The 144,179-nt window shown below is 41.1% G+C and overlaps 1 protein-coding gene across 1 annotated transcript; it reads left to right on the top strand.

Moving 5' to 3' along the window:
* Positions 1-36,253: 36,253 nt before the first annotated feature.
* On the top strand, positions 36,254-132,380 carry LOC114205549 (collagen alpha-4(VI) chain-like). Its single transcript, XM_028099048.2, has 37 exons — positions 36,254-36,329; positions 46,791-47,393; positions 49,563-50,150; positions 50,850-51,455; positions 55,239-55,868; positions 60,341-60,886; positions 61,233-61,787; positions 65,207-65,541; positions 66,510-66,588; positions 68,144-68,289; positions 68,442-68,534; positions 70,371-70,424; positions 77,964-78,035; positions 79,203-79,229; positions 81,075-81,119; positions 83,127-83,180; positions 85,239-85,301; positions 85,640-85,705; positions 92,032-92,085; positions 92,203-92,238; positions 96,806-96,868; positions 98,849-98,911; positions 99,974-100,036; positions 100,583-100,645; positions 103,873-103,923; positions 108,268-108,303; positions 108,407-108,469; positions 109,754-109,816; positions 110,997-111,032; positions 112,008-112,044; positions 114,879-114,890; positions 114,979-115,472; positions 123,780-123,870; positions 125,192-125,875; positions 126,939-127,035; positions 127,527-127,756; positions 132,205-132,380. Exons 1-37 carry the CDS (start codon positions 36,254-36,256, stop codon positions 132,378-132,380), a joined length of 7,050 nt encoding a protein of 2,349 aa, XP_027954849.1.
* Positions 132,381-144,179: the final 11,799 nt, after the last annotated feature.

Below are 144,179 nucleotides of genomic sequence, written 5' to 3'. Positions count from 1 at the left end.
GCAGGGACTGAGGCATCAGGGATGGAGTCCGGAGGGAGTGTGGGAGCACCTCAGGGCCATCCGCCTGCACCCAGATACCTCATGAAAGCTTTGTCTCCTTACAAGACGCGTGAGGTGGTGGGACCCGGAAGAGCAGTGTGCAGACACTCTGTAGGACCAAAAGCAAAACAGCCTGAAGGGTGGCAGAGGAAGAGATCAGGAAGGAAGGAAAGTTCAAGAACACGGACCCAGCACAGCAGACAAGGGATTCACCCCTGGCCTGTCATCATTAGCATGACGCACGCTGCCCCTGAGCACCAGAAGTTCAAGGCCATGAGGCCATGGAGCCATGGTCAAGAGTCTGGGCTAGAAACAGACCTTGAGCTTCCCATGTCTCCTTTTTAAATCTAGACCAGTGGTTCTCAAAGTGTGGTCTCTGCACCAGCTAGCAGCGCCCAGGAACCTGGCAGAAATGCACGTCTGAGGGCCCTCCCTGCTCAGACCTCGTGAATCAGAAGCCCTGGGAGTAGAGCCCAGCATTCTGGGGGTAAGCAGCCCCCCAGCCCCAGGTGAGCCGGATTCAGCCACAGTGTGGGGAGCACTGCCTCCTTCCCATCACTTCCCCACAGCCATACCAATGAATGGTAGTCCTCCTTGCACCCTGGGCTCCACACTCCTGCCCCATCCTGAGCCTGAACCATCTCTCTCTCCCTCTCTGCTTTGCTCTTCTCTGCCCTCCTCTAGGACGGGTGTGAGGCCCCCCAGGCAGACGAGATGCTGCTCCTCTGCCCCTCCCGGCCCCTGACTTACCTCTCCCTTAGCAATTATCAAATGCTGTCTGAACCATTGGCTTATGCACTTCCTGGTCACTACAGTGTGAACTGATCCAGTCACTTTGTTCTAATCTGCCATGTCTGGTCACAGAATTCTTAGGATTTGTTGACTGAAGTAATAAATTATCACTAGGAGGCTAGCAGCTTTACACAGAGTAATACACTACTATCACCAGTAATAGTCTCTCTTCTGCCTACAGCCTCCCAGGGCAGTGCTAGTTCCAGAAGCCCTTTGCAAGCCTGAATTTCAAAACTTTTGCGGCTTCTTTATCTGGCTGCTTTGACCGTGAGGCCATTTGTAGGAAGGGAGGCTAGGAATTCAACCACCGATAGCCTGGGGCTTCCTCAGCAGGGGCTTGTGTGCCGACCAGTGCCTTCCGGAGCTCACCTTGTCTCTGGGTCTGTCCCAGGTCTTCGTGTGGGTGCGCTGTCCTAGTGCAGGATGAGGGCATTTTGACCAGGTAGCTTTGGGTCCTTCACATTGGACAAATTGTACTGTGCTGCATGTCACAGACTTGGCCCAAGGTAGGTGAGATGGTCTATCATGAGGCTCCACCACCAAACTCTCAAGATTTTCTGAAGAATCCATGAACTACTGAAAATGTGTTCCTTCTTATGCCTGGTCAGCCTATTCAAGTACAGAATGCTACTACTCTGGCTTCATTGTCAGTTTCTGGCCAGGAATTTCCCCCTGCGCAGGGAAAATGTGCAGAGAAGATCCATTGTAAGTTTTGTAGTCTCCCATCTCTTATAAATCCTGTTTTTCCTTTTGTTCCTTCATTCATTTCACCAACTGCCTAACACAAGAGCGAACAATTTGCATGTCCAACAACCAAATAGTGTGAAGAATGGCTATATGTATGAGTTATTATTTTTTTAAAGATTTTATTTATTTATTTGTCACAGAGAGAGTGAGAGCAAGAGAGAGAGAGCGCACAAGCAGGGGGAGCGGCAGGCCGAGAGAGAAGCAGGCTCCCCGCCGAGCAGGGAGCCCAATGTGGGGCTGGATTCCAGGCCCTTGGGATCATGACCTGAGCCGAAGGCAGACACTTAACCGACTAAGCCACTTAGGCGTCCCTGTATGAGCTATTCTTTGACATATTTAAATATCCTGGGAAGATATCCTTGCTAAGTCAAAACAAAACAAAGCACTCAGAATAATGCTAATAGTATGATTTAATAGATGTAAACATTTCTTTTAAAGATACATTCTGTATATGTAAACATTTATTTGTATATATATATACAGAAGTATGTATGTATACAGAAATGCATAAAGAAGAGACTGGAAGGATGCATACAAAATAGTGATAGTGATCACCTCTGGGGAGGGGTTGAGGGGTGCTGGGGTGTTTAGGAGGACTTTCGCATACTGCTCAGTACACCTGAATGCTACGTGAATACCAAATGTCTTAGCTTGGATTCCCCAGGAACAAGCAGCTATGCTATTAGGAAGTGCAAGCCCAGGGAGCAGGAGTGAGGGATGGTTGTGAGTCAGAGGAGAAGGGGGACCCTAGATGAAGATGTTAACAAATTGGCTGTTTTGTTTAATCCCACGGATCCTTCTAGAAGAAGCTATTTTTTAAAAATTTTTTATTGTTATGTTAATCACCATCTAGAAGAAGCTATTAAAACTGCTCAGTCTCAGGACTGTCGAGAGTGGTTTAAACATGGTGGATTCAAAGGAGAAACACCACTCTTGCATGTAAAGAAAATTTCACTTTGGGGGCCAGTGATGTTCAGGTTCACCTTCAAGATTATCCCAAGTGGTTCATTCTTGGAAATGCTGGTTGGGTTTAGTCTTAGCAGCACTGCTTTCCTTATGACTCCAAGATCAGAGCCTATGAGCTGAGATACTTATATAGGAGGCAGTGGTCACCAAGGTTCTGGCTATCTTTGTTTGGGGGTTTGGGGAGGAAGAAAGTTGTTAAAAAGTACCAGATATAGGAACTCCCATACATGTCTGCCTACGGATGAGGATGACTTCAACGTGCCTCACCAAAACATATGTGGGAAGTAGCAATGAAGTTGATATTAATACCCTCAAACCCCACACTCTCTCTTTAAGTTCTTGGTGGATAGAATCTTCCAGCAAACTAGATGCTAATAAACATTTCCTTACTTTGTGAAGGATTCATCTGGTTTGGGCTGGCCTTTTTCCAAGGCTACTTTCTCCAGGGGGAAAAATGTCTTTAGGGACCCCATTTATATAGAAAAACTGATTCCCACCTCCTAAGTGTGGCATATGCTTCCTCTGTGATCTAGCTACAGCTTGTCTTACTCTACATCTCCTCACTGCCCCTTGCACACTGTACTACAGCTGTGGTCAGTCCTGTGAAGTCATACGTTCTATCATGGGTAATGTACTATACTGTTCCCACTGCCAGAATTCTTGTTACCACCCCTCTTCTCTTTCTTTAGGTCACCTCCTTCAAGAAGCCTTCCCTGAACACTCCTCATCTCCAACTGGATTGGCTTTCCTCATCTTCCCCAGTTCTGAAGCTGGCCCTAATGCATCGCAATTCCCTCTTGATGTGTCAGTCTCCACTACTCAGAAAACTCTTTGAAAGGCCCACAATCTTGTTTGCCAGTGCCTCATAGATGCTTGCCACATAATAGTACTACAGTACTTATTGAATGAAAGAAGAAACTTAATTGTAAGATTTTTATAGTTTGTTGATAGTATTTATGGTTTATTACTAACATAATTAGGGCTAAAATCCAGTTCATCACCAGAGAACAAAAAGACAAGACACACAGTGGGAGAAAATATTTGCGAAGGACCCATCTGATAGAGGACTGTTTTCCAAATACACAAAGAGCACTTAAAACTCAGTAATGAGAAAACAAGCAACCTGATTAAAAAGTGGACAAAAGATCTGAAGAGAAACCTCACCAAAGAAGAGATACAGATGGCAAATAAGCATATGAAAAGATGCTCAATATCATGTCATTAGGGAATGACAAATTAAACAACAGTGAGACTTCACTATACCTATTAGAATGGCAAAAGCCCAGAACACCGACGATACCAAATGCTGGCTATGATATGGAGCAACAGGAACTCTCTGTATTCATCACCGGTGGGAATGGAAAATGGTACAGCCATTTTGGAAGACAGTGTGGAAGTTTCTTATAAAACTAGACATACTATCTATCACCTTATGATCCAGCAGTCATGATCCTTGGTATTGACCCAAATGATCTAAAAACTCATACCTTCACAAAAACCTACACATAGATGTTTATAGCAGCTTTATTCACAATTGCCAAAACTTGGAAGCAACCAAGATGTCCTTCAGCAGGTGAATGGATAAATTGGGCTACATCCAGGCAATGGCATATTATTCAGCACTGCAAACAAATGAGCTCTCAAGCCAGAAATGACACGGGGGAACCTGAATTGCATATTACTAAGCGAAAGAAGCCTATCTGAAAAGGCTTCATACTACATGACCCAACTGTGTCACATCCTGGAAAAGGCAAAACTATGGAGTCAGTAAAAAGATCAGTGGTTGCCAGGGGTTAGGGGGAAGAAAAGATGAATAGGTAGAGCATAGAGGATTTTTAGGACAAACTACTCTGCATAACACTATAATGGTGGATACATGTCTATTATGCATTTTTCCAAACCTGTAGAATATACAACACCAAGCCTGAACCCTAATTAAACTATAGAATTGGGTGGTAATGGTATGTCAGTGTTGGTTCATAGATTGAAACAAATATACCACTTTGGGATATTGACAGTGGGGAAGGCTATTCATATGGGAGCAGGAGACATGTAGAAACTCTCTGTACTTTCTTGCTTAATTTTGCTGTGAACCTAAAACAGCTCGAAGAAATGAAATTTATTTAAAAATCCAGTTCATCAGACTCCAGTGATTTTACAACGAGACTGCCATCCTTTTCTCCTTGTACCCAACTCCTAGAAGGTACACAAACATATGGTAGATATATGTTTAGCCAGGTGATAACGCTGTTGTGAGATTTTAATTAGCCGAAAGACTTTTCGTCTGAAATAACCGGAAATGTTGACATTAGCTGGTGTGTAGATTTTGCGGAGACAGATATATTATAACAGAGACGTGTGAACTATTTTCTCTAGCTGAAGGGAATTGGCTAGACCTGGGCTAGAGCCATCTGGCTCAATGACCTACAGGAGTGTAGTAATGGTGGCCTAGAGGTGATGATGATGGCACTGGTGGTTACACGGGGTGGTATGGATGAGGGTGGCGGTGATATGCATGGTGGGTGTGGGAGTGCTACAGGGGGCAGTGGTAGGGATGGTGATGGGCATGGTGATGACCATGGTCTTGGCGGCACTCGTGGTGATGGTACATGGGCTGGGGGGTGGAGGTGATAATGGTGGGAGCGGTTGTGGTGAGGCATGTGATGCTGGTAGAGACCACCCAGCTTGAAGGAGAAACTGCCCTCACCAAGAAGTTACCAGATAGCAGGGAGAGCCCCAGGAAATGGGGCTCTGTTATGGATCAGACATGGTGAAAATGCTCTTCCTACAGGAATTCACTTACTTTTTAAAAAATTTTTATTTATTTTTTTAAAGATTTTATTTATTTGACAGAGAGAGGCATAGTGAGAGAGGGAACACAAGCAGGGGGAGTGGGAGAGGGAGAAGCAGTCTTCCTGCTGAGCAGGGAGCCCGATGCGGGGCTTGATCCCAGGACCCTGGGATCATGACCTGAGCCGAAGTCAGACGCTTAACGACCGAGCCACCCAGGCGCCCCAGGAATTCACTTACTTTTTAAAAAAATTTTTAAAAAATATTTTATTTATTTGACAGAGAGAGAGAGAGAGCAGGAGGAGTGGCAGTCAGAGGAAGAAGCGAACCTCCGCTGAGCAGGAAGTCCGATGCCGGCTCAATCCCAGGACCCTGGGACCATGACCTGAGCTGAAGGCAGACGCTTAACCAACTGAGCCACCCAGGTGCCCCAGGAATTCACTCACTTTTTACAATGTCCTTGTGAAGCTCTTGCATCTTGCAATAATCTCATACTGCCGCTGAGAAAACCTAGGCCTGCAGAGGATAAATAAGTTGCCTAAAGTTATCTTTGTCTTAGTCTGAGTTCCCCGAGAAAGCAGCATGTGAAACAAGGGCTTGTGTGCAGGTGGTTTATTTTGGCAAGTGATCTCAGGGAATATGAAGGCAAGGAGGAAACACTAATACAAGGGTGGATGTTCTTGACTGGGTTCACCACTCTGGGCAACGGGGGCTCCCCATAGCTTTCTTGGGGGATCTTCTGGGAAGCTGGGTAGAATGTACTCAGAATTGTCTGCACGAGCAAGACAAGTGAAGAATCTGTTATGGGCTCTGGGTCCCTGTGGGTAAGGTTGTTACAGGGGTGGTGCCTATGTGTGAAGGACTGAGAAGCTCCCAAGGAATCTCTGCCTTAGAGAAGACTTGGGCAAGACCCAAGGAGATAATCAGTGCAGCTGAGGCAAGCTGCCATCACTTTCCACCTGCATGAAGCTGGTGAGCCAACATGTGAAGTCAGGCATAAAATGTAGGCATGGCTTTTACGTGACGAAGCAGGGACTTAAACCAAGTCTGCCTAATTCCGAAGTCCATATTCTTTCTATTCTCTCAAGCGGTCAAGGAAGGACACATGTAAATTCTCACCGTTATTTATGACTAAAAAGTCAAACTGAAATCATTGGCTATTCCCAAAGTTCAGTTTCTAATTTGCTGCGGTCACTACAATTGTCACACTATGACATCCACAGGTGGATGCCGTGCTTTGCACTTTAGCGTGTGCTCATAGTGACCTTTAGGTGGCGCTAGCACATCTTGGCTGCGCCAGGCGGGTGAGGTGTGTGGGCTGTTAGACAAGAGTGGAAGATCTGATTTGGCAACCGGCATGTTCTTTATTAATAGAGCAAGCAACATATATGAACCCTCAATAAATAGAATTTTAAAATAACCTTTAAAACATCATGCTAAAATAAATAGCAGGTTTTTATTTCCCACTGCTGCCTTTCTATAAAGATATTCTCTGATGTTCCCGCAAGTAAAGTAACCTACAGCCCCTAGCTTTGGCAGACAGGGTCGATTTGGGAGTTTGCAAGTCGTAAGTGTGGACTAAGTCCCACCTGTGTGAGAATCATTTTGGGTGTCAGTTGAAACACAGATTCCTGGAAGTCTTTCCAGACCTGCCGTGCCAGGGTCATGAGGGAAATCTGTGTGTTTACCACACACTGGGGGATTTTTATGCAGTCCAATTTCTGAGTCTAGATTCTATTTCTCATCTTGCTCTGAAGGGCCAGCTTGTCAGGAATCCGTCCTGAGTTGTCTCCCTTGACTAACTGGTACCAAACCCATCTGAAACGAACTACACCTTCTAAAATTTACAAGGCTGCAGTTTAAACTCTGCTCCTTTTCTATTCACTATCTTTTCTAAGAACTGGCTGTGAGTCAGGGTTGGTCACCAGCGTGGCCACCTGATTCTTGTGCTTTGAACCTCTCTGAGCTGGAGCAAGGAGGCTCACCGTCAGGAGAATCTGCCTTCTGCCACACTGCCAGGTGAGGTGGTGGGTTTCCATCGTGTCAACTTGTCTAAGTTGGAACTACACTTTCCAGAGTTTTCTTTTCTGCATAGTGTAGACACCATGAGACACTTTGTGTGAAACTTGAAGTCAGAAATGAATCAGCAGCTATATTGTCTTTAATGCTTGGAAGGTGGGTTTGGGGTGCCCGTTGCTGTGGCAGCTGATGCTCGGGGTGGCGCTCCCCTGGTTGGGGTGGGGCAGAAACCCTGCCCACACCTCTTGGCTTCTGCCAAGTCTCCTCTATGGCTTCTCCAAGTCCTGCATCAGCTGTGTGTTTAGCTCTCTGACAAAGGGCACCAATTGTGTCTGCAGGTCCCTTGCACCACTGAAGACGGAGGCTGGGAGGCCATGAGAGACTGACCCGGTTCCATCCATCTTTGAGCTTTCCTGCTCTGCCTGAATATTCCAGCTTGGTCTGTTTTTCCCCACTTCACATCCATCTTTACTTTTGCCGACCAGCCATGCTGATTCAGCCCCCAGTACCTGATGTAGACACAACAGCCCTGTATAAACTGTTTAACCGGCTCTCGTGATTGTGTAAATCCACATTCCTTTAAAAAAGCCATTATTATTTCTATTTCTCCTAGCAGTTCTCTGAGTCAACCCTGACTGACAGAGGTATGGAAAAAAAAAATAACACTATCAGGCAAACCTGAAGGCTATCTACGTGCTGATTTCTTATGACGAATAGTTTTCTTGAATTTACCACAGTCATCATATAGCACTGGTGTCGTAACAGATAAACAAACAAACAAAACAAACAAAACTGTCAACAGGTAAAAGGATTGCCCAGGATTCTGCAGACTAGGGCCTTCTTTTCAGATATCCTTGCCAACAAAGGTAGCCAGAGCTGGTCTTGTAATTATAAATTATTCCCGAAGCTTTTCTTAAGGTTCTACTCTTTTTTTTTCTTTTTGGTTTGTTTTTTCTAATGAAGAACCAAGAGAAGACAGTTTGGGACAGACTATAGGATATTTTGCTTTTTGTCACAGTTACTAGAATTTACAATAAAGTGGAAATGTAGCTATTGAAATTTGAATGAATCGTAGGTGTTTGGCTTTGAGAGGGGTCTGATAAACGTGGGAAATGTTATTCTCCATTACCCTTCCTGGATAAAGACTTACTTCAGTGGATGAGTAAAAATTGGTGTAGCTTCCTTTCGGGCCCTGGCAAGGGATGTGGCAGCCCTGTCAACAAGCCTACCGCCCAGAGCTTTGTTAAGGCACAGTCTGGCTGTTACCTTTGTTCTATAAGTAATCCCCAGGAAGTTTGTCTTCTTCCTGCTAGAAATAAGAGCTCCCGTGTATTGAGCTCTTTCTATGCACCAGGGCTGTACTAAACATTAAAATATATTATTTCAGTTCTTTCCGTAGTCCTTTGAAGTGATACCGTGGATGAAGAACATCTCTGTAATGTGTCCAGTTTCAAGTAGCTAGCAAGAAGGGTGCTCTTTCTCTACACTAGTTAACTCCCACGGTTTCCAGGGCAGCGGCGGCGGCAGCACCCCCTGGGAACTTGTTAGGAATGCACATTCTTGGGCCTCATCCCTCATCTACTGAATTAGAAACCCTGAGAGTGGAGCCCAGCAATCTGTTTAAAACTTCCAGGTGACTCTTATGCACACCAACATTTGGGGACCCCCGAATTAAAAGAGTCTGCAAGGTCATAGACAACCAACTAGTAAGTTGAATTCCAAAGTTTCCAAATACTGTAGGCCACCGGTGAAAGGAAAGTTATAATGGTTTAGGGTACTACAGGAAGGTTCTTGGGGAGTAGATTTGGTTTCTGTAGAATTATCAGAAACTGGACTTAGTAGAGCAGAAAGAGAGAAAGTCGGGAAAGAGTGAATTATGTTTCATACATTTTTTTTTACAAATCCTTTTTTTCAGATTTTAAAAATTGAAATGTGATTAACATACAATGTTATATTAGTTTCAGGTGTGAAACATATTGATTCAACAATTCTATACCTTACTCAGTGCTCACCGCCGTAAGTATAGTCACCATGCGATGTTATTACAATATTATTGTGTATATTCCCTATTCAGTACTTTTTATCCCTGTGAGTTATTTGTTTTATAACTGGAAGTTCATATTTCTTAATCTCCTTTATCTGTTTTGCCCATCCCCCCACCCACTACCCTTCTGGCAACCACCAGTTTGTTCTCTCTGTATTTAAGAATCTGTTTGGGAGCGCCTGGGTGGCTCAGTGGGTTGGGCGTCTGACTGTTAATTTTGGCTCAGGTCATGATCTCGGGGTTGTGAGGTTGAGCCCCACATGGGTCTCCATGCTGGGCATAGAGCCTGCTTGGAATTCTCTCCCTCGCTCTCCCTCTGCCCCTCCCTCCCACTCTAAAAAAAAAGAGTCTGTTTGGATTTTTTTGGTTTATTTATTTGTTTTATTTTTTAGATTCTACATATAAGTGAAATCATATGGTATGTATCTTCTCTGACTTATTTCACTTAGCATAATATCCTCTAGTTCCATCCATGTTGTTGCATATAGCAAGATACTCTTTCTTATGGCTGAGTAATATATATCTATCTCGTATCTCCTTATCCATTCATCTATGGATGGACACTAGGGTTGCTTCCATATCTTGACTGTTGCAAATAATGCTGCAATAAACATAGGGGTACATATATTTTTTTCAATTAGTGTTTCATTTTCTTTGGGTAAATACCCAGCAGTAGAATAACTAGATCATATGGTAATTCTATTTTTAATTTTTTCAGGAACATCCATACTATTTTCCACAGTGGTTGCACTAATTTACATTCCCACTAATAGGGCATGAAGTTTCCCTTCTCTCCACATCCTTGCCTACACTTATTATTTCTTGTCTTTTTGATACTAGTCATTCTGACTGGTGTGAGGTGATATCTCATAGTGCTTTTGATTTTCATTTCCCTGATGATTAGTGATGTTGAGCATCTTTTCATGTGTCTGTTGGCCATCTGTATGTTTTCTATTCAGGTCCTTTTGCTATTTTTTAATTGGATTGTTTGGGGTTTTTTAACCCCTTATCAGACAGATCATTTGCAGATATCTTCTCCTATTCAGTAGGTCACGTTTTTGTTTTATTGATGGTTTCCTTCAGTGTGCAAAAGCTTTTTATTTTGGTGTAGTCCCAATTGTTTATTTTTGCTTTCCCCCCCTTTTTTAAACAGGACAAACCCAAATTTAATTATGTGTATACAGAAGCCCCATAAGAACATGAGACCCAAGGACAATTTGGGTAATTGAGGTTTATAGGCCATCCTGAGCTAAGGAATGGGATAGGGTCCTGGGGCTTCAAAAGGGAGGAGGGTAATTCACAGGACAATAAGAAGAACAGATGTTTGGTATTAGATGTTTGTCCTGCCATACAGATAGGTCATTCAGATAAGAAGTTACCTCTGGTAATAGATTTCTTTTTGGGCCAGTTAGGCAGTTAAGGAAGAGGTAAAGGTTTTTTTGAGTCTGCTGGATCTTCTTCTTTTTTAAGATCTTATTTATTTATTTGAGAGAGAGCAGGCGTGCATGCGTGCACACTCGCACCAGCAGGGGGGAGGGGCAGAGAGAGAGGGATCAGCAGACTCCTGGCTGAGCAGGGAGCCCCAGGTGGGGCTTGATTCCAGGACCCTGAGACTATGACCTGAGCCAAAGGCAGACGCTTAACTGACTGAGCCACCCAGGTGCTTCAAGTCTGCTGGGTCTTGACTGCCTTCAGCTCAAAATAATCCACATGCCAAAGTGGCCTATTTTGGGGTCAGGTATTTTGCTCTTCCTCAGGAAGTTTCAGTCCACAAATTGAGTTGGTAGATTGCTTCATCTCACTGAACTGGTCTCTTAGTCCTGAGAACAGGTCAGTTCAGTTAAACGGGGTGTCTCTTTTCAGGAGGTGGTTATACAGATGTGTTTTCAAAGCGAGACTAGGTTTCCAAATTCTGGAGGGATCAGATCAGGTTGTCTCATCTTTGTTCACAAAGATATATCTTACCAAGTTGTTGGTAGCTTAAGAGAAAAGAGAAGATTTTCTTGAATCCAGCTCAGTTTCATAATCTTGAAGTTACCAGAAACCTGCACTTGTCAAAAGGCCTTTCCTTGAATCTCCTTGAAGGTGAAGTACTTTTGCAGGAACACTTTCTCGCAAAGCACCAGTGTAAAGCAATAACTGTATCCATTTAATTTATCTGGTCTTTACAATCATACTCATGCTCCTAAAGATTTTGTTACAGGATTTCTTTTCCTTTAGTGGCTGCAGTTCTTGGTCATGCCTCTTGGTCATGCCGCTTTGAAGAATAAAGAGGTAGACCAGACCAAGAATGGTGGGCAGCAAAGTTTATTGAGCTCCCAAAGAGACAGGGGACCTGAGAGGCTTGCCCTACTTTTTTCCTTTATCTGAAGAGACATATCCATAAATATGTTGCTACAGGTGATGACCAAGAGATTACTGCCTGTTTTCTTCTAGGATTTGTATGGTTTCAGGTCTCACATTTAGGTCTTTAATCCATTTTGAGTTGATTTTTGTATATGGTGTAAAAAAGTGGTCCAGTTTCATTCTTTTGCATGTAGCTATTCAGTTTTTCCAACACCATTTATTGGAAAGATGGTTTGTTCCCCATTGTGTATTCTTGCCTCTTTTGTTGTAGATTAATTGACCATATAGGTGTGGATTTATTTCTGGGCTCTCTATTCTGTTCCATTAATCCATGTGTCTCTTTGGGCGCCTGGGTGGCTCAGTTGGTTAAGCGACTGCCTTCGGCTCCGGTCATGATCCTGGAGTCCCGGGATCGAGTCCCACATCGGGCTTCCTGCTCAGCAGGGAGTCTGCTTCTCCCTCTGACTCTCTTCCCTCTCATGCTTTCTATCTCTCATTCTCTCTCTCTCTCTCTCTCAAATAAATAAATAAATAATCTTAAAAAAAAATCCATGTGTCTATTTTTTGTGCCAGCACCATACCATTTTGATTACTGTGCTTTTGTAGCATACTTTGAAATCTGTGATTGTGATACCTCCGGCTTTGTTCTCCTTTCTCAAGATTGCTTTGGCTATTTAAGGTATTTTGTGGTTCCATACTAATTTTAGGATTATTTTTTCTAGTTCTGTGGAAAATGCTATTGGTATTTTGATAGGGATTGCACTGAATCTGCAGATTGTTTTGGAAAGTATGGATATTTTAACAATATTAATTCTTCCAATCCCTGAGCATGGTATATCTTTCCATTTCTTTCACTGACGTCTTATAATTTTCATAGTATAGGTCTTTCACCTCCTTGGTTAAATTCATTCCTAAGTAGTTTATTCTTTTCAGTGTAATTGTAAGTGGAATTGTTTTCTTAATTTCTCTTCCTTCTACTTTGTTATTAGTGTATAGAAATGCAACCGGTTTCTGTATATTAATTTTGTATCCTGCAACTGTACTGAATTCATTTATCAGTTGTAATAGTTTTTTGGTGGAGTCTTTAGGGTTTTCTATATATAGTCCTCATGTCCTTTGCAAATAGCGACAGTTTTATATCTTCCTTATTACTGTGGATGCTTTTTATTTCTTTCTCTTATCTGATTGCTAACAGCTAGGACTTCCAGTACTATGTTTAACAAAAGTGGTGAAAGTGGACATCCTTGTCTTGTTCCTGATCTTAGAGGAAAACCTTTCAGTTTTTCCCCATCAAGTATGATGTTAGCTGAGGGTTTTTCATATATGGACTTTATTATTTTGAGGTATGTTTCCTCTAAACCCACTTTGTTGAGAGTTTTTATCATGAAATGATGTCATATTTTGTCAAATGTTTTTTTCTGCATCTGTTCAGATGCTCATATGGTTTTAGTCCTCCCTTTTATTAATGTAATATGTCACATTGATTGATTTATGATTATTGAGCCACGGTTGCATCCTGGGAATAAATCTCATTTGATTGTGGTGACCAATTTTTTTAAAGATTATTTATTTATTTATCAGAGAGAAGAGAGCGAGAATGTGAGCACAAGCAGGGGGAGCTGCAGGCAGAGGGAGAAGCAGGCTCCCCACTGAGCAGGGAGCCTGATGTGGGACTCAATTCCAGGATCCTGGGTTCATAACCTGAGCCAAAAGCAGGCGTTTAACCGACTGAACCACCCAGGCATCCCTGTGGTGACTAATTTTTATTATGTATTGTTGAATTTGGCTTCCTAATATTTTGTTGAGGGTTTTTGCATCTATGTTAATTAGAGATACTGGCCTGTAGCTCCCTCCCACTCTCCCTCCTTCTGCTTCTTCTACTTCTTCTTCTTCTTTTGTAGTGTCTTTGTCTGGTTTTGGTATCAGAGTAATGCTGGCCTTGTAGAATGACTTTGGAAGTTTTCCTTCCTTTTCTATTTTTTGGAATACAGTACTTTTTAAATTTGCTGATGAAAGAAGTGTGGATTTATTGCAATGTGTAATATGGAGCTATTCCAAATGTCTGAGCAAGGGAGTGATCCACTTAGCTCAGAAAATGAGGAAAAGTTTACTAAGTTGGAGAATTCTTTGTGCATTTATATTTCAGTGAAAAAAAGCAAGGGTAAATTTCAGGTGCAAAATGTGTGGATGTGCACATGTGTGTATGTGTGTGAGTGTGTGAAATGCTGGGATGGGGCAGCTCCTTCCCTGGACAGCTCCCTTCAGTGACACTTGTGATCAGGGAATGGTGAAGATGTTGGTTAACTTACTAACGCAAAGCATTTTTGCTCATTATCTGTGCCTGCTCTTTAGTCTGGGCAACAAACAACCATTATTGATTTGCATTAAATTCTGCTCTTCTCAAATCTTCAGCTGTCCTCACGCAACATTGGCAAGAGTAGAGATGAGAGAAAACTGTGCTAAGATTCAATTTCTGGGAATTTCTTAACAAGATATGCAAACTGACACCTTTTTTACTTGCACACTGCAAGAATAATTTCCATTTCTTTTTTTAAAAAAGATTTTATTTATTTATTTATTTGACAGAGAGAGACACACAGAGAGAGGAAACACAAGCAGGGGGAGTGGCAGAGGGAGAAGCAGGCTTCCCGTGGAGTGGGGAGCCCAATGAGGGGCTCGAACCCAGGACCCTGGGATCATGACCTGAGCCAAAGGCAGACGCTTAACGACTGAGCCACCCAAGTGCCCCGAATAATTTCCATTTCTAATGAAATTTTCAGTACAAACATTAATCTCATAGTCTTTCTCCTTCATAGAATTATGTGGAATTGTCTTTATATGTTACTTCTAACAGGAAACAACTGTATTGAAATATTCTCTTATATTGTGTAGTGGTTTGGGAATACAAAAAAACTAGAGACTCTCAAATGAAAGCATATACTTTAAAGATTGAATTATGCTACTGCCAGCTGCAGATTGGGATATGGAGTCAGGCAGAACTGGATCTGAATTTTAGGTCCCCTGCTTAACTAGCTGTGTGGCCTTGGGCAAGTCACATTTTTCCAAACCTCCAGAGAAATAGAAATAATTAACCTTTGGTAGTTGTACAAAGGGTTAGAAATAATGGATAGAAAGCAGGAAGCATGCTGGGCACATTGGAGGCCAAGTAATAATTAAGATTATCTAATATACTTAATAATGTTGTAGTTGCCTTAAATGAAGAAAATGCACCCAGATTTTTTTTATAGTGGGAACACTGTCCCTACATCTTTAACACTCCTGAAATACTGAAGATGACTTGTAATGATTTGAGTTGGCCACATCTTGAAGATAAATTCCCAGAAGTGGAATTGCTCAATCTAAGAGTAAATGCATTTGTAATTTTGATAAATATTTCCAAATTGGTTTCTATCAGACTTCTATCAATGTGCTTTCCCACCAGCCAAGTATATGAATTAGGCAGATGTTTTTTGATGACATCCTTGTGGAAGTTTTACATGTCTGCACATTCTTTGATGCACCTCCCACTGAGAGGTGTCCTCTCCCTCTGAATCTGGATGGGTTGTGATTGCTTTGTGATGCTATATGACTTCTGAGGCTATGTCATAAAAGGCCACGTAGCTTCTACCCAGTTCACTTGGGATGTTCACATTATGGAAAGCAGCCATTATGAAAGAAGTCTGACCACCCTGACCACCAGTCTGGACCCTGATGACTTGCCCCTCAAGTGTATGCCGCTGCATCTTCCCTCTTTGTAATCCAGGGTTTTCTCTGCTAAGGCGGCGGTGGCGGGGGGGGGGGGGTTGTTCCATTGGGCCTTTTAGTGAGCTTGGTTGAAGTTGACAGCCTTGGGAACAACCCTTAGCTAACAGGAAACAGAGGTATTCAGTGCAGTTTGCTTCTCAGGAGGCTGCAGCAGGATCAAGCTCTCGCCTGATTCAATAACACTGCCTCTGGTCTGCCTATCGTTCCTCCCTGTCTTCCTCTTTCCTGCTTCCTGGCCTCGCCTTCCAAATTAATCACCTGCCTCCAAGTTGCTGTGTTAAAAGCTCTGCTTTAATTAAGACACTTAAGTCTCTCTAGATTAGAAAAAAGGAAACCACTCAGGGAGAACACAGACCCAAGGTGCACATCTCTGCCAGGAGTGTGTCTGGACCATTGTCCTTGGGTTGTAAATGTGCCCGGCAGCCTGAATTCTGGTCTAAGCCCTGATCAGATAGATGGGGAAACAGATTTTTCCTCTTTCCTCTGGCAATCAGCTCCTTAATTCCAGCTTTTAAATGAGCTTTGCAGAGGGACTGACATCTCCAGCATTGCGTTCGGAAGCTGGAGCCAGAGGCTAAAATTTGTTGAAAATTCGGCTTTTATCCTTTGGATTCAGAAAAGACCTGACAAGAAAACCTTGCCTGTGGCCTATGCCATTTAGATCAGAGAGATGAGCTCAGCTGCTGGTGGTCATGTGGCCAACCAGTGTCTTCATCTCTGCCCACTGGGCAGGAGTTCTTTTTCTTTCTCCGGGCAGCACTTAGCTTGTCCTGTGTGCACTCCCAAACACAAGAAGGAAAACAGTCTTCAAAGGACAAAGCAAAGCACACTTGCCTTTTTAAAAAGGATTCCTGAGGTTATTTCTGAGTGATGGGTTGTGTTATGGGTGATGTTTATTTATTTATTTAAAAAATTTTTTTATGTAGGGATCCGAAGGGGTATGTGCACCCCAATGTTTATAGCAGCAATGTCCACAACAGCCAAACTGTGGAAAGAGCCAAGATGTCCATCGACAGATGAATGGATAAAGAAGGAGTGGTATATATACACAATGGAATATTATGCAGCCATCAAAAGGAATGAGATCTTGCCATTTGCAACGACATGGATGGAACTGGAGGGTGTTATGCTGAGTGAAATAAGTCAATCAGAGAAAGACATGTATCATATGACCTCACTGATATGAGGAATTCTTAATCTCAGGAAACAAACTGAGGGTTGCTGGAGTGGTGGGGGGTGGGAGGGATGGGGTGGCTGGGTGATAGACATTGGGGAGGGTATGTGCCATGGTGAGCGCTGTGAATTGTGCAAGACTGTTGAATCACAGATCTGTACTTCTGAAACAAATAATGCAATATATGTTAAGAAAAAAAAAGAAGAAGATAGCAGGAGGGGAAGAATGAAGGGGAGTAAGTCGGAGGGGGAGATGAACCATGAGAGACGATGGACTCTGAGAAACAAACTGAGGGTTCTAGAGGGGAGGGGGGGTGGGGGGATGGGTTAGCCTGGTGATGGGTATTAAAGAGGGCACATTCTGCGTAGAGCACTGGGTGTTATGCACAAACAATGAATCATGGAACACTACATCAAAAACTGATGATGTAATGTATGGTGATTAACATAACAATAAAAATTAAAAAAATTTTTTTTAGATTTTATTTATTTATTTGAGAGAAAGAGACAGAAATAGTGAGAGAGAGCAGAAGTGGGGAGGAGAGGGAGAAGCAGGGTCCCTGCCGAGCAAGGAGTCTGATGTGGGACTCGATCCCAGGACCCCGGAGTCATGACCTGAGCCAAAGGCAGACGCTTAACTGACTGAGCCACCCAGGCACCCCAAGGTGATGTTTATTTTTTCTTTAGGCTTGTCTGTATTTTTTTTTTAAGATTTTATTTATTGAGAGAGAGAGAGAAAGAGAGAGAGCACAAGCGGGGGGAGATGCAGAGGGAGAGGGAGAAGCTGACTCCTGGCTGAGCAGGGAGCCCAATGCTGAGCCTGATGCTGAGCCTGATGCCAACTTGGGGTTCGATCCCAGGACCCTGAGATCATGACCTGAGCCGAAGGCAGATGCTTAACTTACTGAGCCACCCAGGCACCCCAGGCTTGTCTGTATTTTTTAGATTTTTTAAAATGTTTTATTTATTTATTTAAGAGAGAAAGGGAGTGGGGGCAGGGGGAGGGGAAAGGAGTAGAGAGAGGGACAAGCAGACTCCACGCTGAGTGTAGAGCCCAATACAGGGCTCCACCTCATGACCCTGCATGGGCCCTCATCTATTGGGGCTCAGTGAGCATGCGGGCCCAGGGTCTGTCCTGTATGGAGACCCCAAACCCCACTCCAAGAGTATAGTTTCAGGGGCATTTCTCCCTCCTTTCTCAACCCGAATAATGGCCTCTGTCATATCTTCCTGTAAGCACCCAGCTGAATCTTCCATTGTGCTGAAACAAAGGATTTTTGATTAGTTTGTGAGGGAGGAAAGTATCTTAGCACAGATCTCTCCTACCAAGGTGGACGGTGGGGTAGGACAGACTAATAGCATGTATACATTTGTAAATCATTTATCCTGCCACAAATTCCCATGAGCCAACACCTGAAGTAAATGAATCAGGAGAGAAACAGAGGTGGGAAGTGGAAAGGTGAGAATCACTCAAGGACGATTGTTAAAAATACTTGAACTCCACTCTGAGTTAATGGGATCAGAAACCCCCAGAGGATTTTATAACTATTCAAGTTTGAGATCCTTTGGTCTGCAGGGTCTGGAAACTTTTTGCTTCACCCATCAACTGGCATTCTACTCTGAGCAAGGAAAGGTAAAATATAAGGTCCATCAGGACAGCTAGAGCAAACCACATGGCTCTGGCCCAGATGTAATGGGTGGCAAGGTCTTGGGCCCGTGTGCAAGTGGGAGGGTGGGGGCCGCTTCTGGCAGTGCCGTCAGAGGGAAAACAGGTCACTTGTTGATTGACATTAAGGAAAAAGAAAGTGTTCAGGAGAGTTACCTAAAACCTGGGAATAAAGTAAAAAGATGACTGTCTGACATTTTAAATGCCACACTAGAGCATTTTCTAAGCCTGCCTCAGGGTCATCTGAATCTCAGGGTATATAACTTTGCTTGATTTGCTATTCACAAATTGATTAGATCCCATTTATTTTACAGCTTTGAAAAGTTAGAGATTAAGTTGCATTAGACTAAGAAGGGACTTTTTTTTTTCTTGTCCAGCTGAGAAGATAACCCAGACATTAAGGTTTTATCACCTCGTGGGGCACGAATCAGCATTGTATCTGACTTGGCACTCTTATTTAGCATTCATCTTCTCCGCTGACACGTCCTCACGGAACTGACTTTGTCTTTCTGCTAGTTTGCACATTACTGAATTGAGTAAAACGTTGGGTGTGCTTGTTATCTATCCGTAGGTGAATTATGATAACCTTCAAATTATGTTTTGGCAAAGCATACTGAGCGTTTTTAGGTCTGAGGAGTAAGCCGAGGCAGTAAGTAGGAAACCAGTCAAAGGGCTAAGAGTTACATTTATCAGATGCCAAATGAGAGGACAAGCCCTAGAATAGCTGAGGTGAGCAGTTCAGGATGAAGGTCATGAACACGACAAGGCTCACAATGTCATACTGTTTGGATGCAGCGTCACTGGCGTGGACCAGGATTGTTTTGAGGCACCATTCCAGACCAGTCACACAACGCTTGCCCTGTTAGGAAGCTCAGTGCTAAGTTCTGTGCTCAATTGTTCTTCCTTTCTTCAGCCCAGAGTTTTTGATTCATTTTCCTCCTTTCTTACTTTTTTTCTTACTTGGTCTCCTTCTTTTTGTTTTCTGTTTGTTACTTGAGGTACCATCTTATTATGAGCTGTTAAAATTCGTGTTATAGCTAAGCAGTGAAAAACTGATCAAGAAAATAAAGGTAGATGCCTCAGTATTACAACTTGACCTAAGTGCACATGGTTGTTCACAATTATGAGGCCCTTTGTTCTATTTTTGTTTAAATTTTTGGTTAATATCTGTAGGGTCCAATAGTTTGAAGCTGGAGCTGTAAGTCTAGATATAGGTCTTTACTATCAAGTTAGAAGAGAACAAGTTTCAGGTTACATTTACCCAGTTAGACATTTATATTTAAGCAGGACAAACAGGCAGAGTAGGGTTAGGATTAGAATTAGTTTACAAACCACCTGTTTGGCAAATCGAGAAAGTGCTGGTTCTTTCTTTTGCAGGAGCTCTTGATAGCACCCCACATGAAAGAAAGTCTCTCTAGTGTGACAGTGTTCTAGGGGCACGGTTTGGCTCGCAGTTTAGGTAAGCGAGGGAACAAAGAATCCTTCCAAATCAGGGGCTGGACACCAGAACTTTTGTGAATCAAGCCTCAGGCAACATTTCAAAAAATACACTGGGCTTGTTAAATTCTTTTTTTTTTTTTTTTAAAGATTTTATTTATTTATTTGAGAGACAGAGAGAATGAGAGAGAAAGCACATGAGATGGGCGGAGGGTCAGAGGGAGAAGCAGACTCCCTGCTGAGCAGGGAGCCCGATGCGGGACTCGATCCAGGGACTCCAGGATCATGACCTGAGCCGAAGGCAGTCGCTTAACCAACTGAGCCACCCAGGCGCCCTTGTTAAATTCTTATATCCTGTTTGTATAATGATGGGGAGCATCCATAGTATAACTGGACAGTGCACACATCTAGAACATCACTGATTTTACCAAAGAACCCTTTTCCAATGGTCATGTTAATTAACAAAATACCTGGTGTTGGCTGGAGACAAGGATGGCTGAAGACTGATGGTAGCCGTCTCTGGGGTGCGGCCTTTTGTTTAAGTGCTACTTGACCATCCAGATTAGGGCAATCTACTTCTCCTAGGGCATGATGAAAACCAAAACCTATATGCTGTACTGTGGGGAAACGTTTTAAAGATTTACCAACCACATCACACTCAGGATATGGGAACATTTACTGTGCTCTATCTGGCTTGTGTAGGAATTAAGCCAGAATATCTTTGAATCAGCCTTGATTAAAATGAAGTTTCATATCGCTTCTCAGCCTTTTGGCTAAGATCAAGGGTAAAATTAAGTTTCATAATTTCCATAGCAATAAATTTGAAAGAATAGTAAGTGCTTTGAAAATGCAAAGTACTGCTTTACATAGATTATGGAGATTAGAAAAGATTTATACAGAAGTTGCACAAAAATGGGGGTCAGCATGTTTTTAACCTGTATCATGTCATGATAAAGTTGATTTTCAGGCTAAGTTAGTTTTCTAGAGAGGGAGCATTTCCTGTAATAGCCAAAAGTTTACTTAATATAAACCTTGGAAAGACCATTGACTAGTAGCCTTGAGATCATTAGTTTGTGTTGTGAGGAAATACATTTGTTAGAGTATTTACTATAGACAACAGTGTTTATCACTTAATGTTGAAAGCTACATTTCACTTAATGAAAGTTTGTCATTGGAGATTGAATTTATGGCTAACTTTGGGATAATTGATCCCCTGACTATGATCTCTTGATCTTGTTGTAATTAACTAATCATAGCATGAAAATTTAACTTTTTTTTTTGAGGAAGTTCTTGCACAAGTTCTATCCAAATAAACATTAAATATCAGCCTTTAGCAGATAAAGACAGAAAGCAAATTTCCTTTCTCCTACAGTGGGTTTGGATCTTTTGCCCTGTAGCCTGATGAAGTTGTGTAACAGCATTACTGAATATATTCTGGATATAGTTTAAAAATTGATGATATTATACGAATGACCAAAAGTCCAGGCTTTGACTATATGAAGTTTGGGTATTTTTTTTTTGTTTGCTTGGTTTCTCAATCCCTTCCTGTCTGCTCTTTGTCATGGGTGCAGATATCTTATCTCTCCAAGGAACATAGGTTTTGGGATTAGTCTGGATTCCAAGAAGCTAGTGAAGTGCCATTCCCACTGTGAATACTCAGCCAACATTTTGGTGTTGATTGGGACTCTTCATGTCTCTGGGGATCCAAAGATCCTGATGCCTTCCTCTCCAGCCCAAAATGAAGAAGGCCTTTATGTCTCTGTTTATAGGGGGTGGGGGTGGGGAACCACAAGACGGTTGTCCTGAATATCCCTTCCAGCTTCCAGATCAAGAGGAATTTGAGGGGAACCTGGGTGGCTCAGTTGGTTAAGTGTCTGCCTTCAGCTCAGGTCATGATCCCAGGGTCCTGTGATCGAGTCCCACATTGGGCTTCCTGCTCAGCGGCGGGGGGGGGGGGGGGAGTTTGCTTCTCCCTCTCCTTCTGCCCCTCCCCCCTGCTCATGTTCTCTCTCTCCCAAATAAATAAATAAGAAGTCTTTTAAAAAATTTAAAAGAGGAATTTGAGAGGGAGACAAGTCTGATGTCACCAATGGAAATGGAAGCTAGTTTATACACTAATATATGCATGTTCTTCTAAATAGGGTCTCATACTGGCTCACGGAGTTGACAATCATCCTTCTTCTTCATGGCTGCTAACATTTTATCTCCTGAAGCCTTCACAAAGACAGTATGAATCATAGATGACATTTCTTGCACCCTTTCCCCTCTTGTATTTCTTACCCATGAAGGGCTTGTGAGGGGTGGCTTACATCCGAGATTCTGCCACAGGCTGGTTGCTATATACTCCAAACTGAATACACTAAGTTACAAATTTGTGACTAGCATTGCCTAATTCACTCCATTAGTTATGAAGAAATGTCTTTAAATTTTTAGAGCACTCTAGCTGTAACCATTTTTTAGGAATTCCTGCGTATAGCACCAAGGCTAAGTCTTCTCTTGACAGCCTTAAAACTCCCCTCCCTGGCTCCTCAATAATCCCTTCTCTTTCTGGGATCACTGTGAACTCCATCTCTTGGGTAAAGGTCCAGGTTTTGTCGGGTCTGAATAGTATTAATTCCTTGGTTAAATCCCATTATCTCTGCCATTTCCCTCCCTAATTTCTGAGAATCATCCTTTCATCCTCTGCCATCTGCCCTCCCATCAGTAAGGAGGAAAATGGAGATGCCTATTTAAGGCAGTTTTCAGATAAAAGAACAGAGAGAATATAAAGACAGTAGAGTGAGTAGATGTGATCAGTTACTGAAGAAAATGGTTGTTAATTGCTTATGTGTCTCTTGGGCAAATTGTATCACCTTTTACAACCTCAAGTTTTCTCTGCAAAATAATGAGGTTTGACTAGGTGATCTGTAAGATCCCTTCCAGGGCTAAATTGTATAAACATTTGCTGCTGCTAGATATTGTATTCGGCTCTAGAATTACTGGTAGCAAAAGAAAACAGGACGAGATGTTGAATTATCCGGTGTTCATTGATGAAAAGAGTTCAGGCTTGCATCTGCAGAGATGGAGTAAAATGCAAGTAAGAAAGTATAATTTAGGACCCTGGAAAAAGTTTTACATTGTGTCTATGTAAATGTCGTAATGATGATTCTCAGTTACAAAGGGCCAAAATTAAAAAAAAAACAAACCCAACAAAACAACAAAAAAACAAACCCTCAAACAAGAAAACCAAAAAAAAAAAAAAAAAAATCCCAAACAACAAAAAAACTCCCAAACAAACAAAAAACAGTGAAAGGGCAGGTACTTGGTACTTGAATGTCCTCAGAGTTTTAGCTCTGCTTTCCTCTGTGTTTTGGGGTCAGGCTGGCTGCCCCACAAAGCTGAAACCATGGCAACAGACAAATTCAGCATTTTATCTTTAAAGCTTCATAACTAGAGATTTTGGGGGAAAAATATCTAAGGCAGGATTTTGATTGGTCAGGCTTGGGTCACATGCTGACTCCTGGACCAATCATAGTGTGGGGACTGTAGCTCCCACTGGAGCAGAGGGTGGAAAGGAAGTTTCTCATAAGGAGGCTATCATTCCAAGGAGAAGTAGGAATATTGCTTGAAGGTCAAGAAGTGGATACAGAGCAGAACATAATGGTGAATGCTCTGAAGTAACAGAAAAAATAAGGACCTTGATATTTAACCAGGGTATGTGTTAGAGAGTTTAAGATCTTGAGCCTAAAGTTATCTTGGGGTCTAAGCTACTGCTTTGGGGAATGAAAGGGAGACAGAAGAGGGGGATGCTGTGAGGTGGGTGAATCAGAGGGGAAAACGTGACTTCTTAAGCAGGAGGGAACAAAGACTGAAGTGCTGGTTGGCATTGAATATCCGAACTTCGTTGTTTTGGCTGAAGAATTTTGCATATGATGGCTTGATTATTTCCCTCAGGGAATATTTCGTGAGCACTTACAGTTTCTTAGCTCTCTATGATGTTATTCTATTTCCAGGTAGAGCAAAACTCTGCTCCCGTTATCCCCACATCAGGAATAATTAAGGGACAATTGATGAAGAGTGAACTAACATCATTTTGGCAGTTATCCTCTGTGTAGGAGGCTCTCTGGGTTTTAGGTCAAATTTAACAATCCTGGAAAAACACAGAGAAGCCTGAAACTCTGTTAATCATACACTGTCCTTCTAGTAACAATTTATTTTGGGAACCTTCACTTGACCCCATTTCCTTGAATACTTATGCTGGAATTGGGTCCAAGTATGGGTCTTCAGATTTTGAGATAATGGTGAATGACGTGTATACAAACTGTGATGGAGATGGTACTTGACCAACCCCTCTTCTACCTCCATTCTCCCTCTCCTTCTTTTATGGTAACAGAGTTGAACAGGGCACGTTTGCTTGGTGGGAAATCAAACCTCAAGCACCCCTGCTGCTGGATGTGGCAGTGTCATTAAGCTCTGACCAGTGGAATGTGAGTGGAAGGAATGTGAGTAGCCTCTGACTCACTCTTTTAGGAGGAAGTCTGTAGGGTTAGCTCTTTCACCCTTCCCACTGGCTACCATGGTAGTACTTGCAGAAACCTCAGGTGCCCCGCGTTGAATATTATTAGCTTGGGTCCCTGAATGACTGTGTGGAGGAAAGCTGCTTGCTGACCTGGAATACTCACCTTGGACTGAACTATGTGAGAAGGAAATGACCTTCGTTGTTAGGTTTCTTTTTATAGCTGCTTAATTCTTAGTTTAACTCATGTATACATACACATATAAATACTTATATATTTCCTTTGACTCCGTCCTGATTTCTAATCTGGTTGGTGTGGGCTGGTTAGAACATCCAAGATGAGTACAGACACTTGAGCTTTATCCTGCTTGGTAAATGTTATCAATGCAGACAGGTTTTGTTGTCCAGTTCATTAATTTATCCACCTATCCATCCACCTATTCTTCCATCCCTTATACCTACTATTTTGAGACCTACTATGTACAAGACCCTTGGCTGGGGGATATCCAGGGGACATGAGTGACCCAAAGGTGAATTATACCCAGTTCCTGCTTTCAAGGGGCTCATAGTCTAGAGACTTTAGTTGGAGACTAAATCATTGAAATAAGGATAACTAGGATTAATTTTTATTCTAGGAATTTGTAATTAAATTTGAAAAAGTCTAGTTTTATTTATATTATTTTATTATTGTTATTACTATTTTTTGAGAATGCTCTTCCTGGTAAGTTTTTGTATGCATTTTTGAGACCAGTGTTTACAGAAGGACTCTTTTTATTTAGTGGCAATGAAGCACGCATGAGAAAAAACAATGCATCAGTCACCATAAACACGGTTTTTTGCTCCTCCCTTCACCCGCCTTCCTTTCCCCCAGGAATGGATTAAATACTGGAAAAGCTGATGTGTCATTGTACCCTTGAGCCTTCCTGTACTCTAGGGAATTCCCAAGGCTCAAACAGCTTCTTAAGGGATGAAGACCAGAAGGAGGAATTAAAAGAACAAGTCCGGAAGGTTTTGCCAGGTAGGAGGAAATACTTTTTCCCAGGGAGAGTTTGGTAGGTGGGAACTCTAGTTCGTTTCCATGTATTTTTGCAAATGCCCCGCTTCTTTTTCACTTCCAGGCAGAGAGAGACAGGGACATATAGACAGACCAACAGAAGAGAAAGTGATATAGTGAGACCTCATATAGCAAAGAGATGGAGAGAAAATGCGACAGGGAGGAAGATGTGGAGGAAAAACCCCAAAGAGTATCTCTGTCAGATATAGAGGAAGAATAACCTTTTAGATTCAAAGTGTGATGAAAGGAGATCTGTAACTCTGAACTTTTGTGGAGCAGGAAGACGTGAAATATTTTAAGATTGGGCCCAGAATTTACCATCTGTGTGGAAAGGGGAAACCAATTTATGGGGACTCACACATGTCTCATGGATTATTTCACTGATGCAAATCTTTGGGAGAATTTAAACATGGAGATTAGTGTTAGAATTGTAAGGCCAAAGGAAGAAAGAAAACACTAAAGACTCAGGGAAAAAAACAAGGCTTTAGTAGAGATATAAAATTCAGGTAAAAATTACTCTCTCAGAACAATCCCAGGGGCAATTTTGAGTTAAAAATAGAGTTTTCTCCCATCTAGTTTGCCAAGATTCATATAATTAAACTCTCATTTTCCTTTCCATTTGACTATCATACACAATTTTAAGAAATAAGTTAGATGATTACTTAAATTTTTAGTGATAAATTTTAAACATAGAGCAAAAGTTACAGAATTCACAGGGAATACATGTATACTCACCACTTAGGTTCACCATGAACATTTTAATATAGTTGTTTTTTCACATATCCATCCCTCTAGCCATCTGTTAATCCATCTTATTTTTAAATGCATTTTAAAGTAAATTATAAACATTAGTAAATTCCCTAAATACATCAGCATGCATATCATTTACTAGAGTTCAAGAAAATGATTATTTTTATAAAGAACTTCAAGAAAGCTTAATATAAAATTGGTCAGATTTGGATTTTATGGGCAATTTTTTGATGACTGGGGTTGATACTTATACATTTAAATTCACTGGACAGACAGGAATGGTGACAGCTATTAAGGATGACTTCTGTGGGGTGAAAGGATCAAATATTAACTGAGAATTATTCCACAGGACTACAGGAGAAAAATCTAGCACCTTTTTGTTCTCTTTTGTATTGATCTTCATAAGCTAAGAAATAGTCCCAGGGAATTGCAAATGCAAAAGGGTCCTTTTTATTTCAGCCCCCAAGTGTGTATGCCACAGGCCTTTGAAAGTAGTCTGCCATCACATATATTCTGTCTGGTAGTTTCTGACTCATAGGAATGGGCTTTGAAAGGTCTATGGATGCGTTTATTCATTACCAAGAGTAATGAAGCCTTGTTTACATTTTTGCAGAAATAGCAAATTTGGTGCATTACAGAGTCACTAGAAAGTGAAATAATGAATGTCATCTACCTGATATTTTGGCCTGAAATAAAAACAGCCTGAGTCTTTTTAAAAAGATCATACAAGAAATTGTTTTGCCCAAACATTCCAACCTAATTTTATGTCTTATGTTTGAGCAACTCACTGTGTAAGTGAATTTTTGTGGCTGTGAGTTTTAAAAGATTCACCTCTGGCTGCATCTCTCCCCTGCATCCTTGGGCATGGATGTAGTCATAGACTGTCTCCATTTTAGATTTCTCAGAGATCTTAAACCAAGTCCCTTCTAATAACGATGCCTGTGATCTGGTTTTACTTTTCTACAAATTTGCCAAATGTTTTGTTTTATGATATTTGTTCTGATATTTTTTAATACAAATGAATTAAAAATAAAATTATAATTAAAATGTAAAAGTGAACCCAGTTGGCTTTGAGTCTTCCATTTACCAAAAAATAATGGCCTAGGGGGCACCAATCTTCCCAAGAATGCCTCTAACTCTTTGTATAAAACATTTTAAGAACAGGAAATCATTTTTTTCCTGAACAAATGAATTTATGCAACAAATCTTTTCTGAGCACCTACTGTGTGTCAGGCACTGGGGATATATCACGGAAAACAAAATTCCTTGTAGCACTTCTATTCTAGTTGAAGGTGGGACATGACAACAGGTAATTCATAAAAACCATGATGTATATTACATAGCATGTTAGAAGGTGATAAGAAAAGAAGAAAAGAGGAAAAGCAGAAGGGGTAAATGGGGTTGGGTGTCCTGGGAGTACAACGATGGGTAGCAATTTTAAGTAGAATGGCTGGGGTGGACCTTACTGAGATGACATCTGAGCAAAGACTTGAGGTAAGCAAGGGAATCTGCCATGTGGATATATGGGGATATATATCATATATGGGACCATATGGGGTTGTGTGTAGATATATGGGGATATATGTAGACATAGATGGACATATAGGATATATGTGGATATTTGTGGATATATGTGGATATGGGTAGATATGTACGGATATATAGGGATATATCTGGGTATATGGCGATATATGGGGAAGAGCATTTCAGATGGAGGAAACAGTATGTATAAAGACCCTAAACAGGGAGTGTAACTGGCTTATTTGAAGAACAGCCAGTAGGCCAAAGCGATGAGGGTCTAATGTGCGAGGGTGAGAGATGAGTTAGAGAAAACTGGGGGCCGGATTACATAGGACCTTGCAGTCTATTTTGTTTTTTCACTCTGAGTGAAACAGGGAGCCATTGGAAGGCTTGGAGCAGAGGTGACTTAGGTTTTAAAAGGATTTTGCTGGATATACGTTGAGAATAGACTTCAGAGAGAAAGGTTAGAAGCAGGGAGAGCCATGGAGGTTGTTGTAGTAATCAAGCAAGAGAGATGATGGTGGCTTGAACCAGCCTGTTTGCAGTAGAAATGATGAGAGGATCAGTTTCCGTGTAAACAGCTTTAAACGTTGATCCAGCATGATTTCCTGGCAGGTTGAATGTAGGGTGTGTGTGAGAGAGGAGTTAATCATAACTCCCTGGTTTCTGGTCTGTGCTACAAGAAGGTTGCAGTTGCCAGGAACTGAGACAAATGAACAAAGGGAGGGAAGAAGGAAGGAAGGGAGAGAGAAAGAACAAAGGAGAGCAGAGAAGGGAACTGTTTTAGGTGCTGAGCATATATTAATGGTAAAGACACAGTTTTAACAAATCTCAGTTATTCATTGAAATAAATGTACAAGTTTCAGATGAAGAAGAGAACAGGGAGTGATTTGCCATCAGGCTTGGGTTAGGAAGGTGATGTGTGAGCTGTGTTGTGAAAGGTGAATAGAGCCTACAGGTGTGTGCATGTGTGGGTGTGTGTGCACATGTGCATGTGTACTGGGGCCAAGGAGTAGTATACAGCCTTCCAGGTAGAAGGAAGGAATAAGTGACATATTCTGAATCATCAAAGTCTGAGTGGACTTGGCAAACCACACTGACTTATAATTCTATAAACTCCAGAGAGATTTGTAGCCTGGCCAATGCATCTTGCAATCTGTAAAGAAATATCATTACCTTTCCAAGGGCTTGATAGGTTTGTGTCGCTGAATTTAGCGGGTATTTTTTCAGTTTGTCTTTGAAAATTTTATTATACACTATTTAAGATATGCAAAAAAATTCAATGGCACTAAGTTATTTTTAAGCTGAGGCCCTGGAGACAAAAGTGAAAGATTCAGCCCAAAGAACATAGACAGCTAAGATTTCAGAAAATAAGATTTCAAAGAGCTTATCTCATCCAGGTGACCACCAACTTGCTGGTACCCCACTTCTCCGATTTAGGGAATTTTCTCTCACTCCTGTAACATATGCTGTTCCTATACAAATCTTGTTTCATCATAGTGTGATTATTTCCTAGACATAATGAAGCAGAAATGTAGCCACATCTCTTTGATTCAAGCAATGCATTTTTTCTCTTGGAATAAAAAAATGCTGAGGCTTGGTTCTATCAGTGAGAAAGGATTCAGTTTTTGGAATTTTGTTTTGTGGATTATTTGCTTGACAAGGTAATGGTAAACTCTCAAGTTTCATAGCTTTCTACAAAGTCTTTTTTACCGCATTAGCTTATGCTGTCTTCACAGTAACCCTGACAAGTTAGTGATGGCACAGTATCATAACCTCTATTTTATGCTGACAGAGCTGAGGTTTAGTGAGTTCAAGAGACTTCCAAGAAGCTACATAACAAGAATGTGGTAGGGTTGACACTTGAACCAGAAAATTCAAAGTCAAGTTCTATGCAGTTTTTACTGCTCCACACTACACTTTCTTTTCAGATTCTGGAGCAACTTTCTTAAAGGACATAAAAGAAATAAGGGACAGGGTGTATGATGCCCTAGACAATTGGAGAAGGCCATCTTGCCCTTATTTAATTACCCTAACTTGCTCTTTCTATGTTTCTTGGTGATAGGAAGTAGGGAGTGGCAGAGTGTCCTGACCTGCCCCAGGTCTTTAGAGGGGCCGAATCTACTTAGTGGATTGTAGGCATTCTTCCTGAATGAAACACTTGAGAAAGATAGGGTAGTTATTCCCATCTCTGGCAAAACCAAGCTCATGAAATGCTGGGGTGATGGAATTTATAAGGTGCACATAACTTGGAAGAGTTTGAGTATGATTTTGCCCTTGGATTAAAGCACTCAGCAGTTCAAACATTTCTGTAATGATCACAAAAGGGAAAGATTTATTAGTTTCAACAACGTATCCAGCACTGCAAAGATTTCTCGGATGTGGCTCCTCCCTCTGTGTGTTCACAGCCCAGTAAGGTAGCTAAACAATTAAGCAATGTCAATGCAATATGGAAAAGAGAGTAGGTGACCTATGAACCAAGCACAAGGGGAAACTAGGTGAATCAAGATATGAAGAGGGCCTAGGATATTTAAAAACTGCCCAAGAGCTGACATTCTATTCAGTTACAAAATTTTCAACACCTTACAAATTGTGTGCTAGTCTTGACATGACCACCTCTGATGGGAGTGTCATGGCCATCAGCACCCATTTCCTGCTTTGCACACGGCCCTGCCGAACTCTGCCATTGCAAACCTTATCCCTCCCTGGAGGAATGCTCCAGGATTCTGCATCTTGTTATTCTTTTTCTGAGCCTCATGACACATTAATTGTCATTGAAATGTTTGACACAGCCCCCTCAAATATGTTACAACAAAGTTCTGTATATATCCAAGCCGTCATAGGATTCGTGAATGGGCACAGAAAGCAAATGCTAATGTTTATGCAATAGGTTAAGGCTAACCTTCATTTTTCTTAACTGTTAAACATGCCATGTGGATTCTAATGTGATGTGTACAGAAGAATCCGTTCATGTCCCTCAACTGTTTGCTTTCTGGAGCTTCCTGTGACCCAGATGTGGTATACTCCAAGACTGTCTTGTAAGAAAGCCAAATAATACGGTGCTTAAAATAATTGTGATTAAATGACCAGAAAAAAAAATTGAAAAAAAAAGAGAGAGAGAGAACATAGCTCTTTATTATTTCACAGAATAGAGTATAATTAGAAAGCAAATTGAAAAAATGTGTTAAGTTAATTTTGCACATTTGCATTGGGACTTTCATCTAAATATTTTGAAGCTTCTGCTTACCTCTCAGTCAGGTATGTATAAAGAAAACATTTTTAATTGATCGCCTCTTCCCTTTCCCACTTAATTGATAATAGACACTTGCTTTTTTCCATGTGGAGCTGAAGATGCTGTTGAAAGTAAGTGGAGCAGACATCTGTCTGTCTGGTAAAAACTGCATGCTAAATGCATGGAAGAGTGGTTTTCAAAGTGTGGTCCCTTGGATCCACTCAGCATGCAAGTTCTCACCACCCAAACCTATTAAATCAGAAACTCTAGAGATCAGGTCCAGGAAGCTGGGTTTTAACAGGTCCTCTGGGTGATTCTGATACAATGCTCAGTCTAAAAACCACTGGCATAGGACATTAGAGATGGCATCTTTTCATTTTATTTTCGAGGGGTCAATAGAGGGAGAACAGGAAACTTGAAGGAGACTGGTATAAAAAGCACAGCTAGTTTAATTAAATGACATAAAGGTGGTTTATGGTTGAAGACTGAGAAGCTCTACCCAGGTCCCCTCTTCTATCCCACCTTCTGAGTTCATGCATGTCAGAAAACCAAAGGTCTCCATTAGATGTATGCCCTCAGAGCTTATGCATCACCTGGTGTTTGAGCTCCAAGAAGGCTTACCCAGGTTCCCTGCACTCCAAAACTTTAGCTCTCAAGGCCTTGGATGAGCCCTATTTGGGGTTGTCCAATACCTCTCCTGAGTCCTTGCACATGCTCTTCCATACCTGGAATTCCCTTTCTCCACTTGCTCACTTGTAAATTTCTATTCCTCCTTTAAATCTCAACTCCAGCATCATCTGCTCTGTGAAGCCTTCACCAAGTGAAGAGAGATGCTCACCCACTGTGTTCCTCAGCACCTTGTACGGATTTCTATATTATTTTGCTATCCCACAATATTACAATATATCCATCTCTTTCTCTCCACTAGAGTTCCAAGTCTTCTCAAGAGAAGAACTATTTCTTTCATCTTATTTCCAGTGCCTGGCATATTATCTGGTAAACAGTAAACACTCAATAAAAAGTTTGCAAGAGTATTGCAATTTTTTCCCTCTCTCTATGAATTATTATAATTCTGCTGAACCTTTGAGAGTAAGTGGGTGACCTCAAGACCCTCTGCCTCATATTATGTATATTTCTTAAGAACAAGGACGTTCTCTTCCATGACTACAACACAATGATCAAACTCAGGAAATGTAACATTGATACAGAATTATTATATAACATTCAGTCCATATTAAATTTTTGCCTGTTGTCTCCCTTTATGTCCTTTATAGACATTTTTTTTCTAATCCAATATTGTTCATTGCCTTTAACTGCTAAATCTCCTTGACTGTTTTAACCTCCGTTGTTTCCTCAGCTTTTCTTTGTTTTTTTTTTTCATGACATTAATATTTTTGAGGAGCACAGGTCTGTTGTTTCTTAGACTCTCTCCAAATTTTGGTGTATATGATTGTTTCCTCATTATTAGAGTTAAGTCATGGGATTGGAGGAGAACTACCATATAAGTGATGTAGTTTTCTCATGCATCACATCAAGAAGTATGTGATATTGATGTAGCCTACCATTGTTGATTATGTCATGTCCACCATGTTTCTCTGTTGTAAAGGTACTTTTTTGCCCTTTGTAACTTATAAGTAATTTGTTAGGAGATACTTTTTTTTTTTTTAGATATTTTATTTATTTATTTGACAGAGAGAGATACAGCAAGAGGGAACACAAGCAGGGGGAGAGGGAGAAGCAGGCTTCCAGCAGAATGGGGAGCCCGATGTGGGGCTCAATCCCAGGACTCTGGGATCATGACCTGAGCCGAAGGCAGATGCTTAACGACTGAGCCACCCAGGCACCCCTGTTAGGAGATACTTGGAGACTGTATTAAAACCTTGTTCCCCAATATGCTTCTACCCAATGGTTTTAGCTTCATTTGATGATTCTCCCCTGAATCAATTATTACTATGGTGGTTACTTGCAAGGTAATTTTTTTTAATTGAATGAATCAGTCTTAGAAAATAGATTGTCCTAAGGGCGTCTGGGTGGCTCAGTTGGTTAAGTGACTGCCTTCGGCTCAGGTCATGATCCTGGAGTCCCGGGATCGAGTCCTGCATCGGGCTTCCTGCTCAGTGGGGAGTCTGCTTCTCCCTCTGACCCTCCCCCCCTCATGTGCTCTCTCTCTCTCATTCTCTCTCTCAAATAAATAAATAAAATCTTAAAAAAAGAAAATAGATTGTCCTAGTCAACCGTTGAACTGTTTGACTTCTCTCAGCATACTTTGAGAAAAGTGTCTTTCTACCCCACACTCATTAGAATTATTTCCAGAAAGAATCAGTATTCTATGCTAGCCCTACCTAATTGCTCTTCCTTCAATGGCTTCATTTTTTTATTTTTTTGCCTCCACAATGAACCCTACATATTGAAATGCAAAACCCCTTCAGCAGCTTAAACTAGATATAAACATCTTCATGAAATAGTATATAAAATATAGGTATTAAGTCCTTAATCTATAGACCTTTTTCTCTTCATCAGTGTAAATACACATATGCACAGCTGTGAAATGTTTATAAACTTCTGGCTTTTCCACTGGATTTCCATAAACAGCTCTGGTACTTTATTTACAACTAACTAAAAATACTTCTCATTTCTTGTGATTAGTTGCATTAATACTAATAATTAGCATATAACAGAATATGAAAATGTAGACACCCTATTTCAAGGTTTTCTATTTCATCCAACTTTATTAATCCAAGAGTTAAAAAGTTACAGTATGGTATTTTATTGTAACAATAGTAATAATAATCATAATCATAACATCTGAATTTATTTTGGATCATGCTTCCTGGCACTTTCAAACTCTCAAGCTCTTTACTCTCAAGCTCTATTCTTTATGATCATGCATTTGTTTACTTGCCGTTAGATGAGAGTTTATTGGTGATTAGGATATTTACAGTCTTAAAGTATCTTCCCTCAAATTACCTATATACCTCCAGGAGGAGGCATTAGTGGGAGATTGATGTAGAAACTGAGGAACAGAGAAATCCAATTATATCACATCTATTCTTGGAAAATTACTGGACCAATACCCTGGAGAGTGTTTGTAATATAGTGGGCAATGTAGTAGGTGTCCCAGATCAGTACGAAACCCTTGAGAGTCCTCACATAAACCTTAAAAGGTGAACTGGCTAGCTCAAGTCCACAAAGCAAATGGTCAAGCTGACACCAGAATTAAGGCTTGACCTTTGAGGTCAAGGATTCTCCCAGTATTTTCTCTTACCATAAAATAGTAAAATAGATGTGGTTATCTCACATCCTTGAGTCATTTCTAAGTAGTAAATTAAGCACGCACAGTAGAAATGTGTCCTTAGGGAAACAGGATGGTCCACCTCTACTTTCTGTTTTTTTTTTTAAAGATTTTATTTTTATTTATTTGACAAAGAGAGAGAGAGCACAAGCAGGGGGAGCGGCAGGAGAAGCAGATTCCCCACTGAGCAGGGAGCCCAATGAGGGGCTCAATCCCAGGACCTTGGGATTGTGACTTGAGCCGAAGGCAGTTGCTTAACCAACTGAGCCACCCAGTTGCCCCTCCACCTACACTTTCTGGAAAGAGAGCCTCAGTTGTTGGATAGCTAGGATTTCTGGGCATTATGGTATGATTTCCATACAATGTTCCCCTTAAAGGGCCCAAGACTGCAAAGTGATGTAGACACAATGAAGATACTTGCCAAAACTCTTTGATACGTTTATAGCATGCGTTTAAAATTTCCTGAATTTCTTAGTGTTTCTGGTATGTAAAGTTTCTCCCCCCAAATAGATTGTTCAGTTCTCTAAACATAAAAGCATGGTTTGTAATTCCATTCTCTGGAGCACCCAATACAGCATTTTGCATATAAAACTGTGCTCTGTGAAGACCAATTGGTGGATACAAGAACTTAGGGCTTGAGTTCACGTTTTTACCCCATGGTAAATTGCTCACAGCTCTTCATTTTACACGAGTCGGGCTCTGGAGAGTTGAGTGACAGTCTGGACTTGGGGATTTTCATGGAAGGGTTAGAGTTCCTGTTGTGTGCTGTACCTGGACTCAGGTTACACGGGACAGAGCCTGGCAGTCCATGCCGTGTAGCTGTTATGCCACTTAACCTTTCTGGGGCCTGATTTCTTCATTTCCATCAACAAGATGAGCTGAGTAAGTTCTGCTCTGCTGGCCTTTTCCAGGTTTGAAGTGAGGAACATGAAGATATCAGCATAGTAACTTACAAAGTAGCAATCAACTGAGAGTGAAAATTAAATGAATTAAGTAAAAAATATAAATTAAAACACACAAAACAAAATAACCTCCTTATTAGTGTACAATGCAGAGTATTAGTTCCTCTACCTCTACGGATTCTGCGTTTCAAATTAGAGGCAATACTTCTTTACTTCATGGTGGATATCCAAGAAGACTTATTTTATTTAACAAGCACTTTAAGGGTGATTTCTATGTATCAGGCATAGGTGAAGTGTTTTACAATAATAAGCTCACTTAATCCTGATGGCAAGACTACGAGGTAGATGTCATTCTTGTTCCAGCTTTATAAAGGGGGAAACTGAGACACAGGGCAGTGAAGCAACTTGCCCAAGATCAACTCTTAAGTAGTGGGTCTGGGATTCAAATTGAGACAGTCTATCAAGAATCTTTACTTTTAACCCCCTGAGGATGCTGAGGTTGGCTGGCTAAGAAGATAAAGGGGAGGTGTTCCCTGTTCCAGTTGAAACCTCATTCAATGTGAATGTCGTGATTTTCTTAAACACATGGACTTCTTTAGAGTTAAAAAAACAGAAATGGAATTGGGACTGGATAATTTTCATGGAGGCCTTCAGGAATGAATCCAAGTTTAGGGGTGGGAAGTCTGATATTCGACTTCTTCTGGAAACGTATAAAATATTTTCATGCTATCCTCATTTCATCAGGCAGATGTGCTCCTGAGATATTTGAATATTTCTGCATGCCACAAATATTTATAAGGATCCAAGCATCCAATGCTTGTGTAAAAATACAAGCAAAATCATCCAGAAATGTTTATGTTCCACCAAACAAATTCAGTGTGTGAAACAGAAATTCTACCCATGCCCCATATGCTTTATCTTTTTATAGTCCTTTCTGGTTAATTTTAAACTGTGAAGTCTGAGGTATACACTCTGGGTGTTTACAAAACGCTTCCTGAGTTGGGTTAGCAAGACTATCTTCCCTGCACAATGGAAAGAGTGTAGTAATAAGCCCTTAATTTTTTATCAAGTTACTGCGGGTCTGGGGAAAGACATGGTTCTATATATTTTTTTAAATCAACTTTTTGAGATATAATTAACATATGATATGATGAACTCATTTAAAATGTATGACAGAATTTTAATTATGAGGTTTCTTTTTTTCCCCTAGGTCCATATCCAGAATGGAGACTTGGAAGGTGTTTTGGGAGTTCATCATTCTTGCAGCTAGTTTTGGCTTCATCAAGTCACAGAGAATTGGTAATGCATCAGATTCTCTAAGCCAAAAATTATGACCTTGCCAGGTGCCTATGGTAGTGACAATCTTAAAAGAAAATAGTACAGAAGCTTCATAATTAATGAAAGGGAACTGCCTCTTTTCAGGAGAGCTTAGAATCTAGAAACTTTTAGTGAACAGTGGGCACTTGATTTTTTTTCAAAGCTTAACCTCAAATGACAAAAAAAATTTAAAAAATAGCTATTAAAAAATGCTATACTTCTGAATGTATTACCAGGCTCTCAAATGCTTTTGTAAACATGGGCCTATTCTCTTGACTCTGCATTTTGCTGTCTCCTTTGGCAGAGCTGTTCTGAGAGGTAATTGTCATCATGAGATGGATAGCTTCACTAAACCCCAGTGACACCTATGGAATTTTTTTTTGCAGTCATTTTAACAGATTGTTGTGACTTTTCATGATGAAAGTCTCATGAAGAGAAGATTGTTTGAGTAGCCTGAAGCCCCACTGAGACAATATTGAGGTTTAAATATTTATGTATAATTACACACACTATTATTTGTTGGAAAAAAAAAAACCATGAAGCTCTCTAAATTTTCCCTCCAGCTCTGACTCCCTGCTCTTGTGAACAGAAGCTGTGACAGTCAGTCTTTTCATGTTTCGAACACCTTCTAAAATGACAAAGGGCTGGTGGAGGGGTTAAGAAAAGTAACAATGTATGAAAGGGTAATACATCTCTCGAAGTGCACATCATGGAACCCATACTTATTTGCCTGGAAAACTGTTCCACAACTGTGAGTTTTCTCTTGCTCGGAAAGATCACGGAAACACTCTCAAGTCTGTGTTTGATTTCTTCTGAAAGAGATGTTAAGGGGACAAACCAGTCAGCCATCCCTGGGGCACTCACAGAATTCTTCCCTCTCAAGAGGATTGCATTCTGGAGCACCAAAGGGAAATAAAGCTTAAAGGTCCATGAGCTCATTTATTATCTGCCTTTTCAATAATCATTCCACTTGGCTTTATGATCAAGATTAGGCAAACTCCTGAGAAGTGGGACTCTGGAACCTAGAAGTGATTTAGTGTCCCTAGAGCACACCACCCTTCATCAGCCCTTCTCTGCCTAAACTCTTACAAGGTCTTTGCCTTCCTATAATATGGATTTTTAATTTAATCTTCTTTATGGCAGTCCAGAGTATGAACTGGATGTCAGGAGACCTGGTTTCTAATACTGGCTGTTCAAACTGATTTATGTGAGTTACTTGGCTTTCTAGGTCTTATTTCCCTTATCTGCAAGATGGGTAAATTTGGTTTACATTCTTCTACACTTGCATTTTTCAATACAGTGGCCACTAGTCGCATGTGACTATTTAAATTAAATTAAAATTCAGTAAAATTTTAAATTTATTTTCTCCTTTGTGCTAGCTACATTCTAAGTGCTCAATCACCACATATACCTCATGGCTACTGTATTGTATTACATTATCTCATAGGATTCTTTCTAGCTCTAAAATGTTCTAATTCCCTTATTTGGTTTCATTAATGTTCAATATTTCCATTCTTGTAAGTGATATTTTCTCCCTTTGTCCCTCCCTCTCTCCTTCTCTCTTTCCTAAATATTTCCTTCCTTAAATATTTTTTTGGGTGACTAGTCTATGCTGGACACCTGAGTGATGGACAAACAAATGAAAGATACAGTATCTGTTTGCATGGCGCCCACTGTCTTGTTGGGGAGATCGCCATTAGTTGAATAAGCACATTGATGAATGTTACATTACAAACCAAGATAAAAGAACATGATTCTATGGGAATTTATTAGAAAAAAAGAAAAGAGAGAGAAAGGGAAAGAAATTCAGTGGATGGACTAGCATGTAGGGGCCACATGGCAGCTGTGAGAACTCGGACTAAGGAGCCTGGACCACAGAGAGCAAAATGGAGTGGGCGAGTGAGTGCGGGGCCAGCCCCACTTTGGGGGGGGGGAGTATTTTAACTCTCCTGGCACAAGACCAAATGCAAAATGTATTTAACCAGCATGGGATAATCATCCCCTGGTTGTTGAGCCACTTGAAACTAACATCTTCAGCTGGTTTCTGCTTTTGTTTCTTCTCTCTCTCGTCACTGATTCATGGGTTCTCCTACCAACAGCACGGACAATCACATTGCGAAGTGCGGGGGGAAAAGTCATGATGGTTATTGACGAACAGAGAGATCATAATCACCTCTTCCCTTTTTTTTTGGTTAAGCACGAGCACAGTGTTTAATTCGTGTATTTACTTCTTGTTACAGAAATGCAATGTTTGAGTTGGAAGAGACCAGGTCATCTGATCAAGCCGTTATAGTAGAGAGATGCAATCTGAGAAGCAGAAAGATGAGCTATTGGCTCAAGTCCTGCAGTCACCTGGCTTCTGATCCCTTCCATGCTGGAGACCAGGGTGGGCCCAGCTGGAGCACCACTTGCTCTGGCCACTGTTGGGATTGTGGTTTCCGGGGTTGGAATTGGGTTTGGAAGTAGATGTACAGTGCAGGCTTGAGTTCAGGGAGCCAAGGAGCCAAATGGGAGCCACACTTATGGTAATGCCACGAGATAAAACTAAAAGGGGCTGGTGGTAGCTAGGGAGTGCCAGAGGTCAAAGCTGGAAAGCAGATGTCTTAGGTCAGGTTCTCTAGATGCAGAGCCTGGGACAGGGATTTGGTGAACGTGTTATTGTGAGGGAGTACTCTTTGGGACAGACCTGTAAGGGAATAAGAGAAGTGAGACTGGCTGGGGGTGAAGAAGCCAAGCAAAGAGGTAGCCTCAGGTAACATCCAGCCTTGGCCTGAGCCATGGAAGATGCTGGAACATAAATGGCACCATGAATTGTTTCAGTTAAGGGAAGGGGGCCAGGTGCTTGTAACCCCATATGATCAACCATTGGCCACCCAGGTGGTATAACTTTCCAGGTGTCTCCAGATGTGGCTGTTCTGCTCCCTTCAGCATGGACAGGTCTCTAGACCAAGTGTCAGAGGGGAACAGTTACCTGTAGCCCTTGAAGCAGGTGTGCTGGCCCGCAAAGATCTAGGTGGGGCACCAACAGCATCCTCTACTGCTTGAAAATATTTTCTTTTATTAAGTTTAAGGGATGGGTGGAGGGCTGTGGTCAGGGATCTCACTGAAGGGGTCAGGTGTCTGTTAGAATGAAACAGCGAGTGGCAGGTGAACAAGGATAGATGGTGGCCACGAGGAAGCAAAGGAAGATGGGTATTAGTTTTGTCAAAGAGCTATGCAGGCAGATCTGCGGGCTGTGAAGGCAACGAATGGGAGAGATAGAGTCACAGACAGTAGCTGTCAATTTTGTGTTTTTTTTTTAACCTTTTAAAAAAGTTTTTTCTTCTTTAAATTTTTGTATTGTTATGTTAATCACCATACATTATATCATTAGTTTTTGTTGTAGTGTTCCATGATTCATTGTTTGTGTATAACACCCAGTGTCCATGCAGAATGTGCCCTCTTTAATACCCATCACCAGGCTAACCCATCCCCCCCTCCCCTCTAGAACCCTCAGTTTGTTTTTCAGAGTCCCATCGTCTTTCATGGTTCGTCTCCCCCTCTGATTTCCCCCCCTTCATTCTTCCTTTCCTGCTATCTTCTTTTTTTTTTTTTCTTAACATATATTGCATTATTTGTTTCAGAGGTACAGATCTGTGATTCAACAGTCTTGCACAATTCACAGCACTCACCATAGCACATACCCTCCCCAATGTCTATCACCCAGCCACCCCATCCCTCTCACCCCACCCCCACTCCAGCAACCCTCAGTTTGTTTCCTGAGATTAAGAATTCCTCATATCAGTGAGGTCATATGATACACGTCTTTCTCTGATTGACTTATTTCACTCAGCATAACACCCTCCAGTTCCATCCATGTCGTTGCAAATGGCAAGCTCTCATTACTTTTGAAGGCTGTATAATATTTCATTGTGTGTGTGTGTGTATATATATATATAACACATCTTCTTTATCCATTCAACTGTTGATGGACATCTTGTCTCTTTCCACAGTTTGACTATTGTGGACATTGCTGCTATAAACATCGGGGTGCACATACCCCTTCGGATCCCTACATTTGTATCTTTGGGGTAAATACCCAGTAGTGCAATTGCTGGATCGTATGGTAGCTCTATTTTCAACTTTTTGAGGAACCTCCATACTGTTTTCCAGAGTGGCTGCACCAGCTTGCATTCCCACCAACAGTGTAGGAGGGTTCCCTTTCTCCGCATCCCCGCCAACATCTGTCGTTTCCTGACTTGTTAATTTTAGCCATTCTGACTAGTGTGAGGTGATATCTCATTGAGGTTTTGATTTGGATTTCCCTGATGCCGAGCAATGTTGAGCACTTTTTCACGTGTCTGTTGGCCATTTGGATGTCTTCTTTGGAAAAATGTCTGTTCATGTCTTCTGCCCATTTCTTGATTGGATTATTCGTTCTTTGGGTGTTGAGTTTGATAAGTTTTTTATAGATTTTGGATACTAGCCCTTTATCTGATATGTCATTTGCAAATATCTTCTCCCACTCTGTCGGTTGCTTTTGGTTTTGTGGACTGTTCCTTTGCTGTGCAAAAGCTTTTTATCTTGATGAAATCCCAATAGTTCATTTTTGCCCTGGCTTCCCTTGCCTTTGGCGATGTTTCTAGGAAGAAGTTGCTGCGGCTGAGGTCGAAGAGGTTGCTGCCTTGTTCTCCTTTAGGATTTTGATGGACTCCTGTCCCACATTTAGGTCTTTCAACCATTTGGAGTCTGTTTTTGTGTGTGGTGTAAGGAAATGGTCCAGTTTCATTCTTCTGCATGTGGCTGTCCAATTTTCCCAACACCACTTGTTGAAGAGACTGTCTTTTTTCCACTGGACATTCTTTCCTGCTTTGTTGAAGATGAGTTGACCATAGAGTTGAGGGTCCATTTCTGGGCTCTCGATTCTGTTCCATTGATCTATGTGTCTGTTTTTGTGCCAGTACCATACTGTCTTGATGATGACAGCTTTGTAGTAGAGCTGGAAGTCCGGAATTGGGATGCCGCCAGCCTTGCTTTGCTTTTTCAACATTCCTCTGGCTGTTCGGGGTCTTTTCTGATTCCATACAAATTTTAGGATTATTTGTTCCATTTCTTTGAAAAAAGTGGATGATATTTTGATAGGGATTGCATTGAATGTGTAGATTGCTCTAGTTAGCATTGACATCTTCACAATATTTGTTCTTCTAATCCATGAGCATGGAACGGTTTTCCATTTCTTTGTGTCTTCCTCAATTTCTTTCATGAGTATTTTATAGTTTTCTGAGTACAGATCTTTTGCCTCTTTAGTCAGACTTATTCCTAGGTATCTTACAGTTTTGGGTGCAATTGTAAATGGGATCGACTCCTTAATTTATCTCTCTTCTGTCTTGTTGTTGGTGGATAGGAATGCCACTGATTTCTGTGCATTGATTTTATATCCTGCCACTTTACTGAATTCCTATATGAGTTCTAGCAGTTTTGGGGTGGAGTCTTTTGGGTTTTCCACATAAAGTATCATATCATCTGCAAAGAGTGAGAGTTTGACTTCTTTGCCGATTTGGATGCCTCTGATTTCTTTTTGTTGTCTGATTGCTGTGGCTAGGACTTCTAATACTATGTTGAATAGCAATGGTGATGGAGGACATCACTGCCGCGTTCCTAACCTTAGGGGGAAAGCTCTCAGTTTTTCCCCATTGAGAATGGTATTCGCTGTAGGTTTTTCATAGATGGCTTTTATGATATTGAGGTATGTACCCTCTATCCCTATACTCTGAAGAGTTTTGATCAAGAAAGGATGCTGTCCTTTGTCAAATGCTTTTTCTGCATCTATCGAGAGGATCATATGATTCTTGTTCTTTCTTTTGTTAATGTATTGTATCACGTTGATTGATTTGCGGATGTTGAACCAACCTTGCAGCCAAGGGATAAATCCTACTTGGTCGTGGTGAGTAATCCTTTTAATGTACTGTTGGACCCTATTGGCTAGTATTTTGGTGAGAATTTTTGCATCCATGTTCATCAAGCATATTGGTCTGTAATTCTCCTTTTTGATGGGGTCTTTGTCTGGTTTTGGGATCAAGGTAATGGTGGCCTTATAAAATGAGTTTGGAAGTTTTCCTTCCATTTCTATTTTTTGGAACAGTTTCAGAAGAATGGGTATTAATTCTTCTTTTAAATGTTTGGTAGAATTCCCCTGGGAAACCGTCTGGCCCTGGGCTTTTGTTTGTTGGGAGATTTTTGATGACTGCTTCAATTTCTTTAGTGGTTATAGGTCTGTTCAGGTTTTCTATTTCTTCCTGGTTCAGTTTTGGTAGTTGATACATCTCTAGGAATGTACCCATTTCTTCCAGGTTGTCTAATATGCTGGCATAGAGTTGCTCATAATATGTTCTTAGAATTGTTTGTATTTCTTTGGTGTTGGTTGTGATCTCTCCTCTTTCATTCATGATTTTGTTGATTTGGGTCATTTCTCTTTTCTTCTTGATAAGTCTGGCCAGGGGTTTATCAATCTTGTTAATTCTTTCAAAGAACCAGCTCCTAGTTTCGTTGATCTGTTCTACTGTTCTTTTGGTTTCTAGTTCATTGATTTCTGCTCTGATCTTTATGATTTCTCTTCTCCTGCTGGGTTTAGGCTTTATTTGCTGTTTTTTTCTCTAGCTGCTTTAGGTGTAGGGTTAGGTTGTGTATTTGAGACCTTTCTTGTTTCTTGAGAAAGGCTTGTATTGCTATATACTTTCCTCTTAGGACTGCCTTTGCTGCATCCCAAAGATTTTGAACAGTTGTGTTTTCATTTCATTGGTTTCCATGAATTTTTCTAATTCTTCTTTAATTTCCTGGTTGACCCATTCATTCTTTAGTAGGATGCTCTTTAGCCTCCATGTATTTGAGTTCTTTCTGACTTTCCTCTTGTGATTGAGTTCTAGTTTCAAAGCATTGTGGTCTGAAAATATGCAGGGAATAATCCCAATCTTTTGGTACCAGTTGAGACCTGATTTGTGACCTAGGATGTGACCTATTCTGGAGAATGTTCCATGGGCACTAAAGAATGTGTATTCCGTTGCTTTGGGATAGAATGTTCTGAATATGTCTGTGAAGTCCATTTTGTCCAGTGTTTCATTTAAAGACTTTATTTCCTTGTTGATCTTTTGCTTAGATGATCTGTCTATTTCAGTGAGGAGGGTGTTAAAGTTCCCCACTATTATTGTATTGTTGTCAATGTGTTTCTTTGCTTTTGTCTTAATTGGCTTATATAATTGGCTGCTCCCATGTTAGTGGCATAGATATTTACAATTGTTAGATCTTCTTGCTGGATAGACCCTTTAAGTAGGATATAGTGTCCTTCCTCATCTCTTATTACAGTCTTTGGTTTAAAATCTAATTTGTCTGATATAAGAATTGCCACCCCAGCTTTCTTTTGGTGTCCATTAGCATAGTAAATGGTTTTCCACCCCCTCACTTTCAATGTGGGGGTGTCTTTGGGTCCAAAATGAGTCTCTCGCAGAGTGCATATTGATGGGTCTTATTTTTTAATCCACTCTGATAGCCTGTGTCTTTTGATTGGGACATTTAGCCCATTTACATTCAGGGTAACTATTGAAAGATATGAATTTAGTACCATTGTATTGCCTGTAAGGTGACTGTTACTGTTTATCGTCTGTGTTCCTTTCTGGTCTATGCTGCTTTTAGGCTCTCTCTTTGCTTAGAGGACCCCTTTCAATATTTCTTGTAGGGCTGGTTTTTGTGTTTGCAAATTCCTTTAGGTTTTGTTTGTCCTGGAAGCTTTTTATCTCTCCTTCTGTTTTCAATGACAGCCTAACTGGATATAGTATTCTTGGCTGCATATTTTTCTCATTTAGTGCTCTGAAGATATCATGCCAGTCCTTTCTGGCCTGCCAGGGCTCTGTGGATAGGTCTGTTGCCAATCTAATGTTTCTACCATTATAGGTTACATATTTCTTCTCCCGAGCTGCTTTCAGGATTTTCTCTTTGTCTCTGAGACTGGTAAGTTTTACTATTAGATGTCGGGGTGTTGACCTATTTTTATTGATTTTGAGAGGGGTTCTCTGTGCCTCCTGGATTTTGATGACTGTTTCCTTCCCCACATTAGGGAAGTTCTCTGTTATAATTTCTCCTATATACCTCTGCCCCTCTCTCTCTTTCTTCTTCTTCTGGGATCCCAATTATTCTAATATTGTTTCATCTTATGGTATCACTTATCTCTCGAATTCTGCCCTCGTGATCCAGTAGTTGCTTATCTCTCTTTTTCTCAGCTTGTTTATTTCCCATCATTTGGTCTTTATATTGCTGATTCTCTCTTCTGCCTCATTTATCCTAGCATTAGTGCCCCCATTTTTGATTGGACCTCATTAATAGCCTTTTTGATTTCGACTTGATTAGATTTTCGTTCTTTTATTTCTCCAGAAGGGTTTCTCTAATAACTTCCATGCTTTTTTCAAGCCCAGCTAGTATCTTTAAAATCATGATTCTGAACTCCAGGTCCGACATTGTACTAATGTCCATATTGAGTACGTCCCTGGCAGACGGTACTACTTCTTGTTCTTTTTGTTGAGTTGATTTTTTCCATCTTGTCATTTTGTCCAGAGGAGAATAGATGAATGAGAGAACAAAATGCTAACAGGGTAACAACGTCCCCAGAAAATATACTCTAAACAAATCAGAAAAGACCTGAAACCAGGGGAAAAGAAAGGGAAAGGAAGAAAATAGAAAGAGAGAGAGAAAAAAAGAAAAAGATAAAAACAAACAAAAACAGACAAAAAAAATCAGAATATGATCAAATACGATCAGGCTAGTGCATAGATCAGTGCCACACACTAGATTTTGTGTGTATTTTGGTCTGTTAGAGGAACGTGCCTCCCAAAATTTTAAAGAAAGAAAAACTTATATATGTACAAAAATAAGGGTTGATACGATGAAGGGATGGACTATCACTGTAAGGATGAAAAGTATAAAAAATTTTATAAAAGGAATTGATAAGATAAGAAGTTGTTTGAAAAAAGAAAGAAGAGGATTAAAAAAAAAAGAAAGAAAGAAGAATAAAAGGGGGGAGAGTGTGATCAGGCAGGAGACTAGAACAAAGCCATACACTAGAGTTTTAGGGTATATTTTGATCTGTTAGAAGAAACTGTATCCCAAAATTTTAAAGAGTGAACAACTTATATAGATATGCTAAAAATAAAGGTAACTACTATGAAGTGATAGAATATGACTCTAAAAATGAAAAATAAAAATGTTTTTTAAAACAGGGATTGATAAGATGTTGGTTGAAAAGGAAAAAGAAAAATTCAAAAAAAAGAAAAAGAAAAAAGACAGTTAAAAAAAATTAACTTTGAAAGACTAAAGAATCATGGTAAAAAAGCAATGAATTCAAGTGCAGTATTCTCCTAGCACTGGAGTTCTGCCATTCTCATTGATCAGTAAACTTGGTCTTGGCTGTTTGTTTTACTCATCTTCTGGGGGAGGGACCTGTTGCTGTGGTTCCCAAATGTTTTTGCCAGGAGGCGGAATTGCCCTGCCCTTGTGGGTCTGGGCTAAGTAATCTGCTCGAGTTTGCTCTTGGGAGCTTTTGTTCCCTGCAAGCTTTCCATATAGCTTTAGAGGACGAGAGTGAAAATGGCGGCCTCCCAATCTCCACCCCAGAGGAGCCTAGAACTCGGGGCCCCGCTCCTCAGTGCGCCCCCAGAGAAAAGCAGTCAATCACTCCCGTCTCCCCAGTCTCTGGCCGCACTCCATGCTCACCCGGCCTGTGACCAAGCGTTTCTATCTCTGGCACCTGACTTGGTGTGGAGTCTCCAAACCCAGCAGATCCCTGCGGTGCACTTTCATGCCCCGCTTCCCCCAGGGGAGGAAAGGGAGTCTCCCTGGATCTGCTGTTTGTTGGGTCCCTGCTGGAGGAGCAGTGGTCCGACTGTGCCGCGGATCACAGTATATGGCAGCCCCGAGCTGAGAGCCCACGCCTCGGCTCCGTCTCTGCAGCTGGCTTCCCCACTCTGATACCCGGGAGCTCTGCCACACTAAGGCACCCCCAGTCTTTCTGTGACCCTGAGGGTCCTGAGACCACACTGTCCCAGCGAGTGTTCCACCCCCGCTTAGCCACTGGAGCGACGTCCCTCAGGAGAGCCGACTTCTAAAAGTTCTGATTTTGTGCTCTGCTGCTCTATCACTTGCCAGAAGCGGCGGCCGGAGGCCCCCTCCCTGCCATCTATCCTCCCAAATATCGCCTCAGATTCACTTCTCCGCACTTCCTACCTTCCAGAAAGTGGTTGCTTTTCTGTTCAGAGTTGTTGCTATTCATTTCTTCGATCTCCTGTTGAGTTTGTAGGTGTTCAGAATGGTTTGATCCCTATCCAGCTGAATTCCTGAGACCAGAGGAAATCCAGGTCTCCTACTCCTCCGCCATCTTGCCAATTTTGTGCTGTTTTATCTTGAACTGACTCTCTTCCCCAGTCTGCAGGGAAGCATCTGTGGGAGACGTCGTGTTTCTAGTGGACGCCAACATCAACCCCCAACATACCCACAGCATGCAGAACTTCTTGCACATCATGGTAAACAGCTTCAATGTCAGCAAAGAGACCATCCGCGTGGGGCTGGCTCAGTACGGCGACATGCCCCATTCCGAATTCCTACTTTCCACCTACCCCCGCAAAGGCGATGTGTTGAAACACATTCAAAGGTTTCAATTTAGGCCTGGGGGCCACAGGTTGGGCCTGGCCCTGCAGTTCCTTCTAGATCAGCACTTCCAGGCAGCAGCAGGGAGTCGGGCAAGCCAGGGAGTGCCTCAGATGGCCCTGGTGATCAGCAGCAGCCCAGCTGAGGATGGTGTGCAGGAAGCCGCGGAGGCCCTGAAGAGGGCGGGCATCCGACTTTATACCGTTGGTGTCAAAGATGCAGTTTTGGCTGAGCTCAAGGAGATTGCAAGCAGTCCTGAGGAGAAGTTCGCCTCTTTTGTTCCCAACTTCTCTCATCTGGGCAGTCATGCTCAGAAGCTGCGGCAACAGCTCTGTGATACTTTGGCAAAGGCAGTTCAACCCGTTGACAACGTCTTTCCAGGTACAGAAGACTTTCCCTTCTTGTTTCTGATCTAGAAGTCACAGAGCTCAAAGCTTTATCTCTTCTTCATCTCTCCCACTGTCCTTATTATTTTCTATATGTATGCATGTTGAATTTTAATATTATAATCTCACTAAACTATCTGTACTCTATGCTCCTCTGCAATAATTGACCAGAGACTTACCATCTTTTTAAATAAATATCTTGGGCCATATGCTGGTTCTATATGCAGATGTAGTGGAAGTCCATTTTTGGAGGAAGAATATTTGTTCCTAGAACGATATTCTTCCTAGATTGAACTTATCCTTGTTGCCTGGATGGGGGGTAGAGGAGGGGAGAGGGGCAATAAATTCTCCAGGAAGCTTGCTTATTGCTTATTTTATTGTCAGTGTGTTGGTATAAAGTATTGGTTATGAGCATGAATTTAGGGAAAAGTACGGTCTGGGTTCAAATCCCACTTCTCCACTTTTTAACTGTGTCGATTTGAACAAATTACTTTATCTCTCTGAATCTAAGTTTTCTTCCTAGGATGGTAGTACCTGCCTCAGAGAGTTGTTGAAATCAATAAAATTATGCAAGTCAGGTGCTTATCACAGTGCTCAGCCCATCAGAGGTGATAGCATTATGATCATTATCTGTGATGATCTAACTCATTAGCTTTGTACTTCTGTCAGTGGTGATGGGACGGAGACTTACAGAAATCCTTTATGAGTTAATTACTTAATTCCATGAGAAAGCAAAGACCCTTGAGCAGAGGAAGAGAAGCTTGCTAGTGGTTTTCATCAAAATGCATGAGGATAGAGTCTTCATTACTTATTCATTATTATGGCATTTCTACATAAGGTAGGTAAATTGGAAGAAGTGCTAAAACTTTTCACCCATTTGATGCTGCAAGTATATGATGGTAGTATTGCATTTGTACAACCAAATTATATACCTTGCTTTTGTGTATCACTTCAGGGTTTACAAAAAGGTTTTATATACTTAGTAATACTAACTACCATTTGCTTGGTACTATATAGTTTGCCAAACTTCTTTACGTTGCCCAAATGACTGATAGATACATACATATGGTGATTCTTTGTTAGACCCATAGGGATGTGTATGATACATAAGGCAATTAGTATTTACTTTTACATAGATATGTAAGGCAATTGGTGTTATTATTATTTGCATTTTTCAAGTGAGGAAACTGAAGCCAAAGGTAACACAACTGGATGGCAGAGCTAGGATTTGATCCCAGGATCTTAAGACCAGATCCATTCCAATAGGACAAGTGTCATGGATTGTGTTCCCCAGAAGCAGAGCTTGAGGCAAGGATTTGGATATACATTATTTATTATGGAAGAGCTCCCAAAGGGTTGGTAAGGATGTAGGGGGTGCAGGACAGAGAGTAGAGAAAAGAAAGGAAGAATGTAATCTCAGGCAAAAGTTCCAGAGGGTAGTTTTAGCTTGATCCTACAGGAGAGCTCAGGAATATAAATTATGCTTCAGCTAGGCTTTCATATATTGTAGGCAAAGCAGCTCCAGTAGCTGAAGGGAAGTCCTCCAATGAACAGTGTACAGAAATTGTAAAAAAGAATTCAAAAGGACTTGGGCAGAGCACAAATAATGTCTGCTATAGTAGATTATCTTATTTTATCCTCAAAACGACTCTGTGAGAGTGTGAGGGCTGGTATAAAAGTTTCAGTGCTGCAGAGAAGAAAACCAAGTCTCAGAAAGGGCTTCTAAGTGGTGGAGCCACAATGACGTGTATAATGGAATGCAGGACATATTCCAGCTTTCTGACCTGTTGGTACCAGTACTCTTGTAGAGATGAAGTTTATTACCACTGGAAAGAGGACAACTCCTTTCTCAGCATGCTACTACATTTATAGAAGGGGTTTTCTTCTTCATGAGATTCAAGGGATTGTCCAAGTGGGTTCCAAGATTAGACGTATCAGTAGAACAGGACAGAAGCCTCGGAAGATGATGGAGTTGAGGGAAGGGAAAGCACAAGGAATGTTGTCACTTCTCTGAGCACTGTCATTTAGGGTATCTGAGGACCACAGAGTCTAGTCTGACTGGCCCTGACTGGCTCTCCTTTCTGTACACCATTCAGCCCCATTGGTTCTAAGCATTTTGAGCGAAGGCTCACAGACTCCATGACTTTTGTCCTCTTTCTTGCAGCTTGCAGAGAGGCAGTCTTAGCAGACATTGTCTTCCTAGTAGACAGCTCAACCAGCATTGGACCCCAGAACTTCCAGAAAGTGAAGAACTTCCTTTACTCTGTCATCTTGGGGCTTGACATCAGCAGTGACCAGGTCCGAGTGGGACTTGCTCAGTATAATGACAACATCTACCCAGCTTTTCAGCTGAACCAGTACCCTCTGAAGAGTGTGGTCCTGGAGAAGATCCAGAATCTTCCCTACCGTACAGGAGACACAAACACAGGGAGTGCCCTGGAGTTTATCAGGATGCACTACTTGACTGAGGCAGCTGGCAGCCGGGCCAAGGACAAAGTTCCTCAGATAGTTATCCTGGTGACAGATGGGGAGTCAAATGATGAAGTCCAGGAGGCAGCTAACAAGTTAAAAGAAGATGGAGTGGTTGTTTATGTGGTAGGGGTCAATGTCCAAGATGTCCAGGAATTGCAAAAAATAGCCAGTGAGCCATTTGAGAAGTATCTTTTCAACATCGAAAACTTCAACACCCTTCAGGATTTCTCAGGAGGCATTCTTCAGACTCTGTGCTCAGCAGTGGAGGGTAAGATAAAAGGTAAGAAGCTGCATCAAAACCCAACATTCCAACCAGGACACCTAATTACGGTATGAGCCGGGATGCACTGAGTATAGTGGAAGGACAGGAGAAGGAGCTGGCTGCCATCTCAGGAGAACCTGGGGGGACTTCCTAGGTGAAGGAACATCGAAGCTGGGGGTTGAAGAATGAATGCAGTTCTCATGGGTAGAAAAGGACATCCTGCCATGTTGTTCAGAGGAGGTCCAGAAGACCTATGTTCTTGTCCTGCCTGTGCCACTTTCTAGTTAGGTGAGAGTGGACAAGCAGCTTTACTTCTTCATTTCAGTGTTCCTATCTGTACAGTGAAGATAATAACACTTGCCTAGTAGGATGGCTTATGGGGATTAAATCAAATAATGTGTATAAAAATTGCTAGCACAAAATAACTGCTCCATATATGTCCATTTCCCTTGCCTCTTCCATTGGTGGAAGAAGAATAAATGAGAGGTGCTTTAGTCTAATAAAGCAGACAACAAAGACAGCAGGGTTGAAGAGGGAGAGAGTCTTGTGATTGGTTCACACAGAGGAGGTGGAAGAATAATATGCACATTGTTACATAAATATAGTACCTCTCTCTCTTATATTCCCTGCATCCTTTTATTCAGTTTTCATGAGATCTTGATTTGATTTATTTTCTTCTCTATGTCTTTTCCTTCTTCCTCCTCTCTTCAATTCCAGAATTCACCCAAGCTTATGCAGATGTGGTCTTTCTTGCCGACACCTCACAGGGCACATCACATGCCAGTTTCCAGTGGATGCAGAATTTCATCTCCAGAGTGATTGACCTGCTGGATGTTGGCAGGGACAAGTACCAGATTGGGCTGGCTCAGTATGGTGGTCAAGGCCACACCGAATTTTTGCTCAATACCTACCAGACCCGGGATGAGATGATTGCTCACGTCCGTGACCACTTTTTGCTCCAGGGTGGCTCCAGGAGGACGGGCAAAGCTCTGCGATATCTTCATCAGACTTTCTTCCAGGAGGCAGCGGGAAGCCGGTTTCTCCAGGGTGTTCCCCAATATGCAGTGGTCATGACCTCAGGCAAATCTGAGGATGAGGTCTGGGATGCCGCACAGACATTGAGGGAAAAAGGCGTGAAAGTCATGTCTGTGGGTGTACAGAACATTGACAGGAGAGAACTGGAGGGGATGGCAACCCCACCCCTTGTATATGAAATGCAAGGACAGGATGGAGTCAGACAGTTGATGCAGGATGTGGGTGTGGTGATCCAAGGGACCGGGCAGCTCGGGTTCGGGATTGCATCTGAGAAGGAGCCTGTAGTAGGTAAGGTTTGGTGCCTACATGTGTGAGCCACTGGGAGGTCTCAGAAACTCTGGGGGAAAGAGCAGAGAAGGCAGGCATTCTGGATTCCTCAGTACTGCGATACAAACACCAGTGCAGCGGAGGAGGCATGGGGCTTCCTTGGGCATACACCCTATATTAGTTAACTGTGGTCACAGTGAGGCTGCATAAGAAGCCATCTTCTCAGATTATTCTGAGAAGAATCATTTATTTTCGCTAATCTTCTGGGGATCAGATGATCTTTGTTGGGCTCAACTGAATGGCTTTCCTGATCTTGCCTGAGCTTGTTCACAGATTTGAGATTTGGTTGAGGGTTTGTTGATCTACATTTGGTTCTGCTCCATAGCTCTCATCTTCCTCCTGGGATTATTAGGCTAGTCTGGACATATTATTTCCATGGTAACTACAGAGGTGCAAGAGAGAAAACCTAATTACATAAACACTTTTAAGACTTCTGCTTCATCATCTGCTAACGTCCCATTGGCCAAGCAAGTCATACAGTCATGTCATCATAAGAAAGTATGTTTCCTCCACAGAAGTGAGATATAGGGAGTTAATATCTCTGAACAATAATTCGAGTTACCATATGCCTTTTCTAGGAGAAGGAGCATTCAGGCTTCTCCGCAGAGAAGCTGGTGTTCAAAATGCTCAAGGGAGGTGCTATTAACATTTTGAGTGAGACATTCATAGTGTAGGATTGTACTGTGCATTGTTAGAGGTCTAACATTCCTGGTCCCTGCCAGTAGCATCTCCAATGACAATTCAAAATGCTGCCATATACTTCAAAATGTTCCCTGGGGATGAGAACCATTGAACCTTATCTCCTGATAAGTCCCTTTATACATTCTAGCCATTAGCCAAGCTGAACTACTCACCATTTGCTATATATGTGTCATACTTTCCCACCACTGTCTCTGCCCTTGAATACACTGTACCACCAGCCTGGAATGCCCACAGGCAAAACTTTATCCTTCAGTGGTTAAGTTATCCTCTTGGCAGAGCTTCTGGTTGATCCTCACAACAGAAGTGATAAATCCCTCCTTTCTCTGAACTATCATAACTCTGCCCAGACCTCTCAACATGTAAAGCTTGAAAGTCCTTGGAATTTTATAGTCAGAAGAGACAAACACATGTGAGACAAGATGAGGAAAGTCCAAGCAGGGATAATAAGAAACTAAGAAGCCCCTTACAGACATTACATTAAGTAGAAGTAGAATAGAAGGGGAGGAGAAGTAATGGAGAATCTGACCTGGGAGGAATTGTGTTGGTCCCTCAATAATGGGTATGGTCTTAAATACAGGGAGAAGAGAAGAGCCTACTCTTGGTAAAGGGAAGAGCATCAGTGAGCGTGTGGAAGTGGGAATGGGCTGAAGAAATGTGGAAGAAAGTGAAAAAAATGGAGCCGATTGGAGGAGGGGGGAAGGTTTGGAGGTAGTGAGAGATGAGATTGATGAGGTAGAATGGACCCCAAGGGTCTCAAAGTCCCTGGGAGGTAACTATAGGCTTTTAAGCAGGAAAAATGACATGACTGAAATGGTCTTTAAGGAAGGCTTCATGGGGGCAGGCTGAATTCCACATGACACCTCAGACTCAGAAAGACTGTAAGGCTGAGCTGTCATCTATCCACCTATGGAGGAGCCACCTGGGTCTACACCAATGGTGGCTCTGATGATGAGGAAAGGGAATGAATCTTGAAGACAACTTGAAAGGAGAATATAGTTGACCCTTGAACAACTCAGGGGTTAGGGGCCCTTACCCTACCCCCACAGCTGAGAATCTCCATATAAATTTTGACTTCCTCAAAACTTAACTACTAATAGCCTACCATTGACCAGATGCTTACAGATAACCAAAACAGTGGATTAACACATTTTTGTGTGTTATATGTATCATATACTGTATTCTTTAATAAAGTAAGCCAGAGAAGAGAAAATGTTATTAAGAAAATCATACGGATGAGAAAAAACATTTATAGTACTGTAACATATATTTATTGAACAAATCTGCATATAGGCAGGCTGAGCCAGGGCTGCACAGAGTAGGGTTGGCATGGGAATGGCGATGTTCTACAGCCTGGTGGTTTCTAGTTGGTAGAGGCAGCTGCCAGGTGGGCCCGTGGCTGGTGGCAGTAGCCTTGAGGTGTAGTACACCTGCCCCATCTGCCTAGACGTGTAGCTCTAGCCTGTGGCCATGCGCAGCTGTGGCCCTCCATGAGTGCACTGGCCTCCAGAAGGTGGAGGGACAGGGCAACCATCATGGAAAGGGGTCTGTCTGAGACCCCAGTGAGTGAAGAACCAAGTGGGAGGGTGCGGGTATACCAGGGGCTCAGGGCTTCCTGCACAGTGTCATCCCTGCCCTCTGCGCATGTTCCTCTGCTTCAGCCCAGCCTCCTGCCCCAGCCCTGGCACTTTACCTGACCACCCCATGGACACACAGGGCAATCTGCAGCCTTGTCTAGTCCCAGGGCCCTGGGGGCTGCTGACGGCCTCTGGGGGCCTCCCTCGTACTCAGAGGCTAGTAGGCACCTTTGATTGTATCTCTAGAGACTTGGGCGGGCATTTGTAAATAAATGCCTTGTGGCTTTTGGTGCCAACTCTTAAAAAGAAAATCCATACGTGTAAGAGGACCAGCACAGGGCAAACCCATGTTGATCAAGGGTCAACTATAATAACACTTGGTACCACCAACAGGTGAAGGAAGGGAGAAGTCAAGGATGCTTGGAGTTTCTCTAGAAAGTGTTTTAGACTTGGCAAAATCAGGGGCAACACTCTCTTTATATCTGGGATTGTTTTTGGTTCTTTATAAAAAAGGGAAATTACAGGACCTCGAGAGGCCAAAGATAAGTCAAAAGGTGATTCTGTTGCCTCTCTAAACTTTATTTAACAGGACACGCTGTCTATACCTTGGCTTCAGCCTTCTGCATATACGATTTTGGCTCTGTGCTAGGGAGATTTCTGTTTTCATATGTCAAAACAGATTTGGACCTTTTTGGTATGTCGACACAGTGGGTTTCCCTGCATTAGGCACTGTCTTAAATTTGGAGGAAGGTGTCTCCACTCCTCTTGGAAGGGAGTTTAGGCAGGTACAGCTCCATTTTCCCATTTAAGGCAGGTTCAAGTGAAGGTTCTTCATAGCAGAATGAAAAAGCCAGTTAGCCCAATTTGTGGACAAAGATTTTTCATAGGCACTTGCAATATTTCATGTTGCCTCTGTTGAAGTGACATGAGAGTTATTAGAGAAAGATGCACAAGTTAATAGTCACAATTTCTTATTTGCATCTGTACGGAGAGGAAAAATTATTAAATGAAGGAGGTTTTAGGCCTAAATAGAGAATTTGACTCAGTGTTTCCTGAAACTAGAAAAATGAAGAAAAAAAACTAGTCAAGCCTGGCTCAGATGCTTATAATGGACTTCGACGAATTGAAAAAATGATCTTAAAGCCCTTTCTTATGGATATGCATATATTTACGTATTTTGCAAGTGGTGTGAGTACTTTTCCCAGTGAAAAATTCTGTGATAAGTATGAAACCTGTATTCTCTGACCATCATGCCAAATACTGGTCATAAAGGCTTCCACTAAATTCTAAAACTCATTAATATAAGTTAGTATGACATATTTATTAGAGTTTATAATACTACATATATTATTACAGTATATAAAAATGTAGCATAATACAACATAAAAATATAGCATAGTACCAAATGAGTATTGTCTTTATTACTCTGTTCTCATGCTAAAGCCTTGCTTTCTGTTTTTGTTTATAGCATGTCCGATGGCTATCCCAACTGATTTGGTCTTTCTCATTGAGGAATTCAGCTGGGACAGGCTATCAAATTTCCAACAAGTTGTCAGCTTCTTAAAGACCACTGTCAGCTCTCTAAATGTTCGTCCAGATGGTGTGAGAATTGGCTTGGTCTTCTACAGTGAGGAACCACGACTGGAGTTTTCCCTGGATGCATTTCAGAACCCAGCCAAAATCTTAGAGTATTTGGACAAAATAACCTACCGGAGAAGAAGTGGAAGGACCAAGACTGGAGCTGCTTTGGATTTCCTAAGGAAAGAGGTTTTCATTGAGGAGAGGGGCAGCCGGTTCAAACATGGTGTGCAGCAGATGGCCGTGGTCATCACGGAAGGCTTCTCCCAAGACCAGTTGTCCAAGCCAGCTTCCCTCCTCCGCAGGGCAGGGGTTACCATCTACGCAGTGGGCACCCACCTTGCCTCAGAGAGTAAGGACCTGGAGAATATAGCATCATATCCTCCTTGGAAGCATGTCATCTCGCTGGAATCCTTTCTGCAACTCTCCGTTGTGGGAAACAAGATTAAGAACCAACTCTGCCCTGAGACCATGGACAAAGGTGTTTTCATTTCTAGGATGGGCCAGGCTCCACAAGAAGGTAGGAGAACTTTTCCAAATCTCATCTTTTTTTTTTTTTTAAATCTTTACTCTGCTTATTCCATATACCTGCCTCCTCTACTCCTTATCCTAGGAAAGATTTTGGAGTCAGTTTATTAAAAAACAAGAACAAAAAACTTATAAAATCTTTATTTTGTTTTGATTCTGAACAGTGCGAAAGAATATGAAGTAAAAAGTGAACATTCCTCCCTCTTCCTATCTTAGCCGTCATCCCTTTTATTAGTTTTTAAAATTTTTTGAGATTTTTTTTTAAGATTTTATTTATTTATTTGACAGAGAGATAGAGCCAGAGAGCACAAGCAGAGGAAATGGCAGAGGGAGAGGGAGAAGCAGGCTCTGCACTGAGCAGGAAGCCCAATGCGGGACTTGATCCCAGGATCCTGGGATCATGACCTGAGCCGAAGGCAGATGTTCAACCATCTGAGCCACCCAGGCGCCCAAGAGATTTTTATCTTTAAAAGGATTTATTCATTTGACAGAGAGAGAGAGCACAAGCAGGGGGAGTGGCAGGCAGAGGGAGAAGCAGGCTTCCTGCTGAGCAGGGAGCCCGATGTGGGGCTCGATCCTGGGACCCTGGGATCATGACCTGAGCCGAAGGCAGACACTTAACCCACTGAGCCACCCAGGTGCCCCCTTTTTATCAGTTTGATGAAAATATATGTAATTTACAGTAGAAGCCTTAGGGATCGAGGTATAGATTTACTAAATCTTAAGCTCCTTGAAGTAGAAAATTATTTCTAAAAAGATAAGAACATTCTTGAAATCAAAAAAATTTTAACTTAAAATATAAATGAACATTAATCTGCCAGTCTTTTGTGTAGAACCAAAGCTTCTTTGAATATGAGCCCTGCTTATTGGAGTTCCGTATGTTTTCTTCATCACACATCCAACAGTATAGTTTCTATAATTTCTAGTTTCGGTTTCTTTAAAATGGGAAGAAAAGTTAGCTACTTTTGAAACAATCTGAGTATAGAACCCTGATTTTTATGGTCTCAAAAATTCAGTTTTTGTAGTGCTATCTGGCACACCAACAACTTCCTTTAAAACAATTTGCTTTTATTGGGTCTTTTCTAAGCAGTTAACCTGGTTTTCATAGACATAAGAAACCTCTTTTATTCACACTCATACCCTATTGATTTGCACAGTATTTGATTTGTTGTGTAATTGTAGTAACAAAACTTCCATAAATAGGCTGAGCACAAAACCATGTTACTCTTGGTAGGCTTATTCTTTGTTGACCCTACAAATAAAACAGTCAGTTATCTTACCAGCAAAAAAATGAGTTTATTTGGGAATAGGAATAGCGGAGAACTGCAATTCAGGACAGGCAAGCTATAGCAACAACAGTAGGTGAGTCCAACAAACAAAGGAGAGGAATATTATTTTATTGAGAAGGAAGAAATTGGGAGAGATTGTTTCGAATGAAAATCCATCGGAAAAATGCAAGAGCTCAGAGTGATGGCAGTTTCTCATTGGCTGAGTTGCTGGGGTGGTTGATTTCTATTTTTTTTTAATATTTTATTTATTTATTTATTTATTTATTTATTTATTTATTTATTTATTTATTTATTTGAGTGAGAGAATGAGATAGAGAGAGCATGAGAGTGGGGAGGGTCAGAGGGAGAAGCAGACTCACTGAGCCACCCAGGCACTCTAGGGTAGTTGATTTCTTGTAGGAGATGCATTATTCATTTTTTTTGTATTGGGGCTATAATTGACTCTTTCCTGCTGAGGATTCTTCTGTTGGGGCCTGAAATGGACAAGTGGTAGGGCATTGGAGTTCCCCTTTTTGCTCTCTGGTCTCATTTTAGAGAAGTTTCCCTTTATTAATTTTCACATCTTCCACTGAGTGAAGCAGAACTGTGTTGTGTTATCTTTGGGGGCTCCCAGGGGGAGGGCACTCAGTGTATTTTGGGAGCATCCCTCATGTGTTACTGATGTGAAGGGAGGAAATCAATTATCTGGTGAGCTGCTTAAGAGGAAGTTGGTTAGAAGAGCTCCTACTGTGTATGCAGTTTCAAAACAACACCAGAGAAAGCATAGCAGTTAAGTATATGCACCTTGGAGTCAAACTGCCTGAATTTTAAATCCCTAATTTTCCACTGACTGGCTATCATAAGTATCTTTGTGTCTGTCTGTTCATTTGTCTATTTTTGTCCACCCATGCTAATATTTCTAAGATTCAAATCAGGATAATAGAAGTTGACTAGTTGAAATGTAGATAATTAACTTAAAATTCAAGGCTGTGATTATATCTTCAGGGGAAAAATCACTGAGCCTTTTTTTTAAACAATCATTAAATAATCTTGTAATTTCTTCATTACTTGTGCTGAGGTCTAGAGATTTAAAATATCTAAATAAATTCCCATCTTTCACTTTGGCCTGTATTTTTTGTCCCTTTCTCTTTTCTGAGAATGAGAAACAAAATCATTAATATGAATTTCATTTCCTTGTGCACCCCCTCCCTATAATCTGTAGGGAAGAAGGAGAGAAATGTCCTTTTCTCCTCTAATTCACAGACAGTAAAAGGGCTGAGAGTTGATTTCGTTCCCAGACTGCATGGCAGCTAATATGAAACCTGGAATCAGGAAAATCAGTCCAAAATCTAGAGTGGTTAAAGGTAAATGGAAGTTGGGCAATTTTACCAGAAATCTGTCCTGGATGACCATTAGATCATAATATCTACCATTTATTACTCATCAGCTATGTGTCAGATACTCTGCTCAGCACTTTGTGTATGTAATAGATATGGATGCATAGCAGCCTCCAGGCTGTAAAAATTATTCTGTCTCTCTTCCCTCCTGCCTCAAATTTCCATCTGCCAAGATTGGCATGAATGTGTAGTGCCAGACACTCTGCAGGGCTCTGGGATCCTTTGGACCGTGCAAAGGCCCTGGCCTGCTGTGGAGTTGCTTTGGACCACTGCTGCATGGGGCTGGCTCCAGAGATGCCTCTCCCTGCCCAGTGGTCTTTTTCTCAGACTTGGGCCAGCCATCTACCTGTTATCAGTGGGTGATCGCTTCAGGTAAGGTCTGAATTTTTGCCTTCTTTTTCTATAACTTCCCCCTCGAGTCTCCAAGCATTTAACAAACACTACCAGAGAGGTGGATAACAATTTTCCACACCCTTCCAAGTCACACCCCCTTCCAATGCCTGCCCCGCTAGGGTAGGATTGTCAGATATGATGTGGGATGCCCAGTTACATTTGAACTTTATTCAGATAAACAATAAATACTTTTTAAAGTATAAGTTTGTCCTACGTATCACATAGATCAAGGTCCTCCCAACCGAAAGGCCTGACCAAGGGAGCCCATCTGCCGCCTCAGACTCCTTCCCTTTCAACCAGGAAACATGAAAAGCCTCTTGATTCTTCCCTGGGACAAGGGAGTCTAGAGATTAAAAACACAAGGCTGGACCGCATTTTCTGAGAGGTGCAAGGAGAAAATTATGTGTCTTTTTTTTTTTTTTTAGGACTCTGCTATGTGACAATGGGTGATCTTAATCATTAATTTTTAATACTCAGCTCTGCTGTTTTTCTGTGATCTTGTTTCATCCTCACTATAATCTTAATGAGTCAGTGTTAAGATTGCCATTTGACAGGTTAGGAAATAGGCAAAGGGGCAAGCCTGGATACTAAGTGGTTGAGAAAGGATCTATATGTAGAGCCATTTTGCTCTTTGGAGTCTAAGCCTTAATACACAGTGATTCACTTAAGTAAGGCTCATTTAAAACAGAAAGGTTTATATTAAATTAATTAAGTTTCAGAAAGTGTACTCTTTTGCCCATATTTTAAGAAGTCTGACTTGCATGGGAAACAGGAATATTGGAGACTCAGACAACTCCTAGCTTCAAACATGTCCTGATATTTTACTTTAGCTTGTCCTCAACTTCCCCATTTGAGAAATGCCAAGTACTATTTACTTCATGTCTGAAATGCGGTTCACTGGAAACAGACTCTGAGACAAGGATATGGATGCAAGTGATTTATCTGGGAGGTGCCCCCTGGGGATACTGGTAAGGAAGGGCGTGGAGATTTGAGAAAGGAAAGGAAGGCGGCCAACAGAGGCTGAATTAGTGAGCAGGTAATTGCTGTAGGCATCTGGGGCTCAGTTCTGCTGGGGACTCAGGGAAATTGTGTAGCGTTCACCTCAGAGTTGTCCTACCCAAAGGGCAAGGGAGCTGGGTACGTATCCACTCCTCCCCTCTCAGTCGTTGGTTGGTGGCTGCTTCCAAACTCACTCCCGGGCATTTCGGCGTGCCTGCTGTGTGGCTGATCAGGCTTCTGGTCAAACAATATACCTCAGCAGAGTCACAGGTGCTTTCAGTAGAAAGCTGTTGGCTCTCAAGGGAATAATGAGAGCTGAGAGCATATGAGTGGGGTCAGGATGAATAGCTTTGGCTATGTGCTCTCTCACACCCCGTTCTAATGGGTCACTCCTTCTTATTGCCTAGACTGTGTGCACATTGAGAAGGCCGATATTTACTTCCTTGTCGATGGGTCTAGCAGCATCAACCACGATGATTTTCTCGAAATGAAGACGTTCATGAATGAGGCGATAAAGAGGTTCCAAATTGGGCCTGACAAAGTACGGTTTGGAGTCGTTCAGTACTCAGATGGAATTGATATTCAATTTATCCTCAACCAGTATTCCAGTGTGTCAGGACTGAAGGCAGCCATTGATGACATCCAGCAGAAGAAAGGTGGCACCATGACTGGTCAGGCCTTGAGCAGCATGGCTCAGGTCTTTGTGAACACCACTCGCAGTGGTGTGCCTTGGTATCTCATAATCATCACTGACGGTAAATCTGAGGACCCGGTGGCTGATCCTGCAGAGGCATTGAGGAGAGAAGGAGTCATCATTTATGCTATTGGAATAAAAAATGCTAATGTTATGGAACTCAAGGAGATAGCTAAAGACAAGACGTTTTTCACGCCTGAGTTTGATTCCTTGAAGGCCATCCAACAAGATGTGGTACAGGACATCTGCTCCTCAGAGAGTAAGAGTTGTTTCTTTAGTTTCTCTTTCCCTCCAAGTGTATGTATCGAATCTAATTAAATAGGCTTCATTCTCAAAGTGTGGACTCACTGGGGTCCAAAAGTGAATGTTGGACACAGAGTGACTATGACCTGGAATGAAGCAAGCTGGTTAGATTCTATCTTTATCATACAGCTGTGTCTCCTTTGTGCTAGGTCACAGAAAATTTATCTCATTGACTTCCTCTTCCACCCCCTTTAAAAATATTTTCACGTTTGTATATATGCCACCCCGGACTGTCCCTGGGGACTTATAATTAATTGGTTTCAGACTCTGAGTGAATGTTCTGTTCTCCTTTTTGTCCCCAGCCTGTAAGAATAGGCAAGCTGATATTATCTTCCTGATAGACGGTTCGGAATCCATCTCCCCAAAAGACTTTGAAAAGATGAAGGGATTCGTGAAGAGGATGGTGAACCAAGCTGATATTAGTGCTGATGAAATTCAGATTGGCCTTTTGCAGTTCAGCTCAACTCCTCAGGAAGAATTCAGGCTCAACCAATACTCCTCAAAGGTGGACATCCACAGAGCCATCTCAAATGTTCAGCAGATGAATGATGGCACCCGCACTGGGAAAGCCCTGACTTTCACTCTGCCTTTTTTTGACAGTTCAAGAGGAGGGAGACCCAATGTTCATCAGTATTTGATTGTGATCACTGATGGCGTTGCCCAGGATGATGTAGTCATGCCAGCCAAGGCTCTCAGGGACAGGAATATCATTATTTTTGCCATTGGGGTGGGAGAAGCCAAAAATGATCAGCTTTTGCAGATTACTGATGACCCTCAGAAAGTGTACTATGAAGAGAATTTTGAGTCCCTGCAGAACTTGGAGAATAAAATTCTTCTTAAGGTCTGCATTCCGCAAGGTGAGTGACAGAGGGTTTGTTATTTGATCCATGAGCCCATTGTGTAAGTGTCAGGGATGCTGTTGTCTCTCTTAATAAAATAAAACTGATCCTTCTCGCTGGAGGAGGGAGGGAAGGTCACCCTGAGGGGAGGGTTACCCTGAGAGGGCCTGAACCCTGGATGCTGTGGTTCACCTTCCCCTGGGGATTCTTTCAGCTGTTCTCATGGCTGTCACCACTCTGGACTCCAGGGGCCTGAACCTTCTCAGAACCTGTCTCTAGAAAGTCCTTACAACTCTTAGGTTTATTCTGTGTAGATAGAAGAACCAGACTGGAATATGTAAACACAATTTACTGAAGATTTGGGCATACCAGAAGGGAAATAGAAGCAGAGAATGATATCAGGTGCATAGGTGGTCTTAGGAACTAGAACACAGTTTTTTTTTTCTATGTGGCTTTGTACAGAGGCCTCTCTACTTTGTTGCCAGGGAGCTTTCATATGGCTGAGGTCATCCTCAACCCCATTTTATCTCCTCAAGTTTTTATCCTAAACAGTAAAGTCCAGAGACAGGTGTTCTTCCTCCCAACAGTCTGCATCTGCTCTTCCACCAAGACTTGCCTTATAGTGAGGAACTGACCTGGAGAATATCTTCAGGGACAACGCTCCCTCTTACCCACAGGGAGTGAGATTCTCCAGCACAATCACAATAGAATCAGAATGGCTAACCTTTAGATGGTCCCTTTTTGTGCCAGGGGCTATTCCAAGGGTTTCCACATATTAAAACACTTAATCTTCACATAACCCTATTAAATAGATACGGTTTCACAGTTGGGGAAACTAAGGCACAACAAAATCAGGTTATTTGGCTCAAGTAAATAGCACAGCTGAGATTTAAACTTGAGGCAATCTGGTTCTAGAGTCTGTGTGCTAGATATTGTTCTACATTGCTTTTTGGTCTAGCATGGTAGAGCATAAGAGGGCCTCTCACACTTTAATATGCATTTGAATAACCTGGAGCTCTTACTGAAATGCAGATTCTGATTCAGTAGGTCAGGGTGGGATTCTGCAATTCTAACAAGCTCCCAGGTGATGCTGATCCCACTGGTACTCAAGTTACACTTTGAGTAGGAGGGTAGTATACTATGATGTGTAGTATAGCGTAGTGTAGTATAGGACAGTACATTATGATATTGTAAGGCATAATGAAGGGTAGTATAGTATAGAGCAGTTTAATATAGTATGATATAGTATAGAATGTCATAGGATGGCATACAATGGTATAATATGGTATAGCAATACATAGTAAAGTGTAGTATAGTATAATAAAGCATAGTATAGTATGAAATCATATAAAGAAGTGTATAATGAAACCCATAAAGCCCAACATTCCTACACCAACCCCATGTGAAGCAGATACTATTACTATGATACCTAATTCCCAGATGAAAAGCAAGAAAGAGGTAAGAAACGTAGATGGGAAATAATGGGAGCCAGGGTTTGAACTTTCCAGAAGCTTGGTGTTGAAAGCTGGAGCCAGTTTTCTGGAGTATTAAATTAATATTTTTGTTTATACTGTGTAAAGGATACCACTTTGCCATGTCCTTGGTGAATTCAGAAATTAATCAAAAAGAGTGGATGTGTGAATTTATTTTTTAAGTAAGCATGATTGTGGGTTGTCCTGCATTAAGTAGTTCAGATTTTTCAGGAGTCAGAGTCCATTTTTGTTTGTTTGTTTATATGTACCTGGGTATTATTCCAGGCAGGAGAAAAGATACAGGATTCCAGCTTCTCTTTTCAGATTATTTTGTACCACATAGTAAATTAGGATTTACATTCATCTTCAGCTTTGTCTTTTGACTTTTTGATAAAATTAGCTGCATACCTCAATAATGGCTGGAGCCTAATTAATTCCAGAATTCTAGGATCATAAAGCTGAATCATAAAGACCTTAGAGATTACCTGGCAAGGTTCAACCCTCTACATTAACAGGGAAAAAAATGCTTGCATATTCTTGCGTTTGCAGAATAAAGCCAGCTGAAAATGTCCCTGGGGGAAAATGTAAATTAGAAATGTTGGAATAATATACCATATTGCAGAAAGGAAATTCCTTTTTTTTTTTCCTGAAATGAGACCTGATGTAGAAATGGGATTTACATCTGTGAAAACTCCTTTTGGTGAATTTCAATTAGAGATTTAAAAGTCAAAACAAAACCAAGATATTTTATATGAAAGGAGGGGAGGAAGGCATTTTCTGTCTTGGCAATTTGGGAAGCATATCTGCCAGCTAGCAGAGAGTGTATTATTTAGGGGATGGAAAACTTATGGCTCAGCCCTGGATCTCAGATCCCTGAGAAACTTTAAGACATAGTATATGACCATTTTCACTGGTAAAGGGTCCAGGATTTATTTACTTTCTTCGAATTTGTTCCCTAAAATCTGCAGTTTTGTGTTTATTGATTCTGAGCCAAATACTCCAGTGTGTGCTGGTCTAAGGAGAAAATGTCCACATGTCTTGGCTTGCCCTGGACAATTGCGAGTTATGCTTGTTGTCCAGAAGTAAATAATAGTGGCCCTTTTATGACTGTTAAGTTACATTTTAAGTCATTTGTCCAGATTCTAATTCAGGTGCATTTGTGACCAACTTTTGCCTCCCCATCGGAATTTTGGGCATGGTCTTATTATTCACCAGTGAGTGGGTCGTTATAGCGTGAAAGATCAGTGGGTTTTCAAATTCTCACAACACTCTTCCAGGAGGGCTTAATAATTTTCAGGTAGAAGAAGCAGAAAATTGGGAGTGGTTGTCAGTCTTGATCTTCTGTAATATGCTCCCCTGAAATAAGGTATATGCAGAGGTGGTGAATAAGAAAAGAAACTTTTGGGGAAGAAGGAAATAGTACAGCATGTGCTGAAAGAGACTCAAGGCTCATTTATATTCCCTTCTTTATTCATTTATTAAACATTTAATGAGCATCTATCTGTGTTAGGTATTGGGAAAGTAAGATGTTGTAATCCCTACTACGAAGGAATCTTTGTTTAGTGGGAGAGAAGTTCAAGTAAAGTAGCATGGACATACAGGGGCATTTAATAAGTCAACTTGAGGACCTGGGGACATGAGTCAGAGCGGCCTTTAGGGAGGGGGCTGGTTCCCTGGAACTGCAACTTGAAGGACATGTATGGGTTAACCGATTGGGATGGAGGAGAGGGGAAAGGACACTTCAGGTAGAGGGAATAGGCTCCACAGAGGAACAGAGGTATGAAACACTATACGTTGTATCAGTTAGCTTTGCTATCCACCAAATTAAACAAACACTGCCATTGTTTAGCTTCCATTTCTGTGGATTGGCTGGAGATTCTCCTTTCAGGGTTGCCTGATGTCCTCTGGGCTCGGTCATGCATCTATAAATGACTAATTTGATTTTCTTCTCTTCCACCTTCAAAGGATGCGACATAGATTTGTCTGTAGGAGTTGATATTTCCACTTCCACAAGGCAAGCTCAGCAGAAACTTCAAGGGTTACTGCCAGAGGTGATGCAACAGTTGGCCTTGCTTTCCAACATCAGCTGTAGTGCTGCCGGTGGCCTCAACCTGATGTTCCGCTACTTGGTCCCTGGCTCAGATGGCCAGCTTATCTTTGACTCAGGCTTTAAAAAGTATAGTGATGATATTGTTCAGACATTCTTAATTCATCAGACTGCCACGAGCAACTATATGGATGCGGATTTTTTGCAGTCCCTGGGAGATCATGCTATCCATCTGTCTTCTGCTAAAGTGAAGGTAATAAATGTTGAGAACCCATGATATGGCGCCAGTTGCCAGGGTGGGATGGCTAAAGCCTTTGTAACGGAGGCCAATAAACTGTTCTTCACTGGAGATTCTGCATAGAGGAAAACCATAATTTTACTCAGTAAAGACCAGCAAGGGATATGTTTTCATTCCATCAACAAATATTTACTAAGCCCTAGAGGTTCTGGGCTAAATAATGCCAGTAGAGATAAAAGGATAAATCCCTGCCCTCACGTTGCTCACAGTTTAGAGATCCAGATTCTTCCATGGTGCAAATTCACTCCAAAGACAACTTGGAAGATATTAGTTCCTTATGATCACTGATTGTCATGTAGGGTAGGGCCCATTATTTTTCCAGTCAGCACTTTGAACTCTCTTTAGTAACTAGCTAATGGCTTATTAGTGGTCCTCCCTTCCTGGTGCCCAAGAACTACATATGCACTAAAGCCTACAGAAATGAAAAGATCTTATGTGATGTTTATTAGGAAATGTCATCCCCAAACTTTGCAAGTTACATTTAGTTTTTCCTTCAATCATGCATCCAGTGGATTTATTTCTTAAAATATAGAATTCACTTTTAAATTAAAATTTTCTGTGAGTAAAGGTGACACATTTTAATTATTAAAATGCATTAAAATTTTGGTATTTTTGCATTGATAAAGGTGAGTATTGTAAGACCATTTTTGGAAGGTATTTTTAAAGGAACACATTAAGCTGGTTCAAATTCTTTTTTTGGCAGGGGGCCTTGGGGATGTTGAAGTAAAAATGAATGTGTAATAAAGTAACAAATAAATAAATAGGTGAAATGAAACAGGGTGAAAGGCTGGATACAACCAGAAAAGCTAAGCTTATCCTTGCGTTGTTACAAAATGTGCAACTTCCAGCATTAACTTTCCCCTCTCCCCTTCCTCCCCTCCATCCTTGTTCCCCTCCACCCTCCTCTCTCTCATAAACAACAGGTCCTTTTAGTGTTTACGGACGGACTGGATGATAATTTCCAGAGACTGAAGATAACATCTGAGCTTCTCCGCAGCAAAGGTAAGGGCTCGTAGTTTCCCTGGGTGGGCTGTTCTTCCCACAGGGACCGAGATCTTCTTTCAGATTTCCAGATGGCACTGGATTCCATTAAGCCTTCCACAGACTAACCCAGGTGGTTGGAGTTCAGTGCCCACAAGGCTGATGCTTTGTATCAATCAGGGCTGAGAGAACCCAGGGTCCCATATCCCTGACACTGACCAAGGGTCACTCTGACTGAGACAGGACTGACCAGTTACCAGCCTGGCATCTGCTTTTGAGGGTTGAATGTGCAACTCCTACTTCATGATGAATGGGTGCCATTTGCTCTTGCAGGCTACCAAGGGGTCCATACGTCTCTTTTTTCTAAACTCTGGAGTCACCCTCAAGTTGGGTACTGCTTGATACAGATGCTGCAATATATATATAAGTTGGGCTTCGCTTTTTCCACTGCCCTTCCTTCCTCCTATGCTCCCCAATCTTCCTCTTTCTTCATCCGCCAAGGGCTGCTACTAGTCTGTGTGGCATCTTTGTGAAATTAGAACAAGATGCCAATGCTCTGCGTGTATGCAACCCTGTGCCTGGGCACCTGGCTTGAAGAGTAGTGTGCTGGCTGGGTTTCAGGGCCCCCCAGCTCCCTTGGCTGGGCAGTGCCCTTGTACAGCTGTGTGCCCTTGCTCTTCTGTTCACATTTTGTGTCATATAAAAGCTCTAAGGCAAACTCAAGATGAATAAGCAGCAACTCAAGCTCCCTGCACCCTTCTCCCTTCTCCGTAGAGTATGTTCAGTATATTCCTCTTAAGATGATGCTTTCCATTGGTTAACAATGTGCTGGAATATTTGCTGTGATAACTTGCTCCCAACTGGATTTACCACATAGGAAGTTTAAAATGTTGGGAATCTTCCGGAAGGGAATTTGAAGTATTTGACAAAAGACAGCAAACTTTGCCTACGTGCTAGATCAACATTCCATTTCTAGAAATGTATTTTAAGGAATAACTAAGAACATGTAAACAACTTCTAACCACAAGATTGTTAAGTAGCTTGTTTAAAATGGCAAAAAGCTGATGTATGTATGTATGTGTGTGTGTGAATTTCCTGTTCAAAATATTAACAAATATTTATTTTGAAATTCTGTGAACGGTGACTTCTAGCCACTTTGAAAAGTGTCCTTGTCCATTTGTTCTCTGTTTTGTGGGCAAATCCACATGATTTTTTAGTGCCTTCATCAGTAGGATGGGCTCATGCTTCAAATCCCAGTGGCTCAAACTAGCAAGAATATATTTATCTTATGCCTTATGACCGTTCATTTGTGTCTCATCCTCATCACTTAAGGACCTAGGCTGAAAGAGGGTCTGTTCCTGTGGCAGGGGACAGGAAATGGGGCAAATTATGCACTGCTCAGAAGATTTCTCTTAGAGAGTGACACGTCACTTCTGCTTTCCTTTCATTGGTCAGAAATGCAGTTTGAGACAAGAAGGACATAGGAAGGGTGGGATGATGCATGAATATCTAGGGGCAGGACAAAGAGCGTTCAAAAGACATGCAAGTAAATCTCCCACTGGCTGGTATTTTGAAGGACTCTCTGGGCTCCTCTTTATTGACCTGGAAGGTGCGCATAAATTAGAAGAGCTCCAGGAGCTAGAATTTGGCAGAGGATTCATATATAATCAACCTCTGAGCATCACACTGCAATCCCTCCCAAGCATCTTACTGAAGCAACTTGTAAGTATTTTTTTCTTTTTAACACCATCCTTCACCAGGTCTATTCATTCTAGTAATTTTAAAAACCCAGAGGGAATTTTGTCTCTTTAGTGTGTAATGTGACACAGGTTAACACATGAAAAAAATCATGTTACATGAGTTCTGCTTTTCAGGACACAATTGTGGAAAGAAGATGCTGCAATGTATATATAAAGTGTTTTGGAGAAGATGGGTACCAGGGTGATGGTGGAAACCCTGGGAGCAAGGTGAGAATTTGTTGGACATGCATGGTGCTGGGAGAGAAATGGTCTTTCAGCACCCACTATATACCAAGCCCCGTGTTCTGTCTTTAACACACCTTTGCTAATTCTACCCTCTAACAAACCTTTGAGGCCAGTGCTACTTTATAGATTGCAATAGAGGCTTAGAGAGGGAGCATTACTTTCCCAAAGTTGCACAGGTACAAAGAGGCATTTTGTGACTTAAGCCCCTGTGTCTACCTGACTCCAAGGCTCACGTTCTGTCTACTATATTATGCTGTCTCCTTACATTTATTTGACAAATAATTTCACAGACAAATTTCACATACTCAACCACCGCACAGAGGTTTTCACTTGTCTACAAAATATTCCCTTATGCACCAGCTTTTTTTTTTCACAATGGTCACTGCCTCTTCCCCTCCAAGCTGACGTTCTATTCTATAGCATTAAACTCTGAGGTAAGATACAATCGCTGACTCACGAGTGGCCACTTTGCATCTCTCCATTAACTCCATGGTGAAGCAATAGCAAAATTACCAGGTCCCACTTTTAAGGGAGAATAAATCTCATTAAAAATGGTCCTCAGTTATGTGGGACATGAGGTGTCCTTCACACATGAACTACAGCTTTATGAGTGGGATCATCGCAAATCCTCATGTAAGGTTGAATCAAACCCATTGGCTTTCCCATCTTTTCCCATTCTCTCTTTGTAAGGCTTTCTGTGAGGTTTTTGGGATGAGCTCTTCCTGACTTTGCAGATCAATCTTGATTTAGAACAGTATAAAGTGTATAATGACTTTGTGAGAAAAAGTGAGGTTATGCCTTAGCACTAGCTTTTTTTCCCCCTTGCGTTGTTCTTAAGTATTAGACTGGAGAATCAGGAAATCAAGCTTGGGAACCTCTTGACATGTTTTTTTTGCAACTCAAGGACTTTGCCTCAAAGGCCAAAGATGGAACTGTTTTGAATAATTGACTTCTCTGTTCTTTATGTCTGTAAGAATTCGGTGGTTGGTTGTATTGATGTTCATGTCTTTGTTGATCCCAAAGAGTATATGGCTCCCATATCTTATTGACCATTTTTAAATTAAATAAACATATCTGGCTATAAATGGCAAGCCAATCTTCCCTGAGAGGAAATGGTTTGTGAGTTTAGTTATCTAAGAAGAAGTAAAAAAGAGAAAGAGAAAGAGATTAGAATAGACTAAACAGCTGAGTCATACAGAAATAAACAACCATTTCTCATAAGTAGCATGGACAGTAACACCTTTGCTTACCGACATTTTGAAAAACAAGGTCAAAGGTCTCTTTAAGAGGAGCAGTGTTCCTTAAACATTTAACTAGAAACTAGTTTTGGTTTGGATTTTCAGAATAAAATGGCTTAAAACGATATTTTGGAAAAATAAAAACAGGTTGACATGCCAACTATTAAGACAAACATTCAAGCTTTCTTTTAAGACAGACCAAAAATATTTGTTTCTACATGTCCCTATACATTGTGCTCAACATTTAGTTGATTCTCAATAAAATGTCAACTCAGTGAGACAAAGGTATCTATTAGTAACAATTAAAAAAATTTTAAATTTATTATTACTATTATTATTTTTAGAGAGAGAGCACAAGTGGGGAGGGGCAGAGGGAGAGAGAGAGAGAATCTCAAGCTTTACTGAGTGCAGAGCCCGATGTGGGGCTCAGTCTCATGATGGTGAGATCATGACCTGAACTGAAATCAAGAGTTAGACGTTTAATGGACTGAGCCACCACTAATAACAATTTTTATTTCATGTAGATTTAAGAAAGTAATTTAGAATCCAAGTTATTTCTTTTGATTTCTTTTTTCCTCAGGGAAAGCCGGGTGCTGATGGATTACCTGGTCATCCTGGTGAAGAAGGTGGACACGTAAGTACTGAATCTTATTTTTTTTTATTTGAAGGAATATGGTAAAATGGGTCAAGTATTAGAAATACTTAACTGCACTTAAGTCATGAAAATTTTTCTCATCTATGCCATTTAAAATGGGTTTAAAATATCTATATAAAAATAACCATTTGTTATAACAAATGTCAGGTGTACAAATTTTGTAAAGATATAGTCTCTAAAAGGTGTTTAATGATGAAGGGTGGTCATTTTAACCTGAATTTGAGGTAACTGAAAATGTGGTCTGTGTCTAATGAGTATGTATGTAATAGTGGTTGTTAATCATGAGCTGAATTGCAGGTACTTTGTTACTATTAACGAGGTAGCTATGTTTGTAAGTAATTTAACAAAATAAATTGAAGAGAACCAAGGCCATTCTTATAACAAGATCCCTCAGATGCCTTCCTGAATGACCAAAAAGGTGATAGAGTTATAGCTACTCACCAAAAGTTTGCTTACAACCCCGGATATATCCCTGGGCACAGGAAAGTTAGCCATCATGTGATTGGCTGTGGGGAAAAATGTATATTATAGAGAGAATTGCCAGCTAAGGGACTGGAATGCAATAGGGCCCATCTTTATTACAACATAAAATATCAAAAGGATTTGTAAATGTCTTGTTTTCAGTTAATTTTAAGTTGTGGAACACCACTTTACCACAGGTGTCTATTTTATTTTATTTATTTATTTATTTGTTTGTTTGTTTGTTTTTAAAGATTTTATTTATTTATTTGAGAGAGAGAGAGCACATGAGAGGGGGGAGGGTCAGAGGGAGAAGCAGACTCCCCGCCAAGCAGGGAACCCGATGCGGGACTCGATCCCAGGACTCCAGGATCATGACCTGAGCCGAAGGCAGCCGCCCAACCAACTGAGCCACCCAGGCACCCCACAGGTGTCTAGTTTAAAGCTGATATGTATACACCACTGGTTCTCAAACTTTTGGTCTCGGGATATCTTTACACTCTCTAAGATTATTGAGGACATCAAAGCTTCTATTGATATAGTTTCTATCCATTGATATTTACCATGTTAGAAATTAAAATGGAAAGAATTTTATTTTATTTTATTTTTGAGAGAGAGAGAGCGTGCATGAGGGAGGGGTGGGGCAGAGGGAGAGAGACAATCCCAAGCACACTCTGTGCCCAGTGCAGAGCCTAACACCGTGCTCCATCTCATGACCCTGAGATCATGACCTGAGCCAAAATGGAAAGGATTTTAAAATATTTATGTATTTTACTCCCAAATAACAAAAATAAGCCCTTAATATAAATGACACATTCCTTTATGAAAAATAACTATATTTTCCAAAACGAAATAGATGAATTAGAAGAGTGGCATTGTTTTCCGTATTTTCAATAGTTGTCTTATTAGAAGATAGCTGGATTCATACGTCCACTTCTGTGTTCAGTCTGTTGTGGTATCACTTGCTTTGTGGTCTCTTAAAAACTCTGCTGTACACTTGGGGGAGAATAAGAGTAAAAAAAGATAATAGCATCTTTGTGTAATTGGGAAAATAGTTTTAATATTCTGAGCACCCCCTCCCAAAGGGCCTTGGGGACCTGGGGGTCCTTGGACCACACTTTTCAAACTGCTGAGATATCCAAGCTTTAATGTTCTCATCGCCCCCTTGGAGTTGAGCATTGTTTTACTGTTCTGAATATTTACGCTGCTGGAACTTGGAAAATCAGCAGAAATTAGAAAAAGAAATGCAGCTGTTGGGAGCTATATAAGCCAATTCATTTCTTTGATTATATTTGTAGGAGAATCGCTCAACTTTTCTCTCTTTATTTTGCCTCAGCAATTATAGTCTTAGATGTTAGAAATACATTCAGAAGTGTGGGCTGTGGGTATTTGCTATTTTGTTCAGGTATGGTGAAAATATTCCTTTCCATTTTTATGATATTTTAAAATGTCCTATAAGTGTTACTTTATTTCTGTCTGCTTGGCCTATGGTTCAATAAGCCTGGCCAAATTAATAATTTAGAGTCTGACCAACCTATTAGGATCATTGACACAAATTCCAGACAAATAATATAAACAAGCCCTTGTCTGTCTAGAGTAAGAGACAATTTTATCTTCCTTCTCCACTGTCTTAACATCCTGAAACCAAGATGGTTTATAAAGCTAGGAATATGATGTGAGGGATATATATACGTTTATATAATTTAAAATTTCATAGTAGCCATCTTAAAGACAATAACAAGAAATAGGTGAAGTTAATTTTAGTAATTTATTTAACCCAGTCTATCCAAAATATAATTATTTCAACATGTAACTAATATAAAAATGGATGGTATCTTATTTTTTTTAAAAATATACTCTCTTTGAAATCCTGTATGTATGTTACACCTATAGCACATCTCAGTTTGGACTAGACACATTGCAAGTCCTCCATAGCAGTGTGTGGTGTGTAATGGCTCTAGTGTCTGGTGTCATTTTCTTTTTACTGCATTTCTCACAAGAGAAGGTAACTGCAAAATATGTTGTCCCCTCAATGACTTTTAATGTTGTTTCCCCCAGAGCAGGTCAGATTGGTCTGCCCAATGGCTGAGACATCTCTCTGCAGATGGCAGGTTCAGAATAGGGCTATAATTTGTGGGTTCAATTGAAAGCATATAACAACAAAGAGCTAATTCATTGCTCTAGTTATTTATTACTCCTCTTCCCCCACCCCCCCTCCACCCCCTGCAAAACCCCAGTGGTGTAAAACAACAATCAATTTATTATATCCATGGACTCTGGGGTGGGGAAACTAAGAAGAAGAGTGGGTGGCTCTCTGCTAGGTGTCTGAAATCTTAGTTGGGCTGACCAGGCAGCTGGAGGACCCACTACAGAGATGACTTCCTCTCTCATGCTCTGGAGCTTGGCTGGGATGGCAGATGGATGGGCCCTAGTGGTCCAAGGACAGGTATGGCAGCTGGGTCTGAGAGAGAGCACCACCAGGGACGGTCCGTCCTGAGTAGCAGCATTCCAGGAGACCAAGGCTGAAGCCCAAAGCTTCTGAGGGAGCCTCAGAAGTCATGTGGTAACTTGTCTGTCACATTTTATTGGGTACAGGCAAGTCACTAACTCCAGACCAGATTCAAGGTGGGTGGGGGTGGGGATTAGACCCTTCTTCTCGATGGGGGTGTGGCAAGATCATATCCAGAAGAACACTGTAGATTTTGTTGTGGCCATCTTTGGAAAAGACAGTCTGCCAGACTCATGAATTCTATATATTTTTAAAATGTACCTAGTATGAGATGGTTTAAATATGCATTGGTTACCTATCAAAGCTTTATATATCAAATTAGATTATCTAGGGTCCCCAAAAACAGTAATGTAACTTCAGTAGTAACAAAACTAGCTAACATTTGTTGAGGAACTTCATATGTGCTGGATGCATGGCTAAACCTTTTGTATACATTTCCTCATTTCATCTACAAAATAAGATATTACTGTTATTATTCTCATTTCTCAAAAATAACTTGAACCATCCTAGCATTTGAACAGCTTTTGATCATGTTCTTCTTTCCACAGAATCATGGCTATAATTGATAGCTTTAAACCACTAGTGGGAGACCAGTTTTTACACAGGATAGAGCTTAGTATCTGAATGAAAAACCCTGTAAGCCCCAATTTTTTTCAAAACAATTTGACATAGGTGCCCATTAAAGGGTGATTCCTGTTTTCTCATGAGAACATTCTAAAAAATGCTTTTGCCCAATTAGATTATATAAACTTTGAGGGATATAGGTGACAAATGTCTACTTATAATATTTAACTTATTTAGTTACACATGGACATTTTAAAGTCTTTCATTATGTAAAGTGATATAATAAGAAATTCTGCTTTTTTCTCTTTCTCATATTTTATCAAATAATTTTATTAAAAATTCTTCCCATGGAGTTTCTATATCAGTTTTCCCAGCATTACTGAGGCCTCTGTTTTAGAAACACCTTACCTGGGGGGCACCTGGGTGGCTCAGTCGTTAAGCGTCTGCCTTCGGCCCAGGTCATGATCCCAGGGTCCTGGGATCGAGTCCCACATCGGGCTCCCTGCTCGGCAGGAGGCCTGCTTCTCCCTCTCCCACTCCCCCTGCTTGTGTTCCCTCTCTCGCTGTGTCTGTGTTTCTGTCAAATAAATAAATAAAATCTTTAAAAAAAACAAAACAAAACAAAAAAAACACCTTACCTGGTTTTCTAGAGTATATTGTGTTCCCTTCTGTCTAAATTGTTTCAGATAAACCACTTTTGCGGGGGTGTGTATGAGAGAGAGAGAAAGTGAGTGAGAGCAGGGGGAGGGGCAGAGGGAAAGGGAGAGAGAGAGAAACTTAAGCAGGCTCCATGCTCAGCATGGAGCCCGATGCAGGGCTCAATCTCATGACCCCGAGACCATGACCTGAGCTGAAATCAAGAGTCAGATGCTTATCCAACTGAGCCACCCCGGCATCTCTGAGATAAACTGCTTTTTAAGTCTGTTTATAAAGTCTGTCATTGAATATTTATTTTCAGTTTCAAAAACCCGTTGCCTCATTTTTCTTGTGAGAATATTTTTATGGTCTTCACAGTGTAATCATGAATTCTATTGCTTTGAAAAGTGATTTTTAAAAATCTTATTTGCATGACATCTAACATTTGAAATTGTGAGGTCTCACTGTCAAATATGATAAATAAATTATCTCTGTTAGATTTCCTTACCTCCTTTTTTTCTTCTTTTTTAACTGATCCGTTAGGTGACATCCATAGGGATCCCATAAATAATCTCATATTAACATTGACTGGGTGTCAACACTGTGCTGTTCAAAGTTAAGCAACGGAGAGAGTACTCTGAAATATGAGAATCTTTGTGAGGACTTTGTGAAAACTCAAGTTTAAGAATATCTTTTTTTCCAAGGAGTAATTTTGGGAAAACTCATACCTAATTATGTATGTATAGCAACTGAAACTTTAGAAACTGGGAACAGAAGTCATAAGAGTAGGTTTTTTTTCTTTTTCTTCACAATTTTCTTTTAAATTTTTAGTTGTGGCAAACTACACATAACATAAAATTTACCATCCTAACCATTTTCAAGTGTACAGTTCAGTGGTATTAAGTACATTAATGTTGTTGCCAACCACCACCACCATCCTCCATCTCCAGAATGCTTTTCATCTTGCAAAACTGAAACCCTGTCTTCATTATCACTAATTCCCGATGACCCCATCTCCCCAGCCCATCTCTTCCAACCACCATTCTACTTTCTGTCTCTATGAGTTTGACCAAAATAGGTCCTCATTAAGTAGGTTCATACAGTATTTGTATTTTTGGCTTATTTCATTTAGCATAGTATCCTTAAGATTCATCCATATTGTAGCATATCAGAATCTCTTTCCTTTTTAGGACTGAATAGTATTCTGTTGTGTGTATACGGACCCTTTTTCTTTATCAGTTTATCTGTTAATGAACACTTGGCTTGCTTCCACCTTATGACTGTCGTCAATAATGCTGCTATGAATATGTGTGTGCAGATAGATCTTTGAGACCTAGCTTCCAATTCTTTGGGGTATATACCCAGAAGTAGCTTTGGTAGATTATATGGTAATTCTATTTTTAGTTGTTTTTTTTGAGAAACTACCATATGTGTTCCACAGCAGCTGAACTCTTATATTCCCATGAAAAGTGCGTAACTGTTCCAATTTCTTCACATCCTCGTCAACACTAGTTTCTTTTTGTTTTTGTTTTTGATAATAGCCATCTTAAGAGTGTTTTGTTTTGTTAAAAATAAACTTTAAGAATTTTCCCTTTGTGTCCCTTTGTTAGGGACATTTGTTTTGTATATAGCAACTATTTCCTAATGAAGGCAATAACCAATTATTCATGATTGGTAACACTGTGTAGTACAAAATAGTAAAGAGATATCTTAAAATTAAATTTTCCAGATGAAACTTAAACACCACACATTGAACCTAAAACTGCAGACAGATGAGGAAGAGGGGGGAAAATAGACATTTACCTGGCATCTACCGTATGTGAGGCTTTGCGTTCAGCATTTTGTACCCATAATGACATTTCATCTTCGTGACAATCCTACTGATGTGTGCTACTACTTTCATTTTATAGATGTGGAGTTCAAAACTCAGAGAGAGTGACTTAAAAGGTCAGATAGAGAAGGTTGGAGTTGTGCCCAGACCCCTGTCAGTCTGATGCCAGAACCTGTGCTTTTCTCGTCATCTCTTGCTGTTTAAGTACAAAACACCTCACTTGTCCAATTTGTATGATTTGTGAGGTACTTTCTTTCATTCTTTCTTTTTTTTAAGATTTTATTTATTTATTTATTTGAGAGAGAGAGAGAACACATGAGCGAGCATGAGCAGGGGCGAGGGGCAGAGGAAGAGTGAAACTCCAAGCAGATTCCCAAGCTGAGCATAGAGCCTGATGCAGGGCTCGATCCCACAACCCTGAGATCATGACCTGAGCCGAAACCAAGAGTCAGACACTTCACCGACTGCACCATCCAGGCTCCCGTGAAGTACTCTCAGTACAGTCTCATGCGTTCAGTACCATGATCTTACGAATCGTTAGCATCAGTATTACCAAGATCCACATTTTATAAATGGAGGAAATTGTAATTCACAGAGTCGTGTGCTTATCCAAGCTCACAAAGCAAGGTGGAGGAGGAACTAGGACTTGAACCCAGGTCCTTTTATTTTTGATCCAAAGTGCTTCTCACTTCAGTGTGTTCTCTTTTACTATCCCAGGCAGCTTATGTCGTGAAGTCATCCAACCTCATTAAATCAAAGTGAGATTACATTTGTAGACCCTCTTGATGAAAGCTCATGGGATATACAGTACTTTCTAATTTACATTTAATCAATTTGGCAAAGGCATTCTCTTCCCTATCCAATACCTAGATCAAAGGTTATATTCACTAATGTAATTTAGGAAGTCATTCTTCAAATCCTGACTGGATGTCCTCTGTGTGCCAGACACTGTACTTAGGGCTGCGAACCTAGAGATAATTAAAAGAGACATTGTCCTTGTCTCCTAGAAGTTCTCCAAATAGCAGGAAACAATATAACACAGAAACAGGGAATAGCACACAATGTAATAGTAAAGGCTTCTCAGAGGAGGAGGTGACATATGATCTATACCTTAGGAACGGACAGGAGTTCACCGAAAAGAGAAAGAGTTAAATAATGGTTGATTCTTTGCAGAACAACAAGGAAACCTTCACCCAATTTTAGCTGCCAGAAGGAAATGTTCTGACACACCTTCTGTTTGCTTGAATACTGAAGTTTTGCCCATGTGACTTGAATGACTTGATCAAAAATATAGATAATTCAGATTTGTATGATTTGGGGTTATCAGTATGGGCAGTTGACCGATGGACATTGTGATTGTCTTGCAGATAATCTGATCAGGTCTTTGAGGATATAGAGGTAATTGTAAGGACAGCATCATATTTTAGTCATTCTGATGGTCATCATTGCTGATTTAAATCAGTTGGGTGATGATGGAGATAGTTGCTTGACTGTCTCCATGTGTGTCTTTATTCCATAGGGAGAAAGAGGCCCCCAGGGCCTTCCTGGACCTCGAGGTGAGGAAGGATGCCCGGGTGTGAGAGGACCTAAGGTGAGTGTAAACCTCCAGCTGTGTAATTCTTTCCCTGTCCCTGTTTTATCCCTTGAGTTTGAGGAACATTTTACTTCTTCAACATAGCTTCTTAGCTCTCTCTCAGACTGAGGGTTTCCCAGAAGTAGAGCCTGAGAAAAGGAATCAAGTGCAAATAGTTTATTGGGAGGGAATCTCAGTAAATACTAGCAAGACGAGAGAGAAATTAAGGAAGGAAGGTGACCTAAAAAGGGTATGTGGCATCAATTAGATTACCACTGTGGGTAGGTGGAGCCTAATCCTGCTGAGGAACTGTGTGAGCCAGTGTTGAACATGCACCTCGACGTTGTGCCATCCAAGGGGGCAGAGTGCTGGGGCATTTATACACCAAATCCTATCAGGCATAATTTGCAAGCTGCTCCCAGGGGGTATTAATTCCCCAGCACTTCTGAGCTGCATTGCATGTGGACAGGCTCTGGTACCAGAAAAAGCCCTCAGGAAAATATTTTTATTTATTTGAGAGAGAGTTAGAGGGAGAGAGAGAGAGAGCACGAGCAGGGGTAGGGGCAGAGGGAGAAGTAGACCCCGCTGAACGCTGGCAGTTGGAAAGGGGTTTGAGAATACTGAAATTTTAAAGCCTAAAGAAATAATGGGTAGGGCTTCTTTTTCAGTGGTTTCATAAATGTCTCTTAACCTTCCAGGATTAGAGACTCTCCTTAAATAAGGCCGGAAAATTTTCTCTACAATCTCCGAGTCCTATAGAGGGTTTTTCTGACCATAGCAACCATGTTCTGTACATTCTAACAAGTTACTCCTTCAATTAATTTGTCCTGTTGTTCCTGGGAGCCTTCTCATGCTTCTTAGACAGTGTATTCTCACTTTTGTTTGAAAAAATATGATTGTGCCATTAATAAGTGGCACGTCATTGCCATTTTCTACTCACCCCTACTACGTTAGGAGTTGCCAATATGAATTTTTCCAAGTCACAGGCAAAGGGAAGTGGTAGTAATCAGAATGCTGTGATGTCTCCAGTGATTATAGTCGCTGGAGAAGAAATCTTCATTTTGGTCTACTAATTGCACTTTCTTGGAATTCAGGAATATATGGTGTCCTAAGTGAAACAAGGTTTAAAAATCTTACTCAAGCTCAGTTTTTTGTTTTTTTTTTTTTATTTCCTCCTAACTTTAGGGAGCAAGAGGATTTTCAGGAGAGAAGGTAGGTGACCTTCCTTCCTCTTGCTCAAACTAGAGAGCAACTTCTTTAGGAAAGAGTACTGAGTCTACTTGCTTTTCCTTTGCTTGAGCGAGGTGGGACTTAAAACTTTTGGACAAGGAGAAATATCAGATGATAATAGCCAAACTGCTGTGCTAATGAATGGTTTAAGGCAGGGACATATATGAAAATGTATAATTATCTATAATAATTGAGCCACCATATTTGTCACGTGACGCTCTGGAAGCATTGGTCCTGAATTCAAGGTGTGGTCATCAAGGTGAGTATCAAATGGGAGATGGATGCCAGGCTAGGGCTGGTAGGAAAGGACCTGGCACAGTAAGGGAATGACTTTACATTCAGATTCAGAGGCATAGTACCCATTCGCTCATTTGTGCACTCAAAAAATATTTTTGTAGGTACTCACTCTGTTCCCCACATAATCCTTGGCAGTATCTACAAAGTGATGAACAAGACAACAAGGGCTGATAGAGCTTCTTGACTCATGTCTCCTGGTACCACTGATTCACCCTTATGGCCGTGGCAAATATATCACATAATTTTAGTCTGCGAGTTTGGTGTGCTTGTTTTCAGGCACTATCTCAGCTGTCTGAGACTGACAGCTGACAGACTGACAAAAAAGTGCCTGAAACTTGATTTCCTTGTACAATAGTAGGAGTAAATCAACTATTCCACGCATGGTAATATGCATTTTATTTGGCTTGCGAAACTGTGGACTTTTTCCCCCCCAAAAATGCTTTATAATAAATATGGTTTTTTAAAAAAGATTTTTATTTTTATTTGTTTGAGAGAGAGCTGGAGGGAGAGAGAGAGAGAAAACATGAGCAGGTGGAGGGGCAGAGGGAGAAGTAGACTCCCCTCTGAGCAGGGAGCCCAACTCAGGGCAGGACCCTGGGATCATGACCCTACCTGAAGGCAGATGCTTCACTGAATGAGCCACCCAGGCGCCCCTATAATAAAAATAACTGTCATTCGGATATAGTTGGCAAAACAAAGGGCCTATGAGTTGGAAGCAATGGAATACTTGATGAGATGTCACTCTGCAGCTGCCAGTTTTAACTCTTACCCAGTTAGCTTCAGGTTTTCTATTCTTAAGGAGTTTTCTAATGGTAAGTCTCCCCAAATACATACATATGGATACACTCCCATTTAAGTCCTCCTTAATCTGAGATCTTATGAGTTTCCATTACGCAAATTAGTTCAGGCATATTTGCCAGTCTTTTTAAATTAAAAAAAGCCAATGACAAGAGGACCATCTTTAACATGCAGACAACCAGTAGGAAATATTCTTTCAGTCTTGTGGAAGAGTTACTACTTGTTCCCAGTGCAAAAGTTGAAAAAAAAAGAAGTCTCTCTTTTTAAAAATTTTTTATTTACTTGACAGAGAGAGACAGCGAGAGAAGGAACACAAGCAGGGGGAGTGGGAGAGGGAGAAGCAGGCTTCCCGCTGAGCAGGGACCCCAATGCAGGGCTTGATCCCAGGACCCCGGCATCATGACCTGAGCCAAAGGCTGACACCCAACAGCTGAGCCACCCAGGCGCCCCTCTCTCTACCCATTCAAAATTTGAGTTTCTTTTTCTTCATATCTTTTTTGTTGGAGCCTAAAACTGTCAGGAAAAACAGTGTATAACGCTAATGACTATTTTGGGAATGAAAATGATCATTGTTTCTTAATATATGAATGCAGTATATAAATGTCACTTTGGAAGGTCTAGATTCTTCTCCCAATGAAAAACAAATATTAGCAAGGAAATTAACATCAAAACAAGAAGCACCTACACCTAGTCCTCTTTTCTGTAACAGTTACATCTCCCTTTGTTCCACAGGGAAGCCCTGGTGATGAAGGTGTTGATGGCTTGGTTGGGGAACAGGTATAGAAAGTTTCTCATTTGTATGTTTCTCCTCTACTAGCTTGGTATTTATGCTCTCTATTTATACTTTCCATGAAATAGTCTAGAAATGTTAGCATGCATACTCAACAGTGCCTGAAGTTAATCTATTATTTGCCCTTATCCTCAAAATATAAAGACCCTAGAAACGTAGCTCTAATCAACTGCCTCCCATAATAACGTGTTATTGTCCAATATCTTATTCCCATTTATTTTTGTTCAATTCTATCAATTAGATATTGTTATTACTGTTTTACTTAGTCATTGCTCATCCAGCTTTACCCTCAAATTTGTTACTTTTGCCGATGCCTTCCAAGGAACATGAAAGATCTTGTTTCTTTTGCCTCAGGTACAACTTTTAGAATTTCTTTTAATGGAGTTTATAAATTCCTTTGGTTTTTATTTCTCTGAAAATCTCTATTTTACCATTTTTCTTGAAAGAGTTCTTGGGGAAATAATTTTCTTTCAGCACTTAGAAAGTGGAATTTCATAGTCTTCTGGCTTCCATTGTCTTCTGTCTCTCATTAGTGCTATTAAGACGTTATCCATCAAGCTCATTGTTGTTACTCTTGTCAGCAATCTTAAAAAAATATGCTGCTTTAAAAATTTCCCTTTCTTTCTAGTGTTCTGCAGTTTCAATATGATGTGTCCAGGTGTGAGTTTCTTTTTATTTATCCTGCTTGGAGCTTTTTAGGTTTTTGAATCTGAGCATTTGTGCCTTCTGTCACTCCTTAGCAAATTCTCATTTTGAAATGTTTATCCTTCCCATTTTCTCTATTATTTCTTTTTTTTTAAAGATTTATTTATTTATTTGAGAGAGCAAGAATGAGAGAGAGAGAGAGAGTACATGAGAGGGGCGAGGGTTAGAGGGAGAAGCAGGCTCCTCACTAAGCAGGGAGCCTGATACGGGACTCGATCCTGGGACTCCAGGATCATGACCTGAGCTGAAGGCAGTCGCTTAACTGACTGAGCCACCCAGGCGCCCTTCTATTATTTCTTTATGGAAGTCTAATTAGAAATTTGTGAGACCTTATGCTATCATCAATGTCTCTTAACCTCTCTTTCATAAAATTTTCTGTTTGTCTTTCTGTACTGCAGTCGGAGTACTTTCTCCAGTTTCAAGTTCACTAATCTTATGTCACTTGTGTTTAATATACCATTTAACCTGTCAAATGGATTTTTAATTTCAATTATTCTGATTTTCACTTTAAGAAGTTCTATTTGATTCTTTCTCAATTCTGCTTGGTCTCTTTTTTAACAGCTGCATATTATTTTACTCATTCTTTTTTTTTAAACCTATTTAAAGGTATGAAATATACTTATTTTACATTCGGCATATGATAATTCCAGTAGCTGTAGTCATTACAAATCTGATTTTGTTGCCTGTTTTTTCTGCTGGCTTCTCCCTCATGGTGTCTCCCTCATGTGTGTTGTGACTTTTGATTGATTTGATTTGATTTTCTTTTTTCTCCTTTTTCCTTTTTTAAAATTTTTTTCTTTCTTTTTTCCCTTTTTTGTGACTTTTGATTTAAATTCATTTTTAAATGAACTTCATCTGTGAGAAGTCATTAAGGCCTGCGTTGAGGTTGTTTCTGCCACGTACTTGGTGGCATGTCCTCCTGAGATCACTTCGAAATAAATGATGAGATTTGGTTTTTCACATTGCATTCACGGAGTGATCAGAAGTCCTGAGGACAGCCAATAGCTGTTACTTCTCTGGATTTCTTCTTTCTCTTTACTCTGAACTCTAAGGATTTCTCTTGTTCTTTATCAGCTCACGAATGTATGTGGAGTATCTTAAACTTTGCTATCTGGAATTTTATACTGTTTTTCAAAGGAAGGATTGTTCAGGGCATCTACTCTGTCACATACAAGTCGGATGGTAAAGAAACTTTCTGCTCTTGGCTAGAATGTAAAACTACGTGAAAAAAGTTTCTGGTGTGACTTGATGTACAAAACTTCTCTGTATATTTATTTTTCTTTTTCTAGGGTAATCGTGGAGCCCCGGGGTCATCTGGAGAAAAAGGAAATAGGGGAAATCGGGTATGTGTGTAAAAAGTGAGGATATTCCCCTCTCATATTTCTACTGCGTAAACTGACCTTGACAGTTTATTTTTAAGTTCTGGGAAATAATCCTCTAGTGGTTTAAGTTCTAGATTGGGAATTAAAGGGCAATAAATATTAGCTATTTGGAATCTTTAGTGAAGACCCTCCCATGCTGCTAGTGAAATGAATGATGGAAACCAGCTTCTTTCGCCTTTGGAACAGTAATCGCCATTCCCTATCTCATGGGTTTTGCAAAGCTCCCTGTCACCAGTGATTCAGTCTCACACCCTAGCCCTCTCAGCCACATCCTTCACTACTGTCAGTCCAAAAGTGTCCTTTCCAGTCAGATTGTACTACTCATTGTCCCCTAAGAATTCCTTGCGCATGCCCACCTCTGTATCTTAGCTCATGTTAGGTACCCCATCCTTGAGTGGCTTTTCCCTGCTTCCATCTCCAGTGTTTATTTGAATATCACTTTCTCTTTGATTTCCAGCTCCTCTCTTTCCCCCTCAAGATACCCTCCTTGATCATATCAGTCTGTAGTGCTCTCTCCCTTCTCTACATCCTTCCCGTATTATATTTCTATGTAAGGAAAGGCAGCTGCCTGGCGTATGTACCACAGCTCTGCCTTCCTGTGCCCATGGCAGATATTACTGAGCAATTATGGAATCCAGCCAGAGGGATCCATCTCAGAACTGTTATAATCAGCTTCTGTTGATTGACTGGATTAGATAAGGGGTGGGGTTATGTTTTTGTGTGCCCCTCATAGAATTAGAGTAATGCTTTTACCCCAAGGTGTGGATTGATTTCCTGATAAGTAAAACAAGGAGTCATAAGAAATGGTTCTTTATTGGGGTAGGTTTAATTGATAAGCTGCAATTTGGAGATTAGATTTTGGAGAAGGTGGGGGAACACTGCACTTATTTCAAGACCGGAGAGCCTTCAGTTTCCATCTAATTTAGTCAAATTCAATAAACACATGTTAAAGGCTTCTTACTTGTAGAGCGTATCTAGCAAAACACTTAGAAAGTTGAGCACATCATAATAAGAACAAAATACCAGGCTCTGTACTCAGCATTTTAATTTATTATTCCATTTAATTTCCATAATAGCCTGATAAAATGGGTATATCTGTTTCACAAATAAAAAAATTGAATCTTAGAGAAGTCAAATTTGCCTAGCTAGTAAATTGGATAGCAGGGTTGGAATTTAGTATTAAGGAACTCCCTTTTATCATTATATCAGGCGAGGAAAGAGGTAAGGTGGAGTAATAAGTAATAATAAGAAGTAGCATTTTTTTTTTTTTTTTTTTTTTTTTTTTTTTAGAGCCCAGAGAACATTCCATTCCCGGTGTGTCTGAAAACCAGATCTCAGAGATGGGTCCTACTTCACTATGCTCAGAGTGTGGCATATACCCTCTAGAACCAGGCACATAACATAATTTGAGGAAGGTTCCTGGGGTGGGGGCTCTTTCCTACTCTGCAGGAACTACTACACAGAGGGGGTACCATTAACAGCAGGTTTTAAGAGCGGCAGCCATTTGCTTATATCATAGTCTTATGGCAAGTTGCTTCACCTCATTGGTTCCCTTTCTATAGTAGGAGCTCCAGAAACATTTTTCTCTCTTTTGGCCCCTTTTTTCATGAGATCTTGCTGTGCCAGCGCTGCCCATGTCTGTGGTAGAGAAAGCCTTCTTCTTATGTGTGTTTCTGTGTAGGAGTATGAGGGAGAAGTGGAAAGAACAGGGACTTGGTAGGGAGAGCTGGGTCCAACTTCCCTGAGCCTTAGCTTACTTGCATGCGATATGTAATTCTTGAGTTGTAAGGGTTTAGTGAGGTAATGCCTGCCTAGGACCACATATATCACAGATTTCCAATAAAAAGTATGCTCTTTTCTGCATTGCAACCTCACCTATTTAGCGGCAAATGCTTTAAAGTTTAAGTACTAAATTGGTCTTTTAATGCGATTCTCATTTTCCCTCTTAATGTTCTCTTTCCTTTAGGCAAATAAATAATCTTTTAAAGTGACACATGTTTTTTTTTCCTGTGATTTAAGGGCTTGACAGGACCACCTGGACCTCCTGGAGAGCACGGAGAGCCTGGGTTAAGGGGAGACCCTGTAAGTGCTGGTTGAAGGATTCTGTTTTAGTCCAGGGACTTATAAACAGTTTGCTTAGACACAAAGACAGCAATTAATTATTCATCACGAGACATCTGTTCAGCCTATCTTAGCCTTGCAACAAATAAGAGATTTGTGAGAAGACCCATCTTATAGAACGTTTGGATTCTTAAAGAGTTCGCAACTTTAATTGCATTGGGTATTCGGGATTTCTGAGCAGGCCCAGACAATTAAAAATTCTACTTTGGTGCCTTTAAAAAATCATATTTCCTGTCATACGATATAACTTTTCCTATCTTTCCCATCCATTTGAGGTAAGCAACTTTTTCTTTTCTCAGGGGGATCCTGGAGCAGATAGTTACATCCAAGGCCCTAAGGGAGAAAAAGGAAGGCGTGGACATTGGGTAAGATGGTCTCTGTTTGTTTGGGGATGCTGGTACATGTGGGAAAGATGTAACTGGTGAAGAAGGCTTGGGCGTTCTGGCCGGATCAGCACAGAGAGCACACCTGTGGGCCTCCACTGCCCGTGGAGACAGGAGCTCTGAATGCTAGTCTCTACTTACAGCCTTGTCCTTGCACCCTTGTCTAGTGGTTCCTTTTCTCCTGAAAAAAATCTCATTTCCCACAACACTAGTAACACAAGTTACTTAGTCTCCTTTATCCTTGGTTTCTTCATCTCCAAAATGAAAACCTCAGGCTCAGTGATGCCTAAGATCTTTTCAGTTTAAGAATTCTCCAGTTTCATAATGATGTCTTGATTTAAAAGCGGTCAGGCCATTACACTGCTGACTTGCTTTCCACCACTGCCAATGTTGATTGATGTGAATCGAGTACTAACCACTTTTAAAGATAAGATCCTTGTTTAGCTTGGAAGATTGGAAGTGTCATGACAGAAGATCTCACCAAAGGTGGAAGACTTGTTAACTTTGCAGATGCTGCTAACTGGCTGGAAGCCATATTTAGATGTTTTATGTCCTAGTCATTAAAATGCATGACTGAAAAATGGCCAAAGTAACCCAAGTATCTCAGTCTTCACATCTCATCATTCCCAACTTCCAGAAACAGGGTCTGCACAGCAAAATTTTTACACCTGGAAAGCAACCTCTCTTTGCTTTGGACTCCAATTTGCCTCCTTTGACAAAACTTTAGGATGTTGATTCTCTTCCCTAAGTTGTGACTCATTCACATACATTTTATATATGTCCAGAACCAGAGTAAAATCCAGTTTGTAACAGGATCAGTATTATGTGGCTATGCCAGAAAGCTGTCACTCCTTACTGCAAGAATTTCTCATCTTGTCGTTAATTACAGTTATTTTGGACAAAATCCATTGAGAGCGTTCTCTTGGGTGAGTTGAGATCAGAGAGCCCTGTGAATAGCTACTCAATCAGTTATGAGATTGAGCTAAGAAAACAGCAGGGCAGTTCTTAACCCATCTGGGCCCTGGTTTCCTCATCTGAAAGGTGGGAAGGTTAGAGAAACCATTTCAGAATTTCCATGAGTTAATGGTTGTCATGGGAAGGAAGGTATATGAGTTGAGATTTGTTTCCATGATTTGCTCGTGGTTTTACAGCTAGGAAAGAACTTTGGCTTCTAGACCAACTGTCCAGTACTGTGTGCATCACAGCGATGGGGAGAACCTCCTGCTCACAGTTTTCAGAGGTCTGGTTCCATTGCTGACTTTATAGCTAAGGGTTAACTTGGAACATCAGATCCCTGAATTGTGTGTGCAAACCAAAATTGTGACCCTCTGAAGTGGTGCCACGTCATACTGCACTTGTGTTCCACGTGGTTTCTACTCCCATGCTGAGCTCAAAGAAGGGTGCTTAGTATTCTCTGAATAGACTTGGGTAATAAAAGTCACTCTCACCAATTACATAAGCCTGCTGTTGCGGAGGCTGAAATTCTAGCCTGTTAAGTGCCCCTAGAAGATAAACCTCAAGGGGGCAGTCTCTCCTCGGTACAGGTTTCCTTGGCTATGTCCAAGCAGAAGTAGAGCGTTCCTACGAAACCAATCATCAACAGAAATGGAGTAAGCGAAGAAGCAATTACCATTAATTTCTACGGAAATATTTTTAAGTGTTCCCCGACCCCAAAAATAACCTCTCTTTGGCTTCCCTGATACCTTAGGACACATCTTGCTAAGGGATGCACAAAATAAATTGAGATGCACGGATGCTCACAGAGTTCAAAGCTATGGCAGCTGGATGTTGAGATGATGCTGAGTGTGGTCCCCTGGGAGGGAGTGTGGCTTCGCGGGGCCTCTCACTGTATGGAGTACGCGCTGCCTCTGTAAGGCTCAGTGGCAAAACACATGCTGAGTGCTGTTTTCAATTTTTGCCCTTTTCTGTAGAAGTGAAAATCCTCCTTGAATTTCTTTTGAAATTCAAAAATTTTTGAAAAAAGTATGAACACATACTTTTAAAGAGGGAGAGGATACCTGTATTTGTTTCTGGGTTGAACCGAAGAGGAGATTCTATGTTGCAATTTGGATGGAGACAGTCCCCCAAATGAAGCAGTCTTTTAAACGAAACAGAAACTTTATTGTACACCCAGTATGGGGGAAGGGATGGAAAACCCTTTTGCTTTTCCACTTCTGAGAAGGAAAACCAATACAACGCTTTTGGAAGGCAATCTGGCAACATACATCAGCTAGGACTACTGTTTGTTGTTTATATGTTTTAATAAACATGGGTTTATATATTTTAATATACAAGTTTATATATTTTAATATAGGAGTGACAAAGCCTGACTGGCAGTGTTTAGCTAATAAACATGTTTTTGATAATCCAGGAAAAGGTGATTTCTGGTTTGGTACACTAGCTCAATGATGTCATCAAAAGCCAGGGATGTCATCAGGGACTCAGACCCTTTCTTCCACGGTGCCATCCTCAGCGTGGTCCCCGGGCTTAGCAGCCCAAGCATTTTGTCTTCATTTTTACATAAAATGCCAAAAGGAAAGGCACTTTCCTTTCATCAGGGCACTGCCAGCAATATTCTCTTCTTGGCTCATTTGGCTCATTGACTGGCCCCTGTGTTCCCCACCTGCCCTTGCCCCATTTTAAGAAACCCAGAGAAAGCAAGTTTCTGACACAGGAAATGAGATTTCCGTGACTGGGGTTCAGACCTGTCAGAATTCATCCCTTGGAGCTGGGCGTGTTGTCCCAAATGAAACAGATTTTCTTAGCAAGAAAGAAAGGGGCAAGAGAATTGTGTAGCCCCCAACTGTGTCTGCCGCGGATTAAGGTGCGTATGTCCTTTAATCCAGTCTTTCCCATTCTAGAAATTGATCTAGAAGGTAACCATGGACCAACACAAAAATTTAACTCCAAGGATAGAGATTAGATTATTAGGTTTTAAATCACTACACTGCTTGAATGTCCGATGATAAGGGATTGTTTATATAAACAATGGCACATGATCAAATATTACTAAGCCATGGAAAATAGTTTAGAAGACTATTTCATAACAAGGAAAACATTCTGGATGTAATATTAACTGAAAAGACCAGATTACAAAACTCTGTATTCAGCAAGAGTCCGAATTGGTAGAATGTAGCTATATCTATCTATTCTGGAAGGAAAAACACCCAGAAATTATGCATTTTTTTCTTAACCTTATTCTCTGAATTGTTGAAAGATTCTATGATGAACTTGTATTATTTCTTACCCCGACTTTTCATTTTGAAGAGTTTTAAATCTGCAGAAAAAGTTGTAGTTGCAAGAACAGCATAGTGAACACCAATTGTTATCATTTAGCCATATTCACTTTATGTCTCTCTATACAGATACATAGGTAATATTTGAAATATTTTGCTGAGCCATTTGATTAGTTAATTATTTAATTAATCAAGGGTTAATTGAAGGTCTTACAACATTTCTCTTCCAAATATACAACAAGTATCTTTTCAGAACAAGTACATTCTCTTATATAAACATAATACAGTCACCACACTCAAAAAAATTAGATATGGCACAAAATTATTTTCTGATATGCAGCCCATATTGAGATTTCCACACTTGCCCCAGTGACGCCCTTCATGTATATGTTTATTGTTGTTGTTCTGAGATCCGATCAAGGACTACATGGCACGTTTAGTTGTCTTGCCTCAGTTGTATCCTTCAATCACAGCTGCTGTGCAGTTATTTGTTTGTCAAATGACATTGATATTTCTGACCAGTTATTTTGCTAACCATCCCTCAATTAGGATTTGTCTGATTGTTTCCTCATGACTAGATTCAGGTTAAGCATTTTTGGCAGATTAAGGAAGGTAGTAACTTTTTAAAATTTTTTTAAGATTTTATTTTATTTATTTATTTATTTATTTATTTATTTGCCAGAGAGCGAGAGAGAGCACAAGCAGGGGGAGGGTCAGAGGGAGAGGGAGAAGTAGACTCCCTGCTGAGCAGGGAGCCCGATGCGGGGCTCGATCCTAGGACCCTGGGCTCATGACCCGAGCGGAAAGCAGACGCTTAACTGACTGGGCCACGCAGGCGTCCCTAGGTGGTACCCTTCTCAGTCACCAGGAGGGACACTGTGTCTGGCTGTCTAATTACTGGTAGATTAATTTGGTCACTTGATGAAGATGGGGTTACCAGACTTATCCATTGTGAAGATACTTTTTCCCTCCTTGTAATGATCAAGTAATCTGGCAATGATACTTTGAGACTGTAAATTTCTTGTTTCCCCGACAGTCTTTCACCCAATGATTCCAACATCTGCCAAAATGATTCCTTTGTTATGCTGGCTGTAAAAAACCTGTCTACTATTGGGGCGCCTGGGTGGCTCAGTTGGTTAAGCAACTGCCTTCGGCTCAGGTTATGATCCTGGAGTCCCGGGATCGGGTCCCGCATCGGGTCCCGCATCGGGCTCCCTGCTCGGCGGGGAGTCTGCTTCTCTCTCTGACCCTCTCCCCTCTCATGCTCTCTCTCTATCTCATTCTCTCTCTCAAATAAATAAATAAAATCTTTAAAAAAAAACTGTCTACTATTGAAATGAGAAAATGATAAGCATTTTAAGAAAGCATCTTTTTTATATCTAGACCAATCATGAGAGTGACTTGTCTGAAGCCTCCTCTCTCATACAGCCTCCTATATATATATAAATTCCCATTATAAAAGTAACACTACTGGGGCACCTGGGTGGCTCAGTCAGTTAAGCATCAGACTCTTGATTTCTGCTCAGGCCACGATCTCGGGGTCTTGGGATTCAGCCCTGGGTCGGGCTCTGAGCTCAGCGGGGAGTTTGCTTCAGGATTCTCTTTCTCCCTCTGCCCCTCATTTCTCTCTCTCAAATAAATAAATAAATCTTTAAAAAAAAGTAACACTACAGGGACGCCTGGGTGGCTCAGTCGGTTAAGCGTCTGCCTTCGGCTCAGATCATGATCCCAGGGTCCTGGGATCAAGTCCCACATCGGGCTCCTTGCTGAGCAAGGAGCCTGTTTCTCCCTCTGCCTGCCTCTGTCTCTCTCTCTCTGATAAATAAAATCTAAAAAAATGTAAAAAAAAAGTAACACTACAGATATTTGGTAATACAGAAAAGTAAAATGTAGAGAAAAAATTAATAGTTCTGGTAGCCAAGAAAAACATCAGTTTACAGAACGTTCCTAACTTGATGATGGCAAAGCTACTCTCCCTGAGAAAGTCAGATAAGGGTCCCACGGGTTTATTAAAATATGTTGTATACAGTATAAAGAAATGAGGAAACATCGTTTTGTCTTTCTCCATGTTGTGGATAGATTATTCTTTCAGAGAATTTAACATACTTGAAAAGAATGTTATGACACATTTTTTCTCCTTCATAAGCTTTTGAGAAACATAATTTTTAATGGTTGCATACTATTTCAGTATGTGTTTCTACCATAATTTTATCAACACTTCCCTCATATTGTGGGATATTTATATTGTTTCAGAATTTAATCTATTATAAATAACAGTTGGAAGAACAGCTTTGCACAAATGTTTTTATTTCTGTATTTCACATTCTTTCCCTGTTTATGTGTTCTTACTGAGTTAGCATGTGACTTTACTGAGGATCTAAAATATCCCTACTTGGGATCCAAGGTGGTTTCCATTTCTCCTGAAAGATGGACTCATTTTCTCTGGACATCACTCCTCTTCTCATTTCTGACCTTAAAGAAGTGAAAGCACTAGAGGGTTTTCTCATCCTGACTGTGTGTAACTTCTCCCTCTGTCATCATCTGTCTGTATTGATCACTCTGCATGTGCAGAGACTCGCTCTTCTGCGTTCCATTTCTGTCTGCTACTCTGCATCCTATATGGTGGGTAGAAAGGGAAGTACTGGTATTTTTCAAATATTAAGCACAGGTTATTGGGGAATATATCCGACTACTGTCCCAGCATGAGGAACCCTGAAGGGTTGTTACATGAACAGTCTTTGGGAAAAAATAGCAACATGGCTATTTTAAAACACCAGAATCAATCCTTTTGCTTCTAGAGAAGTACTGACCAATAGAACTTTCCGAGATCCAATATCCTATATCTGTGCTGTCTAATATGGTAGCCACTAGCCACGTGGAGTTACTGGACACTTGAAATGTGGATAGTATAACTGAGGAACTACATTTTTAATTTAATTTAATTTTAATGAATTTAAAATTGATAGCCACCTGTGGCTAGCGGCTTCTGTGTTGGCGAGCTCATGTCAGAAGAATAAATCCAGAAGGATGTAGACATCTAAATTCATATTCCCTTTACTTCTTCCTTTTCAGGGACGTTCTAGTTTCGATGGACCTCAGGGGGAACCTGGAAGTGTTGGCCCTCAGGTTAGTACAATCGCTCATGGGTTGTATTTCGCCTGCTTTTGTGAAGGAGAGAGGTCAGCTGTGGGGAAAGTTGGCTTGTTTCCTTCTCTAAGGTCTTTGCTTCCCTTCTATTCGTAGGGGTCAAGAGGAAGACAAGGTGTGCCAGGGCTGAAGGTCGGTGTTTTCAGCAAAGACTTGCTTCTCATTCCACAGATATGGCTACTTTAAAACAGTTCTCTCTGAAGTCCAGGGGAGTTCTGGTTGGGCTCTCTGAGGTGGCAGGAAGATCACCGAGAAGTTTTCATTGAGACCTTTTCCATGAAGAAGAAAAAGCTTATGTGGTTCTCTGCTTCCCCTCCAACCTAGTATAATCTTTCATTTAGGTTGAAAAGAAGCTGATAATACCTTAGTGAATGGTTTTACCTCTGAAATAATGATTTTTCCATTTAAAGACTTGGGACTTCCTGTGGGTGCTCAAGGGTATCTCATAGTCCCTACACGATGAAAAAAGATTAGCTTTTAGTATTTATCCCAATGGGAAGGATGTGATTTGAGGGTGGGATAGGGGCTATCTCTGCCAGGGAACTGTATTTTACTAAGCAATTATCTAGCACCAGCTGCTGTGCTACACCTTTATTTCTAACACCTCAAGTAACCCTTCTACAACCCCAGGAGTTAGGAGCAAAATTGGTTACCTTTTACAGATAAGAGAGAAGATATAGATTTAGCAAAACTTGTCAGAGGCCACATGGCTAATAATCAGTGGAGACAGGATTCAAATCCAAAGATCAGGATGCTCTTGGAAATTTTTTCACAAAATAGATTTATTATGTAGACTTCTCTCCATCACAGTGTGGTCATGCTCTGCTGATATTTTTTTCTAGCATCCTCATGATTTAGAGATGGAGGAAAAGTCAAAGACTGATTTATGTCAACTCTCAGCCTGTGTGTGTGTGTGTGTGTGTGTGTGTGTGTGTGTTGGGCAATGACTTCTGACCTCCTAGGTACAAAAGAAGATGGAACCTCTAGTCTTCAGACCAAATAGGTTAGAAAACTATGGATATTGAGAAATTCCAAGTCTCAAAAATCCAAACAAGTTTTGTTGACACCAAGTAAAATATTATTTCTCACAAAATGTTTAGGGTTTGAGATAAATTCTTTTTTTAAAAAAAGATTTATTTATTTATTTGAGAGAGAAGAGCGAGAGTGGGAGAGAGAGAGAACACAGAGGGAGAGGGAGAAGCAGGCTTCCCCGCTGAGCAGGGAGCCCGATGCGGGGCTCCATCCCAGGACCCTGGGATCATGACCTGAGCCGAAGGCAGACACTTAAATGACTGAGCCACCCAGGCGCCCTGAAATAAATTCTTAAATAGATATTCTCTTGTACTATTAATTTGGTTTTAAAACTTGTGGAATACATAATGTCTTGAACTATCATTTTATCCTACTGTTCTTATCCCCACAAGGCAGAAAGAAATTGGCTAAGTTTTGGATAATTAAGTGGCTCTAGGCAATAGAAGGAATTTCCTGCTCTTGAATTATTTAATTCTTTTGTGATGCTACGTGTAGTTTATCTAAATATCCATTCAGTTCACAGTGGGTTCTCTGCTCAGTTGGGTCATGGTTATTTTTGTTTCCCTATGTGACCCCATCTCCTGTGTTATTCTTTTTTAAATTTAATTTAAATCAGAGTGAAGCCTCTGCATACATTGAAAGTCAAACTGCATTCATTAAGCTTATGGTGAAAAATATCTCCCTGTCCATTCTTTCCAGCTCTTCGGCAGCACTCACTTTCATCTCTGTGGGCTATTCCTTCTGGTATTATTGCTGTTTTTCTAAACAGCATGCTTACTTTGCTGTTTCTTGGTTTTCAGTTTGGGACGTTTTTCTCTTGATTCCTGACTCTGTGGGATAAAGATTTTCCATAACCTGCCCATCTCCTTCTCCATACCCTTTCCTCCAGCTCATCCTTGAGATACACTTAGTTTCTCCACTTTCGGTCAAGTCAGTTGATTGTTCATATGATGACTAGGCAAATATTATTTGCAGCTATGTAACTTTTGTTTCCCTTGAGGCACCCTCTCTTCTTATTTGCTTTGTGTTCTATGTGCCTATTACCAGTTAATTATAAAGCTCTTTGAGAAAACTGATAACTTCCCAATAGATTCAAACACGTGGGGTTTATTTCTCTTGGATTTCTCCTTCCTGAGCCCTCTGTCCTCCTGCTCTAATTCAGACCGATTGTTCTCTGGGCCTCTGCACTGTTGCCTTCTCAGGAAAAACTGTAGAACGGCGACCTCTCATTTTGGGAGCAGAGAAAAATGTGTGCAAACTGCTGCCTTTCATAGGAAGCCTCTCCATTTAGCGCATTGTAATCCTGATGAATCCCTGTCATTGCTTGCTCTTTTCCCTATTCAAGCTTTGATTTTTTTTAAAATAAGAGATAAAATCCTAACTATTTGCAGACTCCATGGTGACGTGGGCTGATCCAACATGTCAATAGTTTGCTAGTAAACCCAGTGTTGGAACATTGGTCATAATAGATGCATTTATGTTTTTGAGGCTGTAACTTGCTAAAGATGAGCAAGTATGATCGGAAGAGTATAGTTTACAGAGGTGCTGAGTTCCAAATTACAGCATGCCTTGGACGTGTGGAAAACAATGGTTCATTACTGTCTATAAAATTAGATATGCTGGCATCTACAAGATGCATATTAAATGGGAATTCTAAATAAGATTTTTTTAATGGAAAACACTGTATTATGGCAAACAAATCAATGCAGAGCTTATTTTGGTAATAAGGGAAAACTTGAACTTGTTAATTTTGATAAAATTAAGAACATCATTCGTTTTTTTATGTGTCCGTAAACCCACTGGCCTCCAGCAATTATTTTCGTGTTTGTGTGTTTCCAGTACTAGATAGATAATAAAGAGGTATTATAATGGGCATACTATTTTATGTCTGCTATTCTGTTTCCAAATCTTCCTATTATCATTTTAATATATCACAGCATTCTCTGTAGAAGAACAATGATTTGCTAAACAATTTCGTATGTTGAGCATTTGGGTAATTTCTATTATGTTAGATATCATGGTCAGTGATGTAAAGAAAAACTGTATTACAGGTTTTTTGTTTTGTTCCTGCTTTTGCTTTGCTGAAATGATTTCCTTAATATAAATGTACAGACATGCAGGTATAATAAAAGAGCCTAAACTTAGCTCCATAGAGCCAAACTGTTTTCAGAATGTTGCACTGTGAATGTCAGTAATGTTATGTGCAAACATTTCACAACCTATTTCAAAATTTCTAGCTACATGTCTTTTATAACATACAAAGTGAGGGTTGCTGGAGGGGAGTTGGGTCGGGGGGGTAATTGGATGATGGGCATTAAGGAGGGCATGTGATATGATGAACACTGAGTGCTATATGCAACTGATGAATTTTTGAACTCTACATCTGAAACTAATAATGTGCTATATTTTGGCTAATTGAATTTAAAAAATAAAAAATAAAAGTTATGTTTATAAATCTAGAAATCAACTGATAAAGAGCAGAATAATATAGCAGTAATGATTAAGAGAAGTGCTTCCCATTTACCTGAATAGTTTTAAAAACTTAAGAAGCATGAGGAATTGATCCACATAGTGATTAATTCTGAGTTTAAGATTTTTTCTCTTTGCAAATCTTTGAATAAATGGTAATCTTCCCAACACATGAACATGAAAAAGAAGGCAGAATAATTCACAAAATGGGATTTATCTTCAATCTTAGAAAATGTATCTTCTCTGTAAAAGTGAAAATATTAATTTGAGGGAGAAATTAAATCAGTTATTAGATGAATCATGTAAACAGCTCACCCTTTGCCTAGAGAGCCAGCTTAATACTGTAAGAATCCGTAGGGTTTTTTTTTTTAAGATTTCATTTATTTATTATTTGAGAGAGAAAGAGCATGAGCGGGGTGAGGGGCAAAGGGAGAAACAGGCTCTCCACTGAGCAGGGAGCCCGATGCTGGCTCGATCCCAGGACTGAGCCACCCAGGCGCCCCAAATCTGTAGGGTTTTAAAGCCAGTTTTCTGGGGGGCACCTGGGGGGAGCTCAGTCAGTTGAGCATCTACCTTTGGCTCAGGTCATGATCCCAGAGTCCTAGGATCCAGCCCCACATCAGGTTCCCTGTTCAGCAGGGAGTCTGCTTCTCCCTCTCCTTCTGCCCCTCTGCCTGCTCCTTCTCTCTCTCTCTCTCTCAAATAAATGAAATCTTTTAAAAAAGTCAGTTTTCTGCCATTTCTCTATGTGCTTTATGTGTCTTGACCCCGAATGTCACGCTTGTCACTCTGTTCAACCTTCTGAGTTTCTTCACATGGGCTAAGTGTCCTTAACACCAGTGAGCATTTAGCCCATATCCCTTAAAAGGAATGGATGGGCTTTTAGGGACCTGTTATTAAGTTAAATGAGAGCTTGGGTTATTTAAACAAAGTATTTTTGCTTCTATCACCAGCTAAGATATCGGAAGGAGACGTGCAAAGACTGGGAAAGACAGTAAGAATCTGGTTTTCCAGCATAAGTGGAGCCCCCTCTCTCCATATCCTCTCCAATCCCAAGAGAACAGAGCACAGACAATCAAAATCTTTTTTGTCTTTCTCTTGTGGCTTTCAAGTGACATCTTGCAGGAAAGGCTGGCTGCCTTCAATAGGAACACTAATGGTGCCTGGTGAACTCACTAAGTTTTGCTTATTTTGACAGGGTGTGCGTGGAGAATCCGGTGAACGGGGTTACCAAGGAGAGCTTGGATACCCAGGCTCACAGGTTGTATCAGTGAACTTGTTTTTAGTGCTAAAGGATATTTGTTTGAAATTATCACTTAGATTCTTGGATACGGATTTAACGTATATCAGAATGGCCTTGGTTATCTCTTTTCTGGGCCTTCCAAAGCAAATTGTACAGTCTCTCTCCTGGGCAGGTTAAACTCCAATAGCTAATATTTACTGAGTTCTTATTATGTCTTAAATATGGTCCTAAACACTTGTATTAACCTATTTAATCCTTCAATGGAAGGTTATTATCCCTATTTTATAGAGAGAAATGGTGGGGGGGATGGAGAAGTTAGGTAAATTGGCCAAGCTCACACAACTAGTGAATGCTAAAGATGGGATTCAAACTCAGGCAGGTCAGTTATAAAATCTATGCTCTTAATGACTGCCTCTGAAGCTGTGTATTCAAAGTACTCAAATTTGGCATAAAAAATCAGCCAAGTGTTTATTGAGTATCTGTTATACATAGGGCAATTTGCTAAAAGGAGTGGGATGTTCAGAACATTAAGGCAAGGAAGGGTCTTGCCCTCAAGTGGGGTGTTGTAAACTATTCAGTGATAACTGGAAATTTGAACGTCCAACCAGTTCTTTTGTGATCTTCTAAGCATAACCCAAATCTGTCATTCTGTAAATCCTTCTGGAACATGTCCTACATCTTTCTTTTAAAGGCCAAATTGTTCCCAAGTATCAAATGGAAGAACTTAATTTATTTTTTTTAATTTTAAAGATTTTTATTTATTTATTTGAGAGAGAGAGAATGAGAGAGAGAGAGAGCACATGAGATGGGGGGAGGGTCAGAGGGAGAAGCAGACTCCCTGCCGAGCAGGGAGCCTGATGCGGGGCTCTATCCCGGGACCCTGGGATCATGAGCTGAGCCGAAGGCAGTCGCCTAACCAACTGAGCCACCTAGGCGCCCCAAATGGAAGAACTTTAAAACAACATCTCTTGCTAACACACTGAACCATTCTCCATAACTTTAAAAAATTCAAAGAGCGTCAGGCAATAATTTTGGAAGGTTTCTGTTGTTTTTTGACTTGACGAAGGTACAAAAGAACAAAATGGGTGATCAAAGTGTAATTAGAGATTGTATTTATTTTACGATAGAAAATAGTGTCTGAACATAGGGGGAAACAACTGAGAGATGGATTTTTGCCTTTCTTTTGATCACTGGCTTAATTCAAATTTGGACCCCCCACCACTGTGGCATCCTGGCTTTCTCTTTTATATTCACTTTATCATACTGCTGAGTCAAAGGGAACAAGCTGTGTTGTGAACCATGAGCAAGATAATCAATAAAACCTCTAGTTAATTTCACTTCCCACTGGGATATGGGGATAATGTTCTATTTAAATAGGTGATTACAATGCCTCACGCAGGAGTAAAGAATCACGATCCATGCTTCTAATAGGAAAGCATTTCTCAGAAAAGCTGGAAAAAATTAGTGTTGAAATCAGTAAAGTTAAATAGATTGGGGAGAAAATGAGTACCTCCCCAGCAATGTGCCCGGTGAGGTTAGGCTATTGTACTACTGAGGACAGGCAAATGTACTATTGGTTCTTGACAAAATCAAAATGCTCCCTCTGGTCCTCAGCCCTTGTATGTATAAAGAAAAGGTTGAATTTTAAAGGGAGATCAGTATCTTAGCAGCCCCTATCATTCCCCTTTCAGGATTTAAAATTAGTTGGGCATATGAAAATATAAAAGCGATGTTCTGAAATTTTAGGGCTCATCAGATTCAACTGCAGAGGTGGTTACAGGGTATAGATGCTGAAGGTTCACAGCCGGTGCTTCCAATGGAGTGAGCCTGGGGTGCTCCCTTTCAGATGCTGCCGAGGAGTGTGTGATAAACACGATAGCAACGGGTCAGGGCACCCTGATTTATGCTCCCATCATTGACCACAGTGACTTTGTGGTTACATGGGAAATAAATAGCTCCATAAACATTGGTTGAACTTTAATTTCATCTTTGGACTAGGGACTGAGAGGAAGGCAAGGACCACCAGGAAATTCTGGACAAAGAGGCTTACCGGGTGCTGAGGTAGGTTTGAAAAACTAAAAGCTATAGTAGAGCTGCTCATTAACAATGGCCTGAGTGTTCTGGACTAATAACATAAAGCTACACTGTTTGTTCTGGGCTTGGTGGGTATCAGGGGTTTCTAGCAATAGCTAATTTGATCACTGGGTGTACCCCCTTCTACTGTAGGTGCATTGTGGGAATATAGTGATCAATGAGATTGGGTCGGAGCCCCAAGGGTGTTTAACACAAGCTGATAGCGCCTTACCTATAGTGTGAGAAAAAACGGAACTGTAAGAGGGGTATAAAAGACCAATTTACTGCTCATAAACATAAAAGGAAGCATTACCATCCCAATTTTATAGATGAGGAGACCGAGGCTCAAAGGGTTTAAAAATGATTTGTCATCTGGATAGGAAGTGGCCAAACTGGCTCCCATTCTTGGTTCCTTCTGGTGGCCCCTTCTTCTCCTGACCCAGGATCCCAGTGGTTCATCGAAGGGTCAGATCTCATTGAGACAGATGATCAGGAGTGGCTTCCTCATGATGGGAGCATCTGATCTAGCTTAAACCCCGAGCAGCGTGATTTAAGTTAGGGATAAGCATCTCGATCTGGAGATTCAAAATAGCCGCTCCGGGATGGCCTATGTCCTAGTTCTGTTCTTACTCTCCTGATCAGGAAGAGTCTAATGCCCTATAAACCGATTGTATTGCTTTCATTTTCATTTGATAATATTTTCTGTTTGGAGCGGGTGAAAGTCCAGGTGTTTGTCTTCTCGATCTCCTAGTCAAATGGTGTTTTTCCCTCTAGTAGCCAGATCATTGCTCCAGTGCTCAGTACTTGGTAGATGCGGCCTCTCGCACAGAACGCCTCTGTCTTCCTGCCCGCTCCCTCACCCCCCTCCCCAGCCCAAAGGTTGAATGTGCATAGGAAGCATTTTGTCTGTTGAAAGATACAATTAATTGTATAAAACAGTGAAGGTGATTTGCGAGTATATTACCAGTTCCAGATCATTTCAATAGTAACAAGAGTCAGATAGTTAACTCTGTGGCCCTCGAGGTGATTTTAGTCCTGATCTTATTGCAGGGGGTTCCTGGACCTCCAGGGCCAATTGGTTCCAAAGGAAAAGCTGGACCAACAGGAATGAAGGTGAATGTCAGAGAACACATCTCTTTTGATTGCAGCTTGGGTTTTCTTATATGAATCTCTCCTTATGTGATTGTTTCCCACAGGAGTCTCTGATATGGTTGGTGGTGGTGTTGACTGGCCATTACCTTATAAGTGGATGGATGGGGGATACAGAGAAAGAAAGACATATAGACTGACGTATAGAAAATGGATGGATAGATGGCCACCTAGATCAGTGGGCAAAGACATATCAATAAAAAGATAAATATATGGATTCAATATAAATAAAGATTCTCACATTTACACCTAGAAAAGCCAGAATAATATAAAATTCTGTTCCTGGTGCTTCACACGTGGTTTTGCTAATTTTCAGTGCCAAAATCTCTACTATATTTGTTATTATCTGCATGTAACAAAGTCCAGAGGAAGATGCTTACCTTGGACTATATGGGGATGCCAATTTTAGGACCTGAAAAGCGTGACTCTAGAATCTCTAAGGAAAATGACGTAAGACTGCATGAACTCACAGGAGAAAATTAACTTCACGTTTACCCTTTATTGCAAAAGGGGGAAATCGGTGATGCAGGAGCCACAGGCCCGCGGGGTGTGCAAGGACCGAGAGGGCAACCTGTAAGTCCACTTTCTCTGTTTTGGACTCTTGATTTAATGTCTTGTTTGTGATTTGTTCTTGTTCCACACCAAATTCTAACATTCTTGACGAATATTTGGGACACAAATATGATTTGATCCCCAGAGCTGTTGTTGAATCTAAAGAGTCAAAGATTCTCAAACTCTTCCTATAAATAGAGAACCTACAGATGTCTTGGGGATTTATTTTGCCTTCTCCCCATGCTGTGGAAGAGGAACGTGCCAATGAGTCTCTTCTGTTTGACAAGCCTGTTTTATAAGCATGTGAGACTATTTGGAATACAGACGTGTTCTATGAAACATTTTTTTCCCCGGGGAAATACATAAGACAGGCAATCAGAATGGCAAACTTTTAAGTGCGTGGGCCCGATTACCCAGAAATAACCTCTGGAGAGCAAGGATCGTCAGAGGTTTATTTCAACAGATAATACTACCAGAGAGACAGGGCTATGCATTTATACCTTCCTTAGTCATCCCTCTAAACACGAGAGCAAGTTAGTGATTTTATGACTATTTTCAATTCACCATTTCATTGGAATGATAGCTTTATGATATGGAAAAATGTTGTCTTTCCGGCAGCTCCTGTTTATTTCTGAGATTTCTTTCGTCAACTGTGGGCAAAACCTACTGTTGTTTTGCACTCAGCACTGAAATTGCGTTTGTTAGTCGGGGAGGAGAAAAAAGCAGGCTGAAAAGCTTAAACCTAAACATTGAAAGGGAAAGAACAGAACAGGATTGTTGTCAAATGGAATCTGGGACAGATAGTGTTCTGCATTTACACTTGATCCAGATGATGAAGTTAGCACTGTTTAACCGTGTGAAAATACCCTGATTTAAAATAATGCAAAGCTTGTTCCTGCTGATCTCTCCCTGGGACAGACCAAGCTGGGGAGCAATGCCTTTCTGGAAGGTGCCATTTCAGGAACATCAGAGGCAGATATCTCCAAAATAGACAGTTTGGGTCTCTGGGGTTGTAGCTGAGGCTCTGTGTGTCCTTCGGTGGAGAGAAGATGGAGTAATAGCAAATGAACCTCATTTGCATCTTTTTGTCCCCCAATAATTCATCTTTGGCAATCTTCTTTATCTTATTCTTTTTTATTTTCTAACATTTCAAATTTTCTTCCTTAGGCCACAAGAATGATCTTTGTGGCTTAAAATTTAAAATTGTCCTTTGCAGTTGACTACTTGGTTTAGGTGTGGTTTTTGTCCATTCAGCAAAAAGCACCTAAAAGGTTCTGAATTCTCTCCTTAAGATAGGAAGCGCACTGTGTATATGTACAGAGGCTAAGATTCAGTAGTATCAACATATTCATAACTGTTAGCATCACCTTCACCTTCACCTTGACCATCACTGCCTCCACCACCAACACCCTCACCGTGACCAAAATTACCATCACCACCACTGCGACCACTATCACCTCCACTACCACCACCATTACCACCACCTTCACCACCACCATCACCTCCACTACCACCACCACTGCTGCCACCACCTTCACCACCACCACCACCTTCACCTCCACCACTGCCATCACCACCTCTGCCATCACAGCCTCCACTACCACCTTTACCACTACCATCACCTCCACCACTGCTGCCACCACCTCCACCATCACCGCCTCTGCTACCAACTCCACCACCACGATCACCTCCACTACCACCACCACTGCTGCCACCACCTTCACCACCACCACCACCTTCACCTCCACCACTGCCATCACCACCTCTGCCATCACAGCCTCCACTACCACCTTTACCACCACCATCACCTCCACCACTGCTGCCACCACTTCCACCATCACCTCCACCATCACTGCCTCTGCTACCAACTCCACCACCACGATCACCTCCACTACCACCACCACTGCTGCCACCACCTTCACCACCATCACCACCATCACCTCCACCACTGCTGCCACCACCTCCACCATCACCGCCTCTGCTACCACCTCCACCACCACCATCACCTCCACTACAACCACCGCTGCTGCCACCACCTTCACCACCATCACCACCATCACCTCCACCACTGCTGCCACCACCTCCACCATCACTGCCTCCGCTACCACCTCCACCACTACAATCACCTCCACTACTACCACCACCGCTGCCACCACCTTCACCACCACCATCACCACCATCACCTCCACCACTGCTACCACCACCTCTGCCATCACCGCCTCCGCTACCACCTCCACCACCTCCTCTACCACCACTGTCACCTCCACTACCACCACTACTGCTGCCACCACCTTCACCACCACCATCACCACCATCACCTCCACCACTGCTGCCACCACCTCCACCATCACCTCCACCACTGCTGCTACCATCTCCACCATCTCACCGCCTCTGCTACCACCTCCACCACTGCCTCTACCACCACCATCACCTCCACTACCACCACCACTGCGGCCACCATCTTCACCACCACCATCACCACCATCACCTCCACCACTGCTGCCACCACCTCCACCATCACCGCCTCCACTACCACCTCCACCACCACCATCACCTCTATTACCACCACCACTGCTGCCACCACCTTCACCACCACCATCACCACCATCACCTCCACCACTGCTGCCACCACCTTCGCCATCACCGCCTCCACTACCACCATCACCTCCACCACTATTACCTCCACCACCATCACCTCCACCACTGCTACCACCACCTCCGCTACCACCAATCACCTTCACCACCACCACCACCTCCACCACCACTACTACTTGTCTACCATTATCATTACTGCACCGTCAGCAGCAGAATAATGACTACTTTCTCAAGTACTTTCTCTGACTGGCATTTTCCCCCTCAAGTCTGTCTTTATCTCTAGAGATTTACCAAGTTCTAGAGCTTTTGCCATTCTTACTTTATTCTGCAAGAAAAGCCCAACGGGGATTTTGTGTGGTGATTTGGCTTCCTACAACTGTGGTATCGTCTTGCTGAGGTATAGAATCTTGCTGAAGAAGGAGTTAAAAACTGGAAAAAAGAAAAAGTACTTATACCATGGTCCTTTAAAATTTTAAACTCTTATCTTCTCCTTATCCTATAAAGGCAGCTTAGTGTTTATCCTATGAGATAGCATAAGCCCCTCTGCTTTCACCACTTCCTTGCACTGCTGATTAATCCAAGGGTTCAGATAATATAATCAACCAAGTACTGATATGGATAACTCTACCACTCATCTTGTGTCATTTTCTTAGGGCCCTTTAGGTCCAGATGGATATGGATATCCAGGAAGAAAAGGAAAAAAGGTGAGGCTTGCCTTACAGAGTATTACGAACTAAAGACTATAGTTTTTATGTTATTTTATTAGAATAAGACTTATTATCCAAGCGGTATGCCAGAAATGGTTTCTGAATGCTGTTTATGACATGTTGTAGCTGCCAGAGTTCCCTCCTTAAAAAACAAGAGCGATTTTGTCACTACCTTATTTAAAAATCAAACTCCTTTCCTCATCTTCTGCCTGTGCCAGATAGTTCCCGCCACCCCGCCCCACACACAACCAGGAACTTCCCCAACTCCTTGCCTTTGCAAACACTCTTGCCTCTATTTGGGATGTCCTTACCCATCTCCCTCCTTTGCCACAATTTTTACTCATTTTCTCAGACCAACTCAAATATCAGCTTTTCCTTGTGGAAGCCTTCTTGGACTTCCACGAACAGATTTGGTTGTCCTCTACTCTGTGTTCCTAAAGTGCGTTGATCATATTTCTAGAGTAGCCCCTTTCCATTGAGGTTATATTATAATTTATCCCTACATATATGTCTACCTTCCAGTTTGTGAACTTGAGAGTAGATTGTACCTTATTCAATTTTGTATTGCTGGAACTAGCCTGGCACAGAGTAGGTACTCAAGTATGTTTGAATATTTCTACTCCCATAAGAAGATGGTATTTTAGCATGTTGTAGTTAATGGGTTGCTGACAGAGGTTTTGAAGAACGGAAACCACATGAAGCTTTTGAACATATCAAATGTCAGTTGCTACAGTTATTCTGAGTGCTTCAGTCTACAAGTAACCATTTATTGCTTCACAACATAAGAAATCACCAGGATGTTTAGTGATGCCCAGCTAGTTAACTCTGGGCTGGGCTTCCCTGCAATTCTTTTATTTCCCTTGATGGCACTGCTGCCATTTTATTGATCAGGAAAACGCCCTGAGTATAATTAATGGGTATAAATGCCCAAAACATAGTAAGCTCTGAGTGAATATCTGTGCAGTGATGAACAGTGGGGACCTCAGTGATCATCTAGTTCAGCCCTTTTGATTTATAGATAAGAAAATTGAGATGCAGAGAAGTGATGTAATGTGCTGATGGTCACATATGATGGTCACACATGGTTAGAGACAGATCTGAGTGTAGAAGCTAGCCCATGGGATCGCCATCCTGGCAAATTAAGTCTTCTCTTGTGGGGAGTTTGCATGGCAGGGGAATTCTGGGTAGAATTCAAATGTCCATATTTTAAGCCACCTATCAGCCCTGCACTAAATCCAAAGGCAGCCTATGCTTATTGTGGTGTGGCTAACACTGTGGAACACACAGATTCCATCCACATTTCATGGGTTTTTCCTGGCAAGGCTTAATGGCCTCACCTTAAACAGCATTGGCTGGCTGGCTGCCTTCCCCTCGTCTGTTCACTCTCTTCTCTGAATCAACTGTTTCATACCTTCTCCCCTTCCCTCAAACTTCCAAGACCTGCTTTCCCTTCCACATTTCAGCAATTGTGCTTCTTGTTTCATTAGTTAAATAGGAGAAATGAGCAAAGAACCTCTACGTACATCTACTACTACATAGGCCAACCAACTTCCCTCTGTACCCTGCCTTCTCTCCTACTGCTATGGATATGAGTCCATGCCCTCATCTAAGACTGATCGTGTCCCTCATGGACTGGATTCCATTCCCTTTTGCTTCATTAAAGTCCTGACTCCTTTTTCTTCTTCATCATCAAATTTTCTTCCCTCTCCATAGATCATTCCTGTCAGTATACAAAGAGGTGGGAATATAGCCCATCTAAAAAACAAACAAACAAACAAACAAACAACAAAAATCCCTCACTTAACTACATAGTCCCATTGTTCCCTTTCTCTCTGGCAAAATTCTTTGGTGGATTAGATCTGTATCTGTGGTTTTCACCCAGTGGTGGTTTTACCCTCCAGGAGACATTTGGCAATGTCTGGAGATGTTTTGGTTGTCACACCTGGGGGAGGGGATGCAAATGGCACCTAGCGGATAGAGACCGGAGATACTATGTTTCATCCTATAATACACAGGACAGCCCTTCACAACGAAGAAGAATTGTCAGGTCCAAAATATTAGTAGTGCCGAGGTTGAGAAAGTCCACTTTCTTTCCTCTGGTTCTCTCCAACTGATGACAACTGAACCTTCGTTCCTTGGCCCTGCCCACTCAATGACATCTGCTTTAGTCATGGTGCTGAATCCAGCGGTCTGTTCTCTGCCCACTTCATACTCCAGGTCTCAGCAGCATTTGACAAAGGTGATTATGGGCTTGTTCTTGAAACCTTTTCTCTCTCATCTCCCAGAACACAGCACTTCTCTGTTTTTTGCTGGCTCCTTATTCTCAGTTTCTTTTGAATGTTCTTGACCTCTAAATATTAGAAGACTCAGGACTCTACTTCAGTTATTCCCCTCTTCACTTACTTCTCAGGTGACCTTATCCAGTTCCATGGCATCAGGTGTCATCATCATGTGATCTCCAGTGTACTTCTCCAGCTTGGACCACTCTCTGAGACTCTAAACACGTTTCCACTTGAAAACTGTCATGTCCCAAAACAACCTTCTCCTCTACCTCCTCTTTCTCCTTCCTTTTTCTTCTTCTTTTGTTAACCTTTGATTATAGAAAGATCCAAACATATGTACAAGTGGAGAGACTAATAAAGTGACACCTCTCCCCATGTACCCATCACCTAGCTCAAACAATGAAAAACCCTTGGCCAGTTTTATATTGTTTTATATGCACTCCACCACACATGTATCCTTCTCCTAATTATTTTGAAGCAACGCCAGACATCATATATTCCATGAATAGATATTTCAAGTTGTATATCTAAAAGATTCTTTATAAATATTTAAACCACAATACCATTATCAACCTAAGAATTAACAATAGTCTTTTAATGTCATCAAATATCCCGGTCAGTCAAAACTGACTCCCCTGACAACCTGCCCCTCCTCTAGCCTTCCCCATCTCAGGGAGTGGAGCCTCCCATCTGCCAGTTGCTCAAGGCAGGCACTTGCTGCATCTTTAGTAAATGTCTGTCTCTCACCTACTATATTTATCCCATCAACAAATACTGTGAGTCTACATTCCAAGTACATCCAGCATTTCATCACTTCTCACCCCTGCCCCTGCCACCCTCTGGGCCAAGTCACCTAACTGGCATCCTTGCTTCCACTCTTGCCTCATCTAGTTAGTCCTCTGAACAGCAGCCAGAGCCCTATTTTATTTTATTTTATTTTTTTAAGATTTTATTTTCAAGTAATCTCTACACCCAACATGGGGCTCGAACTTGCAACCCCGAGAACAAGAGTCACGCGCTCTACTGACTGAGCCAGTCAGGCATCCCCAGACCCATCTTTTAAATGAATAATCAGATCATGTCGTTCCTTTACTCAAGGCCCAGCTTCAGCTCCTGATTTCATTCAGAATTAATCCCCCTGTTGACATGGCCTACAAGACTCTATACAATCTGGTCCCTCTGTGAACTCCCTGACATCATCTTCTCCCGCTTCCCTTCTGCCATTCTGCTCCAGGGTTCCTCAAACACAGCACACATTCATATTCTTGCCCCAGGGTTCTTCACACACTCATCCTTCTGCTTGAAATGCTCTCTCCCAGATACCTGTTTGGCTGGCTTCCTCAAGTTATGCTGGTCTTTGCCCAAATGCTGCCATTACCAAAAGGCTTTGTCTGACCACCTTATATAAAATAGTTACTCCCTTCCCAAACCTATCTATGTCATTCTTTATCCCTTAATCCCCTTTCTAGAATAGCATTTATCTCTCCCTGATATACATTTTTCTCTTTGCTAGCAGATAAGTTCCATGATAGCAGGGTCTTTGCTCTGTTCACTGCTCAATTCCCAGTGCCTAGAAAAGTGCCTGGCATGTAGTAGGTGCTAACTAAATATTTGTTGAATGAACAGTTGCTTTATAGTGTGCTTTGATCTGACAACGAGCACCTGCTTTCCAGCAGTCAATTTGGTACCCCTTCCTCTGGTTTCCATTGGATCAGACCTCTGGTTATTTAGACCACTAGATAAAAATGCTTAAGAAGGAAGTTCCATTACACAATATGCAATACATAGTCCCATTGTTCCCTTCCTCTCTGGCAAAGAAGGAAGGAAAAGAATTGGTAAAAATCATTTGCAAGTTGTTTCACTTTGAATTATAGAAATAAAATATGGCCACTTGGGAGTAGCTCAAGATAACAACTATTGCTATAGCTGTTTTTCCTGGCACCTGTTTTGAGTCTGTTTTCTCAAAATTATAGTTGTTTCTTCTTTTTCCCTGAGGAATGTCAAAGAAAGACTTAATCTCATGACATTAAACAGAACTTTATCTCATTTCTGACACTAGGGTGAACCTGGATTTCCTGGCTCTCCTGGTGCACAAGTAAGAATTTATCTTTCTGGGTCTGGCAGCTGGTATGCAGCATGTGTCATTTGTTTATAGTCATTTTTCTTCAAACTCAAGCTTTGCTTTTGATTCTCTTAAGGGAGAAGATGGTGATCGGGGCCACCGAGGAGAGAAAGGGGCAAAGGGAATCAGAGGGCGGAGGGTAAGAATTAAAGGAATTTCCCAAGATCTAGAGAGGTACACATCATGACACTACTTACAGGAGCATTTCTATTGGGTTAATGGACTTCTCAGAAGGAAGCTCTTGTCCTCCTCAGTCAGTAAACGTTCTACACCTTTCTCAGACCATCCCCTCCCCCCCCCACTTAATACCACTCTCATTGATCTTGTGAATGCAAATGCAGCTCATCAAAGCATAATAACAGAAAATCCAAGTTAGAGTTTCAGTTACACAATATCAATACCTATGGTGAGTCTGGATATCATTTGGAAGGGTATTGTTTTAGCTGCAGAGCAAACATTGCTATTTCTGTAAGATTTTTTTCAAGCCTTAACTTTCTCTTAGCTAATTTAGGACTAGACTCTCAGGAATGTGGCTGCCATCCTGGTGGACTTTGAGCCGTGTTTTCATTGTGCTTTGTAGAGTCCACCATTAAAAATCCCATTCCCTCGGGTTCCAAAGACTCAATCTCGAAAAGCTGCAATCACTGGCAGCTCTTTTCCGAAAGAGCCTGTGGATGTCTAAAACCTTGATAGTTTTTAGCAGATAGACATTAGAGAGCAAGGCCTTCTGGGAAAAAGACATGGACTATGTTCAGTGCAGAAAAGAGGAAAGAGAATATTTATTATCCAGGGGCACTCAATAATTGTTATTTTCATACATTGGCAAGGACATAAAGAAAAAAATTGATCTATGCCTAACTTGCTTTGCTGCTGGCTAATATTGCCCTGCTCAGCTAAACTTATGCCTCTGGTTTCAAATAAAAAAGGACAAAGCATCAGTTACATGCAGATAATGCTATGTTGGTTCAAATACCTATAAGACAAGCAGTGAGCCATGATCAGCATAGAACTTTTTTCAGATTCTAAAGACCAGAAAGTGGTGAAAGAAATTTTCCTCTCTCTTAATGTCAGGCTCTCCATGTATATTTCCTATATTCTTTTAATTATATGACCTGGAGTCTAAACTGAGTATTGAGTCATCCTTTAAGGCTGGGTTTGGAAGTGTGTGTCTGTGTGTATGTCCACATGTTGGCAGGGCTTAGGTCTGTAGGGGGCAATTTAGATGGCTCCCAGAGAAGACTGCCTCCCTTTCTACCATTGGCGTCTCACTCCACTGATACAGTTCATAAACTAACTGGTCCATAGCAGACTCATTGGATCTTAGAAATAATGACAACTTAGTATCCAACAAACTAGGTCTGATGGTTTTAATCAAGTTGTATTCAAGAGGAGAAGCTTATTCCTTTGGTTTGGCTATTTTTAGGGTAATGCTGGCTTTCCTGGACTTATTGGAACTCCAGGTGACCAAGGCCCTCCAGGACCAGTGGTAACATGGACTCGTCTTTCTTTTATTTTCAATCTTTGTGTAAAAGTGAATAAGGATTTGCTAAGAGCCATCCGAATGAAGAAATGAACATTTGGGAGGCACTAGAAGATCTGTATAGGGAATGAGCCAAATTTGCTTTTGAGGACATTAGCTTCAAGTCCTTACACAGTATATTTATTCAATGTATATTGTTTACTTGAACATGGGGAAGATATTAGAGTAGCTGGAGATTTATAAACCTGTCTAAAATACATAATACATAAAATTCACTGGAGACTGAGTTTATCAATGTAAACAAGATGAGCAACAACATTTATGCAAACAGTAGAAGGAAATCCAACAAAATGTGACATTTACATAATCTGAACTGAATTGACAATGTTGCAAGTCCACACATATTTTTAAAATTCCCTGGGAGGTCATTCGGTATGAAGGGAAAGACTTTGGGGCTATTGTCATTTTGCACCACCCCTTGTCCTATGAGGCTAGGCTGTCCTTTCATGAGAGATGGTACAGTGAGGGAGCCAGGGGCTGAAACTGGTGGTTTCACTGCATCTAGGGTTTACTGTAGAGGAGCCACAAAGTCATAGAATCAAAAATCTTGAAGGTAGAATGACGCACATGCCCATTTTACAGATGAGAAAACAAAGGCTGAGACGATTATAGTGACCTGCCTGAAGTGACAAATCACTACCTTGTAGAATCTAAAGATCTCTAGACTCCCAGAGTACCTCAGTCAGGCCTATCTGTTCTGAAGGGTTCCAGGGATGACTTGTTTAGCACTAGAGCAGAGATAAGATGGTGGTGGGTAGCCTGAGGAGGACGGATAGGGAATGACTGGGGTCTACTTTAGAACTGTCTCTGTATGGTCCTGAGATCCTGAAAGGTCTTTTCCTGAACTGGATCCAAAACTGTGGCTTGCTCTCAAGATGACCTGATCTTCTAAGAGTCTTTATGTAGCATATTCCTGGATATCCTAGACTCTGAGTTCTGAGACACACCTCCTAGCCACTCCGACTTTCTTCCTTAAGGGGTCAGCCAGAATTCCAGGGCCAGGAGTGTAGGGGAAGAAGGGGGTCTATGTACTATGATATCTTTCTGAGAATGTTTTGCCAACTCCAGAGAATTATGTATTGGACCTCAGAATCTTACATTTTAGACTCATTTCTATTCTTCCCAGGGCATCAAGGGGCCCAAAGGCTTGGCAGATATGACGGTAGGTGAACATTTTAATTCCAAACCTATTCTTTTTAGCACATGAGGCTTTCCACTTTCACAAAGTAGAAATCTATAAAGATTCTTTTGTTTCTCCTCTTATAAATTCTTTTAGTACCTTAAGTTTATAGATTTTCCTCTAAAATGTTATAATCACATCAATGAAAAGAGTAGAATAATATTTTAAGTCATGGAGGCAATCTGGATATTTTTGAGTACTACTACTGGTTGACATGAAGGGAAAGATTTTGAGGCTACAACTTCTACACAATATGCCTTTTTGTAAAGTTCAGAAGTTGCTTATAAAGTATTTATAAGCCAACATATGGTAGAGTCTATCTTCATGTCTCATGACACACCTGAAAACAATCTGAAAAGTTATGATGGTTTTTCATCTCACAAGCACAGAAATACTACTGCGGAGGGAAGGAAGTGGGGACAAGTGAGAACCAAGAAGTAATAGGGTCAAGGGATTAAACAGAACACCGAGGAAGAGATCAAAGGAACAAAGCAGAATTCTAAAGGGGTGTGAAGGGTCTGTGTCTTGGCAGTCATTCTAAAGAAAAATTCCAGGAATTGCTGACACAGAGATCCAGGATTTGAAGACATTTCTTTGCCTTTTATGCCAAGATTTCTGGATTGAAACTTCCTCAAAATCAAATTTGATTCCATTGCTTTGTGAGGCAGATAAAAAAATAAAAAAGAGTTCCCCTTATTTAGTATCTCTAATAATATGAGCACTCTATGGTATATAAAATATATTTTAAGTATTTTTAAATATTCACTGTATCTAGAAATATAACTTATGGATCATTTCATCTGCTGTAACAATTTTTGTGTTTTCTATTGTAGCTTAAAAAGCTTCAGAAAGAAACTGATAATACCCAGATGACATTTCTAAGTCATGAGAGTGAGATTGAATATGCTTCAAATTAAGTACTTTTTCCTTTTCCCTCTTTCTCCATCTTTCTAACAGCCTTGTGAAATCATTGCTATCATACAAGAGAACTGCCGTAAGTTGTTTGGGAAAGGCTCAAATGAGGGCCAGTGGTGTGAAGTGGGGATGACTCATGGTCATGGACTGGGGACGTAAATCACCTGTGGATTTGACTGAGGTTTGGGAGGTACCATTGTCTATCATGAAAGGTTCTTTTTTTTAAAGATTTTATTTATTCATTTGAGAGAGAGAGAGAGTGCGCACGAGCCGGGGGAGGGGCAGAGAGAGAGGGAGAAGCAGACTCCCTGCTGAGCTGGAGTCTGACGCTGGGCTCAATCCCAGGACCCTGAGATCATAACCTGAGCCGAAGGCGGATGCTTAACCAACTGAGCCACCCAGGGGCCCCGTCATGAAAGGCTCTTATAAATTAATATATTTGTCTCAGTCTCCCTTTGGGTAAGTAAGTTCTTCGCCAATGTGGTCTCAGAAATGAAGTGGCTGAAAGGCATGCTGTCTCAACTGCAAAGAGAAATTCCATTATCATGTGGAATGAGAGGCAACGCCAATTGCATACCTGCATGTCTGCATCTTGGTGCTTCTTATCACAAAACAAATAAAGCAAAGCTTTGTTATTTTTATCCCTTCCATTTAAACAAGAGGGATCACCAAGGAGCCTTCAATAAGAAATGTGTCCTTTTTTTATTTGCATTTATGTTTTTAAAAATGGAATTACAAATCATCAGATCTTAATATTTGGTCACATCCCTAGATTGGAATTTACTTAGTGTCTTCAGTGTATTCCTGGATATTTGCATATGTACATTTCTCCACTCACTAGCAATAGGGAGGGAACAGTGATTTGGCAGAGTGCTTAATTTGGGTGCTTGGGTTCTCTCCACAAACACCCAGCCCTGCTTATTCAAACTCCATCTTCTGTCCATTCCCATTCAGTTGCTGTTCGAGAAGACTCTGAAGTCCTTTTTCTAGAAATCACAAAAAATAATACCATAGTTTTGTCCACAAAGGAAGAATGTCAGAGTTGACCATATCAAAAGCTAAAACCCCTTTATATTGAAGAGCACTGTGAAGTCGAAAGTAAAGAGAAAAGTGGGGAACAAAATATACACAATATAAGCAATGGACCCAAGCCAAGGACCTAATTTTGTTAACTCTGTCATGTCGAAATATATACAATTTCTCCCACTCAATCATTTTTATCCACAAGCACAGATATTTCATATTTGTTGAACCTAATGTAAAAAAACTCATAGATTGAAAATGGACAAAAGACATGAATGGAAGCTTCAGAGAAGAAAAACTACAAATGACCAATAAACCTGTAAAAACGTTTGACCTCACAGGAAGTCAAAGAATACAAACGAAAATGAGATACTCTTTTTGGCTCTCAAATTGGAAATATTTTTAAGATGAGAAAAAATTCTCTATCTAAATTTGGGAAATGTATAAAATGCACATTGCTGGTGGGAGTGTCAGTTGGTACAACCTTTCCGAAGAGCAATTGGACCCTGCATATCAAAAGCCATAATTATAAAGATTTATAGAGGACCACAGTTGGAGAGATGCACAGATACATGTACAAGCATGCTCATCACAAAGGGATGTTGATGGGAGTATCATGAGACATCTATAGTGGACTAGGTGGTACTGCTCTAAATTTATTGATGAAAAGAATACATTGTGTAAGACTGATGAATCACAGACCTATATCTCTGAAACAAATAATACATTATATGTTAAAAAAAAAAAGAAGATAGTAGGAAGGGAAAAATGAAGGGGGGGAAGTCAGAGGGGGAGACGAACCATGAGAGCCTATGGACTCTGAGAAACAAACTGAGGGTTCTAGAGAGGAGGGCGCTGGGGAGATGGGTTGGCCTGGTGATGGGTATTAAGGAGGGCACGTACTGCATGGAGCACTGGGTGTTATATGCAAACAATGAATCATGGAACACTACATCAAAAACTAATGATGTATGGTGATTAACATAACAATAAAATGAAATTAAAAAAAGAAAGAATACATTTTCATCATATGCTAAGTAAAAAAAAGATTCAGAATAAGACATATACTAAGGTCCAAGTTTTATAAAATAAAATAACAAATTAAATATATACAAATACATACATAGACATTATGAATTAAGGATAATTTTAATTTTTTGTTTTCTGATATTTTCCATAAAAATATATTACGTGTGCACACACACTTATACATAATATATAGTATATGATATATTGTATATTATATACAGTTTTAGATATGTGTGTATATGTATATGTGTATGTGTGTGTATATATAGTTTCAGAATAGCTCAGTGAATTAGTTAAGTTTAAGTTCAATACAGCATGACCTCAGTGCTCAATAGCAATGACACAAAGGTATTTCTCAGATCAAAGCCAGGAAGTGGCCAGTCTGGGGTTGATATGGAGCTCCACTGTATTCAGGGACATGAGCTCTTTATACATTTTTGCTCTGCCATTGTCGGGAGGGTGTTTTGTTTCCCAGATCACCTCAAGGTCCAAGATATTGGCCAAGCTCCAGCCATCAGGAAAAGAAAGGGAAAGGGGAAGGATATCTTTTTGAAGTCGTTTCAACCATTTCTCTTATTCTATTGTTCAGAATGTAATAGGATAGCTCCCCCACTGGGAAATGGAGTCTTTTTTCCAGGCAGTCATATGCCCAGAGACTGAGGATCTACTACTATAGAAAAAAGGGAAAATGGATTGGGGAGCAAATCGAAGTCTTTGCCAAACTCAGGCAGGAGTCGGAGAAGGTCACTGCTTGAATTTCTCAGAGGAGATGGTTTTTCAATATTGAAGCACTCACCTGGAAACCGGACAACTATAAACTAACAATGTCTTGTTTTTTCTCCAAAACAATTTCCCTTCCAGCTTGTTCAACAGGTAAGTAATATATCTTCTTATTCACTCAAATGTCACCTGTTCAGAGGCATTACAGAAAATCTTAAATCTGCGTGTCCATTGTGTTAAGGTGTTTCCAAATGCCCAGAGTTCCCTAGCGAAGTGGTCTTTGCCTTGGACATGTCCAATGACGTCTCCCAGTCGGATTTTGAGAGGATGAGAAACATTCTATTATCTCTGTTGATGAGGATGGAAATAAGTGAGAGTAACTGCCCAACGGGCGCCAGAGTGGCCGTCGTTTCGTACAACACCAAAACAGACTACCTGATTCGCTTCTCAGACCACAAGGGGAAGCCTGCGCTCCTGCAGGTGGTTAGGACAATTCCGCTGCAAGGCTCCTCTGGCAGCAGGAACCTTGGGGAGGCCATGAGGTTTGTCGCAAGACATGTATTCAAACGTGTGCGCTCAGGCCTTCTCACGAGGAAAGTGGCTGTGTTCTTCCAGGCTGGCTGGGCTCACAATACGGATGCCTTCAGCACCGCCACTCTGGAGCTCAGTGCACTGGACATCACCTCTGCGATCATCACCTTCACAGAGGAGCACAATCTCCCGGATGTCCTGCTGGTAAGCGGGGGAGCCACTGGGAGGCGGGGGCTTAGTACCTGCTTCTTACCCTTCCATCAAGGACTGCACTGATGTGTATGCAGGGGCGTGGGGGGGGGTCCTCGTTATGGACTCTGCTACTAGTGTTAACTATTAGTACCAACTGGCCACTCTTGAGCGCTTCTTCTCTGCTACGTGCCTCACAAACATTCACTTATTTAATATCCCCAAGACTCTATGAGGTGGGTATTACTGTATACCTCCATTTCAGAGATAAGAAAACTGAAGCTGAGAGATGTTAAGTATACCATAAAAAGTCAAATATGAGGTTAGTAGCAGATTGATATTATCTGCCTTTAGAGCCTATGCTTCACCACTATGCTAAATTGTATCAGGAGGGTCTGTAGAATGTAACTCCCTTTCCTTTCCTTTCCTTTCCTTTCCTTTCCTTTCCTTTCCTTTCCTTTCCTTTCCTTTCCTTTCCTTTTTCCTTTCCTTTCCTTTCCTTTCCTTTCCTTTCCTTTCCTTTCCTTTCCTTTCCTTTCCTTTCCTTTCCTTTCCTTTCCTTTCCTTGTCTCTCTCTTCTTTCTCTCTCTCTCTCTTTCTTTCTTTCTTTCTTTCTTTCTTTCTTTCTTTCTTTCTTTCTTTCTTTCTTTCTTTCTTTCTCTCTCTCTCTCTCTCTCTCTCTCTCTCTCTCTCTTTCTTTCTTTCTTTTTTTCTTGGGGTATAGAACACATACCCATATAACAAAGTGGGCAAAGTGCTTTAATTTAAAATGTACAGCTGGATGGATTTTTATAAATGTTTAAACCCTTGTGACCAAGACGTCGTTCAAGATCTGGAACCCTTTCAACATCCTGTAAGTTTCGCTCATGTTTCCCCAAACCACACACTCCACAGAGTCACTGCTCTTCTGGCTTCTGTTGCAGTCAAATAAGGAGTTTGGCTTGTTTTGAACATTCATTTCAATAGAATTCTATAGCATATATAGTACTTTTTTGTTATCTGGCTTCTTCCACTCAACATGATGTCTGTTCTCCTTGTTTATCTATGTTGTGTATACGGGTAACTCGTTCTTTTTTACTGCTGTTCTGAACTATGCTAAGTGTGTATATACCACAATTTATTTACCTATTCTCCAGACTTGACTTTTCTAACTGAAACCCATGTAACACATTCTCATGGAATATATGGGATGATCTATCAAAATAAAGAGTGGTTCTCTATTTAAGAGACTCCAGGATGCTTATGAATGTCAGACTGAACCATGTGACATTGCCAATATTCAACTGTGTTGGACCAGCAAAAGTGGAAATGTCATATGGTTCAACCTAATAGCTAATCAATTTAGCTGTGCTAGACTATTTAATTTTCTCTTAAGGAGAAATGGTAGGTGACAGACACTGTTATCACAGCTGTGAATATGCTTCTAAGAATCAATAGGTAAAATTATGATAGCTTGCAAACTTTTGGACTACATACCTTGGGTTTTGAGAAACAAAGTTAAAATGCACAGCGTTGAGTTCCTTGTTTGCTGTTACACCCCTCTTGTCCAGTAGGGTGTGTGGACAGAGATGGGCTAGCGAGAGGGCAGCTCTCAATAACTTCCTGAATGGATGCATAAAGGCAGGGTGTAACAAAATAACTGTTAAAATTAGAGATTGTCTTTTCCATCAACAATGAGGTGCCTTTGGAAAAGTCTCTTCATCTTTCTGAGTCTCATTTTGCTCAGCTCTAAAATGGAGAGAGGGTCACAAGTGGATGTTATTGAACTCCCTTCTTGGTGTAATGATCTATTTTCAAAAAGGCTTCTCCCTAACATTTGGAGAGTGATCCTTGAGGTACAGTTACATTCCTCAAATGCCCATCAGTGCAGCTCTCTGAGAGGATCTTGGGCAGACTGTTGGTATTGATGTAGGGTTAATATTTGGTCAGGATGTCCTTGGCCTCTTAGTTGCTTTGGGTTCCAGGTAAAAGGGTATAATGGTATGTGAAAAGGATTTGCCAGCTTCGGTATACTTGGACCTCAGCTCTGTCACTTCTGTCTGCTCTCCTTTCTGTTTCTTGGACATATTCTTGCCCCAGGATGCTGGAAACCATTTCTGTTTCCTAAATGTAACAATGTAGAAGTGTTACGTTGTTGCTTGCCAGCTCACATATAATGGATGACCTCATTTCTGTTGACCCGGCAAGGAGAGAAACCATAAAAATGACAACTCCCTTCTCAGGGCCTGTCAGAAAAAGCCTCATTTCTTCATAACTGGGCATATTGCAACCCTTAACCTCCCCCCTACTCTGTGTGTTAGCCTTAGGGGGATCCTATTAGGAGGGTAGGAATATCCTATCATTTGTCTTCGGAATTATCTGCCTGAGGAATCTCTTTGACGTTCTATGAGGTTTTTGTCTTTCACCTCTACGTTATTTTATTTCACAGACCAACACCCACATGCTTCTTCTGGAAAAATGATGGTGGTTCAATTTCAAATGATTATATAAACAGATCCCTGAACTTCTCAGTCCATTTAAATGTTTTTGGAGGCTGTGGGGGCATATTGAAAAGATTTTTTTAAGCCATCCATGAGTCATCTTAGCCCTAAAAAAACCCAAAAAACCAGTTTTGCAGCATTGGACTATTGTGCCTGGATCCAATTGCCTGTGTGTATCTCAGAATATTTGCCCCGTTTTTTAAAGTTAAAAAGCAGAGGATTGCAGGGAAAATGCAATTAGAGTGCCAGGTTTCAAATTTCATTTTTCTTTCTGAAAAGTCTAGTACATGTTCCCTTGAAACAGTACCCAGGAAAATAGCTCACATTTATTGACTCAGACACTGTGCTAAGATCTTTCCACTTATTGATTCATTTAATCCTTATGACAACCCAGTGAGATAACTATTATGGGCCCATTTCTCAGATGATGAAACTGAGACACAGAGAAGTTAAATAACTTGCTCAAGGTCTGGAATTCTCATCAGCAATGAGATTTTGAGTTCAAAACTCAAGAGCAGGAAGAGAGTTTAGAAGTTCTAAATACTTCCCATGTATTAATTCATTTTATCTTTATAATACTATGAGACAAATCTATGAACTAGCCCTATTTTTAGTTCTGTGTATTAAAAAAGAAGAATCCAAAGCATGGAATGCTGGCTATCACGGAGACAAGAAAAATCAGCTTTAGAGGATAGAAACATTAAGAGGAAGGTAAAAAAAATGGGAGAGGTAATTTTAAATTTTGGTGTGATTTCAGGATTCAGAAAAGTTATGGAAGGACTTTTTTTAAAGAAAGTGTTGGGTTGACTAGAGAGACTCTTTCAGAGGCCATGGATTACCTGCTGCTGAGGCCTTGTGGTTGCTGATTTTCATTAGATTGTTACTGCTCTAAGGCCAGGATCAGCAACCAAGGGAAGGAATTAGGCAATGAGACTTCACACTCTGTTTTTGTCCCATATGTTATCTGGATGTGTTTTCTTGACACTGGGACCTCAACTTATTCACCTATAAAATGGGGATAAACTCACAGATTTGTTGTAAGAGTTCTAAAAGGTAGTGCCTACTGGGACATCGAACTGACACTTTCTATGTGTATACTCAGTGGCGAGCCATTATTATTACCATCTCTTCAAGGACCTGAAGAGTGCCTCTTCACCCAGTAACTATTTATTAAGTTAGACAGCTTCTGTTTAGTAAGCACCTATGAAGTTCCAACCACCATGCTACGTGGTTTTCATGCCTTGTCACCTTAACCCATCACTATTCAAAATGTGGTCCTGGGACCAACAGCATGAGCATTACTCAGGTCCATGAAAAATGCCAAATCTCAGACTCTACCACCGATCTAATTAATTAGGCTCTGCATTTTTTAAAAAGATTTTTTTAAAATGTATTTATTTAGAGAGAGAATGTGCTCGAGCAGGGGGAGGGGCAGAGGGAAAGGGAGAGAGAGACTTTCGAGCACACACCATGCTGAGAGTGGGCTGGAGCCTGATGAGGGTACCATCCCAGGCTCTGCATTTTTAACAAGATCCCTAGATGGTTTGCATGAGTGTTAAAGTTTGAAGAGTGTTGGTCTAATCCTCATAACTACCCTGTAAGTTAATAATGATAATCTACATTTCCCAGATGAGGTTAGGGAAGGTCAGAGGTAAAGCAACTTGTTTTAAACTGCGTAGTCCTGGAATTTGCACTCCAATCTGTCAGGTTTCCAAGTCCCACTATGCCACCTGCCACCTCAATCCAATGCCACCCCCTAATGTTAGCTGGGAAGTCCAGGAGGAAGCAGCTGTTTCACGGCAGTCTTGGTGGGATGGGACCATGCCAACTGCAAGGAGTCAGGGCTGGACTCAAGCTCCTGGGGTCCATCACAGGTTGCACGACTATTCTCTCCATTTGCCTCCTTCCCCACTTTGCCCATTTTCCCTTGTTCCCCAAGTCCTTGCCTCAACTGGAAGCCAGATGGTTTCTAAGTTTCCCTCCTTAGGGTCCAGTTAGCTCTCCCTCTGTCCAAGGCAAATCCTCCTCCCTGGCACTTGCTTTCTTCCCTTCTATTCCCATCCAAGCCAAGAACCTCCCCCAGCTCAGTCCCAGGAATGAACATTGTCCCATGACCTTGGCAGCTTTAGACAGTGGCTGAAACATTGGATTGAACCCCGTGGGTCTCTCCAGCTCAGGGCTCATGGGGACTTCTTTAAAAATTGGGGGCTGGGGTTTGAGGTTTGTCTGGATCCTTTGAAAATATATCTTTCTGTCTATGAAACAAAAGAGGACGTGAATGCAAATCCATGTGCCATGTCTTCTCCCCTCTATACACTCTTGTCTTTAGTGCATAACTAGTCCCAACAGACCACAGCTGGACATTCAGGAATGAAGTTGGTTGAGAGAATCACCAAAGACATTGATTCAAACTGTCATAAAGATTTGTGCCTCAAGCAGATCACTTAGTCTGTGTTTAAGGTACTGTTTTTGAAATTTCCTTCTCTGGTGCTGATGGGAGTTTTCACTAAGACTCAACAAGCCAATTTTCTCCTCTCCTCATACTGATCCTCCCACACTGTCTCTCTGCTTGAGCTTTCCCAGGAATTGTCTTGTTTACCTTATCAATGGCTAGGACCATGCTGGCAAGTCCAAATTCAAAGTAATTAGAGGTTCATTAATGACGACTAGGTATGGATGAATCTGTACTGAATCATAGTCCCCTATGGACTTTCGTTGTGTTTTTGTATACTTGTTCCCGCAATTTTATTTTTGCAAGAACAGTACAAATTTTAAGCGTGATCACAAAATTATTCTTCCTAAGAAAAGTTTTTTTAAATTTTATTTTATTATGTTATGTTAGTCACCATACATTACAGCATTAGTTTTTGATGTAGTGTTCCATGATTCATTGTTTGTGTATAACACCCAGTGCTCCATGCAATATGTGCCCATCACTGGGCTAACCCATCCCCCCACCCCCCTCCCCTCTAAAACCCTCAGTTTGTTTCTCAGAGTCCATAGTCTCTCATGGTTCCCTAAGAAAAGTTTTTAAAAAGATGTAAGTTTTGTAACTATTCCAAGTCAGTTGAATTTGGTACTTTCCCAATAAGCAGACAACAGATGGAAGAGTTACATCCTCTGAGTTGCTTGGAGTAGAAAAGGTAAACAGTGTCCTGAACATGAGGCAAATACAGAAGATTAGAACTGAGGACCAGGCGGTGTTGAAACAGGAAGAAAACTTATGGCATCCGTTCAGACCCTCAACTCTATTGCTGAGGAATCTGAGGCACCAGAGCCTTGTCCAAGGTCACGCAGGCAACCATGGCAGATCAAGGACTAGGACCTAGGATCCTGACACCAAATCTGTTACTGCTGCATTGGACTCTTCCCACGGACCAAACTTGAGGGGATGTTTGAATTTCTTTGAGGTCTTTCATACTACCTTAAAAATTCACACAAACTGCATTTTATAGCACACTTCACCTAGGTTTCCTGTGATTTAAAAATAATGTACACGAACTTAGTGGTTCCCCACAACTCTTGGAATAAAATGGATGCTCCTAGGGTTATCTCAGTCTTCCCATAGCTTCTGGAACACTGTCGTGGATCCTGATTTCAGCAGCTTTTCAAGTTGCCTCATGTGATTTCCAGTAAAGCTATTAATGTGCCTCTACTCTTCTCTCTAATCCCTGGTGATTAATTAGGTCCATTTGGCTTGGTCCGTACTCAGATCTGATGGAATAGATCTGAATGTTGAATTTTGACAACTCTGCCATTTTTCTTCAGGTCAGTCTTCATCTGGCAGGGGGCTCCAGGGTTTCAGATGTGCTGTGTAGCTGCACACTGGAGGTGGGCTTTCTCTCATCTCTGGGGAGCGGGAACACTAAGGAGAATTCTACAGACAACCACTATCTACCCCTGGGCCTTTGTACATGCTGTTCCTCCACACTGTAATTCTTTCACCTGCTTCTTTGCTAAGTAAGTATCCTACTTATTCTTCCCAAAGTGCCAGATGTCCCTATCTTCATCAGGCTCCCTCTATTCCCGTTGCTTCAAATGAACCTCTTCTTTCTGTGTCCCTAAAACATATTATTGGACCTCTTTCTTTTTTGAAAGTTGTTTGTCTCTTATTCCTGCTAGGTTTTAAGCTCTTTGAAGATGTGACTGTCATTTTTGTATCTCTGCAGGGCTTGTTAAGACTTCTATTTAGTAGCTGTTTAATCAGTCTTGGTTGATTTGAATTGAGTCAGGAAAAAGCATAACCAGGTGAGGAACAAGAGAGGATTCATTTTGCCTTTCTTTTCAAGAGTCTTGGGAAAGTACCCATGTTGTTTTTGTATTACATTAGCATGAATAAAAGTTCAGCTCTTTATATTTCTTTCTCCGCATGGGTTTTTCTTTCATGTAAGCTCACTCTGAGAGCTAAAGTTGAGGATATGCTGCAGTCCCAAGCAGAAAGACTGAAGAGCTCTGTCAGGAGGACATGTTACAGAAAATACTTTTCCAAAGTAACCTTTGCCTATCTTCTCTCCCTGAGGGCTAGCATGACAGCTTCATGTCCCTAGCACTTTGATTCTAGAGGAGGGTCCAGAGCCTACTTTGTCCTGGCCACAGGGATGAAGGGGGAGGAGCGGCGGGGCCCTATCCTTCATGTTTTGACAGAGAGCAGACAATGTGATGGACAGGACTAATCTTAGATATCCACCTCATATCTGGCGAGAAATAGTCTGACAGCATTCTGAATTTCATCATGAGGTGGAAGTCCTGCAAATAATCTCCATTTGCCAGGGAAGGTTAACCGTGGAACCATTCATGTCCAAGTCTCAATGGCTTAATCTAATAAAGTATTCTTTCTGCCATCTGTCACAAGTGAATGTGGGTCCTTGGATATGGGTGTGGAGGGGAGGAATGTTTTGCTCTGTGCAGCCATTTCAGGACCTGGGATCCTATCAATGGCCCCATCATACAGAAGGGCCTCTAAACTTTTTTCTGAGTCCTCTACATTTGGCTGGCAGATGTGCACACACAGAGTATCATGCATGTGCTAGAAATGGCGTCCATCCACCCACATGGCATTGGCTAGACCCTACTTGTGGTCCCAATTAACTACAAGGGATGGTGGGAAATGTTGTCTGGTTGTGGCCCTAGGAAGAAGAGGGAATGGGTTTATTGATTAACTAGTTGTCACATGAACTTGTTGGATTTATTGTTGTTATTATTAATAGTTTGCTTTTAAGCTTTGATATCAGTTATTACATTAATCATAATTGGAAAGGTTGAAGGAAGGAGATAAATAGATTTGCTATCCCTACAAAGCGTTCCCTGAGTCTTCCTCACTCTTGCCTTCTGACTCTGGTATGTACCAGCCCTGAACACCAGGAATATGCTAGCGAGGCCTCCCCTATGGTATCTACCTCATTCCATTCTAATGGTGTATGACCTGTGTGACCACCTCCTTGAAGGGTCTGCCTGTTTGTATTTATAACTCCCACCACACTGCATCTTTCATACTGTGGACAATCACTGAACATTTATGGAAATTATAAATGATTGAATCTTCAACTCCCTGACCTTCATTCTAACACAACACAGCACTGGCTGAGTTTTACACACATTGGGAGTCTGAGACCCACGTGTCCCCACAGCAACAATAATCTAACATCCAGGTTAGAACTAGAGAACTAAATGACAATAAATAACTGTAATAGGTAATACCAAATTATTTATCGGTATATAATTACATATATTTTCTAAAACTATCATATGAATGTCTTTCTCATTTGAATTGGAAAAAGCATGAAAAACATGACTTGAAATTTAATTCCGCTACTGATAAACTTTGCGTATGTGTTTGGATTAGACGGATGGAACCAACAGATTTCACCTGTTTGTCTGGGAGACCGAGAGTCAGCAGGACGTGGAGCACATGGTCCACTGCATTCTCTGCTATGGTAAGCCCAGACAGCGTTTCTGATCGGACTGATGTCTTTACAACAGGATGAATTCACCGGTGGCCACAGGCCAGATCTGTTCTGCAGATGTGTATTTACTTGAATATGTGCAGAGTCTTGGAGTCTGGAAATTCTTACGAAGTCCGGATTTCCAGTTTTTCTTAGGAATCGGCTTGAGAATCACAGACACTGTATTCCTTTGTGGCCACAGTCAGCCCAAACTGAGTTGTGCCTGATCTTTTGCGATGGGGCAAGTGTCTTTGAGTGCCCCATAGTCCCTTCCATCCCTATTGTCTTATCCCTGGTCTGCTCTGCTCATTTACCTGTCCTGCCAGTCTCCTGTAGATGGCTGGGCTTGTGTTCCTTACGTAGTGGCCGCTTAGTGTGCAAGGCAGACCCCTGAACTAAGAGTCTAGAATCCTGGGTTCTTAGCCTGGAACTGCCACTGACCAACAGTGGGATATTGGCAAGTCATTCAATGTCTCTGTGTCTCTGGCTTCCATCAGTATACCTGCACTCATATTAATCTGTGCCAGAGAGAACTTTGTGCTGAAGCCCATGCATGCCCAAGTGTGTAGAGCTCTCATCCACACCAATGGCACCCGGGGCCAGGGTGAGTCCTTTAGGTGAAATTGAAAGGGGATTTAATCATTCCCTCTACTCGATCCACACTTAGACTTAACACTGCCATGAGAGATTTGGCCCCAAGAACTTGGTCAAGTCAAATACAGTGACAGCCATCTGTAGAGTATGTTACAGTTGATGAGCTGCTTTCATACCCATCAAATCATTTGACACATGGTCTCTCTGGGTTTTGGTCCCTTCTGTAGAAGCATAAACCTAGCTGGTATTTATTGAGCTTGGGCTCTTACTACACACTGGGCATTGTTCTGAGCACTCACATATATGAACTCATTTTTTATTTAAACCTCACAAACAACCTCATAAGGTACGTACTGTTATTATTATCATTATCTCCATCTGACAGATGGGGAAACAGGCATGGGGAAGGCTGAATAATTTGCCCAAGGTCACACACCCAATACGAGAGTCAGGACTGAACCGGGCAGGTGTCTGTGAACCTAGAGATTAGAAAGCCGTGGCCTAGTGGTTAAAAACATTAAACGTAGGATTAGATTGTCTGAATTCATTCTTCTGAAAAATGGGCACGATTACTTACATTGCCCATGAGCTTACCTTGTTAACACAATGCAGGTAGCGCTCAGCAGCATCTATTCTTACCGAGAGTCTGGAAATGTGTTTGCATGGAAAGGAAAGTGATGTGTGGTAACCCCAACCTCTCCTGACACTTCCTCCCCAGACAATTGCAGACCAGACCCAGAGTGTGAGCGGAGCGTGCCAGGACCCCTGGCAGGGGACATGGACGTGGCATTTGTGGTGGACAGCTCCTATGGCGTTGGTGCTGATGTGTACCGCACTGCCCTGAGTCTAGTGGATGCCATGCTCGACGACCTGAAGGTGGCTTCGCAGCCTAGCGTGTCCCTCCATGGGGCGCGTGCTGCCCTGGTGATGTACACAACTCCAGGCTTCTGGCCCGGTGCAGGGCGCCCCCCTGTGCTGGAGGGCTTCCACCTGACCTCCTACAGCCAAAAGATACAGATGAGGAGGTATCTCCGTGAGGCTTCTGGCCTCCCTCTGCAGGGAGTTCCCGCCCTGGGACATGCCCTGGAGTGGACTTTGGAGAAGGTGCTCCTGGCAGCCCCTCTGCCCAGGCAGGTGCGGGTCCTCTTCGCCATTGTGGCCAGTGAGACCAGCAGCTGGGACCAGGAGAAGCTAAGGACTCTGTCCCTGGAGGCCAAGTGCAAGGGCATCACTCTGTTTGTGCTGGCCTTGGGCCCAGGTGTGGGTACCCATGAGCTGGCTGAGCTGGAGGGTGTGGCCAGCCTCCCCACTGAGCAGCACCTGCTACGTCTGGAGGGAATCTCAGGTCAGGAAGTAGCCTATGCCCAGAGATTCACGAGGGCCTTCCTGAACCTTCTAAAAAGTAAGCACCGGGGATGCCCTGGGTGAGGTGGGGAGAGGAACTTAACTAGAGCCTGGTATTTGGGCGAGTAGGTACCCACTACACCTTCACCCTTGCTTCGTGTGTCCTCTGGGGAGTCTCCAGAAAGCACCTTCACCCCATTTGCTAAAAACCATGAGCTATCATTGCCCTGACACTATGCCAAACCTAGTGCTGGTTTCTTATCTGGAACCTCTCGTTTGGTGGCTGGGAGGCCTCAGGTTTCTTCTACTTAACCTCTTGATTTTGTCCTTTACCAAAATGAGAATTACAGTCTCTTCCTTATTTGTGAAGCCTACATTCACATATGCGTGTGGACGGACTTTGAAAGCACCAGTGTCGTACAAATATAAGGAATAGTTATTGTTATTCCTATATCCAGGAATATGGATTACAGAATCCAGTGGCATATAACAGTGCTTCTTAAATTTTAATGTGCACATGTACCTTTCAGGGATCTTGTTAAAATTTGCATTCTGATTCCTTATCTTTGTAGGAGGTGGAGGAGAGCATTCTAATAGATGGCTGGTGGCTTAGTGACTCTGAGACAGAAGCAGGCTGGAGGAATCACTTTTCCAGTCTGTTTCAATTTCATTTTACTTGACTTCCAAATATTTTATTATGTTGGGTTTAATTTTTTGTTTTGGTGTACTCTTTTATGTTCTGATTTTATTTTATATAATTTATGTGATAGGATGACTTTCATGTTTTTATTTTGTTTGGTTTTTATTTTATTTTCTTTGCTTTTATTTTGGTGTTTGTTTTATGCCTTATTTGAATTTATATTTTTTTTCATTTTATGTCAGTGGGTTTTTTTGGTCTTTATGTTTTGTTTGAGTTTATTTTTATTTTTTGTTTTTTATTTTGTTTTGTTGTGTATTTGATTTTATTTTATGCTTTGACTTTTTGTCTTTTAAATTTTATGTCTTAATGGATAATATTTTGTTTTTATGCTTTATTTTACTGTTATGTTTATTTTATTTTTAAGTTTTACATTACTTTATGCGTGATTTGACTTGATTTAATTTTTTAATTCTATTTTTAGGTGGAATAAACCAGTATCCATCCCCCGAGCTCATTGGAAAATGTGGGGGCCCGAACCGAGGGGACACTCTGCTGCAACCATTTAGGCCTGTCAGGAGGTAGGCTGAAGGCAGAGCTGAGGTTGTCCCTCAGCTCTGTCCCCTGTAGAAGACTCTCTCCCTAAAGAAAGGTCACAGGTGATGCCCAGTCCTTGACCTGACCCAAACCACTGGGGCTAGGATGCTCCTCTGTTTGACAACTCTGATATGGGTTTTTTTTTTTTAATGTTAAGAGTAATATAGGGCCAATATAACAAATTTAAAGGGCACATCAGTATATAAAAGCAAAGAAATAACAATTTCTCATTCTACTACATCCTCCCAGCCTTTAATCCCATGTCCCAGAGGCAAAATTAATAACGCCAACCATATTATTCTGATGTGTGTGCAAACATCTCTGCAAACCTAAGAAACTAGCCTATTCGACACCAAAGTCATCAGGAAATGCACAAACCTGAAGTTTCTTGAGCCCACCTGTATCAGTTGGGGACTGAACCTCCCAGTGTTTGTGGTTCAGTTTTGCAATTTGAGATGGAATTGTTTCTACACAGGTTGCCCAAGCACCAATTTGGCCGATCTGGCTTTGCAGGTGATCTGGAAGCACTTGAAGGGACAGATGTTTTGCTAGAGGAGAATAGAAAAGCCACAGTGAAATCTGTAACTTGGCAAGAAGCACTTGAAAATTATGAAAAGAATGGACATGGTGCTGAAGGAAAGGGACAAGAAAGGCCTGCAAGACGAAAACAAACTGGAAAAGAAAGAAATTCAGGCACTGCCTATGGTAAAAACCAAACTATTTCTTGCTCCTTAGGTTGTCTTCACTTAAAAAAAAAATCCCTGGGACGCCTGGGTGGCTCAGTTGGTTAAGCGACTGCCTTCGGCTCAGGTCATGATCCTGGAGTCCCGGGATCGAGTCCCGCATTGGGCTCCCTGCGCAGTGGGGAGTCTGCTTCTCCCTCTGACCCTCTCCCCTCTCATGTGCTTTCTCTCGCTCAGAATAAATAAATAAAATCTTTTAAAAAAAAATCCCTGTGCACTGTGTTAGCATGCAAATTTTGGCTTTTTAGTCACTTTCAAATGCACAAATTCATGTACGTAACTAAAGACATTAATTTAAGAAAACATACAAAGGCTGACTTAGGTCTGACTATAAAACTAGAACTGAACAGCAGTTATTTCAGGGAATATTATTATGGAGACAAACCCTGTGAAGGGTTTACTTCATTGCCCAGAAGCGATGATCTATTGCAGAAGTGGCGAACAGAACATACTCCTGACCTTGAAGGAAAGTAGAAGGTTCCTTCATCCCTGTGTGAGTGGCTACATATAAACTGACCAAGTTTAAGGAACATTTTGGATCCATCTAAAACAAGCGTAGCATCGATTTTGATTATGGCAGGTGGTAATGCAAATGCCATGTTACCTCTTACATGGAATGAGCATTTCATGGAGTATTTCTTTAGAAGAGGCTTATGCAAGTGAGGGGTGCAGAAGCTTAGGCTTCATTAATTTCAGAGCAAACCCGCCATGCTTTTCTCCAGGGCCTGTGGTCAGTCCCCTCAGTGCTCTGCACACACACTGGAGCCAGCTTTCCTGCCAGGACTTCGGCTCTCCCCACGGGACTGATGACTCCGAATCCGTATCTTCTACCTTCACTCTATTGAGCTGCAGACCAGTGTATTCACCTACCCTCCAGATTGCGCGATGGCACATGCCCTCAGTCATCTCAAACAAACTCAGTTACATGAGCTCCACTCATCTTTACCATTCAAACCTTCTCCTCCTTTATTCCTTTACTGGAATGCACCACCATCGGCCCAAGAATGGAAAGGCAAAACCCAAACATCACGCTGGTCATTCTCCTCTCCTCACCTCCCCTCTCCAGCTGGTGACCAGATCTTGGTGTGACTTCCTTCTCAGCATCCCTCAGGTCCATCCCCCTTTCCCATACCTTTTTTCCAACACTTTGGCTTTCACTTCAAGGGTAACTGCGGAGCTCTCTGTTTGATCTCATCTCTTCCAATTTGTCCCATTTCCAATTCCTGTCTGAGTACCAAATTATTTTTTTCTAGCTTGTCTGCGCATGTGGCCATGTCATTTCTCTCCTTCTATAGTTCCCCATCGTTTAGAAGATAGTGCCTGCGTAAGGCACACAGGCCTCTGCAATCAGACCCCAGCTGTGGTCTTCTGGGGCCTCACTGACTGCCACTCTCTTGCAGATGCCTTTTGCACTATTTGCCCCTTATGCCCTGTTATTTATTTCCTGTCGCCATGAAGGTGCTCACCCTTACCTGCCTGTCTGTCTCCTCTCCATGGTATCCACCTGGACTACCTCTACTCACCTTTCACTATTCAAGTTTCACCTCTACTTAGAGTCCATTCTGGCCAGAGGGAGTGTTAAATTTTCCTGGCCTCCTTTGGGCCCCTCTATCTTCAGCCACGTTCTGTCCTAACACTGGCAATCTTTTATTGTACTTGTGATGAATTAAGTGAGTGTCCTTACTTTTCACAGAACCAGGCTGATCTTGGTATATTTTCAAATCCAGTGTTCTTTCCAAAGCACACAGATCTATTTTTTTGTTTTTGTTTTTGTTTTTCCTCCAGGACTGTACTATAGGACATATATGCCAGGAGACAGACCCATTCCTATCCAACACTCATCTTTCCTCCTTTTCTTTCCTTTATTCCTGGATTTCATGGACCTGTTTGAGTAACACTGCTGTAGGATCTTTCTAAGAGGGCAAAAGTTAATATTCATAGTAAAAATGATGGAAATGTGAAATTGAAGGTAGCAATAATTGCTTGGGTGAACATTTATTGGCCCCCAATGCCAGATCCTACTGATAAAATAAAACTGAAGACTCAGAGGCTCCCTGAGTGTTAGGTTATAAAGAATACCTCACAGATAAAGCATCAGGATTTACTCACCTATAGTTGCACTGACCACTCACTAGCCACATTGGCTATTTAAATAATTTTTAAAAAATTTTATTTTATTATGTTAGTCACCATACATCATTAGTTTTTGATGTAGTGATCCATGCTTCATTGTTTTCGTATAACACCCAGTGCTCCATGCAGTACGTGCCCTCCTTAATACCCATCCCCAGGCTAACCCACCCCCCCACTACCCTCCTCCCCTCTAGAACCCTCAGTTTGTTTCTCAGAGTCCATCGTCTCTCATGGTTCATCTCTCCCTCCGATTCCCCCCTTTCATTTTTCCCTTCCTTCTCCTAGTGTCCTCCATACTATTCCTTATGTTCCACAAATAAGTGAAACCATATGATAATTGACTTTCCCTGCTTGACTTATTTCACTTAGCATTAATCTCCTCCAGTCCCATCCATGTTGATGTAAAAGTTGGGTATTCATCCTTTCTGATGGCTGAGTAATATTCCATTGTATATATGGACCACATCTTCTTTATCCATTCGTCTGTTGAAGGGCATCTCGGCTCTTTCCACAGTTTGGCTATTGTGAACATTGCTGCTATAAACATTGGGGTGCATCTGCCCCTTTGAATCACTTTGTTTGTATCCTTTGGCTAAATACCTAATAGTGCAAATGCTGGCTCATAGGGTAGCTCTATTTTTAACTTTTTGAGGAACCTCCATACTGTTTTCCAGAGTGGTTACACCAGCTTGCATTCCCACCAACAGTGCAAGAGGGTTCCTCTTTTTCCACATCCTTGCCAACACCTGTTGTTTCCGGTTTTGTTAATTTTAGCCGCTCTGACTAGTGTGAAGTGATATCTTATTGTAGTTTTGATTTGCATTTCCCTGATGATGAGTGATGTTGAGCATCTTTTCATGTGTCTGTTGGTCATCTGTATGTCTTCTTTGGAGAAATGTCTATTCATGTCTTCTGTCCATTTCTTAACTGGATTATTTATTTTTGGGGTGTTGAGTTTGATAAGTTCTTTGTAGGTTTTGGATACTAACCATTTATTGGATATGTCATTTGCAAACAAATATCTTCTCCCATTCTGTAGGTTGCCATTTAGTTTCGTTGATTGTTTCCTTTGCTGGGCAGAAGGTTTTTTTTATTTTGATGAAGTCCCAATAATTTATTTCTGCTTTGTGAATGATCTATTTAAACAAGTCCTTGGCTGTCCGTTTAAATTAATTTGTAATGGTAGAGGATGCCAGCTGATTGCTGAGCCCCAAATCTATTTACTGAATCTACAGAATATAGCCAAAAGTTCACCTTTGGAGTACTTTCCTACTGACTCTGACAAGTTTTTGAGAAGCATTTGCTTTGGTTTCTTCTCCTGGACAATTTCCATGACCAACTGTTTACTTCCCTAAGGGTGTATCTCATTCCCTTGGGCCCAGCACATCTGGCCACTCCTTCAAGAAAACTGGTCTGTGCTGATTATACCAATGGGAGCTGTCTTCCAAGGAACAGACAATGAATTTTAACCTCTCACTTTTTGAAGACATTATCATCTTTATTTGGTCATGCTTAGAAGGCCCAGGGGAAAACTATCTGGAGGATGTCATTATTCTATGCTGCATGGCTGCCGACCTAAGACAAGCATATTTTTCTGTGACATCAAGTGTACCCAAGGAAATCTGTTCTCCCTGGAAGGCAGAAGTTACATACATGGGGAAATTAACATCTGATTTAAAATTCAGGGCATCTCAGATCTTGCTCTGTCAGAACTTGTTAATTATAAATACTATTTTTCATTTTTTAGGAGCATCATGTTTTTCTTACAATAGATAAATCTTAACTTCTTGGGCAAGTGTCAGGGTATAGTACCTATTAAATAAGCTGGATATTTTGCTAGGTCGCTAGGAGGCTGGATGGGTTTGGGATTAAGCAAGAGATTGATATGGTTTGAAAAAAGAGGGAAATGGGCATAATAGGCAAGTGAGGACTTCTTGGTATCAGGAAGCTTCATTCATGCATTCATTCACTCATTTACACATTATCTAGTGTATCTTCCATATGGTGGGTACTGTGCAAAATAATAGCGGTACCTGTATTGCACTTTTCATGTATGTTCTGTGCCACCTTATGACAAACCTGTGATGTGGGTTTTTTCATTGCTTTTATGGTTGAAGAAATTGGGGCTCAGAGAGGCTAAGTTCAGGATAAGCTCAGGCTCATACAGCCAGTTGGTGGTGAGGTGGGATTCATTCCCAAACTGTTTCCAAACCATCATTCCTTTGTTGTCATGCTCATGCAGGAATTTCAGCTCTCCCTGCCTTTGTTTTGCTGCAGGTCCTTGTTCCATGGGTCCAATGGCAGGGGAGTGCCAGGATTACACCCTGAAATGGTACTACAACAAGGAGAAGCAGGCCTGCCAACAGTTCTGGTACGGCAGCTGTGGGGGCAACACTAACCGGTTCGAAACCAAGGAAGAGTGTGAGGTGCGGTGTGTCCCAACACCCTTGTAGGGCAGAACCTCATTATGGCTGCTTCTGTTTTCATAGCCGAAGAAAACGATTTTACCTTTCCTGAGAGAGTGCCATACAGCTCATCAGTTATGTAGTTCACTCTACAATCTCATAGGTCGGATTCCTAACCCCCTGAATTTTTTCCTACCAGCGAGGACTCGGGCCAGGTGATGTGTGACTTGAGAAGGACTGCATTCTAGTAGCTAAAAGAGTAACTGAAACTTTGCTGTAAGTTGGTAAAGGACTTAGAACTGAATGAAAAAGAAACTTAACTTGACCTATAACATTACTTAAAATTGTTTTCGGCTCTGTAGCAAGAGAAAACTCAGTGTAAGCAGTTAGTAGAACCCAATTCGAAAATGAGTTGAAATTTGAAATCTTGTGTATCCCTAGAGAACATGGAAATGTTAGTCAAAGCGGGGGGTCTGGGAATTTTTAATGTGATATTTAATCCTTGCCACTCAGTGTAAAAATAAAGGTATTTTGGTTAAACCACTTGATGTGAAACCGTGTGTGATACCTGCTTGCTTACTGCATTATATTCTGTATTATATTTTGTGACATAGCAGTTGATGGAGAGGAAGCAGTGAGTTTGCCATGGGACCGATCCTTTGTCATCAATTATAATGACTCTTTTTCTTTGAAAGTTGGTGACTCAACAATTAAATCTGGTGTCATCAATGCACATATGAAATGAAGGGTCTAGGTTCAACCTGGATGAAAAATTTTTCCATATAGATAGTGAGGAAATTGTGGTTTTTGTAAGATCTTCCTCTGGCTTCATGGCTCTATTCCCCAGGCCTCTAACTTGGGCCCAGGCTCAGGGCAGAAGTGGGCACTGCATGGACTTCTAGAGCTCTGGATATTGAGGGTGCCTGGTGTGGGGCCTCAGAGGGATCATGTATTGATCAGCTTGGGCTGCCATAGCAAAATACCACAGGCTGGGTGGCTTAAACATCAGAAACTTATTTCTCACAATTCTGGAAGTCTAAGATCAAGGTGTGGCCAATCTGGTTCCTGGTGAGAGCTTCCTTCCTGGGTTGAAGAAAGCTGCCTTCTAGCTCTGTCCTCAAATAGCCTTTCCTCTATGGAGAGAGAGAAGGAGGGAGGAAGGGAGAGAGAGAGAGAAAGGAAAGGAGAGAAAGAGAGGGAGGAAGGGTTTTCTAGTGTCTCTTCTTTACAAGGACGCTAATTCCATAGGATTAGGACCCTACCCTTATGACCTCATTTAACCTTAAGTACTTCCTAAAGGCTTTATCTCCAAATACAGTCACCTTGGGGGTTAGGGCTTCAGCGTATGAATTTCGGGATGACACAAACATTCGGTGCATTATGGATCACAAGCAGCTGGTGATTGCCCCCAGGGACCCAGAGTGGCGCTTGCTCTCTGGCAATTCCTGGTTCAATAAAAAAAGCTGTCATTTCTAGAATCCTATTTGTTCCTCCTTTCAGCCCAGTGACAAAGGAGATGGGATGGGAACGAGCTTTATATAAAATAATTATAGAAACATTAAAATTTTTATTCTATTTTCGTGGCAATTATTTTTATCTGATCACAAAAGGGTAACTATGTGTTCATGGTAGCAAATTTGTAAAACACAGAAATGCACATGGAAGAAATAAAGATCACTTATAATCTTTAGTCCCAAAGGTAATCATTTTGGTATAATCCAGGAATGACTGGAATACTACCTTTTTTTTTTTCCTTCCTTAACGTACTACCTGGTACCTGCTTTTGGCTAAAGCATGTTCATGATGGGAATGAAATGGCACATGCTCCATCTTGCTTGAGAGAGGTGCTCATCGTGCAGGTGTGCGTACACATTTCTTTTGGCATACCCACAGCTGTGGTCTGCAGGTCGGAGTTGAGTGTATCTATCCTGAGAAGGGTATGTGAGTTGAACTGTGATCTATTTTCCACTTCTTATTCCCACCCTGTCCTTCCAGCATCTAGAAGGTGAAAACCCAAAGGCAAAGATTCAATAAAGGAGGAATGTTGGGAGGAGACTTTCAGGTGTTGGTTGTTCTCATCCTTGCAACGCTTATAAGGTCCCACTGCAGTTCTCCCTGCATTTATAAGATGGTGGTATAACCCTTCCACAGAGCTCCTCTGACCTTAGCAGAAAGTTCACTTGAAAAGCCAAGGTGGAGAGACAATCTTACCAAGGATTGGAAACCATGACATTATGCAATTTATAAGGTGCTTTCCCACATTATTTCATGTATCTACCTACTCCCACCCCTAAATCTTGGATGTTGGCATTGTTCTAATTTTTCCTGTTGTTCTTCCCATTCTCAGAAAAGTGAAGTGTCTTGACCAGGCACTTAACAGAAACTGACTTTGAATTCCTTTTGATCCCAAGAACAGTGCTCCTTAGGCTCTACTCCACTGTTCTAAAGCATTAGATGCCACCAGAGAATTCTGACGGTCAGAGTCGTGGGGGTTAGGGGTGGTGGGGGAAGGAATATGGACTGAGACAGAAGAGAGAAATTTCCTGCTCCACATAAAGGAGCTTGACTTTGCTGTCTGCCTCAGATGCTCCCCACCTACCCCTGGGGGTTCTGGTCTGGCCCAAGTCTGGGAGAGGAAGCAGCAGGAATGGACTGAAAGAGAAGTTCAACTATGGTACAGGGAGTCTTAATGACTGCCTTGGTGAACCCCACAGGGAGCTCTGGAGCTCTGGAGCGAAAAGGCTTGCCAGATTGTCCCAGAGTGTGTGGAATTGGCTGGGCCTGTATCTACTGCCTCCATTGGCCATTGGAAGCGGGCTGCCCCAGGAAGGACATGCTCATGGTGAGGCAGCTCTGAAGGGGTCCAGCTGAAGGCTGTCTGCCAATGGCACGCCTAACAGCTGGGGCAACTAGCCCTCTGCTCAGGGGGGTTCTGGGGAGTGCACCTCTATCACAGTCCCTTTATGGGGACTGTCCTTTTGCATTCTGTTTCCACATTTCCAAAGCCTCCCAAATCCAGCAGGACTCACTCAGAAGCATTAGTGCAGCATTCAAGGCCTCAGAGATCAGTCTCTAGCCTCATCGATGGTGACAGTTGTTCTGTCCCTCCAAGTTTTCACTTGAGCAATACTAAATAAATCATGTATAGTTTCCTGGAAATTCCACACGCCATTCATCCATGCTGTTGCCTGTAGTGATACTTCTGCGGATAGTGCCCATTTAATTCATTTGTTTGAAAAGTATTTCATAGGTATCTACTATCTACCAGGGCCATTATCTGTATCAAAATCCAGCTCAACTCTCATTGCCTCTGGGAAAACTTACCCTTTTCAAGAAAGAATTAGTCATTACCTCCCACAGGCTGCCTTGTACACACTTCCCCCCCCCCATCATATTTACACCATTTGCCCATTAGTCTCCTTAGACTGTGAGCCTTTTCACCTTGGAACTGCCTGCCCTGCACAGGGCCCGGCAGATTTTCTTTGGGTTCTGAATTTGTAACTCTCTGTTTTCAAAGACTATTAGATATGAACCACTTGCTTGACTCTTTTCATTCCATACCTCTTGCTCTAGAAAAAGCCTCTGCTTTGTAGATGTTCTGCATTTGTTCCAGACACCAGGGCATCAATGCTCCATCAGCCAAGTGGAAAAAATTTCATGTGTTTTTAATTTCTTCCCTGGAACTGTTATCATCATTATGCATTGCTCTGGGGATATTGGTTTTTCTGATGAAGGAGTTAAGATGTAGAAAGGTCAAGTGACATCAAATCTCATGCAATGAATCAGGTTGGTAGCCTAAAATTAGAATTAAAATGTGTGTGGAACTGATGTGGCATCTGCCTGATTCACTCTGCAATGTGGAGAGGTTTTAATCATTGTGTGAATTGATTGCTTCGTACTTTTAAACATACAGTGGATTTCATTGATTCCAGAGAATCAGAGGGTTTAGGGTTGCTATGCTCCAAACTTGGTTCCCAGCCATCTCTTCAAGTATAAAAATGAATCCAAGGATTTCTCCTGAGCTCCCCTGTGTAGGGCTCATGCTGACCAGGCCCTTTCCCAGCCTTTCTCATTTGTTACATTTTTGGCCATCTTGTGATCTCATGGTGGGTTGTTCCTTTGGTTTTTAAAGAGTCCCAGAGGTATGTTTTCAATGCTGCTAGGGATTCACAGTTAGGATTTGGTGTTATGGGAAATACCAAGACTGGGGCACCTAAATTCAGTCCCTGATTCCCTCTATGACTTCCCTGGTGACCTGTGCAACTCACTCCATTTTTCTGAGCCTTGGTGTTTTCTGGCTGAGGAGACTGGAAATGAGAGGCACATCTCTTGCTCACTATAGTCTCTCTAAATTCTGCATGCAAACTGAATTATTCTTCTTTAGCTCATCTCTTACCTTAGGCATCTAAAAGAAGCAAGCCTAACTGAGGACAAAAGAACCACCCAGTTGAATCCAACACAAACTGCTGACCCATAGAATAATGAGCTAAATAAATGGTTGTTGTTTTAGAACACTAAATTTTGGGGTGACTATAATTTGATGAAAGCTGGGGCTGAGCTGGCTCATGTGTCTATAGCCAGGCACCAGTCTCTTGGTCAGTTGTTTGGCTTAGGGTCACTTCCTAATGATAAGAAAATTATATATTTGTATGCACCTAATAATGAATGTAGCCTTAATATATATAAAACACCAATGCAGTTAGGCTAGAGAAAGCCTTTAGAAGCAGAAGAATTGGAAAGGAAGAAGTAACATAGTTTCTTTTTATAGATGACATGAATATGTTTCTGGGAAAATAAAAAGTTCTAAGAGAACAACAATGTTGTAGATAGAGCCTGCTCCATCAGCCTGGATCCTACAGTGATCAGTAACAGCTTACTGTGATGGACACAAAATATGGCTGAGACATATGTTGTTATAAACCACTGAAATTTAGGGGATGTTACTGCAGCATTACCAAGCCTATTCCCAGTGATACAGATAGAGAGCAATGGGGACTCTCAAACATGGCTCTAGGGAGTGAAAATGAGAAAGCATTCTGGCATTTTCTATTAAAATTAAAAATACAGATATCCTGAACCAGCAATTTCACTCTTGCACATATCCCCTGGAAACTTACGTGCATGATCACCAGGATTCATACACATTCACGCGCAATGTTCAGACCCCCAAGTCATGACAACCCACATGTCCATTAATAGTGAGATGGGTGAAAATGCTGGAGTACATTAAAACAGGGTGTACAACAATGGAAATGAATTAAACTGAATTAAGATTCAACCACATGGCTGACTGTTAAAAGAGATACTTTTGAGAGATAGGGAAAGACAGAAATATGTACAGAGTAGGATTCCATTTATCTAAGCTTCAAAAGCAGGCAAAATTAAATTATATTGTTATCCCTTATGTGATGAGACTAGGAAAAAAAAAAAAAGCAAAGCAGCAGTTACCACTGAAGTCAGGATGGCAATGTGGTAGAGACTGTGATGTGTCACACACATACCCCCTTTAGGAATGAAGAACTCCTTCCTCCAGCTGCTGTGGGTGCTGTGGGATGGTGACCTCAGAGGTTGGCCTTTATGGGAGGTTTCCTCAGTTGAAAAATTCACATTCTTCCACGGGCAGATGTATCCAGCCAGCGACTGATCAATATCGAATTATAAAGGCCCAGCCCACCACCTATAGGGCCATCCCAGCTCCGAGCTGTCTGTGGGGTCGGCTGAGAACTTCGATGGGACTACAGTGCAGCCCAATGACTCTCTACCTAATGGGATTTTCTTCCCTTCCTTTCCACAGGCATTGACTTCAAGAGCACTCCCTTATAAACATCCTGCATGATAAGCTCTGTTTCTGAGACTGTTTCCTAGGGTCCCTAGCCTGTCATCCTTTTGCAGAGAGGGTGCCTGGCACTGGGAAGCAGAACTGGGATGCTGGAAAATGTTCAGGTCTTCTCTATTTTCACAGGTATTTACTTTACATGCATTCATTAAAGTGTGCATTTATGTTTTATGCCATTGATTCATGGCTTTTTTTAAATTTATGTTTTATGCATCGTAATAATACAGAAATTTCTTAGAAATACAAAGCCAGAACATGTGAGCTTATGTTACCTTCATATACCTTCATATAACCCTTGTAATTATATATATAATATATATATATTATGTATTATATATATATAAAACACCCATATAATTCAAGGAAGTAGAACATATTCTATGTTGGTCTGAGTTAACGTCCTTCTTTGGAAGTGGTGGCAAACTCTTCATTATGCATTTATGAGTGGGCACATTTTAAAAGCATGATTTTTCATTCATCAGAAGATAGCAATTATGTCAGAGTACCTTCTGTTACAAAAAGATATACTCAGACTGGGCCTGGTTTTGATTTCTTAATCACTTTCCTCAGGGGAAACTAAAGAGTGATGTCAGAATGTTCAGACTCATTTTAATCTCAAGGTACTTTGAAATACCTTAGTTTTTTTGAAATTCCAGTACAATTAATGTACAGTGTTATATTGGTTTCAGGTGTACAATATAGTGATTCAACAGTTCCATACATTACTCAGTGCTCATCAAGGTAAGTGTGCTCTTAATCCCCTTCACCTGTTTCACCCATCCCCCCACCCACCTCCCCTCTGGGAACCATCAGTTTGTTCTCTAAGAGTCTGTTTTATGGTTTGTCTTCTTTTCTTTGTTTTGTTTCTTAAATTCCACATATGAGTGAAATCATATGGTATTTGTCTTTCTCTGACTGACTTACTTCACTTAGCATTATACCTTCTAGATCCATCCATGTTGTTTCAAATGGAAAGATTTCCTTCTTTTTTATGGCTGAATAATATTGTATTGTATATATAACCACATCTTCTTTATCCACTCATTTATCATTGGACATTTGAGTTACTTCATATTTTGGATATTGTAAATAATGCTGCAATAAACATAGGGGTGCATTTATTTTTTCAAATTAGTGTTTTGTATTCTTTGGGTGAATAGCCAGTAATGGAATTACTGGATAATATGGTAGTTCTATTTTTAATTTTTTGAGGAACCTCCATACTGTTTTACACAGTGGCTGCACCACTTTGCATTCCCACCAACAGTGCATGAGTGCTCCTTTTTCTCCACATCCTTGACAACACTTGTTTTTTGTGTTTTTGATTTTAGCCATTCTGACAGGTGTGAGGTGATATCTCATTGTAGTTTTGATTTGCATTTCCCTGATGATGAGGGATGTTGAGCATCTTTTCATATGTCTGTTGGCCATCTGGATGTCTTCTTTGGAGAAATGTCTGTTCATATCTTCTGCCCATTTTAATGGGATTATTTGTTCTTTTTGGTGTTGAGTTGTACAATTTCTTTATATAATTTGGATACTAAGATGGCGGAGGAGTAGGAGATCTAAATTTTGTCTGGTCCCAGGAATTCAGCTAGATAGTGATCAAACCATTCTGAACACCTACAAACTCAACAGGAGATCGAAGAAAAGAATAGCAGCAACTTTGAACAGAGAAACAACAACTTTCTGGAAGAGTCATATTCTATCCTTTCATATATATATATATATATATATATATATAGTTCTCTCTTTAAAATTTTGGGATACGGTTTCTTCTAACAGACCAAAATATACCCTAATTTCTAGTGTATGGCTTTTTTCTAGTCTCCTTCCTGATCACATTCTCTCCCCCCTTTTTTTTAAATCCTTTTTTCTTTTTTCAAACAACTTCTTATCAATTCCTTTTATAAAATCTTTTATAATTTTCATCTTTACAGTCATATTCCATTCCCTCATCGGATTAACCCTTATTTTTGTACATATATGTTTTTCTTTCTTTAAAATTTTGGGAAGCACTTTCTTCTAACAGACCAAAATATGCCCCAAATCTAGTGTGTGGCACTGATCTATGCACCAGCCTGATCATATTTGATCATATTCTGTTTTTTTTTGTTTTTCTGTTTTTATCTTTTTCTTTTTTTTTCTTTTTTCTTTCTTTCCCTACCTTCTCCCCCAGTTTCAGATCTCTCCAGATTTGTTTAGTGTATATTTTCTGGGGACATTGTTAACCTGTTAGCATTTTGTTCTCTCATTCATCTATTATTCTCTGGACAAAATGACAGGATGGAAAAAATCACCTCAAAAAAAAAAGAACAAAAGGCAGTACCAACTGCCAGGGACCTATTATAAGGACATTAGTAAGATGTTGGAACTAGAGTTCAGAATGACAAATTTAAAGATACTAGCTGGGCTTGAAAGAGGCATGGAAGATATTAGAGAAACCCTTTCTGGAGAAATAAAAGAACGAAAATCTAACCAAGTTGAAATCAAAAAGGCTATTAATGAGGTCCAATCAAAAATGGGGGCACTAACTGCTAGGATAAATGAGGCAGAAGAGAGAATCAGTGATAGAGAAGACCAAATGATGGAAAATAAAGAAGCTGAGAAAAAGAGAGATAAACAACTACCGGATCACGAGGGCAGAATTCGAGAGATAAGCGATACCATAAGATGAAACAATATTAGAATAATTGGGATCCCAGAAGAAGAAGAGAGAGAAGAGCAGAAGGTATATTGGAGCAAATTATAGCAGAGAACTTCCCTAATGTGGGGAAGGAAACAGGCATCAAAATACAGGAGGCACAGAGAACCCCTCTCAAAATCAATAAAAATAGGTCAACACCCCGACATCTAATAGTAAAACTTACGAGTCTCAGAGACAAAGAGAAAATCTTGAAAGCAGCTTGGAAGAAGAGATATGTAACCTATAATGGTAGAAACATTAGATTGGCAACAGACGTATCCACAGAGCCCTGGCAGGCCAGAAAGGACTGGCATGATATCTTCAGAGCACTAAACGAGAAAAATATGCAGCCAAGAATACTATAGCCAGCTAGGCTGTCACTGAAAATAGAAGGAGAGATAAAAAGCTTCCAGGACAAACAAAAACTAAAGGATTTGCAAACACAAAACCAGCCCTCCAAGATATATTGAAAGGGGTCCTCTAAGCAAAGAGAGAGCCTAAAAATAACATAGGCCAGGAAGGAACACAGACAATATACAGTAATAGTCACCTTACAGGCAATACAATGGAACTAAATTCATATCTTTCAATAGTTACCCCGAATGTAAAAGGGCTAAATGCCCCAATCAAAAGACACAGGGTATCAGATTGGATAAAAAAAACAAGACCCATCGATATGCTGTCTGCAAGAGACTCATTTTAGACCCAAAGACACCCCCAGATTGAAAGTGAGGGGGTGGACAACTATTTACCATGCTAATGGACACCAAAAGAAAGCTGGGGTGGCAATCCTTATATCAGACAAATTAGATTTTAAACCAAAGACTGTAATAAGAAATGAGGAAGGACACTATATCCTACTTAAAGGGTCTAACCAACAAGATCTAACAGTTGTAAATATCTATGCCCCTAACATGGGAGCAGCCAATTAGATAAGCCAATTAATAACAAAAGCAAAGATACACATTGACAACAATACAATAATAGTGGGGGTCTTTAACACCCCCCTCACTGAAATGGACAGATCATCTAAGCAAAAGATCAACAAGGAAATAAAGACTTTAAATGACACACTGGACCAAATGGACTTCACAGATATATTCAGAACATTCCATCCCAGAGCAACAGAATACACATTCTTCTCTAATGCCCATGGAACATCCTCCAGAATAGATCACATCCTAGGTCACAAATCAGGTCTCAACCGGTACTAAATGATGAGGATCATTCCCTGCATATTTTCAGACCACAATGCTTTGAAACTAGAACTCAAAAACAAGAGGAAAGTCGGAAGGAACTCAAATACATGGAGGCTAAAGAGCATCCTACTAAAGAATGAATGGGTCAACCAGGAAATTAAAGAAGAATTTAAAAAATGCATGGAAACCAATGAAAATGAAAACACAACTGTTCAAAATCTTTGGGATGCAGCAAAGGCAGTCCTAAGACGAAAGTATATAGCAATACAAGCCTTTCTCAAGAAACAAGAAAGGTCTCAAATACACAGCCTAGCCCTACACCTAAAGGAGCTGGAGAAAGAACAGAAATAAAGCCTAAACCCAGCAGGAGAAGAGAAATAATAAAGATCAGAGCAGAAATCAATGAAATAGAAACCAAAAGAACAGTAGAACAGATCAACGAAACTAGGAGCTGGTTCTTTGAAAGAATTAACAAGATTGATAAACTCCTGGCCAGACTTATCAAAAAGAAAAGAGAAATGACCCAAATAAACAAACAAATAAACAAACAAAATCATGAATGAACGAGGAAAGATCACAACCAACACAAAATTATAAGAACATATTATGAGCAACTATATGCCAGTAAATTAGATAATCTGGAAGAAATGGATGCATTCCTAGAGATGTATCAACTACCAAAACAACTACCAAAAAAGGAAGAAATAGGAAACCTGAACAGACCTATAACCACTAAGGAAATTGAAACAATAATCAAAAATCTCCCAAAAAACAAAAGCCCAGGGCCAGATGGCTTCCCAGGGGAATTCTACCAAACATTTTACGAAGAATTAATACCTATTCTTCTGAAACTGTTCCAAAAAAATAGAAATGGAAGGAAATGGAAGAAATGGAAGAAAAACTTCCAAACTCATTTTATGAGGCCACCATTACCTTGATCCCCAAAGGAGACAAAGACCCCATCAAAAAGGAGAATTATAGACTAATATCCTTGATGAACATGGATGCAAAGATTCTCACCAAAATACTAGCCAATAGGATCCAACAGTACATTAAAAGGATTATTCACCATGACCAAGTGGGATTTATTCCTGAGCTGCAAGGTTGGTTCAACATCCGCAAATCAACCAATGTGATACATTACATTAATAAAAGAAAGAACAAGAACCATATGATCCTCTCAATAGATGCAGAAAAAGTATTTGACAAAGTACAGCATCCTTTCTTGATCAAAACTCTTCAGAGTATAGGGATAAAGGGTACATACCTCAATAGCATAAAAGCCATCTATGAAAAACCCACAGCAAATATCATTCTCAATGGGGAAAAACTGAGAGCTTTCCCCCTAAGGTGAGGAACACGGCAGGGATGTCCACTATCACCAGTGCTATTCAACATAGTACTAGAAGTCCTAGCCACAGCAATCAGACAACAAAAAGAAATCAGAGGCATCCAAATCAGCAAAGAAGTCAAACTCTCACTGTTTGCAGATGATATGATACTTTATGTGGAAAACCCAAAAGACTCCACCCCAAAACTGCTAGAACTCATACAGGAATTCAGTAAAGTGGCAGGATATAAAATCAATGCACAGAAATCAGTGGCATTCCTATACACCAATAACAAGACAGAAGAAAGAGAAATTAAGGCGTTGATCCCGTTTACAACTGCACCCAAAACCATAAGATACTTAGGAATAAATCTAACCAAAGAGGCAAAGAATCTATACTCAGAAAACTAAGAAATTGAGGAAGACACAAAGAAATGGAAAAACATTCCATGCTCATGGATTGGAAGAAAAAATATTGTGAGGATGTCAATGCTACCTAGAGCAATCTACACATTTAATGCAATCCCTATCAAAATACCAACCATTTTTTTCAAAGAAATGGAACAAATAACCCTAAAATTTGTATGGAACCAGAAAAGACCCCAAATAGCCAGAGGAATGTTGAAAAAGAAAAGCAAAGCTGGCGGCATCAAAATTCCGGACTTCCAGCTCTATTACAAAGCTGTCATCATCAAGACAGTATGGTACTGGCACAAAAACAGACACATCAATCTATGGAACAGAATAGGGAGCCCAGAAATGGACCCTCAACTCTATGGTCAACTAATCTTCAACA

This window comes from Eumetopias jubatus, unplaced genomic scaffold (genome assembly GCF_037043125.1).
Source record: "Eumetopias jubatus isolate StellerSeaLion01/CBP00866 unplaced genomic scaffold, mEumJub1_p1.0 scaffold_1, whole genome shotgun sequence".
NCBI lineage: Eukaryota > Metazoa > Chordata > Mammalia > Carnivora > Otariidae > Eumetopias > Eumetopias jubatus.
This window is presented reverse-complemented; position numbering and strand designations above follow the sequence as displayed.

What these genes read in the sequence shown, in the direction of transcription:
- LOC114205549 (XM_028099048.2), top strand. Translation starts at nt 36,254, where the DNA reads ATGGAGACTTGGAAGGTGTTTTGGGAGTTCATCATTCTTGCAGCTAGT. An exon ending in CGTTGACAACGTCTTTCCAG is followed by an intron (nt 47,394 to 49,562) that starts GTACAGAAGACT and finishes TCTTTCTTGCAG; the next exon opens with CTTGCAGAGAGGCAGTCTTA. An exon ending in GGGCCAGGCTCCACAAGAAG is followed by an intron (nt 55,869 to 60,340) that starts GTAGGAGAACTT and finishes CTTATTGCCTAG; the next exon opens with ACTGTGTGCACATTGAGAAG.